This window comes from Lygodium microphyllum, chromosome 15, assembly GCF_053477565.2.
Source record: "Lygodium microphyllum isolate KBCC chromosome 15, Lygodium_microphyllum_v1.1.10, whole genome shotgun sequence".
Classification (NCBI taxonomy): domain Eukaryota; kingdom Viridiplantae; phylum Streptophyta; class Polypodiopsida; order Schizaeales; family Lygodiaceae; genus Lygodium; species Lygodium microphyllum.
In genome coordinates, this window is record NC_141149.1 from 147,876,415 (window position 1) to 148,020,593 (window position 144,179).

At 39.1% G+C, this 144,179-nt stretch overlaps 1 protein-coding gene across 1 annotated transcript; it reads right to left on the bottom strand.

Moving 5' to 3' along the window:
* Nucleotides 1-38,567: 38,567 nt before the first annotated feature.
* LOC148025201 (homeobox protein knotted-1-like 7) lies at nt 38,568-103,018 on the bottom strand. The gene is made up of 7 exons (XM_087693654.1): nt 102,538-103,018; nt 102,416-102,483; nt 102,189-102,309; nt 101,855-102,096; nt 101,623-101,754; nt 42,488-42,635; nt 38,568-38,641 (listed from the first exon to the last, which is right to left on the bottom strand). The coding sequence occupies exons 1-7, from the start codon at nt 103,016-103,018 to the stop codon at nt 38,568-38,570; spliced, it is 1,266 nt and encodes a 421-aa protein (XP_087549780.1).
* Nucleotides 103,019-144,179: the final 41,161 nt, after the last annotated feature.

Here is a 144,179-nt window from a genome sequence, read left to right on the forward strand (position 1 = left end):
CTAGCAAAGTGCTCAAAATTCTATACAATTTTAACTTTTCATATCTAGGGATTTCCCTCCAAAATCCAAACTAAGAAATAATGGAAGCATAAATCTAACACAGACAAAACTAGTCCCTTTATTGTACCACCAAACCATGATTTTGCCCACCAAGGGCTAATTTTTTCCTAGATTCATGTTTTTTTCTTGATGGTGTATTTTATAAATTGCATAGCACTTTCTCTCTCCTCAATTTCTTACAAGGCCAAAAATTGACCTCAAAACTCCCCTAATGAGAGACAACCTCATGTAATTAGATAAGCATGATGTGCAAGGTATACATTGTGCTAATGAAGACTACTTTATGAAAATAAATGCAATAGCTTATCTCATAGTTAAATAGCTTATTAATCTAGTGTTTGTTCTATAAAGGAGTTGTGAACAAACGGAATCGTCTTTTTTGGGAATGCCCTCACACTATCTGATATGGAGAAAGATCGGGTCATGGCTCAAGGTAGCCAACCTTAGATATGACTTGGCATGATTGTGGCATTTTTTTTGGGTGATCGAGCCTTCTTGGATGATAGCAGGTGGCAGCTAGTCTCTATAGTTAGTGCAATGACTCTTAGATCTATTTGGATTAAAAGAGATGATTTTGCATTTGGTAGAGCTGCTAACAAAATTCATGTAGAATGTACTACGCTTCTACAAACTTATCTTCTTGCTATGTTTACATTTTTCAAGAAAATGCATTGGATCTTTAAGTGTTTTGCCAAAAAGCCAGCCAATAGGCTTGTAATTATCTTCACTTCACTTATTAAATACAAGTTGAAATTATTAAAAAAACTCTTGATTACCTATTTTTTTATGTGCTTCACCTAAACTCTCTAGCTTTTTACTTTGAATATACTCTTTGAAGGATCGTCCATAATCGCATCTGTTTTGGAGTATTTACGTTCCAAAATTAAATTGGATTTGCTACCTTTCGGATGTTGATATCTTTTCTAAGTTGAATATTCACTAGTGACATCGTCTCAAGCTGGATTAATCTTTCCATGAAATTTCGAGAAGTAACTCTATCTATGGATGACAACCAAATGAATGGTCTTGGGCTCACCTTAAATCTCAGTCTGCCCGATGAGGTGGCACCCAGTCACAGCCGATGACAATGTAAAGCCCTCCCTTTGGACCAAAATGGTACGATGTTGCTACTACCAAGAGTTGAACTCGCACCTTCTAATTTGTAGTCAAGCACCTTACCATCTCACCTATGTGCGCGCAGTTGAAAGGACTATGGATTTCCTAAATTTATATATTAAAAAGTGAATGTGACCACTAAAAACTGCCAAGTCATTGACACATGGCTTGTCTTCGAGCGATAGCCTCCATAGCAGGCAGATCATGGTCTTGGGATGCAACACCTATTATGGATTATTTGATCAATGTACAAAGGTGTCCTGAGGATTATTGCAGGGATGTGATAATTAACTTTAAATGGGACGAAAGGATTGAGCTTATATTGAGATTTCGAGCGTGGCCTTTGCATGAAAGCTCACATACACATGCATCTATATGATAAAGTAGGGGCCCATCTATATAGTAGTGATGGCTAGAGCTCACATACACATGCAATGAATCCAAAAAGGTGTGCATTGTAGCCTGTAAGGAGGGGGTCTTGAGGGGTAGTAGGACCATCCATGGAGCCATTCATGGGCATGCCATGAGAGAGGTCATTGTTTGTGAAAGGACTCGTACCGTAGAGAGAGAAGAACGCACTATGGACAGGTAATAAGTAGGGAATGCAGTTTGATGTTGTCTATAGTTGAAATAAGAAAGCAATTGTATTCTCTGTCCATACATTAGATCTTAGTATTTGATACAGTTAATGAAGCAAGAGTCATGTCGATCAATTATGTTAGTATAATTTTGATGCACGTAAACAATATGGTGGTTGTTATTGTCAATGTGAAGGTGACGAGCACTGTCTTCTCATAATTGTACTATGCTTCCAGGACATTCACAGATTTAGGACGAACCTCTACTCAGGCTCTCTCTCTCTCTCTCTCTCTCTCTCTCAAAATATATATTAGCATGAAATTTCAATGTGATTTGTGTGCAATTCAATGGCTTGTAAGTGTAATATTAATTGATTACCTAAGATGAATGCGATGAACAAAATTTTCCTAATACGCTCATTATCTTGAAACATGCTCAATTAACTTGATGATAATTAATGTAAACACTCTTTTCTCCCAATTTCTTTTCCCTAATACAATAGGTTGCACCCGATTCTAGTAAGAGATGTGTTTCCCATAGTTATGGTCCCTTCGTTCGTGGTCTCATTGGTTGTGGTGGGAGTTTCAATGTTTGGAGAGATCTTTTACTTGGGGGCCATTGTCCACAAGTGGATTCGAGAGATAAAGAAGGAGGAATGGATTTGAGATAAGAGAGCATAAGAGAAGATGACTTAGTCGAAGATTGAGATAGGGGGAATTGAGTTAACTCTCTTCCTCGCAGCCTCTCAGGGTAACTCTCTCTCTCTCTCTCTCTCTCTCTCTCAAGCTTCTTTTTATAAACTCTTAGAGGGATATCCTTCTACTTCCCTCTCTCTACTTCTCTCTCGCAGCTTCTCGAGGTCTCCTTATGCTCTCTCCAAATGCCTCATATTTATAGATAAACGAGAGAAGAAGGGGTGTGGCTGAGAAGAAGTGCTCTTTCTAGAGGGGATCTTGGAAAAATCAACAATCTAATACTCAAATCACAATTTTAATAGTTCCGTTGGCCCCAAAAGGGGGGTAAAACCTCAAGACACTTACGAAGACACTTTGTTAGAAATCTTCCATATCATTTCTTTTCCCTATTCGAAGTGTTTTTTACTGCCTATAAACTGCGATCACGACACACGATTTCACCAGCCTTTTTTTAAAAAATTAAATCTAAAAAACAAGCTTAAAAAAAACTTGCTTTTATTTACATGTCATCCTATTTTAGAAATCTCTATAGATTTTTTGGATATTTACAATAAATAATATCTAAAATATGCTAGTTTTGCCCAAAATCCTAATATTTTTTAACTATCCATACTATACACATTAACACTAGTGATTAATATGGCTCATTACTCTCATTCATGTTGTAACTTCTATGAAGGTTGGCTATAGTCCTTGTCAATCTAGGAAAAATATCGGATTACGACTCTCGATTTTTCTAATTTTTAATTAATAAAAATGGTTATTTATTAATGTTAGTTAGTTTTAACTTTAGTTAGTCTTTAGTTAGTAACCTTACTCACTTATTAATTGATTAACTTTCGAACTAACGAACTCATTTTTAATTTCGTGGAAGTATTACACTCACATTGGATAGGCTAAGCACATTGAGGGTAGCAACCTATTTTGGAAAGCCAATGGAAGCTGCATAGAGATCATCCATGAATCTCTTTTGTTTTACAGCAACAATTCTTAATTCTTTCTTTCTTTCAATAATATATAGCAAGGCATGTTTTATAGATTTATAGGTGCTATATTATTCTTGAACTCAAGATTCTACTTTTGCATAGAGTTGTACATATTTTAGCAAGCTATTCTTTGATAAGATGTCTACAAAATAATGGACAAAATGACTTAGGATTGGGCATTGGAGAAAAACTTTTCTCATTTAAATATTTTTGTAATTTATAATTATCGCTATTGTAAACACCTCATGTTTCCATATCTTGAATTCTTTATTTAGTCAATAACCAATAGTATGCAATCAATGTAGGATAATAGGCTTGCAATTCTCAAAACCCTTTATTTTAATTTTCTTACTAATGTAGAACCCTCAAACATCTACCATACTTCATCTACAACTCAAAATACAATAGTTCTCCTACTACTTTACTCCAAAAAAGTAGAAATTATAGAAGCAAACCCAATTCTAAGGCTTTATCTCCATGTGCATTTCCATCAAACTCCAATGTCACAAAACTTTTAGCCCTATAGGTCTCCCTTTCTTTGCAACTTGTCAAAAAAGCTAATAATATTCTCTCATATTTTTCTCTTTTTTGCAAACTGAAATACCCTCTAAAAACCCACTTTTTCATGTTTTGCCTCTCTTTTTATACATATAAAACCATCTACTAACTCCCCTTCTTTTGCCAAGTGGAAAAAATTCTTAGGGTTTAGAAAAACGAGGATAATTTGTGAGTCTCGGCAGTGCTATGATCAATAGCTCAATGATTGAATCTTCATCGACATTATGTGGCCTTCCAAATGCTACAACTATTGAATGGCCTTCTTGGAGCTTTCAAAAATTGTTGGACTTTGGTGAGCTACCACACGTAGGGAGTTGTTTTCTTATCCCTTACTTCATAATTCATGAGTCTTCATTGTGTTGTCTTTGAGACACATCTAGTCTACCTATGAGACTCAAGCATTCATGGTTCTAGCATCACTTGCTTGTTACTATAGCATTTATTAAGTATGGTTAGTTACTCATGAATATATGTGTGCATCACGTGGGTTAAGTTTTTAAAATATATTTTTTATATTTTTTTAAACATATAAAAGAGTGTAATACAAAGGGATTATTTAGAGATTGAATAGAAAAGGGTTATGCTTTATTTAGGGAAAATTCACAAATAAGGATATTTATAAATAGGCCTTGAATGCACGTAATGTAGAGGATATACATATAGTAACTTTCCCAAGGATATTGTAAGCACACACTATCTTCGTCAGGAGAAGAGCTTACTAGCCAAGGAAGGTAGTGGACTAGCTCTCTCTAAACCCAACTAAGCATGAACAAAGGCCTTTCCAATAAATTTGTATTTGACCAATTGTGGAACCTCCATTTTAGAGGGTATTTTCCCATGAGAAATCTAATGTGCCCGCCTAAGCACGTTTTTAGTGGTCCATCAAGAAATGAATCTAAGTGTTGCTGCCCAGCACTCCCATGGAATATTATAAGGTTTGTCGCCTAGGGTTTCTTAAGTTCGCCTAGCAATGGAACGTTCGTGGCCAAACCCACTCAGGTCAACCTAAAATTTGAGTCCCTAGTGGTCAAGGTCTCCTAATAGCATTCCAGCGTCAATTCTTGAACATTCTACTTTATGCAAAGATAAATAAGCCAAAGCAAACCCATGCCGCACTTGGTTCAAAGAGAATGGGAAATGAGAGGAATGCGCTACTCAACCTTCCTACCCGTAGGGCATAGTCCCATTCTGGGTCCCATTCCGATCGAATGTTGTTAAAACCTTGTGAGAAGCCTCCCTGTCATGTTAACATGACATTGAGTTGGTCCCAACAAGTAGGAATATTTATACCATCTAAGTCTCCATCCCATGTGTTGGGTAGTTGCACTAATATTTTGCCTAATCTTGGTGCAAACATATTGTCTGTACAAGTTTGAGAAGGCTTTTTCCCAACAATATCACCAAACAAAATCTGAAGCATCTTGTCCTGAAACTCAATTGAGGCTTGATGTTCATCCCAAAGTGCTTGCATTTGAATTAGTCTCTGAATAATTCTATAATCCTCCCCTTGCATTCCACAAAGCCATTTTTAACCTCTTCCCTGGATTTCCCCCCCCACAGAAGTTCTTTAAAGGCTCCCATGACATTCCCACTCATGCTGTATTAGCAAGTTTTAAACCCTCTTTTCATTGGTTCTCCTCAAATTCACTCTAACTGCCAGATTCAAAAACCATCTTTCCTATTGCAACTCCCACAAGCCTATTTTTCTAACCGAATTAAAAGGCCCTTCCCTTTTGAACCCTCCGAACGCCTAAATTTCTTTCCCCTCTTAAAGCTTTGAGGAGGAAGCCTATAAGGTCTTCTAAAGCCCGATTCCGAAAGACGGTGCAATCAGTTAAGGAAGCCGAATCTCAAAGGGAGTTTCGTGTGTGAGGGAGACGGGCCAAGAACATAAGTCTGCGGTCAAGGCAAGAAGGTTGAATTTGCGATGGCCCCTAAAAAGGCACAAGGCGCAACCGCAAGAGGATCATCTCCTAACATCCATGTGGACATTTCACCACAAGTCTAGGTTTTCTTCCTAATTTTGATTTACGTCATAATATTTCAATTGTGCATGGAGCATTTATGGAAATAGGATGCACTTTTTTGATTGAAATACTTTGGCTAATCTAAAGGAAATAGCTCAGGATTGAAGAATTCGGTCATTGGTATTTTTCAATGAAACGAACAAAAAAAGAGCATAAGATCTCTATGTATTCTTAGCAAGTGGTTTTTATGAATTACAAAGTAACGAATTTAAATCAACTAATGATCATCTTTACAAAGTCGAAATTATTGATGTACACTTTGATTATGCATGGAAAGATAAAATCGCATGTTGCATTATTAGACACCTCTTTCTTTGCAAGGATTCATAAAAAAAGATTGCTAACAACTGTAGGAATTTGCAAGGCATGGAAATGATTCTAGGGCTGCATGAAGTAGATTAAACTCTAGGCAATTCACATAAATCTCGTTCAACTATGTAGTAGTTAGAAAAGGCTACATGGTTCATTTTAACATAAACCCTAAAAGTTTAGCAGCATAAATCGTGAATGCGTCAATGGAAATTATGCCGTAACTTCACCTACGCTTTGATCTTAACCAAAAAAGCTAGGGATTGTAAATCTAATCATATGTAGGCAATAAATTATGTACTTACGAAAATGGTATCGTAATGCAACTAGTTTTTTCCCTATTTGATCAAGACAATATCTTCATGAATAGACAAGTGAATTGGTTTACTCTAAACACCTAAAAACACGAAGGAATCGCTTAGGAAGGGTTAAATCGATGCAACATATCCCAAAGTGCTAACTAGGGTTTAACACGTTGAGGACGTGACCTAGTTTCACTTATTGCCAAGTTCAAACTCTCATACCCTAAAGACCTGCCCACATTCATGGAATGCAGGGACAATAGGACATGCTTGCGAGAAACAATCTAGTGCTTCTACCCTAAGGATCGCTCGCTAAAAAGATGAAACCCGATTTGAATTTGAAATCCTACTTCCTATCTAATCATGATTCGGTGATTAGAAGATGCCGTTCGATGGGTAAAATAGTCCCATGGATTGGATGCGACACTTGTGCAACAAGTTGCAGAGTCGCATGATCTTGTGATTTGATCACAAGGGAATGGCCAAATTCCTCAGAATAAGATTGATAGATTCTTGCGCAAGTTTATCTTGCAAGAGGATGAGTAGTCGTCCTGATATAATACCTTTCTTGGGAAAAGTGACCAAGACAAGGGGATTAGATATTTGCTTGGAAGCAAAGGACCAATCAATAATTTGGAGCAACATATTTTCTATTAATAGAACTTAAGGTATTGGTTAAGTTGGGTTAATAGGGTACGTCCCTAACCTAAGGACATAAGGGTTAACAAACAAACCCTTGGGGATCTTGCCAATTCGCAATTGATCCCGGATCGAGTGCTGGGTGCATTCGGAGAGAAGGATTCACTCCTTAATAGTTGGCCAAAATAATGACCACTGGAAATGATTGTGCTTGTAACAGTTTAGAGAGCACTGTTTGCTTTGTTTGCTCAAAGAATTAAAGGATGAAAAGTTATCTAATGCTTCAGGTCGAAGGCCTGAAGGGAGAGGCAGCCTCAGTTACCCCCGACTATCTGCTGACCCTAACCAAGGGGGTTGTTAAGTGCGCCGGGAAGGTGGACCGAACCCGCCGCGAGAGGTCTCTCCGTTGAGCGCTAGTTGGAGCAGGAGGATGCTTGGGTGCCAAGGGGGGCTCTGGCTATAAATCCCTCGCTTTTTGGGCCCTGTACAAGAGGCCAACGTGACTCGGGATTGGATCTCGAGGCCCACATACTAGTCTACGGGTGGAATCTTGGATTAGTAATCCCTCTGGATTGCTGGATAGCCTTCAGGCGGATTATGGATAAGCCTATGAGCTGGACTTTATAAATGTATTCCAAAGATAAATATAATAACCAGTTAGCAAGGAACTTGTTTGACACTGCTTTTCTATGTCAAGTGCTAAGATTACATGAAGGAATCGGTGCCTAACGGACTCATTAAGGAAGCTGCTTGATGCATATCCAACTAAATGTGGTAGGTAATTGGATAACTAAAACAACCTGAGGAAAGTGCGGTGGATGTGGCCATGGGTCCGTCCAACAGATGGGTGGTCCCGGTTGGCCAGGAACTTTTCTAAATCATGATGGATAGCAAGAAGAACATTTCAAAGGACACAAACATCAAGGGCGCTGACCTAGAGTCTAAGTTATAATTATCCCGATTTACGTTGTTCTAGGGAAACGAAATGGAAATATGCCTTATGGCAGAGAGGTTGAGCTTTGCATCCCTCTCGTTTCGCATTCTCCTTGAACCAAGTGTAGCGTGAATCCGCTTCGGCCGTGGCATTTCTGCGTAAAGTAGTTCGTTCGAGGTTCAACGCTAGTTGTTGTTTAGGAAATGACCATTGGAAAAAACCCTGATTCAGGTCCGGTCCTAAGTGGGAACAGGAAAAATACTTCTGCTACGTGGTAGACGCGGAAAGTCCTAGATTGCAAATCCCGTGACATTCCATGGGAGTGCCGGGCGGAGTTTTCTAGACCTCCTTTTCGATGGACTGCTAAGACATGTCCTTAAGGGAATAGGTGGACACATTACAGTTGGTATCAAAGCGAACCAACAAAGGATTTGTTTTTAAGAAATCTTAATAAGAAAAAGTAAAGCAAATGTTACTGTTCCAAACATTTCCTTACTTTCGATGCTGTCTTGCAGAATTATGAAGCATGGAACAGGTTCTTAGTGTTGCGAGTCATGTTTATGACCGCGATGCATTCCTCGGATTATCGACAAAGGGTTGAGATGATGAACATCCTAGATCATATCTATAATCCATGGCCTTTGTACGTGGAACGAAGATGGATGGGTGACTTAGGAATCTACTATATAGCTACCCACCGGTTTGCATATCTTCAAACCAACCTAAAGAGGATCAAGTGGTTGGAAGACCTGAAGATCGTGAAGCTGTTCATTTTTATGGAGGCTCACGTAAACTCAACTTTACATATTCGAGGTCGGAGGGTTGAGCTGAACTCTTATGTATATGAGGAAGTGACCCGTGTAATCCCCGCCGACAGGATCAAGGTATTGGGGCACTATGAGAAGAATGGGTTCCAAAGGAAAGAATACCCTAATCTTCCGATGACTTACTGATTCGTGAAGATCCATGACCCAAAACCATATTATTAGCCAGTTCCCGTAGATAAATGTAATACAACATTATTCTCCCCAAACTAAATGTAACGGTTGCTCTATTATATCCGAAAATGTTGTACTCCGAAAGGGCTAGACCCATATAAATGGAATAAGACTTCTTTTTATCAATGTCTGTTTGTCTATGAGAATTGATAAAAAGTTAAGTGGCTAGATTACTTGCTTGATAAAGCTGAAATGGAGATAAAATATAAATCATAACGATTAACGAGTAATAACATTAAGAATCCTTTATCCAGGCACAACCCCAGGTACAGATTCCCAGTTCGCCTCCTACATCAAGTACTGCCGTAATCCAGGAGAAGAAGTTTCTTCTCAAGTAGATTAAGCCGCCTGAATTTGATGGGAAAGGTAGAACTGTCCAAGCAAATGCTGGAATTTGGATAGATTCTATGGAGGATTACTTTGAAGCAGCTGCTACTGCACCCGCCAACTAGGCTATGCTTGCCAAGCGAAAGCCTACCGGTGAAGCCAGGCTTTGGTGGATGCAATGGTGCAGAGATCAAGGGATCGCAGAAGGATCTGTTACCTGGGAAAAGTTGAAGAAAGCAGTGCAAGGAAGATACTTACCACCTACGTATCGCACACAGAAAATGAATGAGTTCTACGAGCTGAAACAGCTAGGACTCACTCTTGACGCATACTACTCTAAATTCGTCTGACTTCTTAAGTATGCGCCACAAATGGACATGACACAGCAAGTGTCAAAATTTTGTTCTGGTTTAAACCCACCAGTGAATAGCCGTCTCGAATCTATGCGCCCATCAGATCTTCAGGACGCACTCATTTGAGCTGCACCTATAATCCAGGAGGTGCAGGCTAGGCTAAGAAGTAACCAATGTTGGTCTTATAATGTCCCAAACATAGGATCATTTAGGCCTCAAATGAAGAGAGTTCAAGGTCAGAATCAGGGACAAAGAAATAAAGCAAGGACTAATAATGCCAACAGCTTTGTCCCTACCCAAAGCAATGGCCGGAACTTCTGTTGTTTTCACTGCAACGAGCCAGGACATTTCAAGAGGCAATGTCCCAAGCTTAGAGGAGGACATCGCCAAGCACCTTTCCAAGGAGCTGGCCGTGGCGAGGGAACCAGTACCCGAGGCAGAGGAAGAACCGCCTACGTTGCCAACAAGGAAATGTGCAAAGAAGAACATCCGACCATGGAAGCAGAGTTTGAAAGGGTGACAGTCCGCGCCGCTCTTCACAAGAAAAGGCCGAATCGTCAGTTCTCGGTGATTCAGACACCATCGGACTATCAAGGTAAAGGTTTCAAGACCTTGATTGATTGTGGCAGTTCACATTCCTTTATCTCACCAACTTGTGCAAAAAGAATAGGAGTAGCCACAATAGAAGCACCTACCTTGCTTGTGGAATTACCAGATGGTCATGAGGTCACTTGTACCAGGCAAACTGCTAAGGTGGAATTATTTATGGGAGGAAAGACAACTTCGGTCAAATTCAAAGTCATGAACTTAGGTATCCATGAGTGTCTACTCGGAATGGATTGGCTTAAACCTAATGACGCCCACATTCATTACGGAAAGGGCCAAATTTCATTTCAGAACTCTGAAGGGGAATTGATTACAACTCAAGGAGAGGTTGGAAAGCGAAAAATTCAATTGGCCAAAGCACCTCCGATTATAAAGGGAGTCAGAAAGGGACTACATGTCTACTTAATTAAGCTCAATAAGTTAGATCAGAAGCAAGAGTCTAGTGAAGGACCTTCTTGGCTAAAGGAATACATGGACGTATTTCTTGAAGAGTTAACATAACTCCCGTCTCAAAGAGAAGTGGATCATGAGATCAAGCTAGTGCCAGGAGCTGCGCCAATTGCAAAGAGACCTTATAGAATGTCCATCCCGGAAGCAATTGAGCTAAAGGAACAACTCAAGCAACTGCTAGATCAGGGCTACATCCATCCTAGTAGTTCACCATGGGGAGCTCCAGTACTGTTCTAGAAAAAGAAAGATGGAACGCTTCGAATGTGTATTGATTACAGAGGGTTGAATCAATGAACTGTCAAGAACAAGTACCTTATTCCTAGAATAGATGAGCTTCTTGATCGTCTTCAGGGTGTGAAGATCTTCTCCAAAATTGATCTCAGGTCTGGTTACTATCAGATAAGGATCAAGGAAGAAGATATCCCAAAGGCGGCCTTCAACACAAGATATAGACACTTTGAGTTTCTATTTATGTCATTCGGGCTTACGAATGCGCCTGCCACCTTCAACAGGTTAATGCAGGATATCTTTAGGCCATATCTTGATGACTTCGTACTCGTCTTCTTTGACGATACTTTAGTTTATTCCAAATAGGAGGAAGATCATGAATCCCAACTTCGGATTGTCCTTGAGACAATGAGGTCACACAAGCTGTATGCTAAGATGAAGAAGTGTGCATTCTTCAAACGTCAGATTGAATATCTGGGATTCATCGTATAAGCGGAAGGAATCTCAGTCGATCCGTCGGCCAAAGTCAGAGATATTCTAGAATGGCCAATACCAAAAACTGTCAAAGAAATATGCAGTTTTCTTGGATTGACAGGATGGTATAGGGTCTTCATCAAAAACTATGCTTTAATTGCAGCACCTCTGACGGACTTACTGAAGAAGCAAACATCCATTGCATAGTCAACTGCCAAACAAACTAGCTTTGATAGATTGAAGCAAAGTTTGGTATCAACACATATCCTAAAACTTCGAGACCACCTCAGTAAGGAGTTCGAGGTAGTAATTGATGCTAGCATGCTTGCCTTAGGATGTGTGCTCATGCAAGAAGGTCATCCTATAGCATACTCTTCAAGAAAACTGAAGAGCCATGAGAAGAATTATGCTACCCATGATCTAGAACTGTTAGCTATCATCCATGCCCTAAAGCTTTGGAGACACTACCTGTTGGGTAACAAGTTTACTCTCGTGACTGATCATAAAAGTCTCAAGTGGATCTTTACCCAAAACGAGCTTAACATGAGGCAACATCGCTGGATTGAAGTGCTGGAGGAGTATGATTTTGAAATCAAATATCGACCAGGAAAGGAGAATGTAGTTGCCGATGCACTCAATTGCAAGGCATTCCTTAATTCTCTAATCTTGCAAAATCCATCAACAGCTAGATCTCTAGCCACAACGATGTCCATGCCAAACAACCCAATACTTGAGCTAGCTAGAGAGGAAGCATGCCATGATCCAGCCTATCAAAAGATGCTAAGGGAGATCCCTATCAAGGACCAAGACCAAAAGCTACAGGCTAAGTATCATAAATTCTCTATCAATAGTGGACTTGTCTACTATAGAACGAGGTTATGTATACCGGCAAGCCAGTCACTTAAACAGAAGATATTGTGGGAAGCTCATGATTCCCCTTCTTAGGACATCCTGCCTATGCCAAGACTCTCAATGGAGTTAGGAAGAGCTACTATTGGGAGAGGCTTAAAGGTGACATTCTCAAATATGTCACTGAGTGTTTGTCTTGTCAACGTATCAAAGCCGAACGTGCCAAAATGCCAGGGAAGTTGCAACCACTTGACATTCCCCAAATGAAATGGGAATTCATCAGTATGGACTTTGTCGTTGGCCTACCCCAAGTTCAGGGAGGATACAACTCCATCATGGTTGTGGTTGACATGCTTACTAAGATTGCACACCTTATTCCAGCAAAGACAAACTATAAAGCCTCAGACATTGCAATGTTGTTTATCAAGGAGATATTCAAGCTACATGGGCTACCTAGAAGAATCATTAGTGATCGTGATTCTCTCTTCACATCACACTTCTGGAGAGCTATCTTTGAAGCCATTGGGACTTAACTCTATTTTAGTATAGCTTACCATCCCCAAACTGATGGCCAAATGGAGTGAGTCAATCAAGTCATCGAGGATATGCTAAGGGCACACTGCTACCGTGAACCAAAAAGATGAATTCAATACTTGCCCTTTGTTGAATTTGCCTACAATGCTTCTTACCAACAAAGCATTCAGATGACCCCTTTTCAAGCATTGTATGGTCATGACTGTCGAAGTCCCCTAAACTTCTCAGATCCAACCTGAGGGTTGAAGCTTCAAGGCAGATGTTGGAAGAGATGGATGACCAAGTAAAGTCAATAAGACAGGATATCCAAGCCACCAAGGATAGATAGAAGGCATACGCGGATTTGAAGAATCAAGATAGAACCTTCGAGGAAGGAGACATGGTCTTCATTCACTACAAGAGAAAGGCCCTATAGACACGCACTGTACACGCGAAAAAGCGGGCGCATTTATAAGCGCGTATATCAGCGCGTCTATTCATGCTAGTATAAAAAACGCATCTATATATCCGTGCTGATAAACACGCTTATAGATGCGAAAATACACGCACATATTTTTCATTTCTCATAAAGTCCCTGAATATGACCAAACCTCTTAACAGCTAGTATTTTTTTGAATAGGGAATGATTGGATGTATATACGACATAATTACACCTGGATCGACATACGCTAGGACATGATATACATGTATATACAACATGGTATACATGTATAGGGCATATACATGCATAGGACATGATATACATTACCAACTTTACTTCTTTCTGAGTATTACAAATATACATCTAATCATGCCCTATACAAATGTGATTGGATAGGGCATGATGATTGGATGTATATATAAATCAAAGGTTGACTTGTGCATTTGCAATATATATATATATATATAGAAAGAGAGAGAGAGACAGAGAGAGAGAGAGAGAGAGAAAGAGAGAACTGATCAATACACTCACATGTCTCATTTAATGTTGTGAACTTAACCTAGCCATGCATGCCAATTCATAGCATGAGTAGATTGATGTAAATCAGTTGACTTGTGCATATGCAAGCTATTCCAATCATGTCAAGGTGCACTTATAGCTCACATATAATTTTAGATAAGGTGGACCACATGTAACCAATGTACACATGTCCTCTTTTCATCATCTTTAGCCAATGTGTCCACTTGTTGGTGACTAATACCAACAAGCCAACTACAAATCTCTTATCTATGAAATGTATAAGTAAATTAACTTGGTTAATTTGATTAGGCCAAGTTTTCCTTCCATGGACAATGTGGTTGGCTATATTCTACTTCAAGGTTATAGGAACTTGCAGAAGTCAATGGAGCATCCTAAAAATGACGATACTTTAATTACTATATCAAGTCACTTCATGTACATATCTTTGATTGATTGATGGATAATATGCATTTCTCTATCTCTTTCATGTACAACTTCATTGCATTATCTCTCTCTAGCTAAAAACCATTCGTGCTTTATCCACCTATTGATACTTGCATGCAATTGTAAGTGGGATGGTCTAGTAAGTCACTACATATGTGTCAATTGACTTGCCAATGTGTTATCTCTTATCCTCAAGCTTTGTTATATATGTCACCACATAGGTCAATTGATTCCCTAAATGCATGCATTGATTCCTTAAATTGTTCCTGCGCGTCTGTAAGCGAGTGTAACAAGAATTATCTGCGCATATACACGTGCCATTACACGCACTGACAGACGCGCCAGGCAAGTATAGAAAAATTTAAAAAAAGTTGTGGCTTTCTTTTCAAACCTGTGCTTTCCTGTGTTTTTTGTGCGTTTTTTGTAGTTCGAGCTCGACATCACTACTCGTGTCTATCTATCACTTCATGAAGACAATGAGGCAAGGAAATAAGAGTAAAAAGAGGACACGAGGAAAGAAGAGCCAAAGTGTAAAGAACAAGAGCCAAACAGCAAGGAAAAGAACAAGATTCAAGCAACTTACCAAGGGAAGGGAGAAGGAGGACAAGGAGCTTGCAACCTAGCCACCACCCGTTGGAACAAGCAAAGAAGGTGAGTTCTTCTTCTCTCTCTCAATCTTGTTTGCTTTCTTTCTTTGTTTGTCTCTCTCTTCTCTCTCTTCACATGCTGGATCTTGTCATCTATGGAGGTTTTTTAGCTTTGTTTTTTAAGCAAGTTTGAGAAGAAATAGTGCGACTGTGCGCGTGTGTCAGCGCATCCAGATGACAGTGTAGACGCAGCTATAGATGCGGAAATAGATGCGCTGACAGACGCCCACAGAGATGCGCTGATAGATGCTCACAGAGACGGAGGTATAGACGCGCACAGAGACGCAGGTGTAGACGCGCACAGAGACGCAGGTATAGACGCTGCATGTAATATGTTTTATCTGAACAGGGTAATATGATTTTTCTTGTGTAGATGTGGAATCCTAGATCCTCCAGCACCCCATTCAACAAGGAGCAATTCATGGGAGAGATGACCAATTATCTTGGTCGCCCTCCCACTGCAGAGGAGGTTTCAGTGTGATGTCTGGGACACCTATCACATCTTTGCCTACACAGGGACCAGCTGAGGTACATGGATTGGCCGAAGCACGTGCATCTGCAGAAGCACATGTATCGAGTGAGGTAGAGGGTAGTGCACGTCGAGGGAGGAGGAAGAGTGGTGCGAGAGGACGAGGAGGTCAAGGGCTTTGTGGGGGTTGCCTAGGTGGTGGCTCTCGATCACCCTCACCGGAAAATGAGAGAGGTGAGTCTCCACAAATGTACTACTCTATCACTGATGTTGGTGGTATCTTGCATGACTTTGAGAGGAGGGAAGTGATAGCCTACTTGAGGAGTGTTGTGCATGCCACATACAAAGATTGCATGATTCCCTTCAAGCACCAAAAAAATGGTTTGTGGCAAGAGATGCTGCGGGTGGTACATAAAAGGTACCCTAATCCCGAGAATTCATGATTCTCAGATGATTGGGGACGGTCAAAGGTGAGAGACGTGCTTCATAACAAGAGGTCTCACCTTATGACGCACGCCAAGGAGTCATTGTGGAGACAAGAGCAAGGGTGCCCTAGATATGGCCAACCACCCAATTGCCACCGCAAGGAGTGGAAAGAGGCCAAGAAGAGAGCAGCGGAGTCGCCAGCATGCAGAGGCGCGACGTATCCAGATGGCAACCATGGGATCGTCGCATTATGAATCGGGTGGCAAGGAGTCATGGGAGGCTGAGTTTGTAAGTATTATTTGATTTTTTTAAAATTAAATTTTGTAATTTGTTTCACTTCATTATGTAGTGTGTTTTAATACATTGTATGTTTAAATTGTTTAGTAGTATCATATCGTTGGTAGGATACCTACTCCTAGAGAGGTAGGCTACCATCGAGGTCATAACCGGGTGTCCATTTGGCAGTATTTCTATAAGGAGGGACTCATCACGGAGGAGCAATATAATCGCGCCATGAGAATTCCACCACCAGAAGAGGTATGTTTTATTTTTTACATGAAAAGTATAGATAACTCTAATTTATTATTTGTAATGGTAATTTATATACCTTAATCCTTTGTGTAGGCAAACCTTGATGCAGTTGAGGATACAGAAGGGGGGACTAGCAGTAGCGGTGGTGGCAACGGCATCGGCACAGGCAGCGGTGGTGGTAGCGTTGATGATGCCTCTTCTGAGGAGATATAGAGGTGCCCCATGCATGCATGCCTCCCCTTGGCTTGTAATTTTCATTTTTGATATGTATTACTTTCAGCTAGTGCTTGCGACCATGACGTCACGAGCACTAGAACTCATAATGTAAAAACGTCTCATCTATATATATGAAATTTCGTGTGCTACATACATTGTTTTGTTTTCAGTATCCAATCTTCGAAATAATCTTTCTCTGTTTTCCCTAAGCATACAATTTGATGTTGATGGGGGGAAAAAAACCACATGCTCTCTGGTTTTTTTTTATACCTCTATTTTGCGCGTCTATCAGTGCGTCTAAATTGCAAGATAAATGCGCATCTATTCTCGTCAAAAACTTTCAGAATAAACGCGGTTTTAGACACGTAGATACACGCCTATAAAGACACACAATATGAATATGTCCACTTTTTTATAAATATGATTATATATTTACGTAGCGTGTTTATACGGTGTCCAAGTGTGCGTATAACTCTGATCATAAGCGCGCTTTTAGACGCGATTTTGTAGACACGGAAATAGACGCATTAATAAACGTGCCCGACTTTTTTTTTCACAATTCAAATATTGTGTCTACAAGTGCGTCTATGGAGCCTTTTTGTTGTAGTGATTCGCGTACACCCAAAGAAGAGTTCCCTATCCTTAGGAGATTGCAAGAAGCTAAGTCCAAGGTATTGTGGACCATACAAGATCCTCAAGTGCCTAGGACCTAATTCTTATAGACTGCAACTCCCTGAGAACCTAAAGGTTCATAATATATTCCATATCAGCCTATTGAAGAAGTATGTACCAAATCCTAGCCATGTACTTGATGACCAATAATTTGTAATGCCTAGTCAAGGAGTCCTTGAACTATGGCCTAACAGGATCTTAGATGTTAGGGAGAGACAACTGAGATCCAGAACCTTGAGAGAATGCCTCATCCAGTGGAAATATTATCTTGAGCAGGATGCCACTTAGATAGATGAAAGCACCCTCAACCATCAATATCCCCAGTTTATCTCAAGATGAGGACATCTCGATTCCTCCAAGGGGGAGAGAATGTAATATTTTGGCTGAAAAATATTACGTGCATGCGTGAGTCTCATGCAAGGAAATTTCGGCATCATAGATACGAACGGTGCGATCTTTATGTTATACACAACATGACCCTACACTGGCAAAAATCGAGACTAAGGTTTAATAAAAACCTGCATATCTTCATAAGAACCTCCTCTTGGGAGGAGGTCAAGAGGATAAGGTTAGGTTTATGGCAAATTTTTTTATATATATTCTTCTTTTCCCCAGCCGAAGGCCATGCTGGAGGGGAGGGAGTGAAGCATGGATGCGTAAGCTCGCTTACTGGAGATCGTAGAAGGGAGAATGGCCATGCAACTGGCCACGTGGGGTAGAGAGCTCTCCTCTCTCTATCTCATATAAACCCCTGTGGAGGAAGGAGAGTGGAAGGGGCTGAAGGAGAGAGTCGTGTGCTGATTGTGACAGACCTTAAGAGAGGAGAACTATGAACTACCGTAAGGAGGGAGGAGTTGTCGCATAGAGCTGTTGTGTTGCCAGTCATAGCGCCGCCTCTCTCTCTCTCTTTGATCGTAGACTGCGCCAGGCCGTGGAGGTGAGGAGCTGAAGGGCATTGATGTGCTGCCGCCCAGTTGACAAAAATCACCGCCGCCTAGCCTGTTTAGCCCACGCTGCTTCAATTCGCCTCCTGCCGCCAACAAGGGACTTCTCTTCCTCCACGTGGGTGGATTTCTGTGGGCCATAGAAGCTTCCAAGAAGCTTCTTGGGAAGCTTTTAAGGGCCCCTTAGAAAGCCCCCTTTTCTATTACTTCATCAAGATGGTTTTTTTTAAACCCCCGGGTTTCTTTAAAACCCCTCTTTCTATTTCACTCTTACACAAGGACTTTTTATTTCCCTGAGGTTTGAGCAACCCTTCCCGTGGGATTTCCCATGCAAGTCCCTTTTTGGGCCATTTACCCCGGGGTTCTTCAAAAAAAACCTTTTTTTCCCTTTCATCCCCGGGAATTAAACCCTTTCGGCCCTTGGTTCCCCCAAAAGTCACCTAGCCCGAGTTTTTAAAGCCCTTTTCATAGCATTTCCACAAGGCTATTTAACCCCCATTTCCTTTTAAATCCTCCCCTTGCATTCCACAAAGCCATTTTTTACCCCTACCGTGGATTTTCCCCCCCACACAAGTTCTTTAAAGGCTCCCATGACATTCCCACTCAAGCCATATTAGCAATTTTTAAACCCTCTTTTCATTGATTCTCCTCAAGTTCACTCTAACCGTCGGATTCAAAAACCATATTTCCTATTGCAACTCCCACAAGCCTATTTTTCTAACCAAATTAAAAGGCCCTTCCCTTTTGAACCCTCCGAAAGCCCAAATTTCTTTCCCCTCTTAAAGCTTCGAGGAGGAAGCCTATCAGGTCTCCTAAAGCTCAATTCCGAAAGACGGTGCAATCGGTCAAGGAAGCCGAATCTCAAAGGGACTTTCGCATGTGAGGGAGACGGGCCAAGTTCATAAGTCTGCGGTCAAGGCAAGAAGGTCGAATTCACAATGGCCCCTAAAAAGACACAAGGCACAATCATAGGACGATCATCTCCTAACATCCATGTGGACATTTCACCACAAGTCCAGGTTTTCTTCCTAATTTTGATTTACGTCATAATATTTCAATTGTGCATGGATCATTTATGGAAATAGGATGCACTTTTTCGATTGAAATACTTTAGCTAATCTAAAGGAAATAGCTCAAGATTGAAGAATTCGGTCATTGGTATTTTTCAATGAAACGAACAAAAAAAGAGCATAAGATCTCTATGTATTCTTAGCAAGTGGTTTTTATGCATTACAAAGTAACGAATTTAAATCAACTAATGATCATCTTTACAAAGTCGAAATTATTGATGTACACTTTGATTATGCATGGAAAGATAAAATCGCATGTTGCATTATTAGACACCTCTTTCTTCGCAAGGATTCATCAAAGAAGATTGCTAACAACCGTAGGAATTTGCAAGGCATGGAAATGATTCTAGGGCTGCATGAAGTAGATTAAACTCTAGGCAATTTGCATAAATCTCGTTCAACTACATAGTAGTTAGAAAAGGCTGCATGGTTCATTTTAACATAAACCCTAAAAGTTTAGCAGCATAAATCATGAATGCATCAATGGAAATTATGCCCTAACTTAACCTACGCTTTGATCTTAACGAGAAAAGTTAGGGATTGTAAATCTAATCATATGTAGGCAATAAACTGTGTACTTACGAAAATGGTATCGTAATGCAACTAGTTTTTCCCCTATTTGATCAAGACAATATCTTCATGAATAGACAAGTAAATTGGTTTACTCTAAACACCTAAAAACACGAAGGAATCGCTTAGGAAGGGTTAAATCGATGCAACATATCCCAAAGTGCTAACTAGGGTTTAACACGTTGAGGACGTGACCTAGTTGCACTTATTGCCAAGTTCAAACTCTCATACCCTAAAGACCTGCCCACATTCACGAAATGCAAGGACAATAGGACATACTTGCGAGAAACGATCTAGGGTTTCTACCCTAAGGATCGCTCGCTAAAAAGATAAAACCCGGTTTGAATTTGAAACCCTGCTTCCTATCTAATCATGATTCCGTGATTAGAAGACGCCGTTCGATGGGTAAAATAGTCCCCTGGATTGGATGCGACACTTGTGAACAAGTTGCAGAGTCACATGATCTTGTGATTTGATCACAAGGGAATGGTCAAATTCCTCAAAATAAGATTGGGAGATTCTTATGCAAGTTTATCTTGCAAGAGGATGAGTAGTAGTCCTGATATAGTACCTTTCTTGGGAAAAGTGACCAAGACAAGGGGATTAGATATTTGCTTGGAAGCAAAGGACCAATCAATAATTTGGAGCAACATATCTTCTGTTAATAGAACTTAAGGTATTAGTTAAGTTAGGATAATAGGGTACAGCCCTAACCCAAGGACATAAGGGTTAACAAACAAACCCTTGGGGATCTTGCCAAGTCGCAATTGATCCCGGATCGAGTGCTGGGTGCATTCGGAGAGAAGGATTCACTCCTTAGAAGTTGGCCAAAATAACGACCACTGGAAATGATTGTTGCTTGTAACAGTTTAGAGAGCACTATTTGCTTTGTTTGCTCAAAGAATTAAAGGATGAAAAGTTATCTAATGCTTTAGGTTAAAGGCCTGAAGGGAGAGGCAACCTCAGTTACCCCCACTGTCTACCTGACCCTAACCAAGGGGGTTGTTAACCGCACTCGGAAGGTGGACCGAACCCGCCGCGAGAGGTCTCTTCGTTGAGCACTACTTGGAGCAGGAGGACGCTTGGGTGCAAGGGAGGCTCTGGCCGAAATTCCTCGCCTTTTGGGCCCTGCACAAGAGGCCAACATGACTCGGGATTGGATCTCGAGGCCCGCATACTAGTCTACGGGCGGAATCTTGGATTAGTAATCCCTATCGATTGCTGGATAGCCTTCAGGCGGATTATGGATAAGCCTACGGGCTGAAATTTATAAATGTATTTTAAAGATAAATATAATAACCAGTTGACAAGGAACTTGTTTGACACTGCTTTTCTATGTCAAGTGCTAAGATTACGTGAAGAAACGGGTGCCTAACGAACTAATTAAGGAAGCTGCTTGATGCATGTCCAACTAAATGTGGTAGGTAATTAGATAACTAAAACAACCTAAGGAAAGTGCGGTGGATGTGGACATGAATCCGTCCTATAGATGGGTGGTCTCGATTGGCCGGAAACTTTTCTCAATCATGATGAATAGCAAGAAGATCGTTTCAAATGACAAAAACAGCAAGGGCACTAACCTAGAGCCTAAGCTATAATAATCCCGATTTACGCTATTTTAGGGGAACGGAATGGGGCTATGTCTTATGGCAAAGAGGTTGAGCTTTGCATCCCTCTTGTTTCCCATTCTTTTTGAACCAAGTGCAGCGTGAATCCGCTTTGGCCGTGGCGTTTCTACGTAAAGTAGGAACAGCCAGAATACTTTCGCTACATGGTAGACGCGGAAAGTCCTAGATTGCAAACCCTGTGACATTCCATGGGAGTGCCGGGCGGAGCTTTCTAGACCTCCTTTCCGATGGATTGCTAAGACATGTCTTAAAGGGAATAGGTGGACATGTTACACGAGATCAGTGAGAATGTAAAACAGTTGGGACAAGAGGTTGAGCTGAAGTAGGTATACTCAATCTACTTTGTCTTGATTTGTCCCTAGTACTGCCTCTTAATCTTGTGGGAGCACTTTGTGATTTTGGATACATTTGGCACTATTGAAACCCTTTGAGTACCATCTAGTGGCCCTTGGAAATCTCTAGATGATTATTTTACTAAAAAACTTATTGGTACAAACTTTGGCTCTTTTGGTATATTTTGGTATTTTTTGTACTCTTTAGTACGGGCATAGGCATAGCAGAGGGTGTAGTTGATAGCCTAGATGGTGATAATGGAGGAGTTGCCAATGCAGATGTTAATCCATAGATGGCTAGTGCAATGGAACAATCTCGAGGTGATTGTACCTTATCAGAGGTTTTTTTAAAGGTAGGGAGGAGGAAGCAACCTCATGATCGTTGTAACAAGTCCCATGCTTGCAAACTGTAACTAGTGTAGCAATGCTCTCATTGATATAATGCATATGGAATTTTTTTTCTTCTTCCATCACCTTTTGTTTTACAACATGGATATTGTGCCCTATTTGCCTTGTGTTCTTTTCTTGACCTTGGAATAGACATTTGGTTTTAGAACATAGCACCAAAGTTATGCTGGGTTCTATAATAGAGGTATATTGTGTCTAATATTGGGATGGAATGTTGTTATAACCATACTTGGCATTGTGTGGTTCTCAACTAGTCACCACAAGGGTCATAGCCAAGTGATACGGGAAAACCTAACCATTGGGATGGGTCTCTCTCGTTTGGTGGTGACATGAGGCGGGGTTCACACTACACGCAAGAGGGAACCACTAAGCGATAATGGGCCACAACTCCCTTGGAAGGTGCCTCCTTTGCATGATGGTGATGAACCATTCAAAGACCTCCACACATGATGGCGACCTCCTCAACATGATTTCCAAAGATACCATAGTCAATGTTAACATTTATAAAATCTCGAAGATCACCATGTATTGCACCTACAACATCGCATCACCACATAATCATTTCCATAAGTTGCAAGAAGTTGAGGTTATGAGAAAAAGGAACGAAATTAACCATGCCTAGATCATAGATAGTATAGTTTAGCTAGATAAGGAAAAGTTAAGGATGCCATCCCACTAGACTCAAGCATAGATGAAGGTAGCCTTCACGGGGTTACGATAGAATTGGGACGAATCTCAATACTATAGTCCATTGAATGGAGGAATAGTGCCCTTTTGAATTGCTTCAAGTTTGACTCTAATATTACTTCATAGTTCTTGAAATGCATAGATATGCATAGTGATTGATGCATGAGGTTTGTAGCCCACTCAAATCCTAGATCCATTGACAAAATCCGAATTTAGGGGCCTTTTTATTATGGATCCCTTTTTCATCAAAAACATCTTCAACCCCTTAGGAGTGGTGAGGACATACCACTTATATATTCGTGATTCATGAATCATGGTGATGGCTTCACTTCATTTTTTCTATAAAAATATGCTTCTTTGATTAGATTTCATGAACTATTATATCAACATTAACTTCAATGTACATTTATTGTTACTTAAGAATTTTGAACAAGATAGCTCAATTTAGAAAAGATTACCACATAAGAATTAAGGCTCACCAATGTCATGCAAACTCAACAAACACCATATTAGAGAATATGGAAATTTTCCATAAGTTTGGGACACGTGGTCAAATCTTTGGATTTGTCATAACTTGAACATTATAACTCCAAATCAAGCGCTCTATAGCTCAATAGATTCCATGTTTCAAGCGCTTTCTAATGAGTCACATCTTATGGTTTTGAGAAACTTATGGGCATGTTATCCAAGTGCCACCTTTTTAGTATTCAAAAAATGGGAATTGGGAGTTTCCCAAACTCACTAATATTGTGTTAACAGATATGTTTTTTGCAATTTAGTAACAATGAGGTCAAAGTAAACCCTTACCTCACTACCTAACCAAAGTAAGAAGTTTGCTAACATTTGTTAATAAGACAACTTCAAACAAACATACTATTACACGTAATTCCAAATCCAACCAAGTAAAGTACATGTGATTTCTAGGAAGTTAGCAAAAATAGAATTTTATTTCTAGTACTAAAATTCTTTTAACTTGAATACACATAAGCATATACTAAGACAAGTTGTCAATAACTCCATGGAAATTCAACAAGAATATATACTTCATCTTTTGAACAATGAAGATATGTTGCATCTTTCCATCATGGCCCTAAGCATGTTGTCTAGAGTCTTCCTCTTGTAAAGATTTGCACGGCTAAACATAACCTCGAGACGTAATCACTTTTAATAACATGGAACTCTATCACAAATTGTGAAAAAGTTTTAACTCCAATTTTTGAAAATTTAAGAAGAGATGTTTATGACAAGCTCATGCTATAGTTAGCCTTTGAGGAGTAATTATAGTACTATGGAGAGAGAATAACAATATGTGTACAGGAACTAAAGACCTGGTTGGGATTAGAAACTAGCACCTTGGCCAATTTTGACCAAGGAAGAGATCTCACACTCATGACCTTAGAACCAGTTGAAACAACTCATACATTTTTCCTTTTTGGCCAATACAAATAGCCCTCCTTGTAAATGAAGTAATCTGTCACCACCAAAGACAGGTCATATTTGATGTCATACATGGAGTGCTATGGGTCTTAACCTCTGGGACATAGGAATGGACAAATAAACAGCTTTTATATTCATTCTTTAGAGACTTGTAGAGATAGTTCTCCAAGAGTATGGTGTTGTTGGCATCAAATTGATTGTTTCCCAAGCTCTTTAATACCATAGGCTTCTTCTAATATTGCTCATCATCAACACAAGGGATCTGGCAAAAGCTCTTTCACCACGCTTCACAATCTTCCCGGAAGAGTACATCTACTTAAAAAGAAATAGGAACATAAGACTTAATCAATAGGAAGACTATAGAACGAGACAAAAATACTAACAGTATCCAAGTAGCTTTACTTGTAATAATTAATTGTTTGCCAATGTGTAGGAGAAGCATGTAGACAAAATCCACATCAACTTTGGCTTGTTGCAATAGCTCCAAACCATGATATTTTCTTTGGCTCCTAATTAACAACAAAAACTGTTTCACTCTAGGCCTCACCATACAGTAACAATTCTCACTAACCTTGATTGGTTTCCACCCCTCCAATAGCCAGTCCTATTTAAAAATTTCCTTTGATTCCTTCAAGAGCACCGCATTGAAATCAATGATTATCAATCCACTCCATGTTGTAGAAACATCACTTGGAAGCTTACTTTCCACAACAAACTCCTCTTCGACCCATCAGGCTCTTAGGACTGCAAAATAAGTTAACAAATTAGATGTGTGTAGGAGACTAAACAAATAGCTAAAATTAAAAGTGCTTGAGTTACATATTATCTTCACCTAGTCTTTGCTCATTTTAAGGAACCATAGTGGGCTCACCTTCCCCCTCTAGTTCCCCCATCTGCTCTCTAGAGACATGAAGTGTGTGGGGTCCTCCTCTCCTTCTAGTTCTCCCTCTCTAGCTCTCCGGAGACAAGAACTGTAGTGGGCTCTTCCTCTACTTATAGCTCCCCCTTTTAGCTCTCCAGAGACAGGAACCATAACAGGCTAGTGGAAGATTGTGAAGAAGCTTCAAAAGCCATGGTCAGCTAGTGGAAGTTCATCAAAAGAAAAAGGAAAAGAGTTAGAATATGTTTGTGGATGCTCAATAGCAGGATATGTGGGACGCATGGTGCATTGACAACCTTCTGTTGTCCAATTAGCAACCCACTAGAAGTTGGTAGATAGAGTATTCTTCACAACATATACCATTGAAACCATTAGAAGTTGGAATTATTATGATGATGACACCACAATAATCCTCAGAAGATTGAGTTTTGATACCTGTATAACTGAATACCTTCCCCTTTGTAGTGGAATGAAAGATAAATTTAGAGATGTTGAAAAGAAGGAAGTAGAAGAAATGTTGGCAAGAGAGTCCTCTAGAGACTGAACCCCTCTTATTCTATTCTGTTGAGTGTAGACAAACTGGGTGGAGCTAACTCCCTAATGAATGACACAATCAAGAGGCAAGCACTAGAATGAGTCCAAAGGTATATGAGAAGAGAGAAGGAAAAAATCAAAGCTAAGAATGAGCTAGCATAGAAGCCTCCTTTAATGTCCTAGTGGCACTCTTTATAGAAATTCATATGGTGACTCAAGGTCCCCTTTCTAGTTAGATCCGTCCTAGAAATATTGATGACATGCTAGTGAATGTAGTTTCGTGGCCCATCTTCAAGGGAGAGTACAATGGATACTATGATCTTCATGTAGCAAAGTTCATGGTAGCGTATGTAGCTAATAATGCTAGAACCCTTAAGCATTGGTTGGCAATATGCTCTACCACTTTCAAAGGCATAACGTTTCAGTGGTATGAGAGACAAGTAGCAAGAACTTTTGGCACATGGGACGAAGTTGGCCTTTCTCATTAAATTTAGGTGTAAAGGTTTTGAAGAGAAAATGCCAGAGGAATTCATGAACTTAAGTCAGTCCTCTGGTGTACGGGTGGAACCTTTTGCCTGTAGAATGGAATCCATAGTGAATACCTCTTGCTTGAACCCAAATTGACTTCTAAAATCACCTGTGATAGTGAGATAGAAGCATGGATGTATTGTATTCCCTATTGCATGGCCGTAGCAGAGACAAAAGAAGATACACATATAGAAGCAGAAGTAGAGGATATAACAGAGAGTCTATTCTTCTCCTACAAAGTCCCCACATAGACAGTAACATAGTCTAAAGAGGACAAAGATGACAATGAGGAAGAAAACTATGAAAGTGGGATGGAAGAATCTATCCCACTCGCAGAAGGCATAGATAAGGAAGAAGTTCCAAAAGCCTCGGATGTAGAAAATACCATATTGTTAGATAGAATGGCTCTTGTACCCTTTGGACTAGCTAATGAGCCACATCATATGCAAAACATCCATAAGAAATGGATTAGGTAGAATAAGCTTATCTTCAGTAGTGGCTTTTGCCACCCTAATCCACCTTTCTCAAGAGAAGATGATGAGGATGCACCTTGCCAACCACCAGTTTGGTAGCTCAAACAGAACCTAGAAGGTTCCTGTTATGTGATGTTCTTAGATGTATCCTCAGAAGATGAGTCCTTTAGGCAAGAGGTAACTAATCCCCAAACCAAACTCGGAATAGCCATGATACACTTTCAACGCCCTAAGGAGTCAATCCAATCCTAATTGAAAGAGGAAGATGGTTCTAGTGGAATCTCAGAAGAGGAGACCACTCCCTTGAGGGAGCCAAATCTCTACCCTAAAAGCAGTCCATGGGGCATTCATCTGTGAAGTGGAATGTGAAAAGCAATGAACATTCGTGGATGCTAATGGTACTCAAAATCATTTGAAGGTGGGTATCAAACCTCCAAAAGTAGAGATGTCTATCTTGCATAACCTACTGAAGGAGAACATGGATGTGTTTGCATGGTCGTACAAATATTTGAAGGGGATTGATCCTATGATGTGTCAACATCACATCGACCCAAAGCCACACGCCAATTCTATGAGGCAGAGACATAGGCGCATGAATCCAAATTACTTTGCCCATGTGAAAGCCGAATTGCTAAAGTTCCTTGAGGTGGAGTTTATCTATCTAGTGGCCAATAGTGAATGGATTTCACCCATCGTGGTAGTACCCAAGAAGAATGGAAAGCTGTAACTATGTGTGGACTTCCGAAAGCTAAACTCCAATACTAAGAAATATCATTTCCATATCCCTTTTACAGACCAACTATTGGACACAGTGGCAAGCCATGAGCTTTATTCCTTCTTGGATGGATTTAATGGATATAATCAAGTCCAAATCGCAGAAGAATATCAATCCAAACAACCTTCACAACAGGATGGAAAATCTATGGTTATAGAGTGATGCCGTTTGGGCTCTCTAATACTCCTTCCTTGGGAAAGTTGCTATATGTATATCCTCTATATCACATGCATTCAATGTCTATTTATACATATCCTATTTATGAATTTTTATTGAATAAAACATAGCCCTTTTCTATTCAATCTACAATTAACCCCTTTATATTACACCCTTCTATATGTAAAAGTGTATACACATGGTATTTTAAAAATACGTAATTTTGAATCCACGTGATGCACACATATATTCATGAGTAACTTACCCAAGGCTCTTGCTACCTTTCAATGAGTGATGATCATCGCATTTCAAAACCATCTGCATGATTTCATTAAGGTATACCTAGACGACTTCTATGTCTATATCCTAATCTAGAAGCACTAGGGACACGTAGAGCAGTGCTTTGATAGATATCGAGAGACCTATATAAGGTTCATTGCACACTTTGTGACAAAGGCAGCTCCCTTGTATAAGCTCCTATAGAAAGATGTAGAATTTATGTGGATCCTAAAGCAATGTGTGATTAAAGCACCCATCTTGCAACCTCCTGATTGGACGAAAGAGTTCCATGTACACATTGATGCATCTATTGAAGGGCTACGTGTAGTCTAATGCCAAAAATGCTCCTCAAAGTTAGATCGACCTATCTATTATGCCAGCAAAAAAGTAACTGATCCAAAAAGAAACTATACTGTGAGAGAGCTTGAGGGCCTAGCCATGGTGTTCACCTTGGAGAAATTCAACACTACCTACTATCAACACACTTCAAATTCTACGTGGATCATGAGGCCTTGCCCTTTTTTTATGAACAAAGCAGATATGAAGGGAAGAATATTGAGATGGTTCCTTCCGTTTTAGGATTTCGACTTTGAAGTGGTTACCAAACCCGATCACTCCCATGTCCTAGAGCTGACCATCTATCACGGATTCCTCAGAGTGATGAAGAGGAGCAAGATGACCCAGACCTTCTTGATGCTTCCCTCTTTCTAGTCAAAATTTTTTCCCCATGATACGCGGACATAGCTAGCCTCTTGGTAACCCAATAGTATCCCCTTGGTATCTCAAGCGGTGGGAAGAAGAAGCTTCTGCCCCCTAAACCTTGTTAGGTGGTACTCTATATGAGGGAAAGACAACACTCGACTGCGGCCAAAGTGCCTCCATCTTGCCTACCTCCTTGAAATCCATTCGTGTCCCTACAATGTCTCTCTTTCCTATGATGTGGTCCAACAATATGCATGGGATCCAACAAGTGGTTGATCTGTAAGTGGGTACAATATGGCAGCTTGTAGAAAACTGAGAACTGTCACATTCTGTTTGGATGTGACTCCGTGTGGACCATTTTTAGCTCATACCAGCTTTGGACATTCATACGTGCTGGAGGTCGTCCAAGAAAACCTTCCCTGAGTTCATGACCCTTTGATAAGAAAGTGACATATCCTTGATATACCATCTTCTTCATGGTTCGTGACCTTCAAGAGTCTAACTGTGGCCCACATAATGGACATGCATGATAACTTGAGGTAACCAGACTTGTCCCAACACCTCTATCTAGTGAATACAAACTTGAATGAGTTATGATAGATATTCCGGAAGCCTACTTACCTGAGCACTCTCCAAATCTCGAAAAGTCATGCATGGTCCACATGAGAATGGCTCAGATATTGGCGGACCGTTGACCATCGCGCTTGCTCATATCTTGCACAATGACCCCTTTCTCCCACAAAATCTTAAGCTCATTGACTAATGGACGAAGATACACGTCCATATTTTTGACTTTGTAGTGGCCGAGAACAAGCAAGCTAAGGATGAGATGTCCTTTCTTCGTAGAAAGCCATAGAGGGATATTGTAGTTGATAAGGACTACAGGCCACACACTGTAAGAAGTTGAGCGCAGACCGAATGGATTCAGGCCATTCATAGCAAGACCGAATTGAAGATTCCTTGGCTCTAGGGCAAAGCATAGGAAGGTAGAGTCAATGTGGCTCCATGCACGTGAATTGCCTAATATTCGTTGAACTCCATCTGTGGACCTATTCTGCGCATGCTACGTTGTCAAGCTCACTATGCCAGATGTACAAAACATGTGGTTTATGCGGGGGATAAGCGAAAAGTGTCTAAGAGCTTTTTGAGGGATGGTTTGCCCTTGCAAGTCCTGTCAATACCTGTGAGCACCATACTTTGGACACGTCTCCATAGTCTCATATTCTTCTCAAAACAGTATGGAATCGGTGATACATGCATGGATGCTATTGTAGTCCATGCCAAGCTTTTGTAAGACATGTCGCACATCATCACGAGACTTATGCATGCTATTTGCAAGTGGTAATATATGATACTTCAATAACTTGAAAAAAAATCATAAAACACCTTGAAAAAGTAAAAATATTTTTAATAACAGTACCGAAAAGAAATCAATGAAGCGTACGTACAAGGTCCCCGAACAACTTGGTCACACTCGCATCACTCCACCCATATTTTCCTTGCACACTTAGGAGTGCAAGCAGTCTCTTTAGAAAGATACTCGGCACCCATCATATAATGGTATGGATGCTTCCTCTCTCAGAGGATCAAAAGTCTCAATATCCATGGGCATCAATGTATCGATCATTGCCTCCATCTCACGCTCCAAGATTGTAGGTAAGTCTGGAAGCTGCCTGTCTCCTCTGGTATTGACAGTATAAATTGGGTAGTACCTTCCAAGTGGTGGATTGGCTCAGGCACTCCATCCATTGCACACCCAGAAAATCTTCTAACTGGCCGCAAAAGGTGCACTCCTCCTTGGGACGAGACATCACCTCCATGGATAGAAAATTTGCCAACCACACCCAATATTTTTGTATATGGTATTCAATTAGCTTGCGAATACAATGTATGATTGTTATGCACTTTTCTTATCGTTTGATCAAAATTTGAGATCGCATGATCAATGATCTCAGATTGAGACTTGCCGAAGCGTCGTACATGTTCTATAGACAATCCACGTTTTCGTCTAATTGCCAGCTTACATTAAGAGCAAGGACATGGGACACACTGATTAAGATATGTCTCGCGATCTTGAACATCACGACCTTCATCGTTTTCCATTTGGTCTACGTTACGACAAAAAATTTGTTTTTGTTATCATTCTTTTTTTCTTTCTTAAATTTTTTGAGAAGGGATTTCTTCTCTTGTAACTCAATAAAATTAACGTATGTAAAGTCTCCACCCACAAATTAACAGTGTTTCCCGTCTCGTGGTATTGCATTGGACCTCATCGGACCTCGCCACCACTCTCTCTTTGTTTTTTATCCATTCATTCTCTTCTCTCCTTCCATCTCTCTCTCTCTCTTTCTCTTTCTTTATTATGTTGTATGTTTATTCCCTCTCTCTCGTTCCTTCTTCTCTTCATCTCCCTCTCTCATTTCCTTTAACAAAACATCTCTCTCTCTCTACTACTACCACTACCACTACCACTACAATAGACAAGAAAAAGAGAAAAAACAACAAAAAAAACAAAAACAAACAAGAAAATAAGAAAAAACTACTACTACTATCACTACTATAACAACAACAACAAACAATAAAAATACTATTACTACTACTACAATCAAACTACAACAACTACGACTACCACAACAAAAATAAATAAGAAAAGAAGAAATTAAACAATAACAACTACTACTATCACTACCACTACCACTACTAATACTACAACTACCGCAACAACAACAAACAAAGAAAATAAGAAATTAAACAACAACTACTACCACTACCACTACCACTACCACTGTCGCTACTGCTATCACTACCACAACAACAACAAACAAGAAAAAAAGAAAAGAAGAGATAAAATAACAACAACCTCTCGCTCCCTCTCTCTCTCCCTCCCTTCCTCCCTCTCCCTCTCTTTCTCTCTTTCCCTATTATGTTTAACGTTTTCTGCCTCTCTCTCTCGTTCCTTCTTTCATTTTCTCTCTTCCTCTCCCTCTCTCATTTCCTCTCTTTCTCTCTCAATACACATGATTTTTAACAAAAAAAAGTAAATGAAAATGAAAAAAATTAAAAACAAAGCAAGAGGGAACAATGCACTCACCACAAAGGCCTGAGGATGGATTGGGCGGCTCCTCTTTGTGACGGCAACTCCTCTTCACCCTCCGTACACTTCCTCCTCTTCTTCGCAAATGGCGGTGGAGGCGGTGAGAAGCTTTCATTCTCCCTCTTTCTCTCTTTGTCTCCCTCTCCCTCTCAAATGCAAGATGGAGTTTGCTCTCCCTTTCGCTCTTCCTTTTGCTCTCTCTTTCGTTCGTTCACACAAAATAACGTGCTCAGGTTTTGGCCTGTGTTTTTTCTTATGAGTATCGTCGCTATTTGCGTCGAAAAATGCCTTTGCTATGCCTCCGTATCCTTGTAGGGACTTATGCTTTTGGAAGAGATGTTTTACTTGATACTTGATTTGATGACAATGGTAAGTTTAAAGATGAGGGTTTTAATATTGTTTGAACAACTTATTTATTGGTGAAATTGGTAATGGAATTGCGAGGAAGTTTAAGAAGACTCATACAACAATCAAACTACTACTTTGTGGATGAAGGATAGAATATTATTATGAATGGAACATCAAAAGGATCTTATCCAATTGTCCCATTGGTAAAATAGTCCATCGACTAGTAAAAATTATCATTTTTATGTTACTTATTTACTTGTATTATAGTTTTGTTGAAACTATTAGTGCTATATAAGGGTATTTTGTCCTATTAATGGTTTGAGTTTTCTTGTATAGGAAAATTTTATTATATCTTTGGTTCCAACTAGTTTTCTCATCTACAAATATTTTACGAGATCATTAACTAGAATTGTAAAATTTTCCTATATAGGAATATTTTACTATATCACTAACTTGTAAAGGTTCCATTTTTACTAATTGAGACTTTTTCTAGATAGTTTGATAAGTATGTAGAAAATATCTCTTTTTTTACTATATGGGAAATGTTTAAAGCTCCTTGTGATAATAGGTGTTACATTGCCAAAGACCATTCATTCGGTTATCATTCATTGACATAGCTACTTCTAAAAAATGTGTGGAAATATTAATCCTAGCTTGAGATGATGTTACTAGTGAATATTCAACTTAGGAACGATATTGACATCCAAAAGGTACCACATCTAATCTAATTTTTGAACGTACATACTCCAAAATATATGTGAATATGGAAAATTCTTCAAAGGCTAGATTCAAATTAAAAACCTAGAGAGTTTAGGTGGAGCACACAAAAAAAAAGACAATGGAGCATTTTTTAAATAATGTGGACTTGTATTGAATAAGTGAAGTAAAGATAATTACAACATCAATTGATGTAGATCTCTCAATTAGAGCCCATTGGATAGCTTTTTGGCAAAATACTTAAAGATCGAATGCCTTTTCCTCAAAAACTAAAACATAGCAAGAAGATAAGTTTGTAGAAGCCTAGTACATTCTATAGGAAGTTTGTCAATAGCTTTACCAAAGGCAAAACCATCTCTTGTAATCCAAATGGATCTAAGAGTTGCTGTACTAACTATATAAACTAACTACTATTTGCTATCATCCAACAAGGCTTGATCACAAAAAAAAGCCACAATCATGCCAAAGTCGTATCTAACACTGGCTACCTTCAAACATGACCCAATCTCTCTCCATATTGGATATTGTGGGGGCATTCCTAGAAAAGATAATTCTCTATTTCTATAACTCCTTTATAGAGAACACGTAGTGGATTAATTAGATTTTGAACTACAAGATAGGCTATTGCATTTATTTTCATAAAGTAATCTTCAATAACACTATGTATATCTCACACATCATGCTTATATGATTACATGAGGTTGTCTATGTTGGCCTTAGCTTATGTAGCCATGTCCAAAACTCAATATGAGAATGAGCTTATAGTGGAAGGAGAGGATTCCACAATAATGGTGACTTCATTGGTCCTAATAGTGTATTGTACATTTACACAAGCGTAATTGAAGTGAGGTGGTGGTTGATGGTGAGAGTAGCTCATTAAAGTCATGATTTGTGCTACAAATTTGGCTAGTAGCACCTTTTTCGAGGGACATGTCACATGATATATGACTTTGTAATGGTGCCAACTACAGTTGGTAAACAAGCTCACATGCTTGCATCACAAGGATGTGCACATTCACCCACCTATTTTTATTGCATCAAAAAACCCCAAAAAAACTGTAGAGAAAAAAATGGTTTTCTTTGCTCTCTCCCATTCGCAATTTGGTACCTATTTTTGGAAGAAAATTTTGTTTTTCTTCTTAGTTCCTTCCCTTGTTCAATCTGAGTTTGCTTCTTAGGAAAAGAAAACCTCTAAGGAATCTCTCTCATTGAAATACTATGATACTATTTTAACAACCGTTCAACTTCATTCTACTTGCCTAGTCCCTTCCCTTTATGTCTTTAAATATCTCACAATAGTTGCCAAAGCATCAAAAACACCATACCAATCTACCAAACCAATATATGCATGGAAAATGAGTATACTTCTTCCATAAACTTCACTCATGAAGGGTCTATTATTTTCCCTTAGCAACAATATTTGTTTGCAATGCTCAAAATTGTAAGAAAAATCCAAAAATTATGTAGTTGCACTCTCGTGCAGCAAAGCATAGAGGAAGAGGAATATGAGACATAACTTCTCATGTCCTTCAAGCTATTTTTGTGGGTTGTAGCTCACATAACACATCATTGGAAGCTACTCTATAACTATTCACCAGTAGAGCCAATCATGTGGTACATACAACCTCGATCGCTAGATTGACAAGTCCTCATTTTCAGTTTGTTGAACTTCAAATTAGAGAGTACATGATCCAAGATGGAGGCTTCGCTTTGTTACCATGGGATACGATTTCATTTCAAAGAAATGAGCTTACATTTTTAGAAAGAAATTATTATAATTTCAAATTATCATCCACACACAGAGTGGCAAGAGAGCTTATGGTAGATTGAAAAGGAATTGGTTGCACCTAGGTTAAAAAATTTCGTAACATTAATAATAAACTTTAGCCAAAGTTAATTCACACTTGTTGCATTCTCCATAACATGTTGTTAAAACATGATGAGGAGGAGGAAAAGTAGAGAGGAGGTATTATCTCAATGATCCACTTGGTGACAACCCTTTTGTGGAGCTACTAAGGATGTTGATTCATATCTTTCTCCACATTTGAAACTTTATGGATGCATGAAGCTCCTATGGACCATGTAACCATTCACCATTGTACTATGGTTAATGAGCAAAAATTTGCATTTAGTACCAAGTTCCTTTGATCTTGCCATGATTAAGTTTTGAGATTAGGATCATGGTTCTGACAAGTTCTTAGCTGTTTCACATATTGAAGCAATAACTCCCAATATCTTTGAAAAATTTCTAGTTAATTGGTCTCTCCTTGGCTATTAATTGATATAATTTTGCATTTTCACAAAATACACAGATGAAGACCATCATATAGAGGGAAAATCAAGTTTTCTGAAAGTGATTTTGTATTAGGGTCCTATTATTAGCCACTTGTAGGGTATGAACATGTTTGTCCTAGTAGTAATTGTATATAGCTATAGTGAATGTACATAAGCTTATTACTAGCATGTTCATAACCAACAATTTATGTATCAATAGTTTGTGAAGGCATGGTTACTTACTCATAATTTTTTTCTAATAGTGTATTATTAAAACTAGTAGAAATACTGTATTACCACCCAAAAAACAAGTCATAATCAATGTAGAGTAATACTAATATGAGGTGTAGCACATATCTTGCTACAGTTACTCTAATTGAAGCAAACCATTTTGAATGAAAACAAAGGTGATTATAATCATAGTGACACAAAGCAATTCATGCATCAACTGATATGATGTCACTAAAAAGGGATTATTATGACAATGAGTTGATATAGTGCCAGCTAGCAAAGGAGAGTGCAATGCCAAAGCAATAGATTTTGTCAATGGTGGCCATTGTATGGATGAAACATGCAAGTTTATAAGCCCAACATGTTTGTGCATACTTAACACCAATATACATCATCCATGTCCATTGAGCCTAGGTAAACACTTTCCACTAACAGAGGTGGCCTAAATTAGTTGTGTACCATAAATTTAAATCCCCAAGTTGGATAACAAGTCAACATATTATACTACATGCATTGAAAAATGTAATAAATAGCATGCACCTTATATCGATTAAGTACTACAAATATGAGTAACACTAGATACTACTATAGTTGTAGCCATTGAACCCAACTCTAGTGAATGAAGGAAAGCTTATTACTACCATAGTAGTTTTTTGTATCAACAGTGACCCCATGCTAAGATCAACATCAAAGAGGTTGAAGATCTTGTGCATGTGTTGGCTTTATGCTTATTGTCCTATGTTAGAAAAAAATAACATAAGGCATTGATTGAAAATGCTAGATGAGTAGACAAGAGAAAAATATACATTGTACACTAGTATTGTTAGTTGGAGCAATATGATCAAACAACGCATGCAATTTGGACTTGAACATAGTGGGATGCTAATCTTGGCCCTTGTGGATTTGGTAAAAAGAGTAATTCAATTGAAGTGTCATGGGGAAGCAAATAGCATGTGAGCTGGAGCTATGTAGCTCCGGGGGTTCACTGTATATATATTCTCTATATAACGTGCGTTCATGGCCTATTTATAAATATCCTAATCTGTGAATTTTTCTTGAATAAAACACAACCCTTTTCTATTCAATCTGTAAGTAACCCCTTTATATGACACCCTTTTGTATGTAAAAAATGTATAAAAATGGTGTTTTAAGAACCCCTTATTTTGAACTCATGTTATATATACATATATTCATGAGTGACCCCCCCCCCCCCCCCCAAGCTATGTAGTCAATTTCCTATCATGGTTGCAATACATTTGGTCAATTAAAGTACATGTTAAAGGGGATACTTAAAGTGAGATAACTTCTAGATCTAAAAGAGGCTAGAAGTGAAGCTAAACTTTGCACATTCTTAGTACATGCCTACAAGGAAGAGATCCAATGTGAAACTATAGATAATTGTGCTATTGGTGTAGGCATATTACTTTTGGCTATAAATATGGAAAGCCCTACATTGCATCGCAATGAGCAAGAGGGGCTACATAGTCCATAGGTTGGAGTAATCAAATGCCAAAGTGCCTTTCTGGTGATGAACACTGTTCTACACTTGGAAACATTGAATAAGAACACTATTTATCAGGATGAACAATATGTATCTACATAGCTTACTAGGCAGACAGAGAAGAAGAACTGCAAATTCTAAATGTATCATGGAGCATGGCTAAGTGGCAAGGTATCTGAAACTATTTTGTGAGCCAAAAATGTGATTTTCCCAAAGATTTTGATATCTACACGAAGTGTCAATTTGTTGATATCAAACAATCATGTTGCCATATGTAAAGCTTATTTTGTTTACAATGGGAAAGTGTTACTTTGAATTCTATTTGGTTGGTTTATAAAGGAAGGATAAAGTAAAACATGAGCTAGAGAGGGGGAATACCACCAAAGTGTAGACTCTTGTTTTCAAATTTTTGTCACATATGCACTTCTTGAACTCTTTTTTTAATTGTAGTTTGAGATTGAATAAACCTACATCACATGCAGGAAAAGCCTAGCAAGGCCCCTAGATTTGTCCTGTTAGCTCGGCCTACTATCTATATGCCTTGTTGGTTTCCTACTAGGTATCTTACCCATTTTGGCCACTTTTTCCTACTGCCTTTATGCCATGTAGTCATCATTCTTGCTACCAAACCACTTCAAGAGCAAGCAACCATTGCTATTATAAACACTCTAACTGGGCTTTTGCATATGTTACTATCCTTGTAGATGCCTATCTAGTTGTCCTTGTGAGTATCTTGCTTTAGCTACCTAAGATCTTAGCCTAAGTTAATCTCATATTACTAGTTGTTCTCTTTAGCTTTGGTACAACCCCAAAATGATATTTTAAACGTTTGGTTAAAATGTGATGCTTGAGGAATTTGGTATCTAGAAGAAATGATATAGTAGGTGATATGATAGATCTACATGAGGATATGATTTAGAAGAAGTGAATGACTGTAGAGGCAAAGAAACATGGAAGGTGGGCCAAATGATCATAGCTACAATAGCAAATATTATGCTGAGCCATAGAGACTAGAGAGTTTCATCACCATCTAGTTTTGTTATAGCCTCTAGTGGGACCTAAAGAGGCATCATTGGCTTCATGTCCCATTAAATTCATATCAACAAAAAATTAAGTGACGCAAGAGACCCAAGCTGATTTCCTTAATTTTTGAGCTCTATTTAAGTTGCAAGTAGCACTTCTATGTGAATAGGGGGTTTCTATATTTCATGGGACTCTTGTAGCTATTCATGAAAAGGTTCTCAAAAGAAGAATTCCTAAATCTCAACAGTTACGATGACAATGAAGAAAGTTGAAGAAATGTTGTTGGCTTTCCTAGTCTAGTTCTTTTGATTTTTTTGTTGAGTGTTAATGAGAAGAACATCTTCTAGAGGAAAATTTATTTGCTTAATTTGATATCTCCATGTGAAAATAATGGAGCTATATGTGATACTCTATAGCTTTGATGTTGACTTTAAACTAGGAAAGAAACATTGAATGGTTCATGTTTTGATACTTTTTGTAACTTTTTAAAACATTTATTTTTTAAAGGAGATTAAATTGGCTGCTAGCTACATTATCTATGTCACACTAGCGTGCAACCCCTCCATCATCATATACATCATCATTCTTATACTCATCATCTATGTCATTACACAAGCATTTTTGTCAGCATCCACAAAGCTTGTAGAATGATCCCAAAAACAATATCCACATCTGCAAAGGCTGCATCATAATCAACGAATTAAGAAAATTGAGTAAAGGTCATACACAATAAGTGAAGAAAGTGTGATGATTGACTAGCCTAAGGCTATATAAAGACTTAGCACAATCTATAGAAGGCATTACTATTGTTCTTAGTGAGGCAATGGTGGATTGATACTAAATAAGGGTGGATTGGTGGATTGTGCCCATGCAAGAGTATTTGTGTACCTTGGATATGAGTCCCAATGTAAGGGATAGAATGTTGGCACAACATTGCACCTTGGAGAAGGTGCAGATAGATATAGTTGTTGCAATAGTTTTTAAAATATTGTTTGAAATTTGTATATATTTGTGGCTAATTTGCACGAATGAATATTATTTTAAAGGGATAATTAATTAAAAAAATTGTTATATATCAAATTAAATTGTATTAGGATTAACTAGCAAACTAGAGAAAACTCTTAAGGAAAACGGGTGATTAGATTCCGGATGGGTCATTCCAATGGCAAGGTGGTCTTGATTCATCGAGAGGTTTCCATCACAATTCAATCCTTAGAATAAGCAAGTCTAGGAATGACTTAATATTGACTATCCTAGCATATCATCATGAAACTTTACCCTATGGGTAGAGGGGTTGACACACATCACTCACCTTCACTTCTTAGTCTCTTTCTTGGGGAGGTCAATCATAAATATATGTGCGTACACTTGGGTTCAATATAATGAATTTTTAAAATATCAATTTTATACATTTTTTATTTACAAAAGGTGCCATATAAAGGGGTTACTTACATATTGAATAAAAAAGGGTTATGTTTTATTAAGGAAAAAATCATAGATAAGGATATTTATAAATAGGCCTTGAACACATGTGATATAGAGGGTATAGATATAGTTGCTTTCCTGGGCTCTCTTTGGACCAAATGTGGCAATGGTTTACTTTGGCTTTAAGGATGATAGCAATGAAATCACCCTAGAAGCCAATGCTAGATGGCTAATAGGAAACAATAGTATTTAAATTAGATTATCATTTTCAAGTCATCCTTATTGGGTTGAGGTAGAGCTTTCCCTACAGGGTAGAGTAAAATAGCACAAGATCCCAAATTTTCTATTATTTTGATGAGTTCCAAGTAGCAATCCTCTTGATTACTTCTTGATAGGCTACTGAAATAAGTGCTAATGCTATGATCTAGAAGAGTTCAATTATATTGATGGATTATTTCAAGTAAAGCCTTTTGGATAGTCAATTTTATATGTTTTTTGAGTGGTCGGGTGATGGTATTGAGGGAAGGTGTCTTTAGTTACTTTGTCTTTGCAACTTTGAAGGCTGCTAGAGGGATTGTTGTGGCCATAATTTACAACTATGCATAATTAGCACCAAACCATGAGACACTTATACATGCTCCTTTGTTTCCATTTGTTAGATTGGGATGGGTCTTTTTTCACTCTCTTTGAACAAAGTTTGAACAAAGTTTGACACCAATCCACTTCAATTCGAGATGACTTGCATAAGTAGTGACCCAAATTGACATTAGATATCTTAGGTAGGAAACCCTAGAGTAAATCAATCGGCCTTGTGTAAATGAGGCGAAACTTCCCTTGTGAAGGCATACTTGGGTGATCCTAGGCCATGAAGTTTGGATATTTTTCACAAGTCTCAAATTAAGTTGCCTAGATATATCCATTGGTGGACAACTAAATCATGCTATCAAGGATTATCTAGATAGAAAGCTACATGCTGCATCAAAGTGAAAGGAATTGTGGTTATAAAGCTATGAACAATTGTTTGCAAAGGTTATACAAGGTTATGGCTAAGTTGACAACTTTCTTATGAGGTATTTCTACCACTAATGAATAATGGATTTTTCCTAAATGATGAATCTTGGTAGTGCTTCCTATTATTTTGGGATATGTTTACTTCCTTTATGCACTCTTGGGATTTTAATAGGAGAGAATGATTCATGTTTACCTTGGATCAAATTTACAATCCATCTCCAATGTACCATGAAAGATATTGAACATTGAATGGCATATACTACTTTATTAATGCCAACCATCTTGCTTATATCCAAACTAACTTGAAGAGAACCTAATAGATTGGAAATCTCAAAGTTATTAAGCTATTCACATCTTTGAGGAATTTAGACTAAACCCTACCATCCACATAGGTGGTCCATGGACTCACGGACAAAATGGTTATATCTATGAGCAAGTGACTTGAGTAATTTTGACATAGCATATCACTATTTTAGGCCACTCTTGCTACCAGAAATATTATAAAGAAGCTTAAATTACCTAGACCTTCCTTCTAAGTACAAGACCTAGATTTTTTTGCCAAGCCTTTATTTATAAAAATATTAACGCATCAAATTTTCATGGATACACGTTTGTAAAGAAACCTTACTATGATGTAATGCCTCTTTTGATGTTGAAAATATAAATGAATCTTAGATATTTGGATCAAGGCCTTTCCATGGATATGGGCAATTCATTTGACAATCAACTATGCACAATGTGTAGCTATTGATCTTATTGATATCCTATGATAGATTGCAACTAAGAAGAGTCATATATTACTCAGCTATCATATTTTATTTTTCTTATAAAAGCAAATTATTGGATTCTCTTTAACACAATATGCATATCTTTCCTCCAACATGATTTAGCACGTATAACATTGTGTAGAAAAAAATCATTTGTAGTATTGTGTTTACCAATCCTTGCCCACCTATATAATCATAAAACCTATTCGCTCATGAAAAATTATATTGTAAAATATCAGCCTTCATGTATACATGTGTATGTTTTTCTTTCTTTTAATATAGATTATGCTATATACATTTAAACTATATCTATACTAATCATGTATTAGTTAGTCTCAATAAATGTAGCAAAAGGTTTGGGGTTGCAACATAAAACACGTAAGTGTAGGAAATGAGTCCATCACAAGGGATATTTTAATTTCTATTTTCATAGTAAAATGTATAGATTTAATACTACAAAAGATGTATTGAATTCAAATTTGGGAGAACGCATAATTTTATGAAGAAAGAGAACTCAAAATATTATGAAAATATGTAAATGCAAATACTAGTTGAGGAGACATAATATATAGGATTTCTTTATAATGGACCCTCAAGCAGACAAGTCTCTCATATGAAAACATGTATACTATACATCCCCCTAAATTACTCACTAAAACATCTCCTCAAAATACTATTGGATAAGCCTCTACATTAAGATTAGAAGAGAGATACACATCTAAGTTGTAATGATTGTTCAACACCATATTTATTTACAATTTTATACTATATTGCTAAATTTTTTTATTCGATGGGCTTAACAATGAAGGAAACCATTGATTAACTTCTTTCATTCCAAATGTCTAAATTTCGCAAATTGTATGAAAATCATCGTAAGATCCTTGGATAAGATAATTGTCTTCTCATGAAAGAGTAGGCTGCTTCTCCATGTTTGCAATTTTGTGTGTGAAGTTTGAAGTTTGACATCCTTACGCAACTCCTCCTGGTTGTCAACACAAGCTACTGATGAGAAATTTTTACTCATGAGAAATTTGCTTTATGATCAATATATAGTGCTTTATCTTTCTTATTTTCTTGCAATAAAGCAAGCATGTTATTTGATAGCTAGTCTTTATTAATCATCTTAATCATAATCATGCTCATCAAATGTCTAAAGTCTCTAGATTAGTATACATGCATTTATTGTCTATGCATTATTTCTTGAAAATTTTATTTTATTGTTATATTTCATTACCTTAATCAAGATTTTCAACATGTATGTACATAGAAACACAAATAATGTCTATCTTAGTTCTATTTACATAATAGAAGGGAAAGTAATTACCACTTTGTTGATATTCAAATAGTGCACTTGGGTGATATTCTATTGGTGGATTTGTGCTCCAATTCCTCTTGCGCTGGTTGATAAACCAATTGTTTATTTGCTTTAGTTCCAATCCTGTTGCTTGAACCAATCTCATTTTCTCTTCTTCCTATGCATTCATCATCAGTAGAGCAACAATGATATTATTGTAAGATTCCTATGGAAAGACTCCAAAAAGATGGAAGTGAGCAAGTTTCTTTGCTCAAAAAGTTAAATCTATCACCAATGATATTTTCAAATGCTTTCTTAAAAATATTAATGGGACCTACAACAAAGATGTTCAATGACAATAGTCAAAATGATTCACCTTCATATTGAATAGACTTTTATATATGTAAGGATTACATTATATGTGTTGTGTACTTGCACACATGCACACAAATTCTTTTATGAAATCAATGTTTCAATTAAGATTATATATAACGTTGATGTTACCAAGAAGGCTCAACAATGTGAGCATTAGAAAATATGTATAAAAAACACATTATGGAAAAACAATGTACAAAATGAATATGTCTATGTAGAGCAATGAAGTTGTCAAAATAAAAAACGCTTTGCATTGAGGATCAATAATTATGAAGTGTAATGCAATTGTAACAAGAATTGTTGAAATATGTTTTGGAAAAATAAAATGGATCAAGTACCATGTCATCAAAGAATATATGATTTCTTTCCTTCAATGGCCAAAAGTCCCAAAAATTTGACCCAAGTGAAAGTGTGAGAGAAAGCATTAACAGCTATAGGTATAATCTTAAACAATTAGATGTGTCCAATGGATGTAGGAAAGAGAATCTTACTATCATGCATGTAGAAAATATGTTCAAACAAGTGGGAGATAAAGGATGGAATGACAATTTCCAAAAATGGAGTATATCTTTGACAAGTTGAAGTAGTAATGCTTCCTTTTGCAAGAAGAACACAATAAGGCATTACAATCTAGTAGATATCTTGAAAAGAGAAGTCTTGACTTCAAAGGTAGATTACATTTCCAAACACAATCTTGGATTTCTCACCTCCATGTGAACATGTACTCATTTTCCAAGAGTGATTAGCATGAACATTTATTAAAGAATAGTAAGATTATACCTAAAGTAAATTGGTAGTGGGCCAGCAACAAAGACATAGGGTGGGCCACTATGTAAATAATACTAAAAATTCCAATCACCTAGCTTTGATTGAGAATCAAGAGGAGTAAGAAGTTGAGAAGGGATGAGAAGATCTTCATTTTTCTTCAAAGATGCTTGTCCAGTATGTCAAAATAATAACAAGAAGGGGTAGCCAAAAAAGAGAGTATTTTCCTACTCATCCATCACATCATGTATCATATGTATCCCATTCTAACATTTAAACTAATTTTTTCTTATTTCTCATAAAGCAATAAGAAAATCAAACATCCTACTTAAATGAGCACTTTTAAGGCACATCAAAATTAGCTTGCTTAAATCTATGCACCAAGTTCAACCATGGACCTACATTTTTGCAACCTTTATCAAAACATGAACAATGTTGCTTTTGAAAATTTGTATTATTCATTGAAAAGTTGTTGTTGGTTTCTTTGATTGTATTTGCAAGTTCTTCTTTTCCCAAAGAGCTTATTCTCTCTTACAAATATTTGTGATTTGAAATAGATTTCCATGTGAACACAACCTAGTTGATTTTATCCATATTATAAGTGGAAAAAAATACTAAATATAGGATTTTATAATTATCTCCATAATCTAAAATAAATATGTAGAGGCCATGTAGCCAAAATTGAGTAATCACAATTAACGTGATGCATTTACATGACCCAAGAACACATTTTCCTCAAAGTTTTATTCCATCCAAAAGGATATTCCAAATGTTAGACAATGCAATCACGAGGGGGAATTTCTTGAGGTGAAAGGAGAGATTTTCATTGTTACTCAAACCTAAGGAGAAGTTTTGTTCTACAAAAATTAACCATAATTAGATGAAGTAGCTATTACTTAGATGTGAAGTTTCTAGCACTTTTATCAAGGTGGAAATTTCCTTCCTTCACTGTTTTGGCATGAAAAATGAATATAACCTATGCTTGTGTCAAAACATGTAAACTATTTGGCAATTCAAGTTCATGCAACTACACATTAGATGTTAGGGCATCCAAATATGCTAAAAAGAGATGACTTGTACAAAGCTAGGAATACATGTGTTAGTGAGAGAGAGTTATTCATAATACCTTGTCACATTGACATAGGTATAAAAGATGTGAGACATGTAATTTTTGCCATCTTTGATCATAATATAATTAATGTCTCCCATATCACCTCCTTGTTCATAACTTTCATGGCTTCTCTATCTTTCTAGTCTTTCTCTCTCCTCATCACTCTTTCTTTCTCCTCTTTCCTCTCTCTTTTGCTCTTCTTTCTCAAACCCTCAGGTAGGTTACTCATGAATATATGTGTGCATCACGTGAGTTCAAAATAAGGTATTTTAATTTTTTACATATTTTTTACATATAAAAAAGTGTAATATAAAGGCATTATTTATAAATTGAGTAGAAAAGGGTGATGTTTTATTTAGAAAAAATTCACAGATAAGAATATTTATAAATAGGCCTTGAATGCACTTGATGTAGAGGATATACATATAGTAACTTCTTGGAGCTCTGAACTCTTAGCCCTCTTCTTAACAAGTGGTATCAGAGCATTGGTCTTTGATTCATTTGGTACAATACTTTCTTGGATTTTCTTCCACAGTCTTATTACTTTTTGATTACTCAAGGATAGGGTGTCAGTTGGGAAAATGGTTAAGTGCAATGACCAAGAAGACCAAGGACAGCTAGTTAGAGTCAATTGGAGTAGTTGAAGGCAAAGTTGGAGGCATCTTGGAAAAAATGGTAGGTCGTGCATCAATAATAGAATATTTTGAAGATAAAATGGTTAAAGATAGGGTGAATAGAGTTAGTCTTGGTTAGGACTTCAATTACTTTTCAAGATAAGCTTTCTCTTTCCTCTTTCTTTCAAGATTTTGGCTAAAGATATCATGGTGGACAACAAAGATTTGCTTCTCCTCACAGTAATCAATTCTATCTCCTTCTAAAGAATTGGGTAATGAATCTTCATCTCTTAGTGACCATTTCAACTACTAAACTTGAGCTGTGACACATTGGAGATTAGCAGGAGTAGACCTGAGATTTGCATCGCATTTTGTGCTAATTTATATCCTCTCTAGCTCTTGATAGTCAACAATCATCCATCTCTACCTTGCCTACTCTTTGGACCATTGCTTGGCATTATATTTAATAGCAGGGATGAGCCTTTAGAAGCCTGTGATCTTCATCTTTCTTCTCTAAAACCCTAATACAAAGTAGGGTAGCCATAGCCACAGATCTAGAAGCTTCAATTTCTTCAATATTTAGCTATTCCCAGTGTTTAAGGCTTCTCTATCATCATTTTCAAGCAAGATATACTTCAAGATTGAAGGCATTTCAAATATTTTAGCATATGGAGCCTCTTGAAGCTCATTTTGAAGGATTATTTTGTGGCTTTTCTTCAAGAAGCTTAGGGTTTTAACATTCAAGTATTTAAGTAAGACCAAGACATTGATTCTTCATAGGTTCAATCTTATTCAAGCATGTATGGGTTGCTTTTATGGATCATTGGAGTTTCATGGTGGATTATGGAAGATTCTTTCAATAATTGGACTGAAGCTTACATCAACTATCTTCTTTAAGTTTGATCAAGGTGTTCTACTTACTTAATCTCTAAAATCTCTCCACTTGCTTTACGCTTTTTCACTTGTTGATGGGAGATTATTGGTCAATTAGTCCTCATAATTGATCATCAATAGATTAGAGATTAGTACTCTTCTCACTAATTAGAGCCTATTATATTGAATTTCAACATTCATTTCAATCTTATTTAATCATGGATATCATTTACAATGTCTTGATGTATAATCGTGATTTCATTGTTTGATTTTCTTTGCCCAAGATTGAAATATTGTAAAGGGTAAGTACTAGCAATCAATGAGTCACTGAATTGCATTAGTAAGACTCTCAGTCAACACATAATTCTTCATTCCAATCTTTCATTGATCAATGATGCATATCATAGAATGCTAAAAGAAATTTTCAGTTATCTATTTTATCATTGATCAATTATTTAGAATGATACTGCCATGCTAATATTCCTACCAAGGAAAAAGGTGGATGTTGAGGAAGATAGTGGGACAATAGAGAGGTAACCCTCCCCCACTATTAAATATCCCAAAGGGGTGCAACCAACCAACCTGGGGGGAAATTTTCCCATCTCCCGGTGATTCGGAGCATGTGTAGGAAGCTTATCATACCCTTATATCCCTCACCATAATTCGAAAGTGGAGTTCTTGAAGACATAAAGTTCTCCGATGGATAGCATTGTTTGGGACTCCATTGATTAGCCACAAGGATTATACATGTTTGGGACTCTGGTGGATTAGCCACAAGGATTATACATGTTGTTATGGGTTTGGTACAGGAGGAATTCTAGCCATTCTACTTGTTGCTAGAGCATGGGCCAGGTGCGTTCATTGGAAACAAGGTATTTGGGCCTTCCTTTACCTGATTTTTTAGTCATTTACAAGTCTTATAGGTCATTCTAGGTGCATTATAGGTTTTATATAGGGTAATACACTCAAACAGTGAATTAGGATCACTTTTGGAAGACTTAACTTGGTTACAGGTATACAGAGTAATTCAAAGAATTTCCATGATCTTTACTAGATATTACATGTGTATTCAACTCCTAGAGGTTATAATTAGGGTACTTTAGGGTTGGAAGACCTTATCTTTGACTTGGGAGAGGTGGATAAACTAAAATAATATTTTTACAAGGTACATGACTCTTCTAGATAATAGTAAAACAATAATTGAAAAATATTTTATTTTGATTTTGATTTTGAAATCTATAGCTCATCCTAAAGAGCTACTTGTGGGCTTCTATTTCCATTAAAAAGTTTTTGATTTTGATATGGAGGTCAAAATTTATAGCCATTTTTGTAACATGGGATCTACTAGACTACACCATACTAGTGAGCAAAAATGGCTTGAAATAAGGAAAAGAACAAGCATAATGATGATGTTTAGCAAAAAAATAGAGAAGCACATGTAGCAATACTTGAGGCACATCAAGACGAGGAAGATTCACAAGAATATAGCACTTGTAGTACTCTTAATGCCACTCTTTGTAACCATGAGAGTTCCATTAGACACATGGAATTGGTTTCTAAATTGAATTAGGTGGTTGAATAGTTGGTTCAATCAAACATGTAGACCAGAGAAGTCATGGAGCATATGGCTCAATATGCTAAGGATTCTTTGGAGAAGTTTCCCTTTTCTACTAAGGATTATTTGGACAAACTTAGCTCTCAAATATCTATGCTTGTGGTGGCATACTGTGGTGGCCGATAAAGAGACTAGAGATAAATAGTCATTTCAATCATCAAATAAAAATCCTTAGTTAGATATTATTAGAAAGAAAGGGATACCACATAGCACTTATGAGATTGGGGAGACTTCTTTTAGAGCTGATGAGCCTATTTTGAGCATTCACGGATCAAATCCTCCTCAAGCCACTAGAAAATAGCCAACTATTCCTTCAGGCAAGTTTTAAACAGACTATCATAGGAGTACTTCTAATCCTTAAAACCCTAATTGTAGTACATGGACATGCAAGACCAAATAACTAATGGACAACAAGGCTTTGTTAAGAGGGAGCTCCGTGAGAAGATTATATTAACCAAATATAGTGGCAATTCATCATCATCGGCTAATATGGAGGAGTGGACTTCCAAGTTGGAGTCCTACTTTGATATTTTTCCTAGGTTAGATGACCAAAAGATTCACTTTGCTACTATTCACCTTGGAAGCTTTGCTTATACATAATAGAGGTACATCTCAAGATACATAAATAGGAAAAATGAGTATGTTGATAGTTGGGAGTAATTCAAAGCTAAGATGGCTCATGTATTTTTATCTCCCATTGAGAAAAAGATGTTGGCAAGAAGACAATATCAATTGGACCAAAGAATCCTATCAATTAGAGAGTCTATAAAATTATTTTTTGAATCTTACCATGTATGTAGAGAGTGTGAGAGATGATGCAAAGTTGCATAAGTATATCTATGATTTGGAGCCTAATTTGTCAGCAACTACTGTTATGGCCTACAGACCCGCCATAATATTCCATGCTATTAAGCTAGCTAAGAGATGTGCTCGCAATAAGTATAGGAGGGATGTTCCTATGTAGGCTTCTTTTGAATAGTAAAGGTTTGTTACTAAATAGGGCAACTTTGGTGGTAATTATGGAGGTGTCAGTACTTCATTTAGTAATCCCAAAGTCCCTACATACCCTACTTTCAATGCCTCAAGACAACAAAGTGCTTCAAAGATAGCAATCAACCATAAAGTGGAGCCTAGGTAAGGTGACAATAGACCTCGAAATAATTTAACAAATAATGCCAAGTTTATACCTATGGATCTTTTTAAGAAAAGAAAGGAAAGGGATCTATGCTTCAAATGTGATGAAAAGTATATGACTGATCATGCATCAAAGTATACTTTCAAGAATACTAAGGCTAAGAATAATAACATGATAGTACGTACTTAAGGATAGGGATACTGATCCCAATCAACCTTATAAGGTTGTAAATGTATTTCCATTTGACCCAAGTGGGCATAGTCCTTTTGAACTTGGTGGAAATGATTTACCTTTTACTGCCAGTACCCTTTGTTTGATTTCCATGGATGCTTGGACAAGTTCAAGAAGCCCTAATACACTTCGAATAAAGAGTATCATTCATGGAAAGGATGTCTCTATCCTGATAGATAGTGAAAGTACATACAAATTTGTGAATAAGTAAATTGTGCTGGAGAGGTTACAATTCTTTTCCACTAATTTACCACAACCCATAAGAGTACAAGTAGCTAATGGAAAAGAGAAAATCAGCACTCAAATGTGCCCATAGGATCCCATATAGTTAGCTGAAAATTTTGAAGTATAGATGAACCTAGTAGCTAATGGAGAAGAGAAAATCAACACTCAAATGTGCCCATAGGATCCCATATAGTTAGCTGAAAATTATAAAGTACAAGTGAACCTAATGGTTTTAGAAATGAGACCCATTGATATTATACTTGATTGTGATTGGTTGATGACTTTAGAAAAGATTACTATGGATTTCTTGTAGTTGTACATGGAGTTTTCCACATTGATGGGTAGCCTATCCATCTATAGGGAATCCCAAGCAAATTTTATTTTTAGCTTATCGCTATTAAACAACTTAAGGAGTACAAGAAGTGCTCACATATTTTTGTATTGCACATGAATAAAGAGGTAGAAGATTAGTCCAAGAATTCAGTAGAGTATCGAGCTTTCAAAGCTCTACTTAAGGAGCATAAGGACTTATTTGAAGTACTTACTTTATTATCTCCTAAGAGAGCAATGGATCACCCTATTGATTTAGAGCCTCATTCAAACCCAATCAATAAGCCACCTTACCGGTTGTCAAATTAATGCAAGCATGAGGAAGTAGCCAAGTAAATCAAGAAGCTTTCACACATGGGATCTATTGAGTCTAATTCTTCACCTTATGCATCTCTGGTATTCTTAGTGAAGAAAAGAAAGATAGAACTTTAAAGATGTGTATTGACTACAAGGATCTAAAAAAGATCACATCGAAGAACAAGTATCCAATACCTAGAGTTGATGGTTTGCTTTATGAATGCAAGGGGGCTATATTCTTTACCAAGATTGATTTGAGGTTTGGATTGTTGGACAGTACGTGAGGGAGACGAGGAATGGAGGAAGAGAGAAGAGAAGAGAGATATGAGACACCAGAAGTGGAACCCCATAAGTGTGTCAACTGAGCACAGATGATAGGAATATATAGAGGGGACCTAGGGCGCTATATATAGACAGACTATATATAGCTAACATGGGCGCTATATATAGACAGACTATATAGAGCTAACACCCTGCTCAAATAAAGGTCCCTTACTATGGATGAAAAACCCCTTGGGGGCTCAAGGGAAAAACCCACAGCTCTATATAGGCCTACCATTATATTAATATTCAAAATATAAAATTACAAAGTTGAACTTACAAGAGCCTATTCATAGGCATCAAAGGAGCTACATCACTCGGGAATTACAACAACATCACTCTTGAATTACAATAGCCTATTCAGAGGCATCAAAAGAGCTTTATCACTCCTTAATATACAACATCTAAAATAAGGATAAGTGTCATCACTGCAAAAGATAAAATCTCCAAGAAATTCTTTCAACTGAACTTGGGATGTAAGCAGTATATCTGTCACATCAAAACTTAAAGAAAAACGTCATAGTGACATTAGAACAACACAAGGTCTATAGAGACGGTTCGCGACGCCACTCTATAGACAACATAACAGATGTGGGGCCCCATGAACGGAATATAAATAAAACAATTTTTCATCAGCTGGAAAGAATATAAATGAAATAATGTGTCATCAGTTGGAATATAGACCCTCATCAACAGGAAAGAATATAAACGAATCAATGTATCATCAGCTAGAACATAGACGCTCATCAATGGAATAACAAACGAGGATGATCGTCATGAAGCATGTGAATATCAACATCCAAAAGTAATGTTGATGTGGAAATGTACACTTTCATAACCAAAATACATGCTTGATGGAGTTTGCACCATGTAAACATCCATTTTCTACCAAAACTGTAAGCTTTATGTTTAAAAGGGCATCAAAAATGTGTTGAGATGTTCTATTGTATACATCTTTGATCAAAGTACAAGCATCATGGTAAAAGCAAAGCACTCATGAATTGGGTCCTTGTAGAGAAGGAAGTAAAAAGCAGGGAGAGCATCTGAAAGACAACAAACTAAGCTTACAAGTTCCAAGTGTTAAAACCAATTCGCACATAGATGGAATGTATACTAAGTTCTAAAGACCAGACATATACTGAGTTCTAAAGACCAAACAAGGACAAACAAGGTCTAGATATATTAAGGTCACCTCAACAACCAAGGTTACTGGTCATTTCCCTTATAGGAGTAAAGTACAAGCATAAGAGAGTATATGAAAAGGGAGCCAAAGAAAGTGGATGATAAACTATACACCTAATCCTTCTCATGTTCATAGTTGAAACAATTAAAACCTAACAGCTATGGTCACTCGACATCATGACATGTGATCCTGTGACAATGTCATTTCATACTGGCTTAGCTGTAATCTATGAGTACGCCAAGAAAACCAAAATACTATGAAACTAACTCAAGAATGATGGATAGACAAGAGAGAAAGCATTACAGAATCCCTTTATAAGGCAGACAATAAAGAGTCAAATGTTGCCAAGTTTTGCTTGCCTAAAGCTAATAATGAGCTTTGCAGAAGCAAACCAAGAACCTGCCAACTGTGGGACTTTAATCTCCAATTGTTTTAGCATAGATCTGATTAGCATTGAGCCCATCAAGCAACTAAGTGTCATTGTCAGAAAGCATTCGCATTGAAAAACATGTCTGCAGAGAAATCTAATTGTGGTCACACGCACAAAGCATTTGCATGGACAAACAGGTCTACAGAGAAATCTAATCCTGTTCACACAGTATCTACCACAATAATAGCTGTTTCTGAGCAACTCTTCCTATTGCAGATGGTACAGCTTAGTGTTTTGACAGCATTTATGGAGGCTGTTTTGCAAGCATCTCCATATGCAATTGTCGCATACACTGTATCTTTTTTAAAAAGCAAATTCAAAAAATTGCCTTACGGCATATCAGCGACCTTAAGCAAAAGCGGGAGCAAATTTCACAAAGACTCGATTAGGTCTTTGCCCCTGATGCACAGATGCTCGTCTCATTCGTCAGAGTCGCTTCAAAATGTTAGATTCCCTTGATGGAATCTATAAGAGCTAAGATTTACGTTGATGTGACCAATCAAACACGTTGCTTCATGTTTAACATTCTGGACTTCTGTCGTCCATGCTGTCGTATTGCTGCGCATTCGAGGTGTGGAATTCACCAAAATATTGTGTGTGTGACATTTGTTACTTTGTACATACTTAGTCGTTGTGTTTACATTTATTTTCTACATGCGAGTATAGTGCAGAGAAGTTCGGAAGCATAGTAATGGAAATGTTTGGGAAGTTTGGATCAGTTTCAGAAGTATTCGAAGATCAATTATCATTTACCTTGGATTTTGCAATGGAGGTTTCTACAGTTGAAATGTTAAGGGTCTGGCAAGTAGTGCGGTTTTTGATACAAATGGACTTGGTTGGGACTAGTTTCTGCTTCAAGAAAGGTTCTTTGTAATTTATTAAAAGATGGTTGTAGCTGTGTTCTGATTTTTGGAGGTGCTAGAGAGATGCTCTTTATGGAACATGACCGTATATTTGGGCAGACCCATGTTTACAAGTGGTGCTATACCTTTTTGTCATTTGATGCACGTTATTGTTGGGAAGGCTATTTTGAAATGCATGGCTATTCTTAAATGTGAGCTTTTTGGAGGGACTTGTGAGCGTGGAGGAAAAGAAAAAAAAAGACGGTCAATATTTGGAAAAAAAAAACAGTCACAGAGTAGGCGCAGAGAGGAGAGCTTGGTCTATCCATGGCAATATTAAGCTCTGATTAGCCTTTGGATCAGAGATTTGCCAGAGAGAGGCGACATGCATGAATCAAGAGAAGAGCTTGATGAATCCATGGGAATTCATATTCAGTTTTGAATAAGCCTTCAGATACAAAATCAATCAGATACTTGTTCGGGGAGAAAGGCGAAAGAGGAGCTACTTGAAATGGAAGAAGGATGTCGTCGATCGGAAGGGGGCCTTCTGTTCCCTTATAGGCCACTGGTTTCTGGGCAACTGAAATCCTTCGACAATAGGGCTGGTGTTCTCTTACATGATTCAGAGCATTTGTGGAGTTTTGGAGAGATGAATAGAGATCTTCAACTTCAATTAAAGCAAGCAAAAGAAGACTTGGTCTACAACTTTGGAGCATGAACTTGAAGCATGCCAACAGAAACTGAATTCTGACAAAAAGGAAAATGCAAAATTGCAAGAAGAGCTATCAGAAGTTTATAACATCAAGAGTAAGTTTGCTGAACTGCTTAAATCAGAAAAAGAAAAGAAAAACAGTTTAGAAAAGGAGGTGAAGTTTTTCCAAACTCGAGTAGCTGCTGCCCTCTCTCATAAAGATCGTTGTATATTGGAGGTTGAAAAGTTTCAAAGGAAAGAAGATGCCATGACAGAAGAAATCAGTGAATTAGTGGACAAGTTGGGTGAGGTAACTACAGAAATTGGGAAAGTACAGAGCATGTTTGCCAAAGTTCAGACTGAGTTGGACAAAACACAGGAGAAATGTGAAGCTTATGAGAAGGTGGTTGAAAGAATGTGGAAAGTGCGAGAACATGCTACTGGTTATAGGATTGCTCTCTGGTGCTAGCCCTGGCTGTGTAGGCCGTCATGGTCTCCTCTTGCTTTGGTCCATGGGCTCTATGTATTCGTCATCGGGAAATCTACTCAGCTCTCTCTGCAATCAGAGATTATGCACTGAGAACAAGAGTGTTGTGACAAGGAACAGCTGTAGCTTCAATTGCGTAGGACAGGATCATTATTATCTTTGCATATGCAAACAAACCTAATTGCAAACCACCATGGAAGATGTGCCTGCTGATCCAGTTCTGTTGCCTCGTAATCGCAGTCAATTGTGTCTGCAATCATGTTTCATGGACTCGTGATGTTGGTCAGTGTGTCCTGATCAATTGTGTCCCTCATGGTGATTAATTGATGATTCATCAGTGGATGCTACACTATTTGTTGGGTGACCAGTGATGCATTGCTATTGGTATGTCATCTTTGCAATTCAGAAAACCTTGTTGTAAGCGAAGGAGTGCTTCAAAAACTGGTTATCCATTCAACTGTGTGGAGCAGTAAGTTCATGTATTATCGGATTTGCCAATATCTACAGTTTCTCTATCAAGACGAGTGGTGCAGGTCACATTTGGAGCCTTCAAGAGCAGCTGTAATACTGATTTTGATAACTTCAATGGTGTTTGTTGGGCCTCTACTGGTGATAAGACAAAAGGAACATTCATGCTAAGCAGATGTTAGAAACTTATACGCATCGAACAGAAGTGTTTTCTGTCGTTGTGATGTGGAAATATGGTATTTGCTGCAAGCAAAGCAGATGAGGGACATCTGCCTTTTATCCATACCTACAGAGGTTGACAAGACTGTGTATTGTAGATAAACTCCATGGTTTTCACCAAGGTTTGCCATTCGATTACTAGCAGTTACTGATTATGGACAGCATGGAATGTTGAGGTTTTTCTGGACTTTAACTGAATACAATAAGCTTCTGGTTCTGCACATTCAAGTTGTTGTTAAACTAGACACGATTTCTGTGCTTCTTGTAAGGTCAGTCTCAGATTGGCTAGTTAAGCAAAGTCAAGTTAAAGAACTGGCTATTTGAATACAGAGAATGGGATCTTTTCTTCTCTAAAAGACACCAACAAAGATAATGCATTGAATAATAATCTGGAATGCGTATGCTGGAAATGCCCGTCCTCTTCGCATATTTGTTGATCTTCTATCCTGAAATTAGTCAAGGTCTTCTATAGACACGACTTTGCTTTGCTTTGGCTAATCCTTCGACATCTTTGGTAAACCTGATGTGAAAGCGTCGCAGAAATTTCAGGATGGGAGATACTTCAGCATCTATTTCAGCCTCTTCTACAATTCTAGCTGTGTCTTCTACTTCAGCTCCATCAATGACTATTGTGTCAAGTACTTCAACAGATGATCTAAAGCAGATTTTGCAGAATATGTCCATGTATATGCAGCTTCAAAATCAACAGACACAATTGTATATGCAGCAACAGCAGCAATTGCATCAACAACAGTTGTCTCAGCAAAGGCAACTATATTCGGAGCAGGAGAATGCAAACAGCGCGACTAAGGCGATTGAAGCAGTTGAGAATGAGAAGAAGCTATTTGATGGTCATAATGTTTCAGCATATTTGAAGACATATGAGATCAAGATGGGGTTTTTTGGAATTCCAGCTGGACTTATGAGTAAATACTTCCTTCGTCTTGTCACACCCACCTTGAGGGCAAAAGTGACTGATCTTTTTATTCAAAATTCACATTGGCAAGATTTTAAGAAGGCCCTGAAAGAAGAGTATTTCCTTGAGGACTTTGGGATGGCTACACGGCAGTCATTCCGAGAGTGGGTCTACATGCCAAACAAAGGTTTAGCTGCTTCAGAGTTGATTCGGGAATTTGAAGAGAGGTATAGTCAGCTTGATGCCATTGAACAAAGAGCATTGGATGTTGAAAAAGTTGAGTTTTTCTTGCAAGCTGCAGATCCTCCTCTTCAGGAAGAATTGGAAGAACTTCTTGAGGATCGCACAAAGCCTATGGGACTTAAAATGGATTGACAGGATGCCCAGGATGCAGTCTCGACTTTGACCAAGAGGAGGATATGGAAGACCCGCCTACAGAATGGTTCTATGACACCGACACCGTCTTCTGCTCCTATGCCTACTTCTATCCCTGTTATTTCTTCTCCTCCTCAGCCAGTTTCTTGGCCTATGCCAGTGCCTACTGTTTCTACTCCTCCTATTCCTCCTGTTCCACGACCGATGCCTGCACCTTCTGCTCCAAAACCATCCACTCCGTTGGTGCCTACCTCTCTTGATGACACAATCAAAGGCATAACGGATTTGACACTGGAGTCAGTTAAAGTGGAGTTGGTGGGAAAATTGAAAGAGCAGTTTGCTTCGACTGTGCCTACTATTTCTTCTAGTGCTCCTACTGCACCTAGGAGTGCTCCTAGTGCACCTAGGAGAGATTGGAGATGTATTTGGTGCGATAGTACGGACCATCAGCATTGCAGGGATTATGAATCTTTTTAGGAACAAGGAGGAAGAATTTGGTATTTTGGGGACAAGATGGTAAGATTTGGTTGACTGAAACAGGAGCTCCGCTTGCTACCAACTTTGGGAAAGGCGGAATGAAGAAGTTAGTGGATGACATGGCTGCGGGTACTTCTTGTGTGACAACTAGAGGAGATGCTTCTGCATATGGAGTCCAGATTGAGAAGGGATCAGAGAATCAGTCAGCACTATGGACTTATGCTATGGAGACTGCAAACAAGGTAAAAATTCAGCAAATTGTTTTGACTAGTGCAGGCTCTAGCATTAGATCTGAGACAGGTTGGAATTCGCCTGTTGACAGGTACTCTATTTATGCTTATTTGGCTAAGTCTCAGGGAGCAGATGTACTTGTTGAGGAGAAGCGTAAGAGGGATGAAGAAAATCCAAGTGCAGCTAAAAAGACTAGAGGGGGTGAGTTTGTTACTCCACCTACTGCAGGACCATCTTTGAGAGCAGGGCCAGAACGACAAATGGAAGATGCTCAAACGAGAGAAAAGAGGCAAGAGCCTAGAGAGAGAAAGCAGCCAGGGTTTAGATTGATGTCTAATATTGAAACATCTATGGACATGAAGAAAATCTTTAATAACAAGATACTTGGCAGTGAGGTGACTTTCACTATTTCTGAGGTTTTGGGCATGTCGAAAAGAGAGTTTCAAGATCAGTTTCAGGAGGTCCTGAAGAGGAAAAGACATGCATTGCCTACTACTGATACACAGGGAGTTTGGATTGGGGAGTTGGATGAGGATGAGGATGAGATTATGGTTGAGAATGCTTCTATTTTTCCGCAGGTAGAGAAGAGGGTTCAGCCTATGCATTATGCTGAAATTGATGAGCCTGTCTTGATACCGCGTAGTCACTTTTCGCGGAGTCATTAGGCTAGGGCAACTACAGAGACGATGGTAAAAATTGGAGAGAAACAGGTGCCTTATGTTGCTTTGGTGGATCATGGTTCAGAGATTAATCTCATAATTCGTGGAGTTTATGAGAGTAACAGATGGCCTATGGATGTAGAGCATGGGTGGCGTATGAGAGCCGCCAATAACACTGCAGGTGATTTGTATGCTGCCTGTCCCAGTGTCAAGGTTTCTATTGGAGATGTAGAGGAGGATTTCCATTTCTTTGTGCAAGATTCATGCTCTTATCCCATAATTATTGGACAGCCATTCATCACAGAGATGCATATGGAAACAAAGGTAATGGATGATGGATCTGCTTATGCACGGATTCGCAGTAAAGATGGCATGAGAGCAGTTCAGTTTATGACTGTGTGTGTGAACCATGTTAGAAACAGGGATACTCTGAGAGAGCACCTTTGCCCACTGTGAGGGATTTGGGTTTTCATTAGGTACCGCCGTTTCGCGAGACGACGGTGGTACAGAGCAGAGGAGATTGGAGTTCTCGCCTCCTGGCAGCAGTGTTTTCTCCTCCAGTTTTGTTGGGATTTCAGCAAACAGTTCGATGAGTTATCAGAAGACTTCTAAGTTGCCTAGAGTTGCCAGGCAGTACATATGCAGGAAGGAGAAAAATTTGAAAAATGCAGGAATTTTAGAGGATGATGAGCACATAGATGGGATGTATGACAGTATGATTTGTGCAGATACGATGGAAGAGATGGAAGACATGTTGAAAACTGATATGCAGAGTTGTTACAGTAATGTATTAGTGCAATCCCTGGACATGTTTCATGAAATTGCAGATTTTGTGTCACAGATTGAATCAGAGGCTGAGGTGATTCAGCAAAAAGTGTTGAGTGCTGAAGAAAATCAGCAAACAGAGTTTTCGGCTGATTATGATCAGCTTATAGAGACACAGAGGGCTGAAAACTTTCAGCCAACAGAGTTTACTGCTGAAATATTTCAGCATCCAGAGTTTAGGGCTGTTCCTATGCAGTCCATAGAGCAGAGAGCTGAGGATATTCAGCCATTGGAGTGCAGAATTGCTGATTTACAGCAAGATTTGAGTAATGCAGAAGAGCATAATGAAGCCAGGGTTGACACAAAATACAAAACTGTGGATAAGAAGGTGAAACTGGTAGCTGTACCGCTTCCACCTGACAGTGATCAGCAAATAGAGAGGGCTGCCAAATAGCCAATTTTGAGGAATCCGGAGCATATAAGCCATAAATTTTCTGCAGAGACTCTTGCTGAATTGAAAATTGGAAATGGTGATTTCTTGCTACCCACAGAGAAGCAATGCTTTTAGGAGATGCTTGAGTGACATGGAAGGGGATTTGCTTTTTTCCCGCATGAGATTGGATGTGTGAATCCGGATATTGTTGCTCCTATGGTCATTTTTACTATTCCTCATATTCCATGGAACCTCCGACCTATTCCAGTGCCTAAGGCACACCTACCAAAGCTGATTGATTTGTTGAATGAGAAAATCAGGATGGGAATCCTAGAGCCTTCATCTGCACCATACTTAAATAGGTGGTTTACATTTCCAAAGAAGAATGGTACTCTCCGATTTATACAGGACATGCAGCCAGCAAACAGAGTTACTATCAGGAATGTTGGTATAGGTCCAGTTGTGGATGAGTTTGCAGAAGCATTTGCTGGACGTGCCATCTATTCTTTAGGTGATTTGTATTCGGGATATGATCAGTTTCAGCTGGCTTTGGAAAGCAGGGACATAACCACCATGAGAACTCCTATTGGGCTTGTCAGGATGTGTACCTTGCCTCAAGGTACTACTAATTCTGTTGCGCATATGATGAATGCCATGCATAAGGTCCTTCGTGATTATATACCTCAGCTTACTATGCCTTTCTTGGATGACGTACCCATTAAAGGGTGTGCAAAAGAAGAGAAGAATAAGCAGGGATGCAGATACTTTGTGGCTGATCATATTTCAGCTTGTGAGAAGATTTTGGCCAGGTTAGAAGAAGTGAACTTGACATTTTCAGGGCAAAACTCTGTTTTTGGAGTGAATGAGGTTGTCATTGTTGGACATATGTGTGGATATTATGGCAGGAAACCCTCATCTGATAAGGTGGATGCTATAGGCAAAATTGCGGAGTATTGTTCTACCACTTTAGAGGTACGGAGATTCATTGGAGCTTGTGTGTTTTATATGATTTGGATACCCCATTTTGCACACATAGCAGATTGTTTATATCAACTGCTTCGAAAGGGGCAGAAATTCTATTGGGATGAGAGCCACAGTAGAGCCATGCGAAAATTGAAGAAGTTATTGCAGATTGCTCCTACTCTCAGGAAAGCGGATTCTAATTGTGGAAGGCCTATTGTATTGACAGTTAACACTAGTCCAATTGGCATAGGTTGGGCTATGGGTCAAGATGATGCAGATGGAAACAGGTATGCTATTCGGTTTGGGGCGAAAGTCCTAAATGAGAGACAAAGGAGATATCCGCAAATCAAGAGGGAGTTACTGGGGATTGTTACGGCTCTCAAATGTGACAAGGAGTACTTTATTGGAGCTTCAGTTGTGGTAGAGACAGATTGCTTGCCATTGATTGGTATGATTACGACTTGCTCTACTCCAGATATTTCTATGCTGAGATGGATTGCATACATCAAGTCATTAAATCCGGAATTTAAACACATAGCAGGAAAGGATAATCCAGTGGCAGATATGTTGTCTAGAGCCAGATATGATGATGAGAAAAAACTATTTGCAGAAGAGGATGATGCAGAAATTTCAGCCGCTATGGCTGATCATGTTTGCCATGTCTATGATATTGTGGCTTTCATAGAAGAACTTTATGTTGGAGATTGGTTGCAGATTGGCAAGTACCTTAGTACATTAAGTAAAAGAGATGAATGGACAGATGAAGAGTTCAAGAAGATCAGAAGGAAATCCTATAGTTATTCTCTCAAGGACGGATTTCTTTGGAAGCATCCGAAGAAAAGAGGTGGATTACCTTCGTGGGTTGTCTGCGATAGAGGGACGCAGTTACAGGTGATGAGGGAGTTTCATGAGAGTCCTTGGGCTGGTCATAGAGGAGTGTGGGCTACTTATGAGAAAATCAAGTAGAAATATTGGTGGAAAGGCATGTATAGAGATGTTTCTCACTTTGTTGAGACTTGCAGAGACTGCCAGATGTATTCGGTAGTGCGTCATCGAGATGAGCTTCATCCGACCTATCTGTTATGCATTCATTATAAGTGGGTAGTTGACTTGGTTACTATGCCTATGGGTCTATGGCAGATGAGATACATTGTTTTGGCTAGAGAGGATCTTACCAATCATGTTGAGGGCAGATCTTTGAGAATGAAGACCACTAGTGCAATGTGTAAGTTCTTATTGGAAGAAATTTTCTGCAGGTATGGTTGTGTGGGTAAGATCACAGCGGATCGTGGTGAATTGGATGCAGATGAAGCTAGGGAGTTTTTCTCTCAGCTAGGAATAAAGTTGGCTCTAACCACATCATACAATCCAAAGGGAAATGGAAAGAGTGAAAGAGGGCATCCGTCGATAGTGAAAGCATTAGCCAAAGCATGCAGAGGACAGATTGGAGAATGGCCGAGACTTCTACCATTTGCTTTGTGGGCTGATCGTACGAGTCACAGTGTTACCACAGGATATATGCCTGCAGAGTTGATGTATGGTTAGAAACCGGTTATGCCGACTGAGATTTGTGCTTTGACTTGGTCAGTTTTACCTTGGCAGGAGGATTTGACGAGAGAGGAGTTCTTAGCTCTTCGGATTCGGCAGTTGGAGAGAAGACCAGAGGATATTTAGCTAGCTATTGACAAGTTGAAGGTTGCTAGACTAAGAAATAAGGACAGGTTTTGACAGCAGGCATCGCTTGCGGCCTAGAGCAATAGAAGAGGGAGATTGGGTATTAGTCTTTGATAGCAGCGTTGAAAATCAGCATACTGCACTTCGGAAGATGGTGAAAAGTTGGTTTGGGCCATACATAGTCAAACATGTCTTTGATAATGCAACATATGAGTTGACAGAATTGGATGGGACAGTGCTTAGAGTGCCTATTGCTGGAAAAAGAATCAAGATTTTCAAGAAAAGAGATGATGAAGATTATGCATTGGAAGAATTTGCAAGAGAAGAGCAACGAGAAGAAACTCCAATGGAAGAGACGGATGATATGACAGATAATCTTGTTGATATACCGAAAATGCATAATGAAGAGATTGATCTGTTTGTGGATCTTGATGATAACGATCATGGGTAGTTGGCCCATCCGGAGGATGCGCAGGATTAGAGGGGGTGGATGTCGTATTGCTGCGCATTCGAGGTGTGGAATTCACCAAAATATTGTGTGTGTGACAGTTGTTACTTTGTACATACTTAGTCGTTGTGTTTACATTTATTTTCTGCATGCGAGTATAGTGGAGAGAAGTTCGGAAGCATAGTAATGGAAATGTTTGGGAAGTTTGGATCAGTTTCAGAAGTATTTGAAGATCAATTATCATTTACCTTGGATTTTGCAATGGAGATTTTTGCAGTTGAAATGTTAAGGGTCTGGCAAGTAGTGCAGTTTTTGATACAAATGGACTTGGTTGGGACTAGTTTCTGCTTCAAGAAAGGTTCTTTGTGATTTATTAAAAGATGGTTGTAGCTGTGTTCTGATTTTTGGAGGTGCTAGAGAGATGCTCTTTATGGAACATGACCGTATATTTGGGCAGACCCATGTTTACAAGTGGTGCTATACCTTTTTGTCATTTGATGCACGTTATTGTTGGGAAGGCTATTTTGAAATGCATGGCTATTTTTAAATGTGAGATTTTTTGAGGGACTTGTGAGCGTGGAGGAAAAGAAAAAAAAAGACGGGCAATATTTGGAAAAAAAAAAAAACAGTCACAGAGTAGGCGCAGAGAGGAGAGCTTGGTCTATCCATGGCAATATTAAGCTCTGATTAGCCTCTGGATCAGAGATTTTCCACAGAGAGGCGACATGCATGAATCAAGAGAAGAGCTTGATGAATCCATGGGAATTCATATTCAGTTTTGAATAAGCCTTCAGATACAAAATCAATCAGATACTTGTTCGGGGAGAAAGGCGAAAGAGGAGCTACTTGAAACGGAAGAAGGATGTCGTCGATCGGAAGGGGGCCTTCTGTTCCCTTACAGGCCACTGGTTTCTATGCAATTGAAATCCTTCGACAATAGGGCTGGTGTTCTCTTACATGATTCAGAGCATTTGCGGAGTTTTGGAGAGATGAATAGAGATCTTCAACTTCAATTAAAGCAAGCAAAAGAAGACTTGGTCTACAACTTTGGAGCATAAGCTTGAAGCATGCCAACAGAAACTGAATTCTGACAAAAAGGAAAATGCAAAATTGCAAGAAGAGCTATCAGAAGTTTATGACATCAAGAGTAAGTTTGTTGAACTGCTTAAATCAGAAAAAGAAAAGAAAAACAATTTAGAAAAGGAGGTGAAGTTTTTCCAAACTCGAGTAGCTGCTGCCCTCTCTGATAAAGATCGTTGTATATTGGAGGTTGAAAAGTTTCAAAGGAAAGAAGATTCCATGACAGAAGAAATCAGTGAATTAGAGGACAGGTTGGGTGAGGTAACTACAGAACTTGGGAAAGTACAGAGCATGTCTGTCGAAGTTCAGACTGAGTTGGACAAAACACAGGAGAAATGTGAAGCTTATGAGAAGGTGGTTGAAAGAACGTGGAAAGTGCGAGAACAGGCTACTGGTTATAGGATTGCTCTCTGGTGCTAGCCCTGGCTGTGTAGGCCGTCATGGTCTCCTCTTGCTTTGGTCCATGGGCTCTATGTATTCGTCATCGGGCAATCTACTCGGCTCTCTCTGCAATCAGAGATTATGCGCTGAGAACAAGAGTGTTGTGACAAGGAACGCTTGTAGCTTCAACTGCGTAGGACAGGATCAGTATTATCTCTGCATATGCAAACAAACCTGATTGCAAACCACCATGGAAGATGTGCCTGCTGATCCAGTTCTGTCGCCTTGTAATCGCAGTCAATTGTGTCTGCAATCATGTTTCATGGACTCGTGATGATGGTCAGTGTGTCCTGATCAACTGTGTCCCTCATGGTGATTAATTGATGATTCATCAGTGGATGCTACACTATTTGTTGGGTGACCAATGATGCATTGCTATTGGTCTGTCATCTTTGCAATTCAGAAAACCTTGTTGTAAGCGAAGGAGCGCTTCAAAAACTGGTTATCCATTCAACTGTGTGGATCAGTAAGTTCATGTATTATGGGATTTGCCAATATCTACAGTTTCTCTATCAAGACGAGTGGTGCAGGTCACATTTGGAGCCTTCAAGAGCAGCTGTAATACTGATTCTGATAACTTCAATGGTGTTTGTTGGGCCTCTACTGGTGATAAGACAAAAGGAACATTCATGCTAAGCAGATGTTAGAAACTTATACGCATCGAACAGAAGTGTTTTCTGTCGTTGTGATGTGGAAATATGGTATTTGCTGCAAGCAAAGCAGATGAGGGACATCTGCCTTTTATCCATACCTGCAGAGGTTGACAAGACTGTGTATTGTAGATAAACTCCATGGTTTTCACCAAGGTTTGCCATTCGATTACTAGCAGTTACTGATTATGGACAGCATGGAATGTTGAGGTTTTTCTGGACTTTAACTGAATACAATAAGCTTCTGGTTCTGCACATTCAAGTTGCTGTTAAACTAGACACGATTTCTGTGCTTCTTATAAGGTCAGTCTCAGATTGGCTAGTTAAGCAAAGTCAAGTTAAAGAACTGGCTATTTGAATACAGAGAATGGGATCTTTTCTTCTCTAAAAGACACCAACAAAGATAATGCATTGAATAATAATGTGGAATGCGTATGCTGGAAATGCCCGTCCTCTTCGCATATTTGTTGATCTTCTATCCTGAAATTAGTCAAGGTCTTATGTAGACACGACTTTGCTTTGCTTTGGCAAATCCTTTGACAACGCCTCCCTTAGAGGGAAATTTTTATGATGCGGACCGGGAGCACACACTATTCCACAGCTAACGTTGTTTCTTCCACCACATTGAGATGGCATGACCGTGATGCAGAAGGACGAGGCAGCGAAAGATTGCACAAACCTCGAGTTCCTGGAGAGGCTTGCATTGCAGGAGCTGAGCAATTTGCGCGCCCAGTTGGAACAAGAGATCTCAGTGTCGTACTCGGCCCTAACCTTGTGGGACTTGGCAACAGAGGCGCAGGCGGTGAGGCTGCGGAGGGGGTTGGAGGCCATGAAGATGGAGGGGGAGAGGTCCCATGGCCTGCACAAGCAGGCGTCGAGCATGCCCTTGATGGAGAGCACCCCTTCCTTCTCCTCCAGCTCGGGCATATTTGTGCGCTCTGATACCATGTTGGACAGTGCACGAGGTAGACGGGGAATGGTGGAAGAGAGAGAAGAAGAGAGATATGAGATACCAGAAGTGGAACCCCAGAAGTGTGTCAACTGAGCACACATGATAGGAATATATAGAGGGGACCTGGGGCGCTATATATAGACAGACTATATATAGCTAACATGGATATCCTCAGATTTGTATGCGAGAGGGTGATGAAGTAAAGACTTCCTTTAGGACTAATTTTGAGCTATACCATTTCCTAGTGATGGCATTTGGGCTTATTAATGCTCCAAATACCTTCCAAAGTCTCATAAATAAGATTTTGTAGCCTTTTCTCTTTCAAAATATCCTAGTCTTCTTTGACAACATTATTGATTTATAGCAAGACTCTACACGACCACTTATCCCATATGAGGAAGGTTTTGGATGTAGTGAGACATCACAAACTCTTTGTTAAGGAGAAGAAATGCTCTTTCATGTAGACTAAAGTGGAGTAGTTGGGTCATATTGTTAGTGAACTAGGGATATAGACTGACCCTAAGAAGGTGCAGTGCATTAGAGATTGGCAAACACCTACTAGCATTACTTCCCTTTGAGGATTTCTTGGTTTATGATCATTCTAACACAAATTTATCAAGCATTATGTGACTGTAGTAGCTTGTTTGACTAAAGGTTGAAGAAGGAAGCTTTCTTTTGGGGTGCGCTTGTAGATAATAGCTAGAGTTTACCATATAATGTGATGGCATTGGCTGTGACATACGGGCAGTTTTGCTACAGAAGTATGGAGTTATTGCCTTTGAAAGTTATAATCTTATAGATAAAGAGATGGCTATGAATGTCAATGACCAAGAGATGTTGGCTATTTTACATACAATAAAGAAATGGGACCATTGTTTGCATGGTAGCCAGTTTAGAGTTCAAAGTGATCACAAGGTCCTAAAGTACTTCCTTAATCATTCAAATCTTACCCCTAAGCAGTGCACACGTGTAGATACCTTGTAAAACTATGATTTTGACATCACTCATACAAGGGCAAAGACAATGTGGTAGTTAATTCTCTCTCTAGAATGTAGGTATGTTGGGTTTCAACTATGATGGTGGTATTTAGCTCCATAGAAACTAAATGTTCTCCTTCTATAGCCTATCATCTCTCCACTGATAGTTAAATAGAAAGAGTTAATAAGTATTTGGAGACTTTCCTTTGCCATTTCTATCATGATGTACAGCATGTGTGAAATTCATGATTACATTTGGTTGAATTTTCCTATTATAACTCCACTCATGCTAGTATTGCAGTATCACCCTTTGAGGCTATGTATACTACAAGGTACCCTTACCCACAGTTATGTTAAGTGAGAAAATTAACCCTCCTAGAAAGGAGGAATTGGAAAGAATGTAGGCCCTTCTTCAACAATGTAATATGAATCTTAGAATAGCTCAAGATCAAATGAAGGTGTATGCTAATGAGAAGAGGCGACCTTTGGAGTTTTAGGAGAGAGAGTCAATTTTCTTGAAAGTACTCGAGTCTCAATATTCTACTCTAAACGATGGCTCTGGCAACAAACTTTCTCACAGGTTCTATGAGTCCTATAGGATCTTGAAGCGTATTGGAGACTTGGCATACCGATTTGAACTTCCCTCTTCCACTAAGATTCATAATGTCTTCCATGTTAGTCAACTCAAACCCTTTTATGGTGCTCAAGTAGAAATAGTTGACGAGTTATCTCATATGGATGAAGAAGGACTTATTCAATACATTCTTGAGGAGGTCATAGGTCGGCATGAAAGGAAGCTCCATTCTCACTCCATCATTGAGTATTTGATTAAGTGAAAGAGTTTATTACTTGAGGAAGATTCTTGGAAGCCACATTCCATCTTGGATGAGTTTCCCTACCTACAGGATGCATTGGTGGTTGAGACGTAGTCATATGGGAGCCAATTGCACTCTAAATAGGTCTGGACAACAAATTATTTTAAAATATATTTTACTCGACCTAGTTATCATAATTTAGCCACCTACATAGAGTCAAAGTACTCTTCAGTGGCTACATTTTGATATGTGGCATGTTCTATTTGGATACTTCTATCAAAAGTTATGATAGTTTTCTTTTGTATATGTTGTTTTATAAAACAAGCTATCTACTCTCTATAGAGGTTATTTCTTGAAGATTTGAAGGCTTCAGTTCTTTTTGAAGACACCTAGATTATGTAGATGGTAGAGGCTTTCCTTAATTTCTTCATTTAAGTAACTAAGTCTTCACTATTTGAGTTCCATTATATCTTTTGTATAGTTGAAATCAGAGTAGTACTCTGTTTCATCTGTATTTCTTTGCTATTCTAACATTGTTTTTGTGGGAAAAAGCTTTTAGGCAAGGATGGATTGTAAGAAGCTAGGGATACATATGCTAGTGAGAGAGAGTTATTAATAATTCCTTGTTACATTGATATAGGTATAAAAAATGTGAGACATGTAATTTCTATCATCTTTGATCATAATACAATTCATATCTCATTTCACCTCCTTGTTTAAAGTTTTCATGGCTTCTTTCTCTTCTTTTCTATCTTTTTGGTATTTCTCTCTTCTCGTCACTCTTTCTCTGTCATCTTTCCTCTCTCTTCTACTCTTCTGTCTCTCACCTCTTAGCCCTCTCCTTGACATGACTAGCCATTGCATACAATATATAAATCAAACGAAAGGCTTGGCAATTTTTTTTTCCAAATTTCATAATCAAAACATCGTAATTTATATATTTGTCATATTGAAGGGCAATGTACAAATTAGCTATGTTATCATTTGCAGCTCTATTGGAACATGCCTAATCCATTATGAAGAAAGCCTTTAATATGATTAACGAACACTTTAATAACCAACATATAAATGATAGACATCAAAGTTATTGGAGCCATAAATTTTAATAATATTAGCAAATTTATCTTTACACAAAAAAAATGAGAGAATAATAAAACCTTCATTTTTTTAGGAGATATTATTTCATATAAGGAAATTTGTATTCTTTCATGTAAAGATTTTTTCATAGGAAAGAGTATTTTATATCAAAATATTTTTCCATAAAAAATATATTTTCTAGAGATCATTTTCTTAACTCAATATGGTATTCATTGTAATTATTGACGTGTCCTTGTATTATACCTTGGATTTTAGGGGGGTCATCGTATAATAGTCATGTATCTTCCATATTATACAAATCCCATATTTGTGTTAATGTAACCTAGATTGCACATGCACATATACAAAATGTACCAATCCATGCTTGTGGGAATACACAACTCTCCCTCATTTGTAGTGGCTCACCAATAATTAATTCACACAAGTAAAAATTGCTCCTTCATGTGAATTCACCTCTTTACTCTTCCTTTTTCATTGAACATGTATTATCTACCCCTAAATTTTGCAAAAATGGAAATGCTTATGAAAACTTGAATTGGGTGCTCACATAGCTCCCATAAACCCCCTTCTCTTAGCTAGTCTTTGTTCACCTATAATTATTTCACGCTACAAGAAAAAGGTACTCATTTACATGGATTCACATTTTAGTTACCCTTGTTAGTCATTAAACATGTTTTATCTACCCTTCTTATTTGAGAAAATGAAATTTTTAATGTAAACCTAAGCTAGGGTGGTCACACATCTCCTTTGAGCATACTCCTCTTAGCTACTCTTTGTTTTCATTGAGCATGTTGTACTACCCCCTTCTGTACATTAATAGGAACGAAATCCAAATCAGAGAGGGGCCACTCACACACCTCATGTGAACCCCCCTTCTCTTCTTACCACAATGGATTTATTATTTGACAAATAAAAACTAATTTTTTACAAATTGGTATGCTAAATGTTAGCCCTATATTATTCCTTTCTAGGGTTCCCACCCTATTTATCACCTTGGCCTCTTGTGTAAAATCATAAATAAGCTATGGTTCGTAATGCATAATGTGAAAAAAATATTAGCAATGAAAAACCTTTATAATTCTATACTTGTATTCTCTGAATGGATGCTTAATGAAGCCCATGGATGTATAAAAACTTCTCACCATTGCTAAGAACTTGATGGTTTTCAAGAATGGTACAAACCTCCTTGGTTCTAGAAAAGGCAAAGGTGTAAAATTCATTGAAAGATGTTTTAATCTCTAGAAGACTACATGTCGGCCACAATAACTATCCTTGCAAAGCTCCTCCAACAATCTCACATGAGGGAGTCAATGTCCTGAAGGGAAATACCACCTTGAGAATTCTAAAACCAAATCAATCCTTATTCTATGCCACAATCTATCAGCATGCACTACTTGTCAAAGCTTGAAGAGAAAATGAGTGATTATGGAAGATCATATCTTTATAGTAAAACAAATTTTGTTTGACTAATATACATGCGCCCCTTAGACTAAAACATATCATACTTAACTTTTTGAGCAAAAACATTTCCATAGTATCACCCATATTTCATATTTCAATTGAATACTCAACATGTCGCCCTCTAAGGAATGTTTCAAAAACTCTTCTTTCTATTTGGGAAGCCCCTCCCTTAAATGTTTTGATCAGATATAAATTTTTATTCCCTCTTCAATCCTTGATGTATAGGACCTATAATACTATTACAATATCCTGTAATGAATGTGATTGCCATTTATATGAAAATAGATTCTACTATAATACCTATATAATTTTGGCATTGTTTGTATTGACATTATTAAGGATAGACCCCTACATGATCTTGTTTATAAGCAATGGAATCATATCCCATCTATACTGTTTAAATGAAAGGAAGAAAAAAAACATATTACATCCCTTGAATATTTTTTGTGCATATTAAATAAAAAAGATAATTTATAGAAATATTTTGAAGTTATAGTTCAAAAACTCTTATGGTAGCTATGGTTATCCTTTTCCCTTTTTCCATTATAAAACCATTCTCAATCTATGTGGACTAACTACTATGACACATTTTTCATTTTCTTATTGATAAGTCTCCTGACTAAGTTTTCAATATGATAAAATACTAATAAGAAAGCACCATAATGTATGTATTTGTGGTCACTAAGTGCAAACCTGCTAAGGAAAGAAGAGTTGGCACAATGAATATTCTATAAGTAAGGATGGACTATGTGGGTGTAGTCAAGCTGCTATAGAATCACTGGTGTATCATCGGCCGAGAAAATTCACTACATGTATACCGTCTATATCACGTGCGTTAAAAATCTATCTATGTATTCTTATTTGTGAATTTTTTCTTAATAAAACATAATCCATTTCTATTCAATCTATAAGTAATCCCTTTATATGGGATCCCTCTCTATGTTTAAAAAATATAAAAGTGATATTTTTAAAATGCCTTATGTTGAGTCCACATTATACATATATATATATTTATGATTAAAATCCCCATTGGTCACCTAACATGCTAATCAATATATCCAGCCACATCAGCAAGATGTCTAGTGGATGCTAGATCATATAGAGCTTGATCTCGTAACACTCCCCTTTGAGCTCACCATGAGCTCATGAACTCCAAGCATAGTCTTGAAGTGTTCAAGATTTTGAGCTCCCAAGGCCTTGGTGAAAATGTTAGTAGCTTGATTCTCTATGATTATATAAACCATGCCAATATCATGTGCCAGAAACCCTCTCCCAAATGAAATGGTAATGGACCTTTATGTGTTTGGTTCATGCATGACACATTGGGTTCCTAGGCAATTAAATGCTACTAAGATTATCACAATAGATTATAATATTATTTTTCACTTGTATCCCCAAATCACCAAGTATCTTGTGTAATCAAGCTACCTCACATGCTACAAATTACAACATATTTATACTAGACAAGGCAACTATTGTATGTTTTGCATTGCTCCAAGTAATAGTAGCACTGCCAAAGAAGAATATAAAACCATTGGTAGACCTCTTGCTTGAAATATTACCATCCCAATCTGTATTTTTGTAACCATGTAAGTCCAATGGTATGCCTATATCATAGAATAAGGCATAGTTCAATGTGGACTTGACATAGTGCAATGTGTGCCATATTGCATCCAAATGTGTCTTACATGGAAGCTACATAAAGTGACTCTCCGAATGAGCTATGTTGGCTTAGTGATTGTCAAATAAATAAGGATGTCCACATGTTTTTGATAGTCAGTTACATCCTCAATCAAGTCACCCTCATGTACACTAAACTTAGGATTAATATCCAAAGATATAGAAATAGGCTTGCAATAAACCATACCATACTTGTTCAACATACCCAAAGCATATTTTCTCTGTGACAACCATATATCCTATGGATTCTTGATTATCTATATGCCAAGAAAATAGTGTAACTCCCCCAAATCCTTCATCTCAAATTTAGTCTTGAGAAGACCCTTAATATGATTAATCTTTGTCTCACTATTACTCATAATGATTAGATCATCCATATATATAGTAACAACCATAAATCTATATCACTCTCATAAATAGAGTGAGTGATCAACATATGCTTTGCTAAATCCAATGCTGACAAGGGATTCTACAGTCCAATTATGCCATGGCATGGGTGCTTTCTTTAGCCATATAAGGTCTTACAAAGCCTATATACATAATCTGCATGATTCTCATCTATATAACTAGGTGGTTGCTCCACATAAACTTTCTCTTGGAACTCCCCTTGCCAAGAAGGCATTCTTAGCATCCATTTGATACATGATCCAAACTTTTAATATAGCCACTACAATGGCAATTCTTATGGTAGTTTTAGCCATTGGAGCAAAATTCTCCTCATACTCAATACCATGATTGTGCACATACCCTTTGGAAACCAATTTTCCTTATAGTGCTAAATAGATCCATCTGACTTTTATTTGATCTTGTAAGCCCATTTGTAGCTAATATTTTTCTTGCCTTCGGGTAAAGGCACCAAGTCCAATATGTCATTATCCATAAGTGCAGTCATTTCTTCATCCATAATATGATTCCAATACACTCATTACCCATTCCATCCTTTAAAAAAGTGGGTCTTACATCTTACACAACCTTAGCCATGTATAGTGATGAGCTACATAGCTGTCATATGTCAATCACTGCATTGGTTTTCTTACTCTACTTGACCTATGTGGACCTGGATCACTACCAAATGCTTTAGCATCCTCCTTGTGCCTTCTCCACAATAGTTGTTTTAATAAACAAAATCCCAAACTCGTTATCCAAGCTCTCTTTAGAGCCATTTGAAGGAACATCAACATGAGAGAAACCTGATGATACATTTGTTATAATATATGAGTCTCTAACTTTCTCTTTATCTTTTCTTGACATGTATCACTTGGTGGAGTATCCTGTGACCTCAATCTATTATTTCCAAGGTTTATTAACAAAACCATGACTAGGAGACTCTTGTCGTCCACTCAATGTCTGTGATTGTTGATCTATTTTTTGCATAGCTACACTCTCAAGCTCATCAATCCCAATTTCATTCTACACATTACTATACCAACTATTCATTTCACCAGAAACAACATCCTTGCTAACTCTCAACTCACGTGTAACACGGTTATAACACCTATATCCCTTCTAATCAAAAGAGTATCCAACAAGTATACATTTTTCTACTTTGGGATTCAATTTAGTGTGAAACTCATTAGGAATATACACATAAGCAATATATTCAAATACTTTCAGACAATGAGGTCACATAAGCTGTATGCTAAAATGAAGAAGTGTGCATTCTTCAAGCGTCAGATTGAATATCTGGGATTCATAGTATCAGCAGAAGGAATCTCAGTGGACCCAACCAAGGTCAGAGATGTGCTTGAGTGGCCAATACCAACATCCGTCAAAGAGATACGCAGCTTTCTTGGATTGATAGGATGGTATAGGGTCTTCATAAAAAACTATGCTTTGATTGCAGCACCTCTGACGGACTTACTGAAGAAGCAAACTTCCATTGCATGGTCAACTCCCGAATAAAATAGCTTCGATAGATTAAAGAAAAGTTTGGTATCAACACCTATTCTAAAACTTCCAGACCTCAATAAGGAGTTTGAGGTAGTAACTGATGCTAGCATTATTGCCTTGGGGTGTGTACTTATGCAAGAAGGTCATCCAGTAGCATACTCTTCAAGGAAATTGAAGAGCCATGAAAAGAATTATGCTATGCATGATCTGGAATTGCTAGCTGTCATCCATGCTCTAAAGCTTTGGAGACACTACCTGTTGGGTAATAAGTTTACTCTAGTAACTGACCATAAGAGTCTCAAATGGATCTTTACTCAGAACGAGCTCAACATGAGGCAACGTCGGTGGATTGAAGTGTTGGAGGAGTATGACTTTGAAATCAAGTACTGACCAGGAAAAGAGAATGTAGTTGTCGATGCACTCAGTCGCAAGGCATTCCTTAATTCTCTAATCTTGCAGAATCCATCAACAGCTAGATCTCTAGCTACAAAAGTATCTATGCCAAACAACCCTATACTTGAGTCAGCTAGAGAGGAAGCATGCCATGATCCAGCCTACCAAATAATGCTAAGGAAAATCTCTATCAAGGATCAGAATCAAAAGCTGCATGCTAAGTATCATGAATTTTCTATCAATAATGGACTTGTCTACTGTAGAACAAGGCTGTGTATACCAGCAAGCCAGTCACTTAAGCAGAAGATATTGTGGAAAGCTCATGATTCCCCTTTTGTAGGACATCCTGGCTATGCTAAGACTCTTAATGCAGTTAGGAAGAGCTACCATTGGGAGAGGCTCAAAGGTGACATTCTGAAATATGTCACCGAGTGTTTATCTTGCCAATGTATCAAAGCCGAACATGTCATGATGCCAGGGAAACTGTAACCACTTGACATTCCCCAAATGAAATGGGAATCCATCAGTATGGATTTTGTCGTAGGCCTACCCCAAGTTCATGGAGGATACAACTCCATCTTGGTTGTGGTTGATATGCTTACTAAGGTTGCACACCTTATTCTAGTAAAGACAAACTATAAAGCCTCAGAGATTGCAAGATTGTTTATCAAGGAAATATTCAAGCTACGTGGTTTACCTAGAAGAATCATTAGTGATCGTGATTCTCTCTTCACATCACACTTCTGGAGAGCAATCTTTGATGCTGTTGGGACTCAACTCTATTTTAGCACCCCCTACCATCCCCAAACAGATGGCCAAACAGAGCGAGTAAATCAAGTCATCGAGGATATGCTTAGCGCATACTGCTGTCGAGAACCAAAGAGGTGGATTCAATACTTACCTTTGGTTGAATTCACCTACAATGCTTCTTACCAATAAAGCGTTCAGATGGCCCCTTTCCAAGCATTGTATGGTCATGACTGCAGAAGTCCCCTAAACTTTTTAGATCCAACCTTAAGGGTTGAAGCTTCAAGGCAGATATTGGAAGAGATGGATGACCAAATAAAGTCAATAAGACAGGACATCCAAGCGGCCAAGGATAGACAGAAGGCATACACGGATTTGAAGCGTCAAGAAAGATTCTTCGAAGAAGGAGACATGGTCTTCATTCGCGTACGCCCTAAAAAGAGTTCCCTATCCTTAGGAGATTGCAAGAAGCTAAGTCCAAGGTATTGTGGGCCGTACAAGATCCTCAAATGCCTAGGACCTAATGCTTATAAATTGCAACTTCCTGAGAACCTAAAGGTTCACAATGTATTCCATATCAGCCTATTGAAGATATATGTACCTAATCCTAACCATGTACTCGATAACCAACAAGTTGTAATGCCTAGTCAAGGAGTCCTTGAACTAAGGCATGACAGGATCTTAGATATTAGGGAGAGACAATTAAGATCCAGAACCCTAAGAGAATGCCTCGTCCAGTGGAAAGATTATCCCGAAGAGGATGCCACTTGGGTAGATGAAGACACTTTCAACCATCAATATCCCCAGTTTATCTCGAGATGACGACATCTCGATTCCTCTAAGGGGGAGAGAATGTAACGTTCTAAATTCCAAGATTTTCCGCATGAATTACGTCCATTAGGAAAATAATGATATAGCAATTTTTAAGGATAAATGAATTTTTTTAATTATTTCCCTCATTTTCCCCCAGCCGACAGTCGTGCTGGAGGGGGAGGGGAATAGAAGGTTTATGAAAGCTCCTATGTGGAGCTCACAGGAGTAAAATTGCTCTGCTGCTGCCGTGTAGGGGAGGGAGGAACCTCTCACTCCCCCTATAAAAAAAATGGGGGAATACAAGCCTAGGAGGGATGAGCCGGGATGCCGCCAATTTGAGGAAGGAATTAGACGAAATTCGTAAGGAGTGAGGGGCCATTCTAAACGTTGAGGAAGAGAGAGGAGGGTAAAACTAAGGCCACTGCCATCAGATTGTGCCATCGTGTTGCAGAAGGGAAGGAGGGAGGAGCTACCTCCATTAAAGCCAGCGTTGCTGCCTGCTCGCCGTTGGGAAGCACCACCTACACTCGGGTGGTCCCTCATACGCAGTAGATCAGGTTCCCCTCCCGCATCTCCTCATCGCACACCTGCTCGCCATTGGGCTTCTCCGTCCATGTGGCGTGGAAACTTCCAAGGAGAGGAAGCTTCCAAGGGGCCCTTAAGCTCCTTTTCACCCCCCCCGCTAAGTTTTATCCTGTTAAGGCCTTTCACCCCCTATTGTGTCTTTCAAAAACCTTATTATTACCCCCGTGTCCTAAAAACCCCTAAGACCCCCTTCTTATGTTTTTGGAACCTCACCCCCCCTCCCCCCCCGTGTTTTAAAGGATCACAAGCCCCTTTTTCCCCTATAAACAGTGGGCTTAGAGGTCCTATTATTACACCCCCTTGCTTCTAAAAGTCACTTAGCCCCTTTCTTTAAGCCTTTTTCATATTTTATAAATCCTCAACCACATCCCCCGTGTTAATCCCTTAAAACCCTATCCCTTGGCTTTCGAACCACCCCTCTTTCCTCTGTATTTAAACCTTCCCTAGCCCCTCCCCTTGTGGCGTATTGAAACCCCCTTTCCTCCAAGTTTGACCTAAGGGTCCTTTGACCTTACTTATAACCTTTACGGTTACTATATCCCCTTAGAGTTCTCTCCCGCACCTTGTGTTTTTTTCCATCCCTTTTCGTTCCTTGTTTGAACAAGTCATTAAAAGGATATTAAGCCTTCCCCATGGCTTCAATGGGTCTTAGTCGTAGAAGACTCTGAAACACCCTTTCGAATTTCCCCGACTTCCAAGGAGGGAGCCTTCCAAAAGCTACTTTCGACGGGCGTTGCAAGGGAGCGACGGTGGATTTCCTAGGAGGAGTTGTAAAGCTACTTCCACGTCCGAAAAACTACAATTGTGATGCCTCCTAAGAAAGTCCAAGGCGCAGTCGCGGGAGGGTCATCTCCCGGTATCCATGTGGATATCTCACCCCAAACCCAAGTTTTCCTTCTTAATTTTTATTTTATATCGTTGTAATTCAATCATGCAAGGTTAATTGTTAGAAATAGGATATATTTTGTCCTAGTTGTTCATGACGAAGGAACTTAGTCATTAATACATTTAATGGAACATGCAAAATAAATAAAGCATCAAGGTATTTCTAGTAAATAGCTTTATGGATTGAAATGAATTATGAGCTAGATTATTACCCATTAAAATAGTATACTTCGGTCAAGCCTAAAGGTATAAAACTGCATCTCGCACTATTAACCCCTATTCTTTTTGCAATGAATCATCATGGAAAGTGCAAATCATGAAATGACTCTTACGATGCATAAACCCTATGAAATTATCGTTGTTAACTGCATAAATTAGCAAGAAAAAGGTTGCTTATTTAGCATGAATTTTGTTCGCAAAGAAAAGGGAAGATTAGTTGAAATTAACCTAACCTATGCCTGACCTCAAATCGATAAGTTAGGGTTATGCATACACAATGAATCATGTGGAAGTAATCTCGAAATTATCTTCTAGAGTCAACCAAATTGATATAAACTTAAAAAATACATATGTTGTGAAATACCCGTTGGGAATGAGTTAAATTCCAAGAAACGCCTATATCTTAAATACTTGCCCACATTCCCTAAATGTAGGGTCATGAATCGTAATCATAAAAGGAACTAGGGTTTGTCCCTGAGATTCTTACAAAAATGAAGCTAGGAAACCCTAGGTCTAACGACGTCAGCTTAAAGAACCTGAAACGGATTGTTTTGTGACTCCATTATCGCATAGTATGATGTGGCACTTGCGCAGCAAGTATGGAGTCGTATGGTCTTGTGATTGGATCACAAGAAGAAAGGCCAAATTCTCGCAACAAGGATGGCAGATCCTTACGCAAGTTATCTTGCAAGAGGATGTATACTTTGATATCCTTCTTGAGTAAGGAAGATTAATTGGAGACTAAAGACTAGAAACTGAAGTACCCAATGAACTTTAGGTTTGACCAAGTTGGGTTAATAGGATACACCCTAACCCAGGATATAGGGGATCTTGCCAAGTTGTAAGTCATCCCAGATCGAGTGTAGGATGCATTCGAAAGGAAGGATTCATTTCTTAGCAGTTTGCCAACAAAAACAATCAATGGAAATGTTTGTGCTTGCTACAGATTTTAGAGCACTGTTTGGCTTTGTTTGACCAATGAATTAAAAGATAAATGAATATCTATACTTCAGGTTGAAGGCGTGAAGAGAGAGGCAGCTTCAGTTACCCTCAACTGCCTGCCTGACCCTAACCAAGGGGGTTGTTAACCGCACTGGGAACATGGATCGAACTCACCGCGAGAGGTCTGTTTGTTGAGCGCTACTTGGAGCAGGAGGATGCTTGGGTGCCAGGGGGCTCTGGCCGTAAATCCCTCGCCTTCCGAGTCCTGCACAAGAGGCTAACGTGACTCGGGATTGGATCTCGAGGCCCGCATACTAGTCTATGGGTGAAAACTTGGATTAGTGATCCCTATGGATCGCTGGATAGCCTTCAAGCGGATTGTGGATAAGCCTACCGGCTGGGCTCTTTATATTTCAAAGATAAATATGATAACCTGTTAATAAGAAACTTGTCTGATATTGTTTTTCTATGTCAAGTGATAAGATTACATAAAGGAACCAGTGCGTAACGGGTTAATTAAAGAAGCTGGTTGTTACATGTCCAACTAATGTGTTAGGTAATTAAATAACTAAAACAACCCGAGGAAAGTGCAGAGGATAGGCCATAGGTCTGTCCTACAGATAGGTGGTCCCAGTTGGCTGGGAACTTTTCTCAAATCAGGAGGAACAGCGGAATGATCGTCAAAGGACACGAACAACAAAAGCGTTGACGTAGAGTTCTAATTAAACCCGATTTATGTTGTTTTAGGGGAACGAAATGGGACTATGCCTTATGGCAGAGAGGTTGAGCTTGCCTCCCTCTCATTTCCCATTCTCCTTGAACCAAGTGCAGTGTGAATCTGCTTGAGACCTGGCGTTTCTGCGTAAAGTAGTTCGCTTGGGTCCGACGCTAGTAGTCCGCTACGTGGCAGACGCGGAAAGCCCTAGATCGCAAACCCCGTAACATTCCATGGGAGTCCTGGGCGGAGCTTTCTAGACTCCCTTTCCGATGGACTGCTAAGACGTGTCCTGGATGACACTAGTAGTCACGTTACATAAATTGAGTAATCACCTCACTTTTTTCATGTATAAAGTAAACCTATACTTTGCAAGTATGATCGTCAATTAAGGAAACATAATACTTGTAACCACTCAAAGTTGTCATCTTTGTAGGACCCCACACATTAGAACCTATCAATTCAAGTGGCTTCTTACATGCATGATTCTTGTCTAGAAACACATGTCTTGCATGCTTTCTAGATTGACATGCTTCACATACTCTAGCATCCCATCAACTCTAAAATTGGGCAAGCTATTCGCAATCTGTCTTGACTGCTTGTCTTTTAGCTTCTGCATATTCATATGATCAATTCTCTTATGCTAAATCTCAATATTAGCCACAATACCTAGAGCTTGTGTAAACATGGAAACATCAATTTTAGATAGACTTACATCAAAAGTAAACAATTTGCCAAAATGTTTCCCTTTTGTAATCAATCTACAATAATTTTTGAGATCTTGTGCATAACAACTATCAGGTGTGAATCGAATCTACAATCCCTATTCTACCATCTAACAAATAGAAGCCAAGTTTCTAGTAATATTTTTTATATGCAGTAGCATATCAAACAAGTACTTAGTTTTACCATCATGCATACTCAAAGGAACATTTCAAATATGAATAATGGGGTGAGTTGTATTATCCCCTATCTCCACAACCTAGAGACTTTGAAATAGGCATCTCTCTAAACCACTCTCCATGAGAAGTCATATACTTAGAGACACCTAATTTTATATACCATATAATATTATTTAATGAATCATTAGTAGTCACAGTATTCATAAAGCACTGCATAACAAATAACTCTTCACTTCTGTCATCATTGTTTCTACTACTGGATGCATAATTTTCTTGTTACTTTTTTTCATTTATAATTCCATCTCTCTTTTTTAAAGAAATTTTTAGAAATGTGTCCTTTCCAACCATAGTACCAATGCTCTTTACTATTATTAGAATTATGTTTTTTTCATTAGAATCAACAAGTTATCCTCTTTGACTCCCCTTTCTCATAATTGTTCTCTCTTTTGATGTGTATCATAACCTTAACCACGATCACCATTTTGGTCCCTGCCAAGATGACCTCTAGCATTGCTAATAGAGTAAACTACATATTCAGACTTGTCCTTGCTTTGAGAAGAGGAGGAATCGAAGTCAAGGTTCTTCTCCTTAAGGATTAGCATAGAAATTGAGTTTGCAAAATTAGGAATATCATTCCTTATATTCATAAATGACCTAAAGCTCTTGTACTCATCTCCAAGTCAATCTAAGCATGCATGCAAAATATCATCATCATCAACTATCACACTGATAGATCCAAGAGTTTGTAGAGTAATCTTAATCTTCGAGTTAAAATCATTAATGGATAGATTTGATCCTTTTACTTGGTTCAACTCTGACTTGAATTGTAGCTTTTTGGTATTTATGTTTATTTTAGTCAACCTTTCCAAGTTCTTCCATGCAATTTAGATTCCTGCAAATAGTCCATTGTGCTATCTATGATACTAATAAACAAGCAATACATGACTTTACTCTGTATCTACTCTCAATCTTTCTTAGCCTTTATCTATTTTGTAGTAGCATTTTGTGTAGGAACTTCAGGCGCTATTGCCATGTCTCCTTTAATCTAACTCCAAACCCTGGGGGATCCACCTATAAACATCATCTATATAACATACATTCAATGGATATTAAGAAATACCCTTTTTTTACATGCTATAAGGCCTTAAAATGATCCCTTTTACTTTACTAAACTTAAGGATTTTTTTTTCAAATTGCAATTAAAAAATCCCATTTGTAAATATAATCCTATAAATTTTACTAAATATAATACCCTTTCTTGTGAACTCAGGTGTTATCTTACATGTTCTATAAGGTGGACTCCCCGAGCTCCAAATTACACCTCTGCCTTTTAAGAAATTTATCATCTTTATAATATTTCTGCTTGAAATATTAAGTCAACCTTAAACCCCGCACACCTCGCGCAATAAGGCACCCCAAAGTGATCTCCCACATCGTAAAATGTTGGCAGTTAAACGCTTACCCCACGCGCACGATAATCATCCCCATGCGCGTTGTGCAAATAAGGCCGAGGTTAAAACCCACAACGCCGCATGAGAACACTCTCTATAGGAAATGTAAATGGATAATGGGTAATATTGGTGTAAATTTTTTTATTAATTACCCCTCCCCTCAGCCGATGCATGGCAAGGGGAGAGGGAGTGCAAGAGGAGTAGTGTTATGTGGAGAGCATGGGGGAGAGAGGGGGCATGCAAGACATCCACATGTGTGGATCTCCCCTCCCCCTTACACACTATAAGACCTCCCCCTTGGAGCTTGGGAGGGAGGCATGAAGAGAGAGAAGATAGAGGTCGTGGTGCTGTTGCTACTACTGTCCTGCGCTGTGCTGGTCACCATCTCGCCATCTGCCATCGCCACCCTACTGCAGGCCACCTCCACCGCCACCATCGTCATCACACCCCTCCTCGTTGACATTGCCCAGGCCGTCGTCCTCACCTCCAATCATTACCCCACCCCTCCACGTCATTCTACTGAGAAGCAGCAGCTTCTTGGAAGCTTCTAAGAAGGCTTTCATAAGCCTTGTACACACGTGCTTCCCCGAGAATTAAAAATCCAAGGCCCTTGATCCTACGCAGGAGAGGAAGATCGCGGACTATGAGTCTTCAAGACACATGAGTAACCCAAGGGAAGCTACTGCAACAAAAAAATAAACTGCATAAATGGCCCGAAAACAAAAGATACAAGGCGCACATGCGGAAGTCTCCAACCCAAGTTTACGCGTGGACATTCCTTTGAGTTCTCATGCCCCGGTTCTACAAGCTTAATTCCACATAAAAGAAATACATTAGGCACGTTTAACTTCATGGGAAGAATGGATTTACGCTTGTCTCTAGTCCACGTAGTAAAGTTAAAATGCATTCAGGAAATTATCTCCTTGGACGATTTACAAGAGTTAGTGCATGTCGTGCATTTGGGTTTGCTTGCACTTCCAAGTTGCAAATCCTGAGCGCATATTGCGTAGGTTTTAAAAAAATGGAATTGTTTAAATGCATCCTTGATTGGCCATGGAAAAGAAAAGCGCATAAGGTATTTAGGTAGTAATATTCTACTTGTGGATTCATATGAGATAATCGTTGTCGTCCATTGGATGTTGTCCAAGTAGTTGCATTGCATGGAAATGAAACCATGAACTTGCATGTTGCATGCGAAGATGCTTATATTTTAAGATGAATTAAGTGCCATAGAACGGATTAAGTCAACATTAGTCTTATGATATTCATCATGCATGAACTTCATTTATCGAAGTTGTATCTAGAAAAGGTTGCATGTCACATATTCGTCATGCATGAACTTCATTTATCGAAGTTGTATCTAGAAAAGATTGCATGTCATATTAAAGCCTGAAATTTAATTGCATTAAATGAAAGGTTGTAGGCATAGCCCCTTGATGTAAATCTATGTAGGTTTTATGGAAGTTATTCCCCAAGTTGTCAATCATCATGATTTTAGCAAGGAGAAGAAATGGTCATTGCAAACCTTATAGTTGCATAAAAGTAATGAATCGCATATTTGCACGTAATGTGATGTCTTGCAACTATTTACACCTTTAGAAAAAGTTTAGCATCTCTAAGAAAAGATCATTTCTTGTCGCAAGACAAGTAGACCGATTTAGCTAAATCACTTGTAATGACATAACCCACATGGGATTCTTAAAAGCATAAGTAGTTAGTACAACGAACATTTCAAAGTGCTAGCTAGGGCTTAGTACGTTAAAAATTCTGCCTAGTATCCCACTTGTGACGCAAAGTCAAGACTTTCAAACCCAAGGGTCCTACCCACATTCATGGAATGATTGGGTTAGTTAGACGCCCATACAATAACAATCTAGGGTTTTACCCTAAGGATGGAATGACCTAATACTAGACTTCCGATTGAGTTTAGAAATCCTAGAGCCAAGCATTGTGACCTAGTAAGGATAGGGTTGGGTTGGATAAGAATACATCCCAAACCCTACATCTTGTCTAAACATATTTCTTGACCAAGAAATGCCGATTGATGGGAAAGATGATCTCGCAAGTCAGATGTGACTCCTATGCAACAAGTTGCAACGTCGCATAGTTTGTGTTAAATCACAAAGTAGAGTTGCAAATCCTTAAGAGCAAGGTTGGCAGGTTCTAGTCAAGGTCTAACCTGCAAGAGGATGATTAATCTTGCTACTGAGTTGTCAAGTTAGGGTAGGGAGCATTTGACCAATCAAGTTAGGGCGACAAGGTTGCCCATGAATTACTGTCTTAATTTAAGGAACCTAAGGTGCTTGTTAATTGGGTTAACAGGGTATAAACCCTAACCCAAGGATAAAAGGATAAACAAACAAACCCTTGGGGATCTTGCCAAGTCGCAATTGATTCCGGATCGAATGTTGAATGCATTCGGAGAGAAGGATTCACACCTTAGCAGTTGGCCAGATAAATGACCACCGGTTTGATTGTATTTGTACAATTTAGGAGCATTATTTGTATTGCTTTGCTCAAAGAACTAAAGATGGAAAGATAATTAATGCTTCAGGTTGAAGGCCTAGAGGGAGAGGCAGCATCAGTTACCCTTGATTGCCTGCCTGACCCTAACCAAGAGGGTTGTTAGCCGCGCCGGGAATCTAGACCGAACCTGCCGCAAGAGGTCTCTCCGTTGGACGCTACTTGGAGCAAGAGGACACTTGGGTGCTAGGGGGGCTCTGGCCGTAAATCCCTTGCCTTCCGAGTCCTGCACAAGAGGCCGACATGACTCCGGATTGCATCTGGAGGCCCACATACTAGTCTACGGGCAAAAACTTGGATTAGTAATCCTTGAGGATTGTTGGATTGCCTTCGGGCGGATTATGGATTGCCTTCGGGCGGATTATGGATAGCCTTCGGGCTGGATTATTATGATGTATTCCAAAGAATCATTAATAAGATAACTTGTTGAAAAGGCACTTGTTTGACACTATTTTTCCATGTCAAGTGCTAAGATTACGTGAAGGAATCGGTGATTAACTGGCTAATTAAGAAAGCTATTTTTGCGTGTCAAACTAAATGTGGTAGGTAATTAGACAACTAAAGTAACCCCGAGGAAAGTGCGGTGGATGTGGCCATGGGTCCGTCCTACGGATGGGTGGTCCCAGTTGGCCGGGAACTTTTCTCAAACGAAATCGAGAGCAAGGAACGATGACTTAGAATCTAGGATACTAGAGTCCCGATTTATGTTGTTTTAGGGGAATAGAATGGGACTATGCCTTATGGGCAGAGAGGTCGAGCTTTGCCTTCCTCTCGTTTTCCATTCTCCTTGAACCAAGTGCAATACGAATCCGCTTCGAGCCTGACGTTTCTGCGTAAAATAGTTTGCCTGGGGTTCGACGCTAGCTACCGTTCTAGGAAATTGACCACTAGAAAAACCCCGATTCAAGTCGGTCCTAAGTGGGAACAGTCAGAATGCTTTCGCTTCGTGGTTGACTCGGGAGGACCTAGATCACAAACCCCGTGACATTTTGTGGGAGTACCGGGCGGTGCTTTCTAGACTCTCTTTCCCATGGGCTGCTAAGATGTGTCCGCAAGTAAATAGGTGGACACGTTACAGTTGGTATCAGAGTGAACCAACGAAGGATCCGTCTTTTATAAGAAAACTTAATGAGGAGAATTAGAGCAAATGTTGCTATTAAGAACATTTTCTTACTTATCGATACTGTCTTAGAGAGTCGCGAAGCATGGAACAAATTTTTGGTGTTCCAGGTTATGTTTATGACCGCGATGCGTGCCTCAGATTATCGACGGAGGATCGATATGATGAATATCCTAAACCGCATCTACAATCCTACACCCCTGTACGTGGAATAGAGATTGATGGGTGATTCAGGGATTTATTACATAGCTGCCCACCGATTTGCGTACCTTCGAACCAACCTAAAGAGAATCAAGTGGTTGGAGGACCTAAAGATCGTGAAGGTGTTCATCTTTGTTGAGGCTCACGCAAACGCAACCCTACATGTTGGAGAATATAAGGTCAAGCAGAACACGTATGTGTACAAGGAAGTGATCCGAATAATCCCTGCCGACAGAATCAAGGTGTTGGGACATTACGAGAAGAACGGGTACCAAAGGAAAGGATACCCTAATCTTCAAATGACTTATCGATTCCTGAAAATCCATGACCCCAATCCATACTATTATTCAGTTCCCGTAGCTAAATGTAACACAATCTTATTCTCCCCGAATTAATGTATCAGCTTGTTCCATCTCCCCAAGAATAATTGTACTCCGAAAGGGCTATGCCCATATGAATGAAATAAGACTCTTTTTATCAATGATTGTCTTGACTATGAGTATTGATAAAAAAGTTAAGTGATTAGGTCTCTTGGCTGAAAGCTGAATTGGGCATGAAATGTAACGTGAGAAATGTTTAGCGAGTTGTTAACGTTAATAATCTCAATGCCTAGGCATAACCTTAGGTGCAGATTCCTAGTTCGACCCCTACACCAAGTACAGCCGTGATTTAGGAGAAGAAGTTTCTTCTCAAGCAAATCAAGCCACCAGAATTTGATGGCAAGGGAAGGACCATCCAAACTGATGACGAGATCTGGATCAAGTCCATGGAAAATTATTTTGAAGTGGCAGGTACTACACCTGCCAACCAAGTAATGCTCGCCAAGCTGAAGCTTACCGATGAAGCAAGACTTTGGTGGAAGCAATGGTGTAGAGACTAAGGGATCTCGGAAGGGTCAGTTACTTGGGAAAATCTTAAAAGAGTTGTACGTGAAAGATATCTACCACCTGCCTACTGCACATAGAAGATGAACGAGTTCTATGAGTTGAAACAACTTGGTTTATCTCGTGACGCATATTACTCAAAGTTCATCTCTCTTTTGAAGTATGTGCCACAAATGGATATGACACAACAGGTGTCGAAGTTTTGTGCTCGATTAAACCCACCCATAAATACCTGTCTCGAGTCAATGCACCCAATAGATCTTCAGGATGCACTCATTCGAGCCGCACCCATAATACAAGAGGTGAAGACCAGGCCAAGAAGTAACAAGACTTGGTCTTACAAGGATCAGAACAAAGGAGTGTATAGGTCCCACAGGCGAAGAGAGTTGAAGGTCAAAACCAGGGAGAAAGGAAGAAAGCTAGGACCAATAATGTCAATAATTTTGTTTCTACCCAAGGTAATGGCCACAACCTCTGTTGCTTCCATTGCAACAAGCCTGATCATTTCAAAAGGCAATGTCCCAAGCTTGGCGGAGGACAATGTCAAGGGCCACCCCAAGGAACCATCCGTGGCCAAAAGGCCGCCGTCAGGACCAGAGGAAGAACTGCCAGTGTTGCCAACAAGGAAATATGTGATGAAGAAGACCCGACCATGGAAGCAGACTTTGAGAGGGCAACTTTCCATGCCACTCTTCACAAGAAAGGCCCGAATCACTAGTTTTCGGTGATTCAAACACCATCGGATTATCAAGGTAAAGGCTTCAAAACCTTGATTGATTGTGGTAGTACACATTCCTTTATTTCACCAGTTTGTGCAAGAAGATTAGGAATAGCCACAAAAGATGCACCTACCTTGCTTGTGGAATTAGCAAATGGTCATAATGTCACTTGTACCAGGCAAACTGCTAAGGTGGAATTTCTACTGGGAAGAAAGTCGACTTCGGGCAGATTCAAGGTTATGAACCTAGGTATCCATGAGTGTTTGCTCGGAATGGATTGGCTTAAACCTAATGATGCCCACATTCATTGTGGAAAGGGCCAAGTTTCCTTTCGAAATTCTAAAGGGGAATTGGTCACAACTCAAGGAGAGGCTAATAGGCCAAAAACTCAACTTGACAAAGCATCTCGGATAATAAAAGGAGCTAGAAAGGGACTGCATGTCTATTTGATTAAGCTAAATAAGCTTGATCAGAATCAAAAGTCTAGTGAAGAACGTTCATGGCTAAAGGAGTATGCTGACGTATTTCCTGAAGAGCTGACAGAACTTTCTTCTCAAAGGGAAGTTGATCATGAAATCAAGCTAGCACCAGGAGCTGCACCAATTGCAAAGAGGCCATATAGAATACCCATCCTGGAAGCGATTGAGCTGAAGGAGAAACTCAAGTAACTGTTAGAATAAGGTTATATCCATCCTACCAGTTTGCCATGGGGAGCTCCAGTGCTGTTCCAGAAGAAGAAAGATGGAACGCTTCGGTTATGTATTGATTACAGAGGGTTGAATCAATTAACCATTAAGAACAAATATCCTATTCCAAGAATAGATGAACTTCTTAACCGTCTTCAAGGTGCGAAGATCTTCTCCAAGATTGATCTCAGGTCTGGATATTATCAAATAAGGATCAAGGAAGAAGATATCCCAAAGACGGTATTTAGCACAAGATATGGACATTTTGAGTTCTTGGTCATATCACTTGGGCTGACGAATGCACCTGCCACCTTCAATAGGTTAATGCAGGATATCTTTAGACCATATCTTGATGACTTCGTACTTGTCTTCTTCGATGATACCTTAGTCTACTCCAAACAAGAAGAAGATCATGAACCCCAGCTTCGCATTGTCTTAGAGACAATGAGGGCACACAAGCTTTATGCCAAGAAGAAGAAGTGTGCATTCTTCAAGCGACAGATTGAATATCTAGGATTCATTGTATCAATGGAAGGGATTTCAATAGACCTGTCCAAGGCCAGAGACGTTCTAGAATGGCCAATACCAACAAGTGTCAAAGAAATACGCAATTTTCTTGGATTGACAGGATGATACAGGGTCTTTATCAAAGACCATGCTTTGATTGCAGCGCCCTTGATGGATCTACTGAAGAAGCAAACATCAATTGTATGGTCACCTGCTGAACAATCCAGCTTTGACAAATTAAAGCAAAGCTTGGTATCAACACTAATCCTGAAACTTCCAGACCTTGGTAAGGAATCTGAAGTGATAATCGATGCTAGCACACTTGCCTTAGGATGTGTGCTTATGCAAGAAGGCCATCCTGTAGCATAATCTTCAAGGAAATTAAAGAGCCGTGAAGGAACTATGCTACCCATGATTTGGAGATGTTAGCTGTCATCCATGCTCTCAAGCTTTGAAGACATTACTCCCTGGGTAACAAGTTTACCCTAGTGACAGATCATAAAAGTCTCAAATGGATCTTTACCTAGAATGAGCTCAACATGAGGCAACGTCGATAGATCGAAGTGCTGGAGAAATATGATTTTGAAATCAAATACCGTCCTAGAAAGGAGAATGTAGTTGCTGATGCACTCAGTCGTTCGCAAGGCATTTCTAAACTCTCTAATCTTGCAAGATCCATCAATAGCTAGATCTCTAGTCACAAAGGTATCCATGCCAAACAACCCAGTACTTGAGCTAGCTAAAGAAGAGGCATGCCATGATCCAACTTATTAGAAGATGCTAAGGGAGATCCCTATCAAGGATCAAGACCCGAAGCTACAGGCAAAGTATCAAGAATTCTCTATCAATGGTGGACTTGTCTACTATAGAATGAGATTATGTATACCCGCAAGCCAGTCACTCAAGCAGAAGATACTTTGGGAAGCTCATGACTCCCCTTTTTCAGGACATCCTGGCTATGCGAAGACCCTCAATGCAGTCAGAAAGAGCTATTATTCGGAGAGGCTTAAAGGTGATGTTCTCAAATATGTCACTGAAGGTTTGTCTTGTCAACGCATTAAGGCCGAACATGTCAAAATGCCAAGAAAATTGCAACCACTTGACATTTCCCAAATGAAATGGGAATTCATCAGTATGGATTTTGTTTTTGGCCTACCCCAAGTTCAGGGAGGATACAACTCTATCATGGTTGTGGTTGATATGCTCACCAAGGTTGCACACCTTATCTCTATTAAGACAAACTATAAAGCCTCAAACATTGCAAGGTTATTTATTAAGGAGATATTCAAACTGCATGGGTTGCCTAGAAGAATCATTAGTGATCGTGACTCTCTCTTCACATCACACTTCTAGAGAGCTATCTTCGAAGCCATTGGGACTCAACTCTGTTTTAGTACAGCTTACCATCCCCAAACCGATGGTCAAACGGAGCGAGTCAACCAAGTCATTGAGGATATGCTAAGAGCACACTGATGCCATGAACCCAAAAAGTGGATTCAATATTTGCCGCAGGTTGAGTTTGCCTACAATGCTTCTTACCAACAAAGCAATCAGATGACCCCTTTTCAAGCATTGTATGGGCACGACTGCTGAAGTTCTTAAAACTTCTCGGATCCAACCTTGAGGGTTGAAGCTTCAAAGAAAATGTTGGAAGATATGGATGACCAAATAAAGTCAATAAGATAGGACATCCAAGCCACCAAGGATAGACAGAAGGCATATGCAGATTTGAAACGTCAAGATAGATCCTTCGCTGAAGGAGATATGGTCTTCATTCGCGTACGCCCAAAGAAGAGTTCCCTATCCTTGGGTGAATGCAAAAAGCTAAGTCCAAGGTATTGTGGACCCTACAAGATTCTCAAGTGCTAAGGACCTAATGCTTACAGACTTCAACTCCCGGAGAACCTAAAAGTTCATAATGTATTCCATATCAATCTATTGAAAAAGTATGTACCTAACCCTAGTCATGTGCTTGATGACCAACAAGTTGTAATGCCTAGCCAAGGAGTCCTTGAGCTACGGCCTGACAGGATCTTAGATGTTAGGGAGAGGCATTTGAGATCCAGAACCTTGAGAGAATACCTCGTCTAGTGGAAAGATTATCCCGAGGAGGATGCCCTTTGGATGGATGAAAGTACTCTCAACCAACAATACCCCCAGTTCTTCTCGAGATGAGGACATCTCGATTCATCTAAGGGGTAGAGAATGTAATATTTCTGCTCCAAATATTAAGTCAACCTTAAACCCCGCACACCCCGCACACCCCGCACAATAAGGCACCCCAAAGTGATCTCCCACATCATAAAATGTTGGCAGTTAAACGCTTACCCCACGCGTGTGATAATAATCCCCATCTATGTTGTGCAAATAAGGCCGAGGTTAAAACCCGCAAGGCCGCATGAGAACACTCTCTACGGGAAAGGTAAATGTATAATGGGTAATTTTGGTGCAATTTTTTTTATTAATTACCCCTCCCCTCAGTCATAGGGGGAGAGGGAGTGTGAGAGGAGTAGTGTTATGTGGAGAGCATGGGGGAGAGAGGGGGCATGCAAGACATCCACATGTGTGGATCTCCCCCCCCCTCCCCCTTACACACCATAAGACCTCCCCCCTGGAGCTTGGAAGGGAGGCATAAAGAGAGAGAATATAGAGGTCATGGTGCTACTGCTACTACCGCCCTGCGCCGTGCTAGCTGCCATCCCGCCATCTGCCATCGCCGCCCTACTGCAGGCCACCTCCACTGCCACCATCGTCATCACACCCCTCCTCGTTGACATCGCCCAGGTCATCATTCTCTCCTCCAATCATTACACCCCCTCCACATCATTCTACTGAGAAGTAGAGCTTCTTGGAAGCTTCTTTAGAAGCTTCTAACAACGCTTTCATAAGTCGTGTAAACGCGTGCTTCCTCAGGAATTAAAAATCCAAGCCTCCAAGGCCCCTGATCCTGCGCAGGAGAGGAAGATCGCAGACTGTGAGTCTTCAAGACGCGCGAGTAACCCAAGGGAAGCTGCTGCAACAAAAAAATACGCTACATAAATGGCCCCAAAACAAAAGAAGCAAGGCTCACGTGCAGAAGTCTCCAACCCAAGTCTACGCATGGACATTCCTACCAGTTCTCATGCACAGGTTCTACAAGCTTAATTCCACACAAAAGAAATACATTAGCCATGTTTAACTTCATGGGAAGAATGCATTTACGCTTGTCTCTAATCCACGTAGTAAAGTTAAAATGCATTTGGAAAATTATCTCCTTGGACGATTTACAAGAGTTAGTGCATGTCGTGTATTTGGGTTTGCTTGCACTTCCAAGTTGCAAATCCTAAGCTCATATTGCATAGGTTTTAAAAAAATGGAATTGTTTAAATGCATCCTTGATTGGCCGTGGAAAAGAAAAGCGCATAAGGTATTTAGGTAGTAATTTTCTACTTGTGGATTCGTATGAGATAATCGTTGTCATCCATTGGATGTTGTCCAAGTAGTTGCACTGCATGGAAATGAAACCATGACCTTGCATGTTGCATGCGAAGATGCTTTTATTTTAAGACAGATTAAGTGCTGTAGAACGGATTAAGTCAACATTAGTCTTATGATATTTGTCATGCATGAACTTCATTTATCGAAGTTGTATCTAGAAAAGGTTGCATGTCACATATTCGTCATGCATGAACTTCATTTATCGAAGTTGTATCTAGAAAAGGTTGCATGTCATATTAAAGCCTGAAATTCAATTGCATTAAATAAAAGGTTGTAGGCATAGCCCCTTGATGTAAATCTATGTAGGTTTTATGCAAATTATTCCCCAAGTTATCAATCATCATGATTTTAGCAAGGAAAAGAAATGGTCATTGCAAACCTTATAGTTGCATAAAAGTAATGAATCGCATATTTGCACGTAATGTGATGTCTTGCAACTATTTACACCTTTAGAACAAGTTTAGCATCTCTAAGAAAAGATCGTTTCTTGTCGCAAGACAAGTAGATCGATTTAGCTAAATCACTTGTAATGACATAACCCACATGGGATTCTTAAAAGCATAAGTAGTTAGTACAACAAACACCTCAAAGTGCTAGCTAGGGCTTGGTATGTTAAAAATTCTGCCTAGTATAGCACTTGGGATGCAAAGTCAAGACTTTCGAACCCAAGGGTCCTAGCCACATTCACGGAATGGTTGGGTTAGTTAGATGCCCATACAATAACAATCTAGGGTTTTACCCTAAGGATAGAATGACCTAATACTAGACTTCCGATTGAGTTTAGAAACCCTAGGGCCAAGTGTTGTGACCTAGTAAGGATAGGGTTGGGTTGGATAAGAATACATCCCAAACCCTACATCTTGTCTAAACATATTTCTTGACCAAGAAATGCCGATTGATGGGAAAGATGATCCTGCAAGTCAAATGCGACTCCTATGCAACAAGTTGCAACGTCGCATGGTTTTGTGTTAAATCACAAAGTAGAGTTGCAACTCCTTAAGAACAAGGTTGGCAAGTTCTAGTCAAGGTCTAACCTGCAAGAGGATGATTAATCCTATTTATGAGTTGCCAAGTTAGGGTAACGAGAATTTGACCAAGCAAGTTAGGGTGACAAGGTTGCCCATGAATTACTGTCTTAATTTAAGGAACCTAAGGTGCTTGTTAATTGGGTTAACAGGATATAAACCTTAACCCAAGGATAAAAGGATAAACAAACAAACCCTTGGGGATCTTGCCAAGTCGCAATTGATTCCGGATCAAATGTTGAATGCATTCAGAGAGAAGGATTCACACCTTAGCAGTTGGCCAAATAAACGACCACTGGTTTGATTGTGTTTGTACAATTTAGGAGCACTATTTGTATTGCTTTGCTCAAAGAACTAAAGATGGAAATATAATTAATACTTCAGGTTGAAGGCCTAGAGGGAGAGGCAACATCAGTTACCCCCGACTATCTGCCTAACCCTAACCAAGGGGATTGTTGGCCGTGCCGGGAACGTGGATCGAACCCGCCGCGAGAGGTCTCTCCGTTGGGTGCTACTTGGAGCAAGAGGATGCTTGGGTGCCAGGGGGCTCTGGTCGTAAATCCCTTGCCTTTCGAGTCTTGTACAAGAGGCCGACATGACTCGGGATTGGATCTCGAGGCCCGCATACTAGTCTACGAGTGGAAACTTGTAATCCATGAGGATTGCTAGATTGCCTTCGGGCGGATTATGGATTGGCTTCAAGGGGATTATGGATAGGCTTGGGGTTGGATAATTATGATGTATTCCAAGGACTAATTAATAAGATAACTTGTTGAAAAGGAACTTGTTTGACACTGTTTTTCTATGTCAAGTCCTAAGATTACGTGAAGGAACCAGTGATTAACTGGCTAATTATGGAAGCTGTTTTTGCGTGTCAAACTAAATGTGGTAGGTAATTAGACAACTAAAGAAACACCAAGGAAAGTGTGGTGGATGTGGCTATGGGTCCGTCCTACGGATGGGTGGTCCCCATCGGCCAAGAACTTTTCTCAAACAAAATCGACAACAAGGAATGATGACTTAGAGTCTAGGATACTAGAGTCCCAATTTATGTTGTTTTAGGGGAATGGAATGGGACTATGCCTTATGGGCAGAGAGGTCGAGCTTTGCATCCCTCTTGTTTCCCATTCTCCTTGAACCAAGTGCAGCATGAATCCGCTTTGACCCTGACGTTTTTGTGTAAAGTAGTTTGCCTGGGGTTCGACGCTAGCTACCATTCTAGGAAATTGACTACTAGAAAAACCCCGATTGAGGTCGATCCTAAGTGGGAACGGCTGGAATACTTTCGCTTCGTGGCAGACTCGGGAGGACCTAGATCGCAAACCTCGTGACATTCCATGAGAGTGCCAAGCGGCACTTTCTAGACTCTCTTTCCGATGGGCTACTAAGACGTGTCCGCAAGCAAACAGGTGGACACGTTACAATCTTGAGCCCTCATATAGGATAATTGTCCTTATTAAGCTTCTCAGTAACAATCTAGTTAAATAAGTTAGACATTTTGACAAAGGATAATTGTTCTTATCAAGCTTCTCACCAACAATCTAGTTGAAGAAGTTAGACATTTTGATAAAATGGACAACTTTCAAAAAACTGCAATATGTAAGCAAGTTGATACAAGGTGAACCACAACTAAACACATAGCCCTATTCACAGTTTGCACAACAATAACTATAATTTGTAATTTATATATGCAAATAGCTTCTCTGTCTAACCCAACAAACATCTCAAACCTTAGAGATTCACAATCTGCACATATGTAGATGTAAACAACCAACAAAGTCCAAACTATAGTATATCCAAATACTAGCATTGGGACCACTTACAAGTTTAGATTCGAGGTCGAAAAGACCTCACTGCAAAAAATATACTATTTTTCTTGCTCACCAAGTTTCATTACAATTAGAGACTACAACCTTGTGAGCCTTAAGAGCCTCCTCTTGCGACTATATTCTAAGGTAAATTGAGCAAGGTGGAAGAGTTTCTTACTCATTACTTGCTTGCTTACTTTCATTCTTTAATGCCTTCACCTTAGCCTTCAATCAAGCTTCATGCAACTCCGAGATGGCTCTAATACCATGAAAACAAACAAAAGGGAATAGAGGTGAAAAACCCAAGAGCACACATACAAAGATAATGGAGACTTAAGCACATAGAGAGATAAGGATGAAATCTTCTTGTCTTCTTCTTCCTTATTCTTCCATACAAAAGAACTAAGTCTACAGCATAATAAAAGACTAATATAAAATTACCACAACGTATGTGCACGCGGTCACTAAGTGTGAATGTGCTAAGGAAAGAAGAGGTGGCACATTGAATGTGCCATAACCAAGGATGGACTAAGTGGGTGTACTCTAGTTGTAGAATCACTAGTGTATCCTCATGTTGCTCACCTAACATGCCACTGAATAATATCCAAACACATCACTAAGACACATAGTGGATGTCAGCTCATGTAGAGCTCGACATCTCAACATCTAAGTTAGTCGCGTGCTCTCATAGAAATAGAGGTGTCTAAGAACTTGTGTACAGGACCAAGCCCATTTCAAATTATTAAAACCAAGTCATCATTAGCAATAAGTGCATCATTTGAACAAGAACCTTTGCAATTTTCCCAATATCTATAACATAATCACTAATGCTTCGATTTTTGCACCATGCACAACAATGTATAATTTTTTAAAAATATATATTTATTGCCTTCGTATAAGTGCCATATACCTTTTCAGTTATCTCCCATACATCCTTACATAGACTTGATTTTTTTAATGTACCAAATCAAAGTCTCCGAAATACATATGGAGATCCAATGTAGTATATGCATATTTTTACATGTTGAGTCCTTATAGTCTTTCTTCTCTCCCTCTATTGGATCCTCTATTATCCCCAATAGTCCATGTTAACCTATTTGACCTCTACATAAGGTTTCAAAAATGTAGTTTTGTGAGCCATGGGATGGTGTGTCCTAGTGTAAACCACTTGAAATAACCTCTAGATAAAGTTTTAGAGATGTAATTCTATGAGCTATCATGGTATGGTTTGCACTACCACAAATCATATGAAATAGGTCATGTTCATAGTCATTCTTAAGTTTTTTTTGACCATTTAAGCTTAATTTTGGGATCAAAATCATTCTTTCAATCTCTAAGTGGTCTATACTAGTGTAGACCATCCTATGACTCATAGAATTGCATTTGTGAAGCTTTATTTAGAGGTGAAATAGGTTATATTTGTAGTTGTTTTTAAGGTTTTCCAATCTTTTGACCTCACTTTTGGGATCGAATCACCAAAATTTACACTCTTATGTATTTCTTCTATGGACCACAATTTTAAAGAGGTCTTGAAATATGATAAACTTCAAGGTTTTTCCCTGTGTGTGTGTGTGTGTGTGTGTGTGTGTGTGTGTGTACACACATATGGGTATTTACATATATCAAAACAGTTGCTATGCTTTTCTAGATATGTAATTATTCTCCCCCTAAAAGCACATCTCAACATATTCATTTTGAGTTTCTTCTAGGAAATTGTGTGTTTTATTTAAGAAAATATCACAAATCAAAGAATTTATAGATAGACCTTGAACACACATAATATAGAGGATCTAGATATGGTGCACACCATAAGTTATTGTACACTACATTAGATCTTGAAAGATGTGAAGAACTAACCACACTTTTAAAGCTTGTAAGGCTTGATATGGAGGACTTGTGGGATAGGGTATCGAAATTTGAGGGGGGGAATGCAAATATCATTTTTGTGAACTTTCATGAATTTAATTTTTGGAAATGACTATTCTCATTCTAATAAGCTTGAGGGATGAGGGCCCAAATGTTTGTGAGGTCCCTAAATTTGTGGGGATTGTTTCTTTATGCATGGGAAGAAAAACATAACACAGAGGATCGTATTTTATGATGGATGGGTGTTTCCATCCATGCATATATGTATATGTTACAAATACACATATAACCACTCATGACACTTATAGAATTTTATTTTCTAAACATGCTTTTATACATCATGACGTTAGAAAGTATGCCCTAAAATCTCACTAGCTAGGCATATAGTTGGAGAAGCTCACCTAAAGAATCTCAAAAAAAGAAATCACCCCCCTAAGAGACTACAAAGTGGTCTCTTTAGTAGGGATGTAACTAGAAGACTATTTGTAAGATGAAAGAAGTTTAGGAACCCTCAATATTTTACCCTTTTGGACCCACACTCGATGCTTCACTACAAGGTGGACTTAGAGTCCACTAATTGGCAAAGTCCATATATCGTATGGGATTCAAAGGTTCCAATCACCAAGAGTTGTCCAACTAAGTACTGAAGGTTACCTCTTATCGTCTAGTTAGGGGTGAATGCCTTACATTCATATTAGAGAAAAAAAATACAATGTTGAAGTATATCTTGAATTATATATAAGCTAACATTTCCAAAATCGATAGATGATTGATGATCTTCTCCTCATTTAGAAAACCAAGGTAAACTTTGGTTATCAATTTGCTAGACGTTGTAATAAGTATCCATCAAACCATTTTCAAGTCTTCAAATTGAGGATATTTGTATTTGGAGTCATATGATTTTGAGTCTCTCATCTAGGTTGAAAAGGAAATGCTTTTGATAAAAGAAGAAAGAAGAGTCTTCTAGTGAAGGTAGGAAAATAAGAGAAACTAATTTGCAAAAAGAGTTGTGATACTTTACATAAGATAATATCAACCATGTTCTTAATCAAGCATACTAAGTTGAATAGACATGACTAGAACATATATTAGCTTATGAAGTAGTACTTGAGGTTGTTAAATATGGTTGCCATAAAATGTGTGATTATTGAAATATGGGTAAACTTATAGTTAGATTATATCTACCTTTATCTTGGCTTGCAAATAAATTATTCATATTCTCATAGTATCCAAAACAACCTCCTGATTTGAGGGAAGTTCTATTGTAAATTTTACATATTATCTAGAAATTAGTTTTTGCTAGATCAATGCCTTGTCTGTGGAAGTTTAAAATAATATTATTATCAAGTTGATGCAAGTCCCTCCTTTAATGCATAAGGATCTAAGGTGGAGAAGGATATTAAGGTCTAAATAGAGGTCATGGATGTGTAACTTTCCACTAGTACCATTTCTACCAAAATGAGTCCAATCTTCAATGATTTCACCTCAATGGTGGTGTGAAACTTTGGTGAAAACAATGGTCTAAAGATACCAAACCTAAGAGGACATCAATATAGATGAGAAATACAATTATCTAGAACTCCCTCATGTATCCTTAAAGATGAATGAGCTTTTTAGCCTACTGCAATATAAAATTTCACCCTATAATAATCCTACTCAAACTTCATTACCTTGAGAGATTACGCTCCAACATGAAGATTAAATGATGGAGTTTCAAGGTCCAATACTCCCTTAGACCTTAGCTTAGACATGATGAGACCTACACCCTTAGAAGATGCACTCATCAAAATTCAACCACTCGTTAAAATGATGAATTCCCATGCAATATATCCCCATAGAAGACAAAACCTTGAATCTTATCTGGAAGAAGATCATTCAATGAAATTCAATATGGATCAAATCTCAAGTTTATTCTCTCTGGGGCAAAGGAGGAGGAGGGGTAGAACGGCATCACTCATAAATTTTCACCCCATAAGAATCCTACTTAAATTTCATTACCTTGAGAGATCACACTCTATTATGATAATTAAATGACATGTGACAAGAGTTTATCAAGGTCCCAATATTGCCCTAGACCTTAGCCTAGACATGATGAGACCTACATCTTTGGAAGAAGCACTCATCAAAAGTCTACCACTCATCAAACAGATTAATGTCCATTCAATATAACCCACAGAAGAGAAAACCTTGAATCCTATTGAAAAATATCATTCTATGAAACAAAGGATGGATTGAATCTCAAGATTATTTTCTTGAGGGGGGAGGGGGGAGGGAGTGAAGGGGTCACTCATAAATATCTAAGCATATCACGTGGGTTTAAAAGGAGGAATTCACCAATTGTATAGAATTGGGTGTGTTTTATTACAAGAAAAATCAAAGTTAAGGGTATTTCTAAATAAGCCTAGAATGCATGTGATATAAAGGGTTACATATAATGAACCTCTTGAGATTATTCTATGGAGGGAGCAAAGAACTCGCCTAGGAGAAGATTTGCTTGTTTCCATTGCAATGAGCAAGGTCATTTTCAAAGAAGAACAATGATATTTACCAAAGTGACTAGATGGGATGTGAAAATGTTGCTTCTATTGGAGTGTAAAAGAACGCACAAGCATCCCTTGCTTCCAAGAAAGAACAAATGAGCCACTAATTTAAAAGCCCATTTAAGCACAATAGTTGTGGCTAAGTTTGATGGAAGCAAGGGTTGATGATCTTGTATGGAGGATTTTTAAAGAAATTAGAGCTTGAGAGAGTTTGTTCTTGTAGGGCAACCTCTTTTTTTAAGGAGGAAGATGAAATGCATATAGCTTACATTGTACTTTTTGTCCCTTCAGTCAAGTGTCATTGTCTAGACACACAAGATTATTCTTATGAGTCAAGCTACCATCTTGGAATCTAATTCACTTGTGTGATAGTCTCTCCTTCTTGTCTATGTTATCATGATTTTTCTTTTTCTCTTCCATTTGCCCTTCCATTCACCATATCCATGCTCTAGATTCATGCATTCTAACATGGTATCAGAGGGCATGGCCCAGCATGGCTACGCCCCAAGGAGGTCAGTCATAAATATATCTATGTATCATGTGAGTTCAACATAAAGAATTTTTAAAATACCATTTTTACACATTTTTTACATATAGAAGAGTCCCATATAAAGGGGTTACTTATAGATGGAATTGAAAAGGGTTATGTTTTATTAAGGGAAAATTCATTGATAAGGATATTTATAAATCGGTCTTGAATACACGTGATATAGATGGTATACATATAGTGAACTACCTAGACTAAGGGGGGGCTAAGCTCATAAAAAATTTCATTAAGCTCCCCTTCATCTTTGGTCAGTTCATTGTCAGCTCATGAGTTCATTTCTTACTCCAACTCCACTCTTTTCTTCATGGCAGCCATAGCTAGCCTGCACCTACCCTAGTTGGAGCTTTCAAATCTCTCAAACTAGGGCATATCTCACTGAACTTTCCTCTGTGGACCTCTTTCTCTACTTAGGAGGAAACTTCTTGTCACTTCAAATATCAAAATTTTCCTTCTTTGAGCTTAGCATTACATGAATTCATCATCAATGCATGTTCAACACCTGCGCATATTCCTACGGCCTGCTCTCTTTGCACGCAATGTGATTGTCAATGAGCTCATAGGGAAACTGAACCTCCATACCTAAGATCTCTCCAATCAAACGGTTTTCAAAATGGTCATCTCTGTGAGTTGCAATCAGTGAAAAACCAAGCCCTTGTCCTGAAACCCTAAACAAGAAGCTACAACCATTTGGGTTGAAGCTCATAAAACACTTCATTTTGTCACTCCTCTTGGATCATTCAAGTGTTTGTCACTCTAATTTGGTGCTCCACTCAGTTCCCAATACTTCAAATTAGTAAGGAGGGGAGAAATCATCTCAACATCAAGTTCTTCAAAGCATAGTATCTTTTGATACTCATTTTAGTGCTTCCTATCAAGGACAAGGAATACATACTGCTATCAAACATCCAAAGGCTCTGCAAACTCAAGCGATCATTGTAGAGGATTTTGATGCTACAAATGGCATTGTTGATGTCAAAAATGAATTGAAAGAAGAGTTACTTAAAGTTGATATTGAAATAACGGATGACAAGTTTATTGAAGCAAGCATTGACACATCCAAGAACAGCTCATTTGCTAGTTTTACTTCAGTTCTTGCAATGACACACATGAAAATTTTAATGTGGAATGCCCAATTGATTGAATCCCCTTGTACTAAGCCTCAATCTCATTGTAAAGGAATAGACACTACCCAAGTATACTTGCGGTAAGACCTTGTTGAAAATGTTTGAACTTGAGAAAATAGCCAAATTCAATGGTGAAGGCTTTCACACCTAGAAAGAAAAGACAATGTACCATCTCATGAGAAAAGACCTCTGGGATCTAGTTGAGGATGATATAGGTGATGCAGATGGCAAGAAGGAAGATGATGAAGACGGGTTAAACAAGTCTAGTTTTAGAGAAAAGAGTGGAAAAAGATGAACAGTGAGGCTCTAGGCATCATTGCTTTGGGACTATCTGATGATGTATTGCACCATATCTTTGATATCATTTTTTAACTAATTTTTTTCATTTATTTAGATAAAAGTTTTGATATTTCTAATTGATGGGTTCGGACTGATCACAATTAGTGAGAATTGATCTTATATTCATTTCTAATCCACATAAATCCTAGAATCACAACAAAATCTCCAAAATTTATCATTTCTATGAAATGACTAGGCTACCTATGAGCTAGTCTGCTGGGCCATGTCATCATGTAAGGGGGGGGGAGAAAGCCAACAAGTGTAGGAACTCATCATTTGAGGGGGAGTGTTGAAAGATATGGCAAATGATGTATGCTCTAGGAAGAGATTCTTCATATCCCATAAGCACAGTGATGAGAATGGAACAACCCAAAGGCTACAAAAGCATAGACTTGGTTGTTATTTCAATGCAATGTCATTGTACTTTTTGTCCCTTGAGTCTTACTGTCATTGTCTGCGCACACAACATTGTGTTTATGAGTCCAAGCTTCCATCTTGGAACCTAATTCACTTGTGTGACAATTAGTCCTTCTTGTCTATGTTATCATGAGTCTTCTCTTTCTCTTCTATCCGCCACCATAGCCATGCTCTAGATCCATGCATCCTAACATCCTAGTGATTCCTTTAGTGGGGATGAAGGGTTAGGTGTTGGCAAAAACATTACCAACTAGCTCAGTGCCTTTTTAGCCACCTAGGATGAGATATGATCCCTTGTGGTATACCTGATGAGAGACAACAAGACTAGACTACAGCTAATAGTGAATTAATTTTTTTTACCTGATGAAATCAATGTTAATGAATAACTCTTTAGCTATTATTTATAAAGAAAATGTTTTGGATTATTAGTTGGTATGTCATGCTTACATGAATGGTTTTATGAACTTGTGTAATACATTAATCAAGAAGGCTAATTAGTTATATATGTCAAAATTGTATGGCAACATAAATTGTTTAGATAACAAAAGCTTGCTAGATGAGTGGGTGGAAAGGGGGTGGATGATGATCTCAACATTTGAATTCTATGAATAAGTGGATTCAATTAGTCTAATATAATTTTAGGTTATTATTTAATACTACCCTACAAGGTAGGACATTATTTTAGGACAATGTAGTGTAACTATGTTATAAGAAAGGGGTTCATACATCCCTCCCATTCATTTACACTCTCATTCAACTAAGTAAAGTGTTGTTTACTCTTGTCTTTTAGAGATTGCCAATAGCCAATCTCTTTCAAAGAGTTGCTAGATTAAGATTGACCTTCAAAGTTTAGGTGTACCCTCAGGTTGTAGCCCTTTGGATTAAGATTTGATGCGTCATCACCATACGGTATACTCAAAGTTCACTCAATCAACTAGATCCATGCATCTTATGCAACCAAAATGGTGTTGTTTATATCTAAGAAGTTTTTACAACATTATTAAATGTTGCCTCCCTTAACTTTGCTAGAAATTGGTATCTTTTTCCTTTGGGTGACAACACACACACACACACATGTTTTGAATTGCGAGAGCGGGAATGGGGTGAATTTTGGGTATCGACATAGTGTAACATGTGAAGCTACTTTAAGTGTTTTGTTAAAGGTAATTATAGACATAGATGACCTTACTAAGACTACCATCTCTTGTGATAAAGAACTGCTCTTCAATAACTAAGGACCGCAAGATCTACCATGTCTTGGGAAGATGTGTGGTACGTATCTCTACTGAATATCTCTAGACGAATTAACAGCTTACCCTAAGCTTGGACGGCGAATTAACCCCTACCCTAATGGTTGAAAAGAGGATACTTAATATCAAAACGACTTTTAATGCAAACACGAAAGCTGGAGGCACAAACATGCAAGAAAACGTCTGAATGCTTGCATTTGAAACAGCATGCATTTCCCAGGCGGCCTTGGTTTCTCATTATTTTGATTCAATGATGATATAATTTCCAGAGTACGAGACTTACTGTTGGATATGGCCACTGGGAATGTGATTTCCACCAGTGCTTGAGAAGTGAAGTAGTCGAAACGGGAAGCTTACCAGCCCGCCTCTTCCTCACGATCTCATCCCTCATACCAGCCAGTCTACTGCGATAATTCTGCTATACAATCAAAATAACAGATTATGATTAGCGCGGAGATACATATGCGTACCGCATAGAAGTGGTTAGCCCGTCTAAAACAGAAGTGTTTCCATGCCTGTTTGAGCTCCATCTTTAATTCTTTCCTTATGCTCTCCGCGAGCCTCCTCTCGTCATCGGTGGGAAGCAAGGAGTCAATTAGTCCGCTGGTGTTGGGCTGCGTGCGATGAATTGCATGAATAAAGGAGCTGTCTTCGTTACAAGTATTCCTGCATTCGATCTCTTCGTCAGCGAGTAACTCATCCTCATCGTCGGACATCATCAAAGCCTGGCTAATTTCCGTCTCAACCGCCTCTGGCCCTGCAGTACGAGTGATATAACGAGCACGAACATTTGGCTTCATTACACGAGTAATCGCAACGAATCAGATGAATGACGTAAGTGCCACGTACCGGCAACAGCGAAGAAGGCTTGCCGGAGGTCGGCTAGAGCGGTGAGGGCCTCGGTGACATGGACGTGCATGTGGTCGCGGAGCTGCTCTCTGAAAGTTTGGAGCAGCAAGATGTAGCTCACCTAGGAAAAAACACAGAGAGAGAGAGAGGCCCAGGGGGCGATTAAGTCTAACAGCTTTCAAGAGGTTAAATAAACAAAGTTCTATGATGCCCGATAAGATAAGTACCATGAAGTGGTCGATGTGCTCTTCGTCGGGAGATGGCGGAGTGTCGTAATTGCATGATCGCCTGGCCGCTCTCTCATGCCAGCTCTTCCTGTCGATCTGCACATTTCTCATAAGCTGATCACCATCATCATCCCTCGTATTGCTCTGGCCCAGTATTGTACGCTCGTCGTTAGCGCCCACGGCAAGGCACGCCACGTGGGCTTCCAGAAGAGTCGCGAAAAGCGGGTGCGACACGATGTGTCCATCTTGGGCATGCTTCATCCACTGATAATCATCCTCACTGCCTGCAATAACTGAGGGGTTTTGGTTCATACTTCTGCTCTTCATATCAGGAATTAGGTTATCAGTGTTCACTGTTCGGCGGCTCATTCCATACTGTGTGTGAGAATCTTCGAACAGATAAGTGCCGGCCTGATTTCGCTCTCTGTGACTGAGATTATTAATGTTCCAAGGCAAGACGTCTGATCTGGAAGCAAAACTAGCTGAAGCGGGTCGAAGATCAAGGCTGCTCCTTGGCGGCGCATTGCCGTAATTCATACACTGATACATTGTAGAATTCGTCTTGTCGTGATCATGCCGTGAATATCCTGCTGCATGCGACATCGTATTCACGCAAGTCTTCAAACGCTTGCCCAAATTACAGTCTCTGGGATCTTCCATGATACTAAGTGTGAGCGACAGCTAGCGCTTAAACAATGGTCCGCCAAGCTGGGCTCAACAAAGAAAGCTACTTCAATTAGGGATGCCAACTATGAACCTGAAAGGACGATCACGATATAGCCATGCCATGCCTTTTACGCACAGAGAGAGAGAGAGAGAGCCTGCTGTCTGATCAGAGGCTAGGTTCGTCCTAAATCTGTCAATGTCCTAAAAGCATAGTACAATTATGAGAAGACAGTGGTCGTCACCTTCACATTGACAATAACAACCACGGTACCACCATATCGTTTACGCGTATCAAAATTATCCTAACATGATTGATCGACATGACTCTTACTCTATTAACTGTAGCAAATACTAAGATCGAACGTATGGACAGAGAATACAACTGCTTTCTTATTTCAACTACACAAAACATCAAAGTTCAAACTGCATTCCCTTCTTATTACCTATCAATCCACGGGTAGAAGTCCTTTCGCAAACAATGACCTCTCTCACGACATGCCCATGCATGCTCCATGGACGGTCGTACTACCCCTCAAGACCCCCTCCTTACAGGCTACAACGCACACCTTTTTGGATGCATTCATGTGTATGTGAGCTCTAGCCATCACTATTATATAGACGCGCCCTAGTTGATCATATAGATGAATGTATATGTGAGCTTTCATGCAAAGGCCACATCGAGAATTTCAATTTAAGCTGGATCCTTTCGTTGCATTTAAAGCTAACTTTCACATCCTTGCAATGGCCCTTAGGACACCTTTGTACATTGATCAAATAATCCATACACAAGGAACTATAGACACAAAATTAGATAGGAAATAGACCTATATTTGGTAAATGTACAAATTTTCCTAGTTAATACCTAGGGGATTTTTTATTGAAACTAGGTTTTTAAATTTACTAGATGATTTCACATTAACTAGTAAAATAAGGTTTTAGATGGTGAAGTGAGATGACTTTCTATATAACATCCAATGTAGCCATGTTTAGTAGATTAAAATATCAAGTTCTAACTACTAAAATAAGTGTGCATAGTCAATTAGAGCAAATTTGTATAGTCATGCTTACATAACCAAGTAACACGCATCCCAATTCATAGGCTTAACTATTAGCCATATAGAACAATGTCATCTCAAATAAGACAATGTGAATCTACACTCGAAACAAATATGTTTGTATGCATCCAAAATGTACATATACTCTAAGATATGCATTATGCCTCCATATGCAATTGGATTAATTTTAATTCCCACACACATGTCACAAAAGGTCTGTGTCTCTCTGTCTTTGTCTCTCTCTCTCTCTCTGTATCTTTCTCTCTCTGCTCTGTCTATATATTAGGATTTCTGATTCCATTATGTATTGCATTTTGTAAATCATCAATGGGGCGGTCGTCGGACTAGAATTGATGCCAGGAGGCATATTCCACGGTGGATTCCGTGCCACGGTGGATTCCGTGAGGTTTTACGGTGGATTCTATAAACTTAGATGACTGGGGCTCATACACAAAGAGGATTCTTTGTGCGAGAAGTTGATGGGGACGCCTGTTCTTTTCGGGTGTTTCATTAATTTAGTGTGTACATGGGTGATTCCATAGCGGGTGATTCCGCAAAATGCATATTAAATTAATAAACGTTTATGAGTTTAGAGTGCGCACTTGTAATAAATTAAGGTTAGGATTTATTTCTAACCAGTTGATTTATTTATGTAGCTGAAGATTGCTAGGTATTCACTTTTGTCGGTTTAATTGTATTATTTTACTAACGATTGTGAATGCTTCAGTTGATGTGTAGAGATAGCAGCAGTGGCGGAGGAAAGCATTGGAGTCTAGCGAGTATTCGACCTTTGGATTATATTTTGATAGGCGCCACGCCTTTATTTTATTATGTCTATTGAGACATTGATTATTGATTATTATTTTGTATGCGCCTATGCGCACGGATATGTTATTTCTATTTGGACATTGAGATTGGGTGTGCCAGACTCCATGGGCACCGTCCATTAGCTTTATTTTCCTATTTTTGTAGAAAGCAAACTCAAAAGCTAAAAGCTTGTCATATTTTTGTAAATTGAGCTATTATTGAGCATGAAGATGGAAATATACATAAAATACATGCTTTGTGAAGCGCTCACACAAGGCATGGGGGAGATTGAACCCAATTGGTCTCTTGCTTCTTGTCGTTCATGCTTTTACATTGTTTTTTGTGCAAAAAGGTAGAGTTCATTGTTCTTAGGGACCTTCCGGGATTCACTACGTGAGCATTCTGCGACCGATCTGCGCACCAGTGGTATCAGAGCGGAGCTGAGATCAAGAGCTTCCAATCGCTACCAATCTCAGGCGAAGGCGGAGCTCCAGGAACGATCGGGCTCTACAGTCAATCTCGTCGCGAACCGTCAATACAGGCAGACTTTTGGCGATCAAGAACCCCTGTTTCTACTGTCAGATCGCGAAGGACCAGGCTCTGTAGGCGGAGGACCACGCATCCATCTCCTTCATCAAGTCGTGGAAAAACCAGAGATAAGCTTCATTAGTTTTCTCATTACTTCTTTCAAAAAGCTTAAGAGAAAGCTTAAGAAGCTTAATAAGCTTCATAATTTCACATCGACTGTAAGAGGAGCTTCCGATTTTTTCACGCGGCGAAAAAAACGGCCCCCCCCCACGAAATTGCACCGTGCTGTCACTTAAGCTTAAGCTTAAGCTATTAAGCTTAAGACTCTAAGCTTTCTGCAAGTTACACAGGGCAACAAAGTCGACAAACTCCAGGTCCTGCACCGCAAAAGTCAAGTTCTGCAAGTCAAGTGGAATCAAGTCTTGCAAGTTCATCAAGTCGGCCTAAGTTCTGCAAGTCTGTAACTCTGTAAGTCGGCTAAGTCTACAACTCTGCAAGTCAGACTAGTCAACTAGAGTCAGAACTGACTAGTGCTCAAAACTCCTAGAAGGCTTGTTCCTATGCAAAAACTCTGAACTGGAAAGTTGTTCGTGGCAAGGTGTTCTACCTATCTACAGGTTCGCTGAAGTATTTTGAGCAAACGAAGACGGAAATATTGCAGATTTTCTGAAAATTTGAGAAAGAAATACCCAAAAATACATAGCCTTATAACCCCGAATTTGAGCTACGCTCATCCCGCTAACCTGATTTTCTAAAGAATTCAATTCCAATTTTAGAAGGTTTAATCCAGGTCGATTTTCATCACCATCTTTCCGCAAGAATTGGGCTAAACCACCTACATTACCATCCAATGTCAATCCAAATCCAAAGCCTATTCCACAAGCAAATCCAAATGTACCCAGACTTCCAGCCATTGCAAATAATGTAACCAAAGCCAAGCCAATAGTATGCTATAACTGTCACCAGCCAGGGCATCTCGCAGCAAATTGTCATTCAAAGAAGCCACCAGCACATATTAACTATCTTGGAGCCATGGATGAAGACGAGCATGAGGATATGCTAGATTTCACTGAAGATGAGGATGATCCTACTACTACTTCCGACACTTTACCAGGTATGCCTACTCCACATTCATTATTGACTATGAAATGTATGGTGCATGGAAATGAAAGAACTATTTTGCATGATGACGGTAGTACTCATGACTTTATTTCAGCAAAATTGGTAAAAGAATTGAAATTACATACTGTACCTATGCATTATCGCATAAAAGCTGCATTTTTAGGCACTAGGTACAATGGCACACAAGAAGTACAAGATTTAGATATTCAAATTGGTTCATATATTGAAAGAAGAAATTTCTTAGTTATCCCATTACAGTCAAGCGACATTATTTTAGGAATGCCTTGGAGACACCAGCATAATCCAAATATAGATTATTCGACGTACACAATGCATATTAATTTTCAAGGAAAATCTATTATATTATATGGTATGCATGCATCTAATATTTTTCCACTGCTTTCGCATACTCAAGCAAAACGTGCATTACGCAAGAGTACTAAATCATATCTCATTTGGGTGAATGAATTGCACGCAAAGGAAAATCATATGCATCCTAGACATAAGGAATTTCTTGCATATTTTAAGGACTGTTTTGCAGAAGACCTACCACCAGGTTTACCACCTTCACGTCCAGAAGACCATAAGATTGATTTAATTCCTGGCACACAACCACCTTGCAAAGCACCATATAGGCACAATCAAATAGAGCAAAAAGAAATCCAGAGTCAAGTTGAAGAATTACTAAATAGAGGCTTAATTCGACCTAGCAGTTCTCCATTTGGTGCACCTATACTCTTAGTCAAGAAAAAGAATAATACTTATCATATGTGTATTGACTACTGAGCATTAAATAAGATCACTGTTAAGAATAGGTATCCTATACCTAGAGTTGATGACCTTATGGACAAACTGCAAGGATCTTCTATATTTAGTAAAATTGACCTTAAATCTGGATATCATCAGGTGAGGCTAGATAGAACTGACATATTTAAGACTGCATTCAGAACACAGTCTGGCCATTACGAATTCTTAGTCATGCCATTCGGATTGACTAATGCACCTGCTACTTTCAGTAGAATGATGAACCGTATCTTTTTGAAATATCAATATTGTGTGATTGTTTTCTTTGATGATATTTTGGTGTTTAGTCAAAGTGAAAAAGAGCATTATGAGCATTTGTCATTAGTTTTTCAATTACTGAAAGAAAATCAATTGTTTGCAAATCCTGAAAAGAGTGAATTCTTTAAAACAGAAATTGAGTATTTGGGTCATATTGTATCAAAAGAAGAAATTAAAGTCGATCCTAAGAAAATTGATGCAATATTGCATTGGCCTATTCCTAAAAATGTGCATGAATTATGCTCATTCCTTGGTCTTGCTAGTTTCTATAGGAAGTTTGTACGTAATTTTTCATTACTTGCTTTACCATTAACCAAACTTCTTAAGAAAGGAATTGTTTATCAATGGACTGAAACTCAGCAAAAATTCTTTGACTTACTGAAACGTGCATTAACCAATGCCCCTGTTCTACAATTGCCTGACTTTAATAGACAATTCTTTCTAGTTGTGACCGATGCTAGCGGATCAGGAATAGGAGCCGTACTAATGCAAGACAATCATCCAATAGCATATTCTAGTTCTAAGCTGGAACCCTCTGAGCTGAAATATTCCACTTATGACAAAGAACTATTAGCAGTTGTACAAGCATTAAAACAGTGGAAGCACTATTTAATGGGTTCAGAATTCATGATAAAGACCGACCAGCAAAGCATTAGACATCTACTTAGCCAACCCCAAATTTCCGACCGTCATATCAAATGGGCTTCCTTCATTCAAAGTTTTCATCCTATCATTCAATACCAACCTGGAAAAGAAAATGTAGTTGCTGATGCATTGAGTAGAAGACCTGCAATTCATAATATTTCTATCATATCTTTTGATTCTTTGATTGCTATGAAAGATACATATCACCAGGATATTACTTTTTATTCTGATTGGCAAAAGTTAGTTCAAAATAATTTCATTCCTGTTGATTCATTGTCATATAATGATGGATTTATGTTTTTTGAAAAGAGATTGTGTGTTACTATTCCATTCCAATCTTTTATTCTGAATGAAATTCATTGTCCCCCATATCAAGGTCATAGAGGTATCATATCTAGATTACGCATGTTAACTGAAGATTTTTATTGGCCGCATATGGATGCAGATGTATCTAATTTCGTTTCTGAATGTTTGATTTGTCAAAGAATAAAGAGACATCATGGTAAACAGTATGGATTACTAATGCCTTTGTCTATTCCATCTAAACCTTGGGAACATATTTCTATGGATTTCATTACTGGTTTACCAAATACTAAGTCTAATCATGACATGATTTGGACAATTGTAGATAGATTTAGTAAGCAAGCATATTTCATTCCATGTAAGAAAACTTTAACAGCATCACAAGCAGCACAGTTATTTTTGAAAACTGTTTTTACTAACCATGGATTGCCAAAAGTGATTATTTCAGATCGTGATTCTAGATTTTGTAACAATTTTTGGATTACACTGTTTGCAAATCTAGGCACAAAGATTGATTTCTCATCTGCATTTCATCCAAAAACAAATGGACAAACAGAAGCCACAAATAGCACCATTCTAGATCTTTTACATGCATATACTATCTCTAAACCTCAGACATGGGACACTCATTTGCATTTATTACAGTTTGCATATAACAATACACCGCACACATCTACAAAGAAAGCACCTTTTGAAGTCATTTATGGATATAGATTATCTACACCTGTTGCATCTTTGTCTAATAGAATTCAGAGTGTTGATGATATTGCTACTATGCATAAAAGTATTTTTGATGAGGTTAAGGATATGATTGCTAAAGCCCAACAATCATATACCAAACAAGCCAACAAGAAAAGACAAGCCATGAATTTCAAAGTTGATGATTATGTTTGGCTGAGAATAGAAAAGTGTAGACTGCAAAGTGTAGATAGACATCCAGTTGTCAAATTAGCTCCTAGATTCTATGGACCATTTAGAATCATTCATAAGATTAATGATAATGCATTCAAGTTAGAATTGCCATCTCATTGGAAAATTCATAATACCTTCCACATTAGTTTATTGAGACCATTTCGAGGCCAATTACCTATCCACCCTGTTTATGAAAACCCACCTTTATTAGAGGAAGAGACTGAAATACTTGAACCAGAAGCCATCATAGACACTGACTACATGACCACTAGAACTGGCCGAAGGTATTCTAGATATCTAGTAAAATTTAAGAACCATCCCGTAGAGGAAGCACAATGGATACGCTAGAGACTTAAATGCTTTCCCCACTCTGTTAGCTCCACATTGAGCTAATAGCAATTGAGGTCAATTGCTATCCCACCCCGGGGGTATGATGCTAGGAGGCATATTCCACGGTGGATTCCATGCCACGGTGGATTCCGTGAGGTTTTGGGGTGGATTCCGTAAACTTAGATGACCGGGGCTCATACACAAAGAGGATTCTTTGTGCGAGAAGTTGATAGGGATGCCTGTCCTTTTCGGGCGTTTCATTAATTTAGTGTGTACATGGGTGATTCCATAGCGGGTGATTCCGCAAAATGCATATTAAATTAATAAATGTTTATGAGTTTAGAGTGCGCACTCCTAATAAATTAAGGTTAGGATTTATTTCTAACCAGTTGATTTATTTATGTAGCTGAAGACTGCTAGGTATTCACTTTTGTCGGTTTAATTGTATTATTTTACTAACGATTGTGAATGCTTCAGTTGATGTGTAGAGATAGCAGCAGTGGCGGAGGAAAGCATTGGAGTCTAGCGAGTATTCGACCTTTGGATTATATTTTGATAGGCGCTACGTCTATATTTTGTTATGTCTATTGAGACATTGATTATTCATTATTATTTTGTATGCACCTATGTGCATGGATATGTTATTTCTATTTGGACATTGAGATTGGGTGTGCCAGACTCCATGGGCACCGCCCATTAGCTTTATTTTCCTATTTTTGTAGAAAGCAAACTCAAAAGCTAAAAGCTTGTCATATTTTTGTAAATTGGGCTATTATTGAGCATGAAGATGGAAATATACATAAAATACATGCTTTGTGAAGCACTCACACAAGGCATGGGGGAGATTGAACCCAATTGGTCTCTTGCTTCTTGTCGTTCATGCTTTTACATTGTTTTTTGTGCAAAAAGGTAGAGTTCATTGTTCTTGGGGACCTTCCGGGATTCACTACGTGAGCATTCTGGGACCGATCTGCGCACCAAGAATCAGCCGACTGAGCGCGTCTACCAGCGTGTCTACATTTTCGTGTAGACGCAGGTATAGACACAAAGAAATATTTTCTCTCATTGGGTCTAAGGACGCGTCTCAAAGCGCATGTGCTCTGCAATCTACACACGATGATACACGCACGTGCCAGAGCATTGACCTGGAATATGCGTCTGACATCGCGTCTATAGTGCATCTCAGATGCGAATATAAACGCCCTGGACAGAGGGTTGACTTTAGGAACGCGTCTGAGAGCGCGTCTAACCTGCAATTTAGACACGGTCATACACACACCAGCACTCCCAGCTCTAATAAAAAATAATATATTTTTGCAATGATGAATGTGACCAATCCCATGTTTGTGTTTATCAGTTTTCTTGTTTATAAGAAGCATTAGCACTTAAGTTTTATGCTCAATGTCTAAAGAAAGCTCTTTGAAAATGTTTAGGTATGGATGAAGGTAATATATGATTTTTTGTATGCAAACAAATTTGTATTTTTCCTGTGTTTTTTTTGCAGATGTCGTATCTTGGTTCATCTAGCAATGACCTGGATTTGGATCGCATGAATGATACATTGGCCTCATTCGGCAGGGGGGTCAATGCATTTTTTGGAGGTTTTCCTAGTAGGGAAGACTTCATGGGAGAGATGACCAGACACCTTGGCTACTCTCCCATAGCAGACGAAGTGTTCATCGTCATGTCTGGAACGCCTTTGACGTCTTTGCCTGGCACTACTTCCCAAACTCCAATTGCAGGTACTCCACATGCAAGTACTCCACATGCAGGTACTCCAATTGCAGGTACTCCACATGAAGTGCTCCACGTGCAGCACCTGTACGTGCATCGACTGAAGCACAAGCGTCAGCCGACGCACGTGCATCTGCAGAAACACGTGCATCCAGCGAGGCAGAGGGTAGTCGACAGAGAGAGAGGAGAGAGAGTCGAGGGGGAGGACGAGGCTTGTGTGGGGGTTGCCTAGGAGGTGGCGAGCAATCACCCTCACCAATAGATCACGTAGAGGAGCATGTACGCCACTACTATAGAGTTACAGTTAGTGGTGGCATCTTCCATGATGATGAAGGAAGGGATGTAATGGCGTACATGAGGAGCGTCGTGCATACGACGTATAAAGATTGTTTCATCTACTTTAAAAATCAGTAAAGCAGCTTGTGGCAGGAGGTGTTCAGGGCAGTCTATAGGAGGTACCCAAATCCTGAGGGTCAGCGATTCTCGGATTATTGGGGACGCACAAAAGTGAGGAATTTTCTTCACAACAAAAGATCCCGCCTCATGACACACGCCAGGGACTCACTGCGGAGGCAAGAGGAGGGGCATGGAGCCTATAGCCAACCACCTATGTGCCACCGCATAGAGTGGAAGAAAGTCAAGAATAAAGCAGCAGAGAAAGTGGAGAGTCACCAGCACACAGAGACGCGACAGATCTAAATGGAAACCATGGGATCGTCGCATTACGGATCGGGCGGCAGAGAGTCGTGGGAGGCAGAGTTTGTAAGTATATTTTGATTTCTAGTTTTTTAAAATTTATATTTCTTTCAATTCTTTATATAATTTTCTCTAATATATTGTGTCTCATAATTGTTTGTATATATCATAATTTTTTTGCAGACCACTATCGTTGGTAGGATACCTACTCCTAGAGAGGTAGGTTACCATCGAGGCCATAACCGCACAGCCACATGGCTTCACTTCTATGAGGAGGGTCTCATCACTGAGGACCAATATAACCAGGCTATGAGGATTCGACAACCAGAGGAGGTATGTTTTTCTTACTTTCCTATTAAAAGCATAGCTAATTATAACTTTTTATCCACCATGTCTACGTAAGCAACTTTGATCTTTTGTGTGTATAGGCGAACCCGGATGTGGAGCATAGCAAGGAGGGGGATAGCGACGCTAGTAGCCATGGTGGTAGTAGCAAAGATGTTTCTTCTTCAGATTCGTAGAGGAGCACCATACCTCCTCTATGGCCTTGTTTTCTTGTATATGTATTATCCATCTTTGAGCCTACTACTTGCGGCCACGCTTTAGGTCGCAAGCACTTAAACTTCCCATGTAAATACTTTTGCTCTATAATGAATACATGGATTTTTATTTTCAATTCTCGTGCTTTTAGATCCATTGTCTTTTTCCCAAATGCACAATCTGATGTATGGGAGGGGGAAAAAAAAACCAGAGAGCATCCTGGTTTTTTTTTTCTAGTTCTGTTTTGCGCATCTATCCGCGCGTCTAAATTCCAGAAAATGCGCGTTTATAAGCGCGCCTACAATGCAGAGTACACGCGCTAGATAATTCAAATTTTAAAAAGAAATTAAATATCTTTAAAAAAAGGATTTTTTTTTTTCCGTTCGCGTCTATGGGTGCTTGTAAAAGCGCGTCTATGAGCATGTCTATATGCCCGTCTAACTGCCAGATAGACGCGCTAATAGATGCACAAAATAAATTAAATAAATAGAAATTTTGGTTTATGATGTGCTTGTATTCACGCATGTATATGTGCGTCTATTGCCCGTCTATTTTTGCGTGTAAATTCGTGCATACACGCGATTATAGACGCGACACTGTAGACGCGTCCGCAAGATTTTCTCTATATTAAAAAATCGCGTCTAAAAGTGCGTCTATGAGGCCTTTTTGTTGTAGTGCGTCCTATAATTCCTTATTGAATGCCCTAAATCCCTTGCATTCATGAAGGAGGGAGGGGATGCCATGTGTCAGCGGAAATGTGGCTTTTCAATCACTTAATATAACCACCCTAGTTTATGGACCATGTGCCATAGCCATCATCTTCAAGTTTCCATATGCTTAGGAGTAGCCAATGTTAGTTATTTAAGAAAAATGTTATTATAATATGATATTCTTTATTCTGATGGATGGGTGTGCCCTTGTTTATAAGGCGTCCAAATAACTTTTACTCATTGTTTATGCTTGTCCTAATGCTAGGTATATTGTGCACTTAAGGAAACATTTCAAGCATTGCGTTCATCGAGTTGAATGGGTGAGATTTTGTTTTAATGTGAAAAGGAAATATCCACAATGTCTTAAAAATGGTATTGTATTTTTTTTATCCTTGGGTGTTTGGTGTGGCGTGTGGTGGCGCTTCTTCCTTCTCCTTCTTTCTCTCCTTGGTAAGTTACCCTTCCTTGATGCTTGCTTGCTGCTTCTTCTTGTTCTCCTCTCTCTTGTTCTCTCTTTCTTCCTCTCCTTGGCTTTCCTTTTTCCCTTCTTATGTGTTTGAAATGAAAGAAGAGGTGAGTCATGAGGAGGTGAGGCATGAAGAGACTAGGTGAGGCATGAAGAGATTGCATGTCGGCTAAACTCAAGCTTCAAAACCGCAAAAAACGCGGGAAAGGAAAGGTGCAGTTTGAAAAGAAATAATTTAAGTATGGTTTGAATTTTGACGTGTGCGCTTATTTTGGCATGTATATGCACATCTATTGTTCATGTAAATGTGAGTATAGATGAGAAAATAGACGCTAATATAGACACGTACATAAACGTGGATATAGACGCGCATTTAGGCTTTATCATAATTTTTTATTTTTAAGATAAGTTTTGATAGTGAATTCTTATCATAAGTTTTAATGTATTTCTGATGAGTTTTGTGTATTTAAAATTGAGATCTTAGAATAGTTAATACGCTAGCTTGAAGTTTTTATGTAAACATATGAATGATAAATATTTTGATGTTGTCATGAATTAGGTTTAATCATATCGTCGTCATCACCTAGTGCGGTGCATGTTGATGAGTCAACGAGCACATCCTCAAGTGAGGATGAAACATTACGTCTTCATAATCGAGATGCATGGCTACGACAAAAAATTAAATGCATGTGTGATCATTGTCGAGGGTGTATTTTTTGAGCACGTCGAATTGCAACGTCACACCTCAACTTGTATGGAGAATGGGACCAAGAAAAATCACCGGTATTCATTGTTTTTTTTTACCACTAAGATTGCAAGTCTATGTTACTCAATATATATCAACGTACATGAAACTCCCTTTTGTGGTTGAGCAGGATGCAGTGCCACATTCTCAGATGCTCCCTCCCGGGCGTTGAGAGGCTGCAAAACGTTGACGCGAGGAGGCAGAGTCTTCAAGAATAATAGAGACTCACGACCATGATAATAGCCCTCATGAAATGCCCCATCAAGTCATAGAGGATGAGATTTTGGACAACATGGTACACCATCTATTTTCACAACCGGTTTAGGGAGAATGTCACTCTACGAAGCCAGATGATCCACTATACGTAGCATCATCTACTCCGTTGTATGAAGGTTGTACGTACTCCATTCTTCATGCGTCCCTCGAGATACTTAACTTACAAACAATTTATGGATGGAGTAATATCAGTTTAGATGCGTTATTGAAGTAGGTATCAATTCAATTTGGCTTATGAATCATAATATTAATTGTTCTATTTTGAAATCAGACAGAGATATATGTTGGGGGTTTTTTAACTCACTTTTAAAAATATATGTAGGTTATTATCACAAATGCTTCCAAAAGGAAACAAATTGCCAACTAAGAGAGAGAGCAAGCAAGATATTACTTGACATTGCTGGGAGGCCTCAATTATGTCAAGATCCATGCATGTGTCAATGATTGTGTCTTATTTCGTAGGATTCATGAGTTCGCACGAGAGTGTCCTGTTTGTGGCGAATCCAGATACAAAGTGGAGATGAAGTCAATGGATGTGCCTCGTAAGGTTTTGCGATATTTTTCGATTGTTCCATGTATAAAACTTATGTTCAAGTGTAAGTCTATTGGAAAGCTCATGTCATGGCATGCTAGTCATCGTTCAAGTGATGGAAAATGGAGGATCCCTGCAGACACACCGGCATGGCAACATATAGATAATTTGTGGCCCGTTTTCAAAGAAGAGCCAAGAAATTTGAGATTTGGTTTAGGTATGGATGGAATCAATCCATTTGGCATCAAAAGCACATCATACAATGTATGGCCAATGGTATTGGTGAACTATAATATTCCTCCATCCATAGCAATTAAAAAGGGACATGTAATGTTGTCCCTTCTGATTCGTGGAAAGCACAAGGTAAAAAACATGGACATTTACTTAGAGCCTTTGATTGAAGAGTTAGAAATGTTATGGGAAGGTATTGAGGTACAAGATACAAGTGCATCTGCATTCTCTAGAGATTTCACATTGAAGGCCATGTTGTTGTGGACCATGCATGACTTTCCAGGATACGGAGAGTGTTCAGGGACATGTATATAACTTTATATTTAAAGTTCAAGACTTGAATCAATTGCATTTTATTAATTCACTTGTTTGTTTAGGTTTAACCACATCAGGATATCATGCATGTGCTATTTGCAGTCCCTCTCTAGTTTCTTCTAGGCCGGCACGTTTAAAGAAGGTTATCTATGACAATCATCATCGATTTCTTCCTATTGACCATCCCAAATATGTTCTCCCTACTAATGGAATGACTCCACAATCTCTAACCATTCGAGATTGGAAGCAGAGATGGATTAATGCCGACAGCCACCCTCCACTCGGCATGAGTCGGTAAGAAGTGCATTTCTCTCGATTGACTTTAAAGTATTTAGCATGATGAATTGTTTACATAATATATTGTTTGTTTGTTAGGTTCTCTATATTTTTTTGTCTTCCGTACTGGACTAAACTCAAGATCAATCACCTATTGGACCCCATGCACATATTCAAAAATCTTGTATTTACATTATGGGATCACTTGATAGGGGCTCGTGATTCAGTCAATGTAAGGGAGGATATACGTAACATTGGTCGCATGAGATGAGCCTGGCCACGCATTGGACCTAGACGAAAGATTGAGCTACCCCATGCACCATGGATGTTTTCAAAGAATGAGGAAAAAATAGTGAAGGAACAAATATGTAGCTTTCGAACACCCATAGGATGTATGAGATGTCTCAAGGGAGCCTTCATAAAGAAAAAGAAAAGAGGTGTGGAGCAACTATCTGGTTTGAAGTCCCACTATTGGCACAAAATGATTCAAGTAAGGGTATCTTTAACCATGAATATAGTAATTAGTGGAGTAACTATGTGTAAACTTTGGGGTATGATGACTTTTTTCTCAACTAATCATTTGATCTATGAATATTGTTTACATTCAGTTTGTACTTCCTACTAGCATATCCCATTGTGTATCCAAAGATGTACGTGATATCATTTACAAGATGGGAGAGCTTGTGAGGTGTGTATACATTGTATTTTTTCATTATATATATTTGAATTTCTACACAAAAATAAACAATTCTCAAATAAACACAATATTAGTGAGTTTGGGAATTTCCAATTCCCATTTTTGAATACTAAAAAGGTGGCACCCGGACAACATGCCCATAAGTTTCTCAAAACCATATGATGTGACCTATCATTGGAAAGCCCTTGAAAAATGGAATCTATTAAGCTATAGAGCGCTCGATTTGGAGTTATAGTGTTCAAGTTATGACAAATCCAAAGATTTGACCACGCGTCCCAAACTTATGGGAAATTCCCATATTCCGAAAGATTGTGTTAATACATCCTGACAGATAGGTGAGCTCGAAGGGAATCGATCCAAACACATTGCAAGATGCTCGAGTATTATTTGTTGAGGTGGTTTGTTTGGTGGAGGAAATTTTTCCTCGATCCATTTTGACTACTCAATTATATTTACTCGTACATTTGATTGATGAGATCGCACTTTGTGGGGCAGTTCATGCAAGGTGGATGTTTTTTCTTGAGCGCTTCATGAAAACCTTGAAAGATTTTGTGAGGCAAAAAGCACGGCCTGAGGGAAGCATGGCTGAGGGTTGGTTAGTGCAATCATCCCTTGTTTATATCTCTGAATATCTTGCTGAAGTGGATCCCTCTCAACCACGACTATGGAAAGATGATGAAGACTTGAGGATGACCTCTATAATACCTTAAGGAAAAGGAATGAGTAAAGTGCTAACAAAAGAAGAACTTCTTAAGTTAAATAGTTTTTGTGTGCTCAATAGTGATGTAATGAGCAAATGGGTAACACTATATAATGAAGTAAGGACAAGAAGAAAAAGTGAAAGATAAGCATTTCACACTAGATATGGACGTAATGTCTCATTTCCAGATCATCTAAATAGAATCCCACATCATATTGATATAGATTAGTTACATGAGGAAATGGAGAGAATGGAAAAAGAGGAGGAAATTAATATATCTCAAGAAGAGTGGAAATACGCACGAGGTTGCTTTTCAAAGGTGAGACATACTATCAATTAATTTGTTTCTATAAGTTATATTTTATATAAATAATTGACATGTTTGATCTTTTATCTTTTACTACTAGTGCACATTATTCAATGCACTTTGTTGTGAGGGTAAACATCTTCGAACTCAACGTATAGATGAAAAGAGAAATACCCAAGATTGTGGTGTCCTTGCTCACTTCGAGGATGCCAATGGTACCATGGAAGGTTATTGTGGCTTGATCCAAGATATTCTGAAGCTTGACTTCAGACGATTCTTTATATATGTACTGGATGTCAAGTGGTTTAAAGAAGTGGTAACAAATGGTGAGCATTGCACAATCAAACGTCATCCAAGTGGTTTTGTAATCATTGACTCTACCAAATTTCACCAAAACAAGAATGACACATTAGTACTACCTCAACAATGCGAGCAGGTATATATGCAAAAGCTAAAATTTTAATATGTATACATGTGATGCATATACACAATATAATAAGTATTTAAGTTTCTTGCTTTTGTTTTTCAAATACACGTTGTTTATCATCCAATGGTAAACAATAACCGATGGTGGTATGTCATCCCTATATCTAATCATTCAAAACCAATATATGGTAATATTACCGACATGGAGATAGCAGATGACAATCCAACAATTAATGATGATGTGCATGATGACACCATAATGGATGATATGCGTGATATAGTACAAGATGAACCTCGCGAAGATGTTCAAGGAAATGCAGAAGAAGACAATAATGTGATTGTCGATGATATTGATGAAGTTATTCAGCAATATAGCAACACATCTGATAGTGGGATAGACTTATTTGTTTCTTTACCTAGGCCTAGAAGTAGATAGTTTAGCAAGGGCTAATCTCATTGAAGATGAGATGGATCATTCACTGTAACATACTTAATTTGCATAATGATTCAATGTGTATTCTTACTTCTATGGTTTTTATCATGCGCACACGTGCATACTCAAGAATCAATAGTCAAGTTTAAAGCTAAATTGAATTTTTCATAATAAAAATGAAGTATTTTTTATCATCTTCAAGTAGAGAAATTACGAGATACATATTGCAATGCTTGCTACTAATTGTATAATAAGGTTTCTGTTGCTTGCCGCTAACTACTTATATCAGGCTTGTCAACTGGAGGAACTGCCATTCATTAGAGAGCAATGAAAAAATAATTATTAACTCTGGTTTTTTTATTCAATGATTCAATGTTTATTCTTAATTCTATGGTTTTTATCGCTAAGTATTCTCTATATAGCCTACATTGGTATTTTTATGGAAGGCCCCCCCTTGAGGACGAGTTTTTTTGCAAAATGGTTTTGGCTCACCTTTAGATCAAAAGCCAAGATCACTTAATTCTTCTTTGTCATGAGAGGTTTCTTTTAGATCTTGGTTTCAACGAAAGCAGAAGGAGACCATGTTTTGGATTTAGCTATTTGGTTCAAAGGGAACCTTGTTCACTAGCTCCCATGGCATGCTCTTTTTATCCCTAAGAAGGTCTTGTTACTTGAATGCCTAGCATGGATTAGTTTTCTTAGCCTTCTTTTACTACTCAATGGAGAAATTTATGTGCTAGTACAAGCTCTTGGCAAAGTGCTCTATGTTCCTACGATAGCATCAACCAATCAAACATTTATTAGTGTAGAGAAGTTGGCTTGTATACTTTGGGATAGTAGAAAAAAGATCCTTGAGATGCTTAAGCTTTTTGATCCTCATGCACTACAAGATACAGGCCTCATACCGACATTCAAAATGACGCAAATGTTTATAAGAAAAAATACCCATGTCATTGTTAAAAGCATCGGTATAAGCATCTCTATAAAATTATCGCAAAAACTACTGTGACACAGATAGCAACACTTTGCAACACAGATAACGACGACAATAAGGACACGTGTAGAGAAATTAGCGATGGTTATAGAGGAAACAAAATTTTGTGGCAGGGCAGTGCTTTATAATATTCTACAAAGCAATTATACGTGGATATACAATGTTCATCAAGACAAGCACAAATACTTAATCCTATAAGATTGATAACTCATAGAATAAGTACAAGACTAGTGATAGTGCGATTTTATACAAAGGATGATAAATACATCTAAGGAAAAGTATATGAAATATGCATGCACAAATCATAGGACCAAAAAAGAAGAGGGTGTGAACTCCGCGAACCTCACCACATACTACAGATCCTCACCATGACAAAGCTCATCCCGACGTAAAGAAGCATTGAACAGACTCTACAAAATGAACAATTAGACATTAGTCCACCATACATAATGCATTAAAAAAAATAGCGACTATAGACAATAAAGATAATTGACTTACTAGGCCACCGCGTGCATACAATCTATCGATGAGTGCAATGAGACCATGTCTCTCTACATATCAAGTTTCCAAACATGTGGGATCACGGTTTGTGATGGAGTGTTGCAAAGAAAACAAAATACAATTTTTAGAAACACGATTGTTAGTACAAGTGATATTGCAAATAAGAAAGTGAGAAGAACCAAAAGAAAAGTTACAAAGTCCTCCATATAAATCCTATGGCTGCCACTCCCTAGATGATGCACAACCATTGCCTCAAATCGTGCCCTCGCTGCCTCCTGTATCCTATATCATATTTTTTTTCCCTATATCGTGAAAAAGCTTATATATACATCATCTTATTTAAAAAGATTATTTAATTGATCTATATGATGCCATAATATGGTGATACTATATTCTTACTCAAGTTGATCCCTAATGGCTAACGAAATGGTAAATAGAGGCAACAAATGGTACATTACCCCAATGTAGAATTGGAAATTTTCTATCACTTGCCTCGATGCCAATGCTAGTAACGAGTTGCTTGGCAATTGCTCAAAGGAGGGCTTGCTCATCATCGTCAGAAACTTCCACATAGCTATCGATGGTTATGGCATGCATGTCCCTCTACAATACACAAAGATATATAAGCACAAGAATATGATAAGGATATTACAAAACCATAATTAAGATTTATTGACAAGGCCTAGCCTAGCCTAGCCTAGCTATTGCATGGTGGTGGAGTGCTCCAACATAATAAACAATTGCATGTATCATATTTCCACTTATGTCCCCCATGATTGCAATAGGCAGAAAAGCTAATGATGATGATGATGTCATGGTGTAAGTGTTCCTCTTGTATTGTAGTAGGCAATTAGAACTAGTCTTTCTAGTGGCTATCCACTAATTATAATAGCTATCAAGGGCTACCAAAATCTATGGAGCCTTCTCAAGACTTACAACACTCTTCTTCCTTCCAAAAGAACATATCCCATGATGTATATAGGTCAATGGCCATGACCTACTCAAAATTAATCCTTGCCCTCAATGCCCAAATTATTTTAGTTGCCTTCGTTACAAAGAATGGTGCCCTCATGGTGTCTCCTTCTATTATACACAATTAAAATTCCTGAATTGGAAAAACACTGGCATTCACTTGGAAAAACAATAAAAAAGTTTTCTTAGAGACAAGGAATGTATACCTTTATTCCATAAAACACAAGAAAGTCTCTTGCAAAGTCATAGAGCAATCCCCCCAAGATTTGTTTCACTTTTGTTAATCTTTTGATCGTGTGTGTGAAAATGAAATATTGATGACATATTTGCAATGGTGGAAAATGATCATACCTTGAAGGGAAAGAGAATGCATGATGAAGTGAGACAAGACTCTAGTCAATAATGGTGTAACAAATCCATTACTTATCAAAAGGCTTTTAATTTAATGCTTCAACTCAAAGAAAGCCCAACAACAAACATTGAGAACAATAGAGAGACTAGAAAAGCAAAGAAAACTTACATGGCAATGTGCCAAGCATTTACATTGACCCCAACTTGCATCAACTTAACAAGATCATGGAAAATGGCTTCTAGTTATTTCAGTTAAAGCATTCCAACAGATAGACCCAAAAATTTCATGCTCAACTTATCCTAGAGTTCTTTTCTCAGCATGTCCAATGATTACAGACTAAATCCCACCTTGTAGTCTTCTTCTTCCACTAAAGTGGCACCCTTGCAACATCTTACTTGCTCTTATATTATTATAGCATGATTCCATTTTACTACTTTTAGTAGGCTATCTTTCTAGGATACAATCAATTTAAACGGACCCCAACTTGGCTGATCGTTTTACTCCGCCTTTTGAGATGGTCAAGAACATTGAAAATATTACAAGCAAGCCTTGATATTATTCAACACAACTTTCGCAATAAATACTTGAGCAAAAAACATAGATGAAGTAATGTATAATTGTAAAAAATAGTGTACCATAAAACTCCCCTCCCCCACCCCCCGCTATCATGGAAACCAGTACCCTTCACTCTTTGCTTAGAATGTAGTAGGTAGGTGACTTGACATATCACAACATATACCCCAAATATCTATTTTGCAAGGTAAATTGCTAGGTCCTTATTGCTTGAAATGGGCCATCATAAACCATAAATGCCATTGCTACTGCCTGAGTATTACAAGAAGATCACTTCCAACATGGAATAACACAACTGGAAAAGCCCTAGTGATATCAAAGGAAGATCACTTCTAGCATGGAATTATGTACTAATATTGCAAATAAGAGTATGAGCTACTCAAATTGTTGAGCTTTGACCATTAGAGTAGCATTTAGATCAATTCAGCACTATGTTCCTAGGATAATGAGAGTGATGTTGCAAATTGGTAGCCATATTACTGCTTAATTGGATAAAGAAAAAGAGATGAGCCAGGTACCAAACATCCCAATAGAAATGTATTATCGTAGCAACCCATTGTATCAACTGTAGTAAACTAAAGGGGGTGCATATTAGAGCAACCCATTCAATTAGCTAGTGAAATGTAGGCAACCCATTTTATCAACCAAAAGCCAAAGGGAGTGCATCAGTGTAGCCCATTTTATCAACAGAGGAAAAAGAGAAGTGAGATACCATACATCTCAAAAGAAATACACTATCATAGTAGCCCATTTTATCAAGCACTAAACCGAAGGGAGTGCATTAGAACAACCCATTTAATGAGTCCGTGAGCTATAAGGAACCCACCTAGTAACCTGAAGGGAGTGCATCTGACCCATGGACCACATTTCAAGCAAGCTCTAATGGCTATCTCTCACCTAGCCGATGCACCTTCAAACCTACGAGTGTAGTGAGCTTACCTCGATACCAAAATGAGTTACCTCCTCCCTCTCACACAGCAGTAGCTCCACAATCCTAGATGCTATCTCAAGTATCCTCAAGCCTCCTCCATTGAGCTCCATCCACTATAGCCACATGCGCATGAGAAAAGAGAAGAGAAGAAGAGAAGCGAAGATGGTGAAGAGCTTCATCCTCTTGATCCCTCACTCCCACACACTCTTACACTCCCTCTCTAAAGAGCACACATACAAGCAAGGTGAAGAGAAGAATACAAGAAGAGAGGGCTCTTTTGTAAGCCACACACCAAAGAACAAGATCCATTCACTTTTTGAACTTTATATACAAGCCCTAAAATCCCATGGGCACCCATCCCTTTTTACATGACTGGCCGTTGTGGCAACATCCTCTTTCCTATTTCCCTCTTCTTGCCTCATGCCTTAAGCCCATATCCATCTATTGGTTTACAAATGGCACAGGAGGGAGCCTGGCGCTCTTTTACAAGAGTTTTTAGAGTTTTTTTAGGTGCCTTCCATTTAAAATTGAACTTTTTGCATCACCATAGCTTTAGGGGCCGCCTCTGCGCCTTTGCTCTTTTTCTATTATTTTTTTGCTCTTTGCTTCATATTTCTGCCATCTTGAATTGAGACTAACACTACCCCCCTATGAGGCAGGTGCTAGCCCCATGGACTTCGAGCTCTTTATTGTGGAGGGGTGGGCTCTGGGGGCAAGTGGCTGGTGGGGTGATGATAGGGCCACATGTGGACTCTGTTGATTGGAAAACTTTGGTAATGATTTGGATGGAGAACCCAAGGTATGTCCAATGGATGATATTGGTAGCCTCCGAAGTTGGTGGTTTGCCGCCTCTTGTTGTACTTGAAAGGAGAAAGTGCTCTACCTAAGGGGAGTGTCTACCTCACCGTGTAATGCTATGTGCTTGTGCCGGTGGAACACGGAGTTGCGTCCAACCAGAGGCAAGCCTGGGTGATATCCCACACTTGAGGATCACGTTCGTGTGAAGGAGGTGCAGTGTGTGTAGCTTAGGGTGGCAGGTCTATGAGTGTTACCGCCCTAGGTATGTCCTGATCTCCTTGAGGTATCCTAAGCATGAAGTGGGGCGTCAAAAAGGGCTAGGGGGTTAGGAACATAGCCGGCCAACCGAGGCCATCGGGCGTGCCTAACTTGAGGACCCCTAGGTGTAGTGACTGTGAGCTATGTGCCACAACTTGTGTTTAGATGTGTCCTATGCTCCTTTCATTGTTAATTGTTTGCTCTCTTTGTGTTTGGTCTTTTCTTTTCCTTTCTTTTTTTCTTGCTGATGTACATGATTAGGGCAGTAGCTAATTGCTAGTTATCATCATCAGAATGTGGTGGGGAAGGGGATTTAATGGAGTGACTCAAAAATTTCTAGCTCTGCATGTAAACCTTAAGGTTCAAGCGAACATGGAGAGAGGTGGTTAAGAGGAATGGGTGGTTATAGCGGGTAAATTGGCTGTCACTCATATCCTCGAGAATAGCTAGGCAGAAGAAAGATAGAAGACTGGCTACCATCATTAGTTAGATCATTGCACATCTATCTATGGCATTAGGATAAAAACAGATTGGGGGAAGACCATGTTCTGTTAATGTGGGATCCTGCTTAAGTAATATTTTTAATACCCTAAGGTAGTTTCATTTGGTAATGAAGGCAGGATCGCGGCAGGAGGAGAAGTCAGCAATGAAGTAGGTCATGGTAGCATCTACGCTATCTTAGGTGAAAGTGAGGGTTTGTGCTAAGGTAGTAGTATGCGGGTTATATGTGATGGGGAAGTCATAGAAACCATGGATGTTTGTATCAAAATCTATGCCTACCCTATGAGGATATGCCATGAAGGTGGGTGGGGCTGTTTCTCTCGGAGGGGAGGGTATTATAAAAAACCATCCAGGAGAACACATTTTCATCTCAAATGCATCTCCGCCACAGTGGTAGCACTCATATCTAGGAATAGAAAGAGGCACTTCAAGTACCTTATTTTGCCAATACTTCGCATCCTCAGTGCCCCAGAGGATGGAATTCTTCTCTCTTTGTCTCTACTCTTGATCTTCCAATTCTCTGCTCATTCTCTCCTCCTCTTTTCTTTCAAGGCTCAACTTTTCGGTCATGGTTTCCATCTCTCTATGGTGTTGCTCCTCTTCTTGCTTCCTTTCTTCTTCCCTTGCAGCAAACTCTTCCATGCCTCATTCGATCTGATCTGTTTTTGATGCCAAACCCTCATGTTGCATGATTAAAAGTTTATATTCTCTCTGCATTTTCACTAGCTTTTGATTTTCATCTTCGAGATGTTGCTGCCAGCGTTCCTCCTTGTTATCTTTGATCTTTATTTCCTATTTTACATCAAATATCTCCTTTTTTTGCATAGCTATTTGCCTCGTCTTTTCAAGCTAGAAGGTTTCAATCAACCCCTTTTCCACTTCCAACTTGGCCCACCACTATCTTTATTTCCTCCTTTGCCTTCTCTAGCTGAGAGACCAGTTCAGCAACATATTCATCATAGTTTTCTCATGGTGCCATAGTAGTAGGGATTGGAGTGGTTGAGGCTTTCACCTTTTGACATTTCGAATCCTACCTAGACTCGACATCTATGGGGCCGATCTTTTTTGCTCCCAGTGGCCATAGTCTCCATACTCTTTCCTTGGGCCAGTTCCTTATTAATGAAATACTGCATCCAAGGCACAAAATTGTTTATATCGGCACTATCCAGGATGCTTGGAGTGAGAGTGGTTGCTTCACTAGTGGGCACCAAGAGGGGTGGGATGGGATGGATGGAAGCCTTGCCCTTTCCTTCGATGACCACAAGCGGTATGACTTCGCGTATATGAGTGCTTGAGCTAGGTACCTCATCCCTAAGTGGACTTAAAGCCCTGAGGTCATCAAGTCGGCTTTGATGTTCTATGGACCGGTGAGTTGCTTTATCCATGTCTTCCTCCTTCTTTCTCCTCAACTTTGCCTCCTTTTCCACAGCTGTTCTCTCTCTCTCTTCCTCTATTTTCCTTGATTCTTTTGCTAGCTTTTCAGCTTCTTCCTTCTCTTTCTTCTTCCTCTCTTCAGCCTCTTTTTCCGTCTCCTTCTTGGCTTTTTCTAGATCTTATTTTCCCTTCTTCTTGCTCTCATCTTAGTTTCTTGTTGTGAGCTATCTTTTTATTGGGCTTCTTTTCTTTTTTTCTTTTGGTTGAGCCTCCTGATCCTCCTTTTGTGTCTCAATTTCTGTCATGTTTCTCGATGGCTCTTTCTCCTCTGCTGGTGGATTGGCGACCTATCTAGAGTCTCATCCTCTCATTCTTCTCCTTGCTGAGCTTCTTTTACAACTCCTTGGATGAGGGCTTTCAGCACACTTCCATATCCGATGAAAGAGGCTTTCGAGGAAGGTTTCTTTCTCTCGGTACTTTTAGAGGATGGGAGCTCTCCACCTACCTATTTGTTGCCCAGGGCTAATGCTTTGGATAATTGGTCTATAGTCTTGCGCACTTAGCTGTTCCACTGTACCTCATCCAAGGTGTGGATTGCCACATTCTCTAGCACATGCATACTGATTCGGTGCATGAGGGAGGTATAGCACTGACTAGAGAAGAGTGAGTGCACGGATTTTGTCTGCATACAAGCCTTAGCATTGGGGATATCCTGTATATTGATGCCATTGTTTGTCAAAACATCTTCTCTCTTCATCTTTAGTATAGCATATACATCTCTCTTATGTTTCTTTTCCACTTTAGGTTCCAACCCCAATGCCTTCTCCACCAAGACCTCGTTCAATGGCACCTACAATTGTTTAGCAATCTCCCCTCCTCCCATATTCATCATTTCGCATTCTTGATCGGGATTGTGTACGTTCTCAAAAATTTCACACACTTTGTGTGGTTAGGCTCCTGCACAAACTTCTCTAAGTACCTCAAGAGGTTACACTGTTCCACCACTCTCCTTGCAGCCTCCTCCTTGGCTACCACCTCCTCGAGGTTGTGGATATTGCAAAATTTCAGCTGATTATAAGCATGGTTTTCTAAGCTGATGTCGTACTTCATCCTCTGCTCCTCCGTGAAAGGGAGTCCGTGAGCATGATCTTGCTGCAACATCTTTCGTTCCTGTCATGAACCATGATTCCCATTAGTGCTTTCAAAAAAATTATTTGCTAAAAATAAAGAAATCATGTTTGTTGAATGAAAACATTTAAGCTCCTAAATAAACTTTCATTTCAAACTTTTCACCCTTTATTTCAAAATTTTTGTGACATTTTTTCTCAATCACAAGTTAACATGTTTCTTTTCTTTTTGTGTTTAAGTGTAGACTGAGGTTTTCACGGCGCTGTGTATTTATTATGTGTCTATGCGTTTGCTTGATTTTGATTGGTTTTGATTTGACTCACCTTACCCCCTACCCTTGTGGATTTGAGAAGAATCCTTCCTATGATTGAAGGTTAGCAGGCTTAGGGTATCCAGCGTACAGTTTGAGTGTTTACCTTTGCATGAGCCAAGCATTGAAATTTGAATCGTACTCCAACTGAGCTTTGCAGTCCAGATCGAAGGGTCAGTTGCCTACGTGTGTGATGTAAGTAAGGACATCCGTTAGGAAGTCGCCGGAATCGACATGGCTAGCAATGTGTAGCTCTTCCTCGGTCAGGAGGGGATCAAGGTAATGGTGTCTTTTGATGTACACTTCCATGGGTCAGCCACAAATAGTTAACACCCTATATACAAGGTTGGAGCGACATAAGTTGGGTCATACTCCGATATCTTGATTACATGTCGTTGCTTAGCATTGGTCATTATTTGGCATCCTTCGAGTTTCCATTGCAATCGAAGAGTTTACCAATTCTGTAAGAATGGGGATTAGGTAGATCTTTGCACCTTTTTGGTGCTTATGATTGAAGGCAATCAGCCACTAATCTTCACAAAGCGCACCCGTTCTAGACTTAGGTTGTACTCCTAGTGCAGCTCCTCTACTGAATAGCAAAATTTGCTCAATTGTGAGTACTCTTCCATTTTATTTTTTCCTAAGAGATGCCAATTGATAGTGAGGGTTAGACATACCATGGCCCTCTCGTGAAAGTAAAATAATACTTTATGTATATAAAATTTGAAATGATGTTAGATGCACCTCCGTGGCATTATTATCAAGTATTTCTGATTAGTGGGGTTGATGGAAGTGGCAATGCAGCTTATTTTCTTTATCAGATTTTGGTAAAGATGACCACTAGTCTAGTCAGCTGTAGTTTCCACTATCTACAATCAAGTGTGTTTATCTAGAGATTGCTTTGCTAGGGTTGTGGACTAGCTTCCTAGGAATGTGAACATTGACATATATAATCCATTATATATTAAGATTGGACATGACATATACATTTAATGCTTTCATATATTGTCTCATGCTCTATACCCTATTGTGATGTGTTCTCATATGAGCAAGATATCACATTCCTAGGCTTGTTATGAGTTGCTTGATCTATCTTGCTCGATGATGTTATATCAGCTTTAGAGGGTGTGCCATGCATATTTTAGAAATGTGAGGCAAGGTACTTCATTTGACACACTTATGTTTGTTTGATTTCATACATCTACAATGAAGAGAACCTTAGATTCTTAAAACTAGATATTCATAGCAACAATTATAGTTGACCCTTTTGTTGTATTGATCAAGGCATAGGCAATTGCAAACCAAAGATTTGCAAATTGCTTTGGAAAGTCTACTAATTCTCATTGTGACCACATAGCATATCCTTCTTCATGTCTTCAGATATGTTTTGTGAAACCATACCGAAGCTCGAAGAGTAACCCCGTGGTGATATCTTTGCTATAAGATCTTGCAACTTCTAATAAATGTATTTTCTTTGTGGGTTTTTATGTTGGAGACTAAAAGGGATTGAGTGTTTCCTTTGGCATCAATCCATCAATAACATCATGGCTTCTTCCAAGTCTTATTTGCAACTTGCATGACTTCAATCTCTCATGCATCCTCTTACATTCGTGTTGCTACATAAATATTAGCTATAAAGATATAGGCTACATAAATATCAGCTATGCATATATAATCAAAAGCCAGTGCCCTAAGCCTCGTGGCTAACTCGGCCTGCACTGGAAAGACTTGCAACTTGATTCCCATATATATACAGGGTTGCAGACAAAGGAAGGGCAGGAGGGTTAAAAATTTTAGCACTCATTAACTCTCTAATTTGCAGGCTTTTCTCACATCTTGAATACAATTCTCACCCTCACCACATACAAGGGTTAGGACCATGCGATTTGAGGACCCTTCATCACTGAGATGGGGACATTTTGCTTACTGCTGACCCATATAGGGTTCACCACACAAAAGGGTCACCACCAAGCGATATGGTACTCTTTGCCCTTGCGAGGGGCCTCTCTCTTTGTAGTGACCCATTATGGGTTTAAACCATGTGAGGGTCACGACCAAGCAATAAGCTCTTAGGAATCAAAATAGTGAGATCGACCACATGTGCTAGCTATATGGCAAACTACATGAAGTCCTAGCTAAATTTGAGAAAATATAGAAAAAAGAAAGTGAATCCCGAACAAACTAATACCATGGAAGCTCACCTCTAGATTTCTTCAAGGATATCTCTTCATCATTAAACTAGATTGATGTTTTATTAGATTGCTCCACAGAGCAGCTATCCTTGCATGCACCAGTGGTTAGGGTCTATGTCTCCTTCGGCATGGACCACATTGTCTTGTTGATGCTACAAGGGGATTTCATCCCCTCATTGCGCTTCATCATTGGGGGCTTCACCAAGGTAGTTTTAACGGCCCCCTTCCTTGATGAAGTACTCATGGCAACATGCAAATAGGCAAACTAGATGCAAATCGCCAAGAAGAGAGTTTGAGCAGCACATGAAAGAGGCCTAGGGGTTGCATTGAAAGCTTAATGGCTAGAGAGGGCTCGTGTTGTATCTGGTGCAATGAGCTTTTGCACATCTCATGTGCCCCTCAATTGGATGATGGTGAGATTCATTTACAGGATAGCACATTTCTCAGTAGTTCAAACTAGAGTCTACTCGATTGAAACCCATCCATAGGTGATCATAATGACACCATAGATGTACGTCGTGACTTGACACCATTTGGGCTAGCAATGTGCTCAAATTTCTATACAATTTTAACTTTTCATATCTAGGGATTTCCCTCCAAAATTCAAACTAAGAATTAATGGAAACAACAATTTGACATAGACAAAACTAATCCTTTATTGTACCACCAAACCGTGCATTCGCCTACCAAGGGCTAATTTTTCTCTAGATTGCATGTTTTTCTCTCAATTGTGTATTTTATAAATTGAATAGCACTTTCTCTCTCCTCGATTTCTTACAGGGCCAAAAATTGACCTCAAAACTCCCCTAATGAGAGACAACCTCATGTAATTAGATAAGCACGATGTGCAAGGTATACATTGTGCTAATGAAGATTTTTTTTGAAAATAAATGCAATAGCTTATCTCGTAGTTGAATAGCTTATTAATCCACTGTTTGTTCTATAAAGGAGTTGTGGAAATATAGAATCATCTTTTTTGGGAATGCCCTCACGCTATGCAATATGGCACTACAACAGAAACGAGGCATAGACGCGCATGTTAGACGCGCAAGTCGGGTGCATCTATCATAGTGTCTATAAGTGCGTGTAAATGTGCGTGTAAATAGACGCGAATTGTGCGTCTATATATCCGCGCAAATAGACGCTAATATAGATGCGCCAGCAGATGCACAATTATATAACCACCTAAAATTACAATTCACATAATTAAAAAACCAAATTTAATAATTATTTAACCACCTGAAATTGATTCTTGAGCATGCACGTGTGCGCATGATAAAAACCATAGAATTAAGAATACACATTGAATCATTGAATTAAAAAAATAGAGTTAATAATTACTCGAAGTACCATTGGCATCCTCGAAGTGAGCAAGGACACCACAATCTTGGGTATTTCTCTTTTCATCTATACGTTGAGTTCGAAGATGTTTACCCTCACACCAAAGTGCATTGAATAATGTGCACTAGTCATAAAAGATAAAAGATCAAACTAGACATGCTGGACCCTTACAAGGTGTTCAAATAACTAGACATGCTGGACCCTCATGAGGTGTATGTAGCAAAATATATTGGGTAGATGAAAGAGCCCTTAAGCTATGGTACACTTACTTGGGCCTTAAAACAAAGATTAGCATTACTTCTACTCTAGACTTGGATAAAAGTGCCAGTGAGACTCGAGTGTTTTATGGCTCAAGACTCAATCGATGAATGGAAAAACATCACGTCCACATCTAGGTTCTATCCTACCCTTCAAGTTCAAAAAGGGCATGGGGTTTGGAATTCCTGGCTTTTTTAAAGGCAAGCCAAAACCATTGAATAGTTTGATGGAAGGCCCTCCCTTTTTCTATTTTGAAAATGTTGAGAACGTTCCCAATTCAGAGTGGGAGACCATAAAATGGCATTTTAATGGCATAGATCCAGAGTTCACAGACTCTAAATATTTTTCAGCATGCTTTAGGCTGAGGTGGTTATGTTTATAACCTTCCAGTAGATGGAAGAAGGTTGATTCTTCCCCCTGCTCCCATGACAATCTTTGAGGTGCTTCCGAAAGCAAAGAAGTATTGGCCCCCATGGGATCCGAGAGAGAAGCTGAATTGCATAAACACATGCGGTGCCCCTAGCACTATAACGTCGAGGGAGCAGGGAGAGTGGTGCGGAAGGACGAGGAGGTCAAGGGCTTTGTGGGGGTTGCCTAGGTGGTGGCTCTCAATCACTCTCGCCGAAAAATGAGAGAGGTGAGCCTCCACAAATGTACTGCTCTATCACTGATGTTGGTGGTATCTTGCATGACTTTGAGGGGAGGGAAGTGATAGCCTACTTGAGGAGTGTCGTGCAGGCCATATACAAAGATTGCATGATTCCCTTCAAGCACCAAAAAAATGATTTGTGGCAAGAGGTGCTGCGGGCAGTACATAAAAGGTACCCTAATCCTGAGAATTCACGATTCTCAGATGATTGGGGACGGTCAAAGGTGAGAGACGCGCTTCATAACAAGAGGTCTCACCTTATGACGCGCGCCAAGGAGTCATTGCGGAGACAAGAGCAGGGGCGCCCTGGATATGGCCAACCACCCAATTGCCACCGCAAGGAGTGGAAAGAGGCCAAGAAGAGAGCAGCGGAGAAAATGACAAGTCACCAGCATGCAGAGACACGACGTATCCAGATGGCAACCATGGGATCGTCGCATTATGGATCGGGTGGCAGGGAGTCATGGGAGGCTGAGTTTGTAAGTATTATTTGATATTTTTTTTAATTAAATTTTATAATTTGTTTCACTTCATTATGTAGTGTGTTTTAATACGTTGTATGTTCAAATTGTTTTGTAGTATCATATCATTGGTAGGATGCCTACTCCTAGAGAGGTAGGCTACCATCGAGGTCATAACGGGGCGTCCACTTGGCAGCATTTCTACGAGGAGGGACTCATCACGGAGGAGAAATATAATCGCGCCATGAGGATTCCACCACTAGAAGAGGTATGTTTTATTTTTTACATGAAAAGTATAGATAACTCTAATTTATTGTTTGTAATGGTATTTATATACCTTAATCCTTTGTGTAGGCAAACCCTGATGCAGTTGAGGATAGTGAAGGGCGGACTAGCAGTAGCGGTGGCGGCAACGGCAGCGGCACATGCAACGGTGGTGGTAGCGATGATGATGCCTCTTCTGAGGAGATATAGAGGAGCCCCATGCATGCATGCCTCCCCTTGGCTTGTAATTTTCATTTTTGATATGTATTACTTTACTAACTTATCTTCTTGCTATGTTTAAGTTTTTGAGGAAAATGCATTGGATCTTCAAGTATTTCACCAAAAAGATAGCAAATAGGCTTGAAATTATATTTACTTCACTTATTAAATACAAGTCGACATTATTAAAAAAAGTCTCGATTGCCTATTTTTTTCTGTGCTTCCCGTAAACTCTCTAGGTTTTTCCTTTGAATCTAGCCTTTGAAGGATCGTCCATACTCGGATCTATTTTGGAGTATTTACGTTCAAAAATTAAATTGGATGTGCTACCTTTTGGACGTTCATATTGATTCTAAGTTGAATATTCACTAGTGACATCGTCTGAAGCTAGGATTAATCTTTCCAGGTAATTTTGGGAAGCAACTTTGTCTATGGATGACAACCGAATGAATGGTCTTGGGCTCACGTTAAATCTCGGTCTGCCTAGTGATGTGGCACCCAGTCACAATCCGTAACAATGTAAAGCCCTCCCTTTGGACAAAATGGTACGATGTTGCTACTACCAAGAGTTGAACTTGCACCTTCTAACTGGTAGTCAAGCACTTTACCATCTCACATGTGCGCGCGCAGTTTAAAATGTATGGATTTCCTAAATTTATATATAAAAAAAACGAATGTGACTGCTAAAAAGTGTTGACCCACTAATACATGGCTTGTCTATGGAGACGATAGCCCATAGCAGGCCGATCATGGTTTTGGGCACTACAACACCTATTATGGATTATCTTATCAATGTACAAAGGTGTCTTGAGGGTGATTGCAGGGATGTGATAATTAGCTTTAAATGCGACGAACGGATTGAGCTTCAATTAAAATTCCGAGCATGGCCTTTGGATGAAAGCTCACATACACATGCATCTATATGATAAACTAGGGGCGCATTTATATAATAGTGATGGCTAGAGCTCACATATACATGCAATGCATCCAGAAAGGTATGCGTTGTAGCCTGTAAGGAGGGGGTCTTGAGGGGTAGTACGACCACCGATGGAGCATGCATGGGCACGTCGTGAGAGAGAGGTCGTTGTTTGCGAAAGGACTCGTACTGTGGAGAGAGAAGAACGTACTATGGATAGACAATAAGTAGGGAATGCAGTTTGATGTTTTCTGTAGTTGAAATAAAAAGGCAGCTGTATTCTCTGTCCATACGTTCGTTCTTAGTATTTGCTATAGTTAATGAAGTAAGAGTCATGTCGATCAATTATATTAGTATAATTTTGATACGCGTAAACGATATGGTAGTTGTTATTGTCAATGTGAAGGCGACAAGCATTGTCTTCTCATAATCGTACTATGCTTCCAGGACATTGACAGATTTAGGACGACACCTCTGATCATGCTCTCTCTCTCTCTCTCTCTCTCTCTCTCTCTCTCTCTCTCTCTTTTTCAACTTAAAAGCAAAGGCAGATTAGGAACATCGTACAAAAGATGTCGCAAAGCCAAATCTCTCTCTCTCTCTCTCTGCGTAAAAGGCATGGCTATATCCTGATCGTCCTTTCAGGTTCATATTTGGCAACCCTAATTGATGTAGCTTCCTTTGTTGAGGCGGACCATTGTCTAAGCGCTAGCTGTCGCTCACACTTAGTATCATGGAAGATCCCAGAGGCTGTAATTGAGGCACGTGTTTGAAGACTTGCATGAATACGATGTCGCAATATGCAGCAGGATGTTCACGGCATGATCACGACAAGACGAATACTACAATATATCAGTGTATGAATCACGGCAATGCGCCGTCAAGGAGCAGCCTTGATCTTCGACCCGCTTCACCTATTTTTGCTTCCAGATCAGACGTCTTGCCTTGGAACATTAATAATCTCAGTCACGGAGAGCGAAACCAGCCCGGCTCTCATCTGTCCAAAGATTTTCACACACACTATGGAATGAGCCGCCGGACAGTGAACACTGGTAACCTAATTCTTGATATGAAGAGCAGAAATATGCACCAAAACCCCTCAGTTATTGCAGGCAGTGAGGAGGATTATCAGTGGATAAAGCATTCCGAAGATGGGCACATCGTGGTGTCGCACCCGCTTTTCGCGAGGCGGCGGGCGCTAACGGCTAGCGTACAATACTGGGCTGGAGCAATACGAGGGATGATGATAGCGATTAGCTTATAAGAAATGTGCCAATCGACAGGAAGATCTGGCACGAGAGAGAGGCCAGGTGATCATGCAATTATGGCACTCCGTCACCTCCCTACGAAGACAACATCGACCACTTCATGGTACTTATCTTCTCGCGCATCGTAGAAATTTGTTTATTTAACCTCTTGAAAGCTGTTAGACTTAATCGCCCCTTGGGGCCTCTCTCTCTCTCTCTCTCTCTCTCTCTCTCTCTTTGTGTATGTGTGTGTGTTTTTATTTTCCTAGGCTAGCTACATCTTGCTGCTCCAAACTTTAAGAGAGAACCTCCCTGACCACATGCACGTCCATGTCACTGAGGCCCTTACTGCTCTAGTCGACCTTTGGCAACCCTTCTTCATTGTTGCCGGTACATGGCACTTACATCATTCATATGATTCGTCACGATTGCTTGTGTAATGTAGCCAAATGTTCATGCTCATTATATCACTCATAGTGCAAGGCCAATGGACTAATTAACTCCTTGCTTCCCACTGATGACGAGAGGAGGCTTCCGGAGAGCAAAAGAAAATAATTAAAGATGGAGCTCATATTTGGGGGTAAAGGTGTCTCCACCTAGCCACCGGTGTATTACTACATTAACAGTACCTGCGCTTGCACACTGTAGATGGCGGAAGCCTGTCACCGTCACTTTATTCTTTATTCTTTTAGTGACAGATGAATAAAGGGAAGGCCGGTCACACATTGAGACTATTGGAGTTCTCATTTCTAGTCTATCATTTTCTTGCTCTTGCTCTCCCACCATAGCTCCCAAACTACAAGCTTTGATTCTTCTCACCTTTCAATTGGTATTGGATTCATGACTACTCGAGCTTGGTTCGTGACTCCTTCAACTTTCTATTATTACCTACATTCATTGGGTCTCCTTCGCAACAGCCGTAGCCGACCTTCTTGAGCTCTTGTCACACTGAGGCTTCCCGAGCAGTTTCCCGACCCCTTTGGGCACCCTCAGGGAATTCCAACAAGGGTATTCATTTATCTTCTTTAGGGTTTCTTGTTGTTCACATGTCTACAAGTGTGCATTCAAGAAAGAAGCAACCACCATTGAAGCTTGCTTACCTCATATCGTCCCACAACCCTTTGTGTGGCAGCTTAGGCTTAGAGTGTGCCTTATTTGGCACCCCTTGAAGCCCTGCCTTGCCTTATTTAGCAGCACTGTGGCCAACAACAAACAGCAACACAATGACACTATATCTCTAGGCAGCATGGAAAGTTCATCGTCTACCTCATGTTAATCATGCTTCGACTCTTGGGCATTGTGGCACTACTTAGATTGATCCTTGGCATGTCTTGAGCCTTGTAGAGACTTTGGGGCATTGATATTCAGCTCCAATTTGACTGTATGTATAGCAAACTTGCAGTCTATGTGTGCAATAGACATTTACATCTACATTGGAGCTCTTTATATACACTACTTCATGCCAGTATGCTATGCCATTGATGCCTATGCTTGGTGGATGTTGTACACATGCTTTGCCATGATCTTGGCCTGATCTTTGGGCTAAAAATTCATAGTTTTCAGTAGTGAATCACTATTGTACACATGTGAATTGAAGCTCATTTTCTTATTTTGGATATGCCTATTGGATTCAGGCTATGTCTTGGATGTATACATTGATGTAGTGACTCTTGGGGATCGACATAGAGCTTGGATTTTATTTCGTATCATTGGTTAAGCTTGAGCTTACTTTGCATAGCATTTGTATCTCCATCTTTGATGTAATTATGGCATGTACTTTGCTTATGTGTGACTTGTCTTAACATGCATTAGGGCCAAAAACGCTTCAAAAATGGCACTTGTAAGAAAGTGATTAAGTTGCTAATTAGTTGAGGTTTAGGAAGAATAAAACCTCTAAATTTTGGTTGTCCAGATGTGATTAATGAGAGAATATTTGGTTCATTGAAGAGGTCGGCCATTAATTGCCCTCATCTTTTAATCCAGGTCAGGGGTCACCTTTTCGGCCGTTTATTGTCTTGGAACTCGAGAGATTTTGTATTTTCGAGATTTTCGTACGAACTTCGCATTTGTTTACTCCCGCGTTTTCTTTCTATACACTATTCTCTTTTACCATTCCTTTTGCTGCACTTGCTTTCTATCACTGTGAGATTCTTGCTCGGTTCATTTGCTAGAATGTCTAGCAATACTACTTCAAATAACACAGGCGCAAGCACACGTAAATACAAGCTATCTATTCAGCTAGATCCGACTTACACATCTTGGAGAAGTATACATCATCGAGTATTGATAGATGAGATTGAAGCCAACAGGTTGCGAACACAAGGAATGAAGCATATAGATTTGTAGGTGGATGGAAATATCTATCCCAGGGATCCTTCTACAGGTAAACCACCTCCTTTTTTGAATATCCATGACTATATAAGATATGCTGGAGAAGGTTACAATGGAATGCTTGGCTACTGTATCAGGTTATACTCTGCATCTTACACATATATAGCTCAAGTGCACGAAATGAAAAAAGCACTAGAAACTACACAAACAAAAATTTTAGAGTTGACAAGTTAGATTGATATTTTGAAAAATGTTAACAATTCATTGCAGAATAAGCTAATACGCTTGAGAGAAACTCCAGTAGGATTTAGAGAGAGGAAGAGACCATTAAAAAATATAACCAGCTTGTGTGAGAGAGCAAAGAAAAGGAGACTAAATCTTACAAAGAAATATGTCTCTAACATATTAGGCATAAATATCCGAGAGAATGAGGAAAGAATCAAACTTTTGAAGGAAACCATGAATAAGAAAGACATTTTGAGGATTCTTAAGTCACCAGAAAATGTGGATTTGAGAGGTCCAACTCTGAGAGAGTTAGTGAAGGATTTAAAAGGCACAGTGAAAGCAAATGAAATCGTAGAGACATGCGATACTGTGGGTATAAGTCGAAAAGGTTACCATGCTATCTCTCGATTATGGTTTAAAAATCTTAAACGCAATAGGGTAACTATATTTGGATTGCCCCGAGCCCTTGCAGTTTCCACTGCAAGAATTTCCATGAATCGCAAGATTCCACATGTTTTTGGAGATTACTTTCACATCGAAAGGTCTATGTCCTATGAAAAACAAAAAAAACAGGCAATTTTTTATTACAATGAGTTTAACAATATATGGGTTGATCTAAAAAAGGTGCAAATTGCAATGGTTCACATGTATAAAATCACAGTAGAAGAAAGTTATGGTGTTCTAAAGTTTGCCTTGAAGTTGGATGAAGCACAGATTCAAAAGGGACAGAAGATGGAAAGAATTAGCATTTGCCTCATGAACATGGCATTGGACCATGGCAATGGCGAGGGCAAAGCTCCATTGCATAAGATCCAATCCGAGATGGAGATTTGGTGGATTGGTGCAGCCCAGGTACCAATTGAAAATCATCAAACGTTGAAATGGTTGTTCAACCATACAGGTATTCCAAATATCATTAAGTCTCAAAGTGAAGGCGAAATGTTGGTAGTTGATGGGGTTGGTAAATTTAATGTGGAATGGCATATGAGTGCTGATTTGAAAACTATCAAATGTATGCTTGGAATATGTAATGGTGCAAATGCAAAATATCCTTGCATTTATTGCATGGAAAGTATTGGATCCAAAGATTGGAGTAGTTTGCGACCAGTAAGAAGAGCCCCAAATAGAGACTCTATAGATTTGAGTAAATTTAAAAACATAGAAGACATCTGGGATCCCATTCTTTCCATCTCTCTTAAGAATGTTCATATTTGTACTTTGCATGCAGAGATTAGAATAATCGATAAGCTTCTCAGGTTGCATCTTGACTACGCATATTCCATTAAGCCATTATCTTTATCAGATGAGTGTATTGATAAATGCGAGGCATTGCTATCGAAAATGGGATTTCATGGGGGCCAAGTTCACTTGAGAAAGGATCCAATACTTTCAGGAAAAACAAGAGATATCTTGGCCGATGTCTCTATGGGAGGCTCAAAAGCTAGACGATTCTTAGGAAATCATTCAGGAAAGCAGGTGAATGCGGCTTGGGAGTGTTGGAGAGAGCTATGTGAGATCACAACAAATGTTGCAAGCACGCCGAGGCTTGCGTTTCTTAGAATGGAGGTCTGGATACACCTTGATGTTTTTCTGAAACTCCTCAGGCAACATAAGACAACATATACATATGCGGAAGAGTTCAAAAGATCAATCACAAAGCTTGTTCAGGCGATAAAAGAGGCATGGGGAGAAAAAGATATCACTTTTTATCTGGTAAAGTAATAATTATTTAATATGGGCTTATTTTGATAGGTTTTTCAATTGGTATAAAATTTGTGTTACTTTGTATTGCAGCATATTCTTCATATTCATGGACCTTTCTTTGTGGAGGAGCATGGCCCCTTAGCAACTTATAGCAACCAAGGCATGGAAAAATCCCACTATCAAGCATGCACAAGTTATTTTCGAAGCACAAGGCATGGGGGAGGAGTTACAAAAAGCAATGCTTTGGAGGAGCTATTCAACTGGTTTTTTCGACGACAACTTCAAAGAATGCAAATAAAAGACGGCAATGACACATGAGCAATCGCACTTTTATATATAAGAAAGAATATATACAAAGCTAGTTTTCCAAAACTCTCACATTCTCTTCCTCCTCAGGAATCTTTCCTCTATAACGTAGAAATTTTTTTCTCTTGTAGCCAGCTATAGATTTTACATCAGTTCTGTCTGCAACTAAGGCGTAGGATGAAAACACCAAAAAGTATCCTGCTCTAGAAGCAGAGTAACCTGAACCGTAGCCAAAAATCCTAATTGCTGCAGTCTTTTCCAAAAACATTATTTTGTGGGCATTATATTGTAATCCTGAGAAACCTAGAAGCCTTGTAAGAGCTTTAATACAAAGTATCGGCCATGCTGCGTCCTCTGAGAAACTACTATGAAGTACAAAAAAGGATTCAGGGTCAATCCTAGCCAAGTAGTGGCCGAGTGCAATGTCTTTGGTGGTGTTACTAGCAGCTCTCGATCCTTTGCCACGCCCCAAGAAGTTATCTGTATCGGCAATCTCCAACTGCAAATAAAACCCATACTGAATGAGCATGAAATGTAAACCTACCAATGTGTAAAAGCAAATTCTAAATTATCTTACCACTTGATTTTCATCGTACTCCAATTTAAACAGATTCCATAAATTAATTGATGATGCTGTCTCATTGGTGTTAGTCAATTCTTTAACATATTCAGACTCCTCTCTTCTAAAATTGGAAATGCCGAGCTCGCTTTGAATGCGATCGAAGTCCTCATTAGTAATACTCAACTCTTTCTCAGCTTCTTTGGCCTTTTCAAAACAAAGAGAGAATGCCTCACTAGCATCAATAAACTTATCATCTAGAGTTTCTTTATCAAGTTTCAGAATCTCTTCCTTTGATTCATTTTCTGTGTCAATTATCCCATTTGCAGCATCAGAAACCTCTGCAATAATTGCAAGACAATAATCTTCCCTGAGATAAAAAAGTTTTTGAATATCTGATAGTAAAATGTACTCCTTGTCCTTGAAAGGTATACATGGCAGGGAAGGAACAATATGGTGAGAACTCTCATCAGGTTGAGGGTTTGTATCTCCTTGGCTCTCCTCAATGATAGTCTCAGCTTTGAAGTGAGCAACATCCAAATTCTCAGCAATGAAAGTCTCAAAATCTGTATCTACAACCTCCTCTGTTTCCCTTTCATCTGCTAGATCATCCAACATGCAAAAGCTGGTAGTCTTTGCTCCTTCCAACTGTTGCTCCTCAGCTTTCACAGGGTATTTGACAAGGCTGAAAATAATAAAAGCAGCAGATTTTTTCATCATCTTGCAGTTTTTGGAATGAGTGCAGCAAAATATGTCTGTTGAATGAAACCTCTCCAGAGAGTGGGCCCTGCACTTTCTAGTAAATACTGCCTTTTCATTTCTTGTTGACCCAATGGGAACATGGACATATTCAATTGTGCCAACTTCAACAGAAGGACCTGCAAGAGTTTCAAACTCCAAAAAGTCCTCCATTATATATTTTTCACAAGATTTCAGAACTTTGTCAAGTTTCCAATCAGGATTAAAAATATTTTTCACAACTCCATAGAATGAGAGATCCATTCCATTCTGAAGCATAAAATCAAGTAGCCTCTCTGATGGAGTGATATCAATGAGCTCTGATACTCCTTGACCTCTCACTACTGACGTTCTCTTCCCTGGAGATGTACTTGGCTTTCTCACATTGGTGGCAGAGGATGGAGAGGAAAAAGAATACACAGGCTGATCAGATGTTGATGCACTTGAGCCTTTTGAAAGCCTTCTTCTTTTACCAGTTCCTGAAGAAACCTTGGATTCTATGGGTTCAGACATGTTTCCAACTTCTGACGATACGGCGCGATAAGAGAGAAACGATTCAGACGGAAAGGCCCCCTCGCGCCGTATCGGTGATCCCAGTAAGAAGCGCTAGAGCCACAAAAAAGGTAGTCACACGAGCTTGAGGAACGCTGAAAGAAGACTAGATCTACAGAACCTCCAAAACGAAGCGAAGAGAGGAGAGCGAAGAAAACCAACAGTCGCTCTCGCGCCGTATCAGCAATACAAACAGAGGTCGAAAACCGAAAAAAGCCATACAGATAAGAAACACACCCTTATGTAGGCGCGGATTATGCCACCTGGCAGTATCCGTTAGTCTCATACACGTGGCAGTAGCCATTGGGCAACACGTGGCCGATAACCACGTGGCGAACAAGTGGACCGGTCATTACTTGACACGTAGCATACGGACCATAAATGTAGATACATGGCACAATTAGTATCGGACACGTGTCTGACACGTGTCATGATTTACCTGGGTATATAAGTGGTCATTTTTCCGACGTGTACACTTTTCATTTCTCGAGCTCTTCCCGCATTGCTTGCCGATACGGTGCGATACAAGTCCTTTTTTCGCTAGCAAAAAGAGGTGTGCCGATACGGAGCGAGGGCATCCAAACGGTGTGCTCTTTTCCTCCGTATCGCGCCATATCGGCATCTGATCTCCATTACGGAGCGAGGGCGTCCAAACGGTGTGCTCGTTTCCTCCCTATCGCACCGTATCGGCATCTGATCTCCAATACGGAGCGAGGGCGTCCAAACGGTGTGCTCGTTTCCTCCCTATCGTGCCGTATCGGCATCTAATCTCCAATACGAAGCGAGGGTGTCCAAACAGTGTGCTCGTTTCCTCCATATCGCGCCGTATCAGCAGTTTGCTCCATATCGTGCCAATACGGAGCGAGGGCTTCCTTACGCAGTGTTGGTTTCCTCCATATCGCGTCGTATCGGCATCTGATGTCCAATACGGAGCGAAGGCGCTGTTCCATTCTGCTCGCTTTGTTTATATCGTGCCGTATCGGAATTGCTCATTTCGTCACATTTCTCGCCAATTTGTCTTTCAATTATTATCCTTCTGGTTGTTATTTTTGCTTTTCTGGATAGCAAGGACAAAGCAAACTGCAAGAAGAGTGTATCTAGATGGGAAGGACAGTGGGGGTAGAAGAAAGTTAAAATTTGATGAATCTAAGGGGGTAGAAGAAGCTGTTCCATCACAGGCTCTAGAGCATTTTACAACAGAAATCCCCCCTACACTAGGTGTTGTCCTTACATCTTCTATAAATGTTTCTTCACCTGAAGTTGAGGAAGCAAAGGATGAGGCTTACCCTGTGAAAGATTCATTCCCTACAATGGTACCTGAGCCCACATCTGCTGAAGCCACTGAACACCCCAAGCCACAAAAGAGAAAGAGGAAGTCCAGGTTCTTCTATATGCAGAGATGTTTCAGTGAGGTCAGGAAAGCCCAGAGAGCTACACAGCATGTCATTCCAAAAGCTGCTTTTATAAGGGTGGTTAAAGAGATCTCTGATAGATTGTCTCAAGTGGCAACTGTCTCTGGTCTAAATAAGAAGTGGCAACTCTCAGCCATTCTTGCCCTGCAAGAGGCCGCAGAAGATTTTGTTATTGATTTCATGAATGACGCTTACATTGCTGCCGCCCATGCTCATAGGATCACCCTTATGAATAAAGATTTCAGCATCATCAGCAGAGTGAGGTATAGGTTTGACAAAGTCCTGAGGCCCTTGCCTTCCAATGATCAAAAAGCCTTTGAAATCCTTAACGTTCCCCCAAAATTGTCCAAGAAAGAGAAAAAGCTAAATGTTGAGGATGTTAGTCACCTTTACCCTACAAGGGGTGCCACCCAGCAGGAGGCTTTCTTGAGTGAAGAAAATCAGGAGGTGTTTGAAACTCAAGACGATGTTTACAAGAGGAAAGCCGCATAACTTGCTCCCGTCAACAGCGAGAGGATGGGCAAAGTGTATGGGCAGATTCTTGTGAATGTTGTTGGGGAACCTGAGGAGGAATATCTTAGTATATCTCCCGAGGACAAGCCCATGTTGGAAAAAAGGGATCTCCAACTATCTGACTCCGTGGTATTTTGTTGCATAAGGTAAGGTTTTTTGTTGCATAAGTTAAGTCTTATAGGTTCAATTATATTTTGGATGAAATTGGTATTGAATAGCTTTTGCTATTATCTACAGGGCATTGGTCTCCTCTCTCACTCTCGATATCCGAAGAACCATATACATTGTTGATCCACTTCTCTCTATGGGACTTTTTGCAAAATCTGGTTCTAATATTTCACCATTTTTTCGTAGCTTCGATAGTGTGAGAAATTACCACATCTTTTTCCCTTATGTAGAAAGGTATTTTTCTTTTTCTGTAGAGGAAAATTTATGTTCATTTGCTTTCACCCTTCTACTCACCTCTTTTATGAATTTGCAGAGGGCATTGGAGTCTCATCTACATTAATTGTCTTTCAAGGGAAATTATCTTTATGAATTCTCTCAGCGGTGTTCACGGTCAAGCACGAATGTATGTTGGAAGAAAATTACTTACTTTGATTTCTTTTATAAATAATATTTTGAACTTACAAAGCTTCCTTTTGCAGTGCTGGTAGACTCGTTTCTACATT

What these genes read in the sequence shown, in the direction of transcription:
- LOC148025201 (XM_087693654.1), bottom strand. Translation starts at nt 103,018, where the DNA reads ATGTCGCATGCAGCAGGATATTCACGGCATGATCACGACAAGACGAAT. An exon ending in CAATACGAGGGATGATGATG is followed by an intron (nt 102,484 to 102,537) that starts GTGATCAGCTTA and finishes GGCATGAGAGAG; the next exon opens with CGGCCAGGCGATCATGCAAT. An exon ending in CCCAGTGGCCATATCCAACA is followed by an intron (nt 42,636 to 101,622) that starts GTAAGTCTCGTA and finishes ATGAATGCATAG; the next exon opens with GAAGAAGAGAAAATGAGATT.